Genomic DNA, 144179 nt, shown 5'->3' on the forward strand with positions numbered 1-144179 from the left:
ATCCATTGTACAGTGTATTCACGTATCTGAGTTTTCAATATGTTTGCATTTTCCAGCCCCAACGGTTAAAGTTGAGATAAAGTATGTACAGAGTCATCTCAAGTTGTACAGTCATACAGTATTCAAAGTTCAAGTACAATGCACCACATTTCACCATTGAGTACTAGCAAAATCAAAACAAGTTAATCTAAGACTAAGACTATACATTAACACAAAGAGAAGATGACATACATTGTTTGGTCATGGAAACATACACTATATATGCAAAGGTATGTGGACACCCCTTCAAATTAGTGGATTTGGCTATTTCAGTCACACCTGTTGGTGACAGGTGTATACACTCGAGCACACCGCCATGCAATCTCCATAGACAAACATTGGCAGTAGAATGGCTGTACTGAAGAGCTCAAGAGGCTTTCGACGTGACACCGTCATAGGATGCCACCTTTCCAGCAAGTCAGTCAAATGTCTGCCCCGCTAGAGCTGCCCCAGTCAACTGTAAGTGCTGTTATTGTGAAGTTTTTAAAATGTATTTTTACCTTTATTTAACTAGGCAAGTCAGATAAGAACAAATTCTTATTTTCAATGAAGGCCTAGGAACAGTGGGTTAACTGCCTTGTTCAGGGGCAGAACGACAGACCTTTCGGTTACAAGTCCAACACTCTAACTCTAACCACTAGGCTACCTGCCTCCCCATGGAAACGTCTAGGAGCAACAACAGCTCAGCCACAAAGTGGTAGGCCACACAAGCTCACAGAATGGGACCGCCGAGTACTGAAGAGTGTAGTGAGTACAAATTGTCTGTCCTCGGTTGCAACACTCACTACCGAGTCCCAAACTGCCTCTAGAAGCAATGTCAGCACAATAACTGTTCGTCGGGAGACTTAACGAAATTAGTTTCCATGGCCGAGCAGCCGCACACAAACCTGAGATCACCATGTGCTATACCAAGCGTTGGCTGGAGTGTTGAAAAGCTCACCGCCATTGGACTCTGGAGCAGTGAAAACGCATTTCTGGAGTGATGAATCACGCTTCACCATGTGGCAGACTGACGGACAAATCTGGGTTTGGCCGATGCCAGGAGAACGCTACCTGCCCAAATGCATAGTGCCAACTGTAAAGTTTGGTGGAGGAGGAATAATGGTCTGGGGCTGTTTTTCATGGTTTGGGCTAGGCCCCTTAGTTCCAGTCAAGGGAACTATTACCGCACCAGCATACAATGACATTCTAGTTGATTCTGTGCTTCCAACTTTGGCAAAAGTTTGGGGAAGGACCTTTCGTGTTTCAGCATGACAATGCAGAAATGTTTTGTCAAGATCGGTGTTGAAGAACTTCACTGGTCTGTACAGAACCCTGATCTCAATCCCATCTAACACTTTTGGAATGAATTGGAACGCCTACTGCGAGCCAGGCGGTGTGTTCAGGTGTTCACATACCTTTGGGCATGTAGTGTAGTTCAGAAGCTATTTTGTGCAAAGGAAAAGTTAATCAAAAACAGTAAACCACAAATGGATTTTAAGCAACTCTTGAGTCTTGAGATATAAACAGACCAACAAATATGAAACAGAAACTGTACGTCTGAGAGTGAGAAGTTGAGAACATGTTCACTGACATTTACTCTTGAGGTGCTGACCTGTTGCACCCTCTACAACTACTGTGATTATTATTATTATTAGACCATGCTGGTCATCTATGAACGTTAGAAACACTTTGCCAAGTACTGTTATAATCTCCACCCGGCAGAGCCAGAAGAGGACTGGCCACCCCTCAGAGCCTGGTTCCTCTCTAGATTTCTTCCTCGGTTCCTGCCTTTCTAGGGAGTTTTTCCTAGTCACCGTGCTTCTACATCTGCATTGCTTCCTGTTTGAGGTTTTAGGCTGAGTTTCTGTATAGCACTTTGTGACATCGACTGATGTAAAAAGGCCTTTATAAATACATGTGATTGATTTGATAGAGATAATGCTTGGGCATTTTGAATAGGACTGGACATTCTGTATAACACATTACAGCATTAAAAGTACAGTAGTGATACTCTCCACCCTTCATCATTCTTCTCTCCAGTTAAACCCATCCATCCATCGTTCTTTCTACAGGGTGATTCAAGTGTCCTTCATAATGGAAGCTACGTGGCTTTTCTCCCAACACCCAACACACTAACACGACCAGTCACGTTGATTCCTTTCTCGGGGCCCTCCATGTGTTCCTCATGGCCTGGCCCGGGGACCCTCACACCCCAGTAGTGTTGGCCCAGGTAGGGAAGGTGTCTAGGTGGAACATGGCCCTGCCCCAGCTATTGATGGCCAGAGTGATGCACAGGATGCCGATGATGTTCATCACTATACCTGTCCTAGCCTGGGAGCGAGAGAGGGGAGGCACAACTGGGTGTGATTTCAGGGTCTGTTAGCAATCATTCATCATTCATACTGAAATCAAATTAACTATAGGACTGGACAACTGTCCCCAACTTATTAGTAAATGACAATATAAGAAGTTTCCTAAATTGATTAGGATTTGTTTGCTATTATTATTTTTGTTAATTAATAAAAAAAAGATTGACAATGCAGTAGATAATATTATCTTTGTAAAATGGTGTACTCTAACTCACCATGTCAGAAACCTTGAGGTAGCCAAATGAGAAGACGATAGCATTGGGCGGTGTGGCCACAGGTAGCATGAAGGCAAAGGAGGCACTGAGAGTACAAGGCACCATGACGTACAGAGGATTCATTCCAATGGACTGGGACTGAAATAAACACATAGACACAAACACACATTTTTAGCTGTCTGAGCCTGGGCTAAGGGCGAGTCCCAAATGGCACTCGTTTCCCTACATAGAGCACTATTTTTGATCAGAGGCCATGCGCCCTAGTCAAAAGTAGTGCACTATATAGGGAATAGGGTTCCATTTGGAGTGCATACCTAATGACAACACTCTAGTCTTCTGTGCTGCTTTTCTGCACCGTAATCACTGGCTCATAAGTATCTGATTTTAGTGTTTGTAATTCTAGGGTTCAAAATCGTCCATTAGGCGTGTGCAATAAAGATGCAATTAAGATGCATGCTATGTTGTTTGGGATCTGAGTCATGGCAGGCAGAATGGAAACGCACCACAGATTTCTCCAGAACGGTGTAGAATCACAATGTCATAGCAGAACATAGATTAGAATGTGAGCCTCTAAAGAGTTGTTTAGTCTCCCCCAAAAAATTAACACGATAGTAATTATTTTGAAAATGAATACTGGCTGGATCATTTTTCATGTCATAATTCTCATCCCTCTGTCATGCTCTTCCTCGATGGATATAATGGATGTTATATTATATAGTTGGATTCATTTTTGTATTAGTCTGTTACAGACACATAAAACAAGCAGCTAGACCCAAAAGCACACGTCCTAGTAACCTCTCTTTCCCAGACTTCTCTGTAAGTAGTAGTTGGTTCACTAACCCCATTTTTCTTCCTACAGTATTCTTCTCCCTCTTTCACTCACCCTTTTCCACACTTATGTCATCTTCATGCTCTCCTGTTGGCTTTGACCTCAATAAATTCCTCTCTCTATACCCCAGCTTGGAACATTCCGGCATGGCCCAGCTTGGGTCCTCTCTTAGTGCTTGGTCACCGGGCACAGTAATACCATTCGTCAGTATGGATGGGGGTGGGCACCAGTACAAGCCACAGAGTTTAATTGGTGTGTTTGGTAGGGTGGCTATAGAAGGAAGGGCCCAGGGAAGGGGACCACATGTATTAAACCCAAGCAACTACAGGCCAGGGCAGCCAAACAAGGACATGTAGGCTAGATTCCACTGGGAGTAGTTTCAATGCTGCACTCCTATAGGGGAGACTGGTAACTACTGCACTTCACATCAAGGAGCTGTACAGTATTGCAGCCCATTGCAAGTAGTCTACTACTACTGCTTCTGCATGTACTCTACATGTCTGAGTGTCAGAGCAGTTTACCAGACTGGACAGCTATTGTATTCCTGCTTACAGTTGTGTAATACGGTAGTATTGTGTAGTAGTGTAGCACTGTGTAGTATTGTAGTATTGTGTAGTAATATAGCAGTGCAGTATTGTAGTATTGTGTAGTATTATTGTAGTGTAGTATAGTATTGTGTAGTAGTGTAGTATTGTGTGGTGGTGTAGTATTGTGTAGTAGTATTGTGCAGTAGTGTAGTATTGTGTAATATTGTGTAGTAGGGCTTAGTATTATGTTATTAATACAGAGTTTTGTGTTGAGTCTTACCATTGAGGCGAGGACAGGTAGGAAGAGAGTGGCAGTGGCCACATTACTGGTGCACTCGGTGAAGATGGCCATCAGCAGACACAGGATGATAGCGATGGCCCAGGGTGGGATGGTGTGGAGGGGAGTCATCTGGTCCCCCATCCACATAGACAGACCTGACTCCTGCAGGGGCACATACATAACCATACAATGAGTCAAACAACCATGGCACTCTTCTTATGCTGTCGGATACATTACCAGACCCACATACATCTACATATGTACAGGTAACTGCCAAAACAAAGGACATTTGAGTAAATGAGGGATATAAAGTAGATTGAAGGCAGGTGCTTCCACACAGGTTTGGTTCCTGAGTTAACAAGCAATTAACATTGCATTAATATGCAATATTCTCATGGTGACCCAACGCCCTATTAAGACACTTTATGTTGGTGTTTCCTTTATTTTGGCAGTTACCTGTACATACTGTGTACAGTATGCAAAGACAGAAAGGTGGATTTTAGTGTACTCGTTTCCACTGAAGTGACTAAGTAAGCAGCTGATATGTCACCTGTGTGATCCCACATGATATGCCATATGTGTCATCGTATTTGGGAAGTGTACAGGGTGGAGCTGTGTTAGCTAATCAAAAATGGCCCTTTGTCACAAAGATCCTGATGAAATGTAGAATGATTCAGTTCTCAGTGGGGATCTGACTTTTTTGTTTAAAATGTTTCTGTGGAAAGCAAACAAGGATTACACCGTACAGATCTAGAATCTTAATTTGAGCCAGTTTGCTACAGCATAGAAATAATCCTGCAGCAAAAGGAAATGAATTATTATGTGGATTATAATTAATGGTCATTTTAGAAGGGGTTGCTACATTTTTCGTACAAACTTCAGAAGCCTTTTTTAACCTCAAAGTTTGAAATGTCCTGCATGTCAGGAAAGTTCTCCTGCAAGAGGGAGATCCTACATCTGTATGTACATACTGGCCCTTGTCTCTCACCTCGCTGCCCTTGGCCAGGGCGAACCCTCCCCCCAAGAGGAGAACGATGCTCCAGGGTAACTTCTTCTGGGCCACCTTCCAGGTCAGCAGAGCTGGTGTGGGGCCAGCCGGGTGCTGAAGCTCTGTAGAGGGGTTACCAAATCACTGTTACAGACATGCCATTGTAATGGTCTTCAAGTCTTCATATCCTTAGATACTAAAGTAGCATACTGAATATCAGGTACCGTGCTTGTTACATTTTATGTGTGGTTTAAAAACATGGTTTACTAGTGTCAAAGCTTCGGGACCTCCTGCAGCAGAAGCGTGGGGGCTTGGAAGGCAGGACGAAGAGAAGGACAGCGATGAACACTGCCACTGTGGCATCAGTTACATACCTGGAGGGAAGAACAGATAAAGAAAGGGTGGTGTCAGCATTCAGACACACAATTCATGTTTTCTTGCTTATTTTTTCTTGTGAAGTATTCAAGTATGTGGGAAGTGAGAAACATGACGATGCTCGTTGAAAATCTCATCCCAAAATCATGTGCATTAACATGGAGTTGGTCCCCCCTGTGCTGCAATAACAGCCTCCAGTCTTCTCTGAAGGCTTTCCACTAGATGTTGGAACATTGCTGCGGGGACTTGCGTCCATTCAGCCACAAGCGCATTAGTGAGGTCGGGCACTGTTGTTTGGCGATTAGGCCTGGCTCGGAGTCAGCGTTCCAATTCATCCCAAAAGTGTTCGACGGAGTTGAGGTCAGGGCTCTGTGCAGGCCAGTCATGTTCTTCCACAATCATGACAAACCATTTCTGTACGGACCTCGCTTTGTGCACAGGGGCATTGTCATGCTGTAACAAGAAAGGGCCTCCAACAAGTTGGAAGCACAGAATCGTCTAGAATGTCACTGTATGCTATAACGTTAAGATTTCCTTACACTGGAACTAAGGGGCCTAGCCCGAACCATGAAAAACAGCCCAAGACCATTATTCCTCTTCCACCAAACTTTATAGTTGGCACTATGCATTGGAGCAGTTAGCCTTCTCCTGGCATCGGCCAAACCTAGATTCGTCCGTCAGACTGTCTGCCAGATGGTGAAGCGTGATTCATCACTCTAGAAACGCGTTTCCACTGCTCCAGAGTCCAACGGCAGCGAGTTTTACACCACTCCAGCCGACGCTTGCATTTGCGCATGGTGATCTTAGGCTTGTGTGCGGCTGCTTGGCCATGGAAACCCATTTCATGAAGCTCCCAATGAACAGTTATTGTGCTAACGTTTCTTCCAGAGGCAGTTTGGAACTCGGTAGTGAGTGTTGCAACCGAGGACAGACAATTTTTACACGCTACAAGCTTCAGCACTCACCGGTCCCGTTCTGTGAGATTGTGTGGCCTATCACTTCGCGGCTGAGCCATTGTTGCTCCTAGACGTTTCCACTTCACAATAACAGCACTTACAGTTAACAGGGGCTGCTCTAGCAATGCAGAAATTTGACGGACTTACTTGTTGGAAAGGTGGCATCCTATGACAGTGGCACGTTGAAAGTCATTGAGCTCTTCAGTAAGACCATTCTACTGCCAATGTTTGTCTATGGAGATTGAATGGCTGTGGGCTTGATTTTATACACCTGTCAGCAACGGGTGTGGCTGAAACAGCCAAATCCACTAGTTTGAAGCGATGTCGACATCCTTTTGCATATATAGTGTATAACTTGTCCATATAATGTTTTTGTAATGGTCTCAAGTCTTCTATGTATTGATTAGGGCTGAGTCTCAAATGGCACCCTATTCCTTTTATGGCACACTACTTTAGACCAGAGCAATATGGGCCCTGGTCAAAAGCAGTGCACTATAAAGGGAATAGGATGCCATTTGGAAAGCATACTAGGCGTGTGTAATATGCTGTGCATGTACAGTGTAGTATTTATGAACAGTAGACAGCCATACTCTGCATCAGTGTTGAAGATGTATGTGGCCCAGCCTGCCACAAAGCCAGGATCTCTGGTGAACCACAGAACCACCAGACAACTGAACAGACCCAACACACTCAGCTCTCCAAAAGACATGGAGCCCAGCTGACGATGCTGCTCCTTGATCACATTGTACACAGCTATCTCTTTCTCTGTCTTTACTGCCCCACAGCCCCACGTCTTCTTAAAACTGGGAATGGAGGGAGAGAAAGGGGTTAAGACTTAAAGGGTGACTTCAGTAGTAAATTGAATTGAATAGGATGATCTCTGACTGAAAGATAAAACATGTCCTTTTAATCTGAAACTCACTTGAATCCCATGAAGACAAACTGCAGCCAGAGCCAAGCCATGGTAAGCATCAGGATCATGTTGGGGAAAGCAAAGCCGAACCAGGACGCAAAATTGATGACATCTCCATTGTTAGGAAACAGTCTGAGGGAAAACATAAAATATTATAAACATTAGCACATAAAGAAAAATATGATTTGAAAATACATGATTTGAAAGATGTACTAAAATACGCTGAGGACACAATCCATAGCTGAAGGTACCCACTGGTTCATCTGTCCCTTGAGCACCAGATTGGGGCCAGTCCCTGTGAGGGTGGCAGTGCCCCCGATGCTGGCCGCATAGCAGACACACAGCGTCATCCCCTTACACATCTTCTTCTTGTCTGCAGCTTCCTTACGCCAGATAGCCTCCACAAGTGGATCTAAACAGGTCACCACAACTGGGCAAACAGTCCAAATAGGAACATTAACATAGCCCAAGTAGTCACAAAGCAAAGAAAACTCATTTGCATTGCAAACTGCGCATACCTACGTTCCTTGATAAGCTTACTTGATAAGCCCTGAGTTCATTCAATGGATAATAACCCCTTTCAATAAACTCACAACTGAACTGTTCATTAATTTGTCCTTCTCTGCTCAGTGCTCACCATGTCCCTCTGCCTGTTTCTCCGTCTGTTTGCTGTCAGTGGGGTGCTGCGGTTGGGGGTTCTCCTCAGTGCTGAGGATCACAGGCATCTCAGTCTCTGTGTAGTTGTTGAGCTGCTCCAGAACAGCCTGGACGATGGGCACCATCATGGCTGTGGTGGCTGTGTTACTGATCCACATGGACAGGAAGGCTGTCACCCCCATGAAGCCCAGCATCAGACTGGAGAGACAGGAAACCATAAAATGACATAGAGAATCATAGGAATTACAGGATCTTTATGGAGGAAACACAGGCCTCAGCAAAGAAATGTGTAATAAGAATTTTCTGTAACACTTAACTTAAAGCATAGCATACAGGTTTAATGCTTTATAACTTGTTATAAGTAGGTATGAGCTTTTAGAAGTCCTTATAACAAGGCTTATAAAATGGTACATTCTTCTACACTCTTAGAAAAATGGGTTCCAAAAGGGTTCTTCGGCAGTCCCCATAGGAGATCCCTTTTTGGTTCCAGGTAGAACCCTTTTTGTTTCCAGTTAGAACTCTTTTGGGTTCCTTGTAGAACCTTCTGTGGAAATGGTTCTACATGAAACTCAAAAGAGTTCTACCTGGAACCAAAAAGGGTTCTTTAAAGGGTTATCCTACGGGGACAGCCAAAGAACCCATTTAGGTTCTAGATAGCACCTTTTTTTCTAAGATTGTATGCTAAAAAAATTCAAAGTCTCTCAAAGGGCTTTACTGAGATGGATCAGACCAAGTAAAAGGCAGAATACCCTCTGAAACTGAGAGAGTCAAATGTTAGGCAATATTTCCACATCATGTATAATGGCAAGGTCAATACAATATAACAAACCTGTAGATAGTCATAAAGATGAACTGATTTTCCTTATCTAGAGATAGATATAGTCCCACACATAGCAGGGGATTTGTATTGATGGGTTAGTTAGTTAGTTAGTTAGTTAGTTGAGGATCACTCACAGAGCGGGGCGCACCCCTACAAAGAGCAGCACTCGGAGGGCAATGCGTTTGTGCAGGTTCCAGTGCTCCACTGCCACCGCCACCATCAGTCCTCCCACAAACAACATGTTGGTGTCCTTCAGGTACTGCATACACACCTGGAAAACACACATAAGTGACTCATGGGTCCACGGTGCATTTGTGTATGCACATGCAAACATCTACCAATACTGTATCTACTACAACAATGTGCAGACACCATTGCAAAGTATATTGAATGTCAGTAGGCTACTATAGTACAGTTTGATTAGTATTTATTATTGAATATATAGTATTATAATTATTGAATTATATAGTATTTGTTATTGAAAGATGTCTTCACAGGCTTACGTCTTTGGACTGCATGATGCCAAACATGGGGAAGAGGACAGCAGGGAGCAGGGCAGTGACAGCCAGCGGTAAGGCCTCTGTACACCAGTACACTGCCATCAGGATGATCACATAGGCACATTCTGCCTCCTGCACAACAAATACATATCATCCAACAGGTCACCAACAGGTCAGAACATCCAACACCACCACACCTGGGAACGAATACTGCTGGCTCATACAGATGTAATACCCTGCTTCTCACAGCAGGACAATAATCCGGCAGCAACAGGAATTGTGAATTATTATTTGAATGATAATCAATAGATTTTTTTTGTTAGGGCAAATAAAGTTTGACATTTTAAAGTGAAAATTATAAACTTTAGAAGCCTTTTCAAACCTTGAATACACTACAATTTGCATTTCCTGCTGCTCGGGAATATTCTCTGCGACAACAGAGTGATCAAATTAAGATAGCAGAGCTGTACTGTTGTTAGGGACAGAAAAATCATATAACACAAAATTAACATGTCATCCTAATGGGATAGATTATAGCTGATTGGTACTGAGACATGTTGTTTGGGGTTAAAGATCACTGTGTTGTAATCCATGGCAGCACTTGTTTGTCTCAACTGTACACTGATCAGACCACACGTATCACTCAGCAGTCCTCTATGATGTGTGTGGGTGTGTGTGTGACAGATTAGTTGTGATAACGTTAGTATTGATTCGGATACACTGAAACTACACACCAAGGATAAGACAAAGATAACATACGTATAGCCCCATGTGTGATGCAGTAGTGGCAACACAAGGACAGAGTCTCAGTTTCAGAGGCAACAGGATACTCTAGTCAAAAGTAGTGCACTATAGTGAATAGGGTGCCATTTGGGATATAACCTATGACAGGAGGATTCAGTGTAACTAGTGTTCCCAGGCTGGACATGATCTGCCATATAGGATTAAAACAACAGGGAGGATGGCAGGAACAGGGAGGATGGTAGTCTAATGGTTAGGAATGTTGGACCAGTAATCAAAAGCTTGCTAGTTCAAATCCCTGGGCTGAGTTGGGGAAAAATCTGTGAATGTGCCATTGAGCAAGGCAGTTAACCCTACTTGCTCCTGTAAGTCACTCTAGATAAATATATAGATGTCTTTAAAGAAAATGGTTCAATGCTGTAACTCACTGTTCAGGCTGCATCAACAGGTGCAAGGCTCAACAAAACCTATGTTCAATGACTAAATGTCTCTCAACCACGGAATGCAGTTAGACCTGCTTCAGTACCATGTCTAATTGAAGGTTTATGATACATGTAAATATACAAACATCGTTCAAATATAGAAAACTAGTCAGAAATGACCAACTCCTTTGCATTTAACAAATTAAACAATATCATTAAACAAAAATATGAAACCCGCTTACAAGATGCATCAAATATATTTTCGTTTAAAAACGTGTGTATAAATCTGTGCAAAACGTGTGACAATTTACATACCTTTGTTCCAACGACTAAAGGCAGCGGGAGAAGAAGTAACGGGGAAGAGAATAGAACGATCTCATTCTTCAGATTCCGAAGAGATTTCAGAAATGCTGCCATCCCTTGACTTAAGGCGATACTGTGGTAAAGAAAGTTGGAGTACTAGGGACGGGTTGTTTTGCGTCGAGCAGCTCAGGGGAAGGGAGGGAGTGAAAGGGGGAGGAACGGGGAGTCCCGCAGCAGATATTCTTTATTTTATTTAACATTTATTTAACCTGACAGGTCGGTTAACAAATTCTTATTTACAATTACGGCCTACCCCGGCCAAACCCTCCCCTAACCCGGACGACGCTGGACCAATTGTGAACCGCCCTATGGGACTCCTGATCACGACGGTTGTGATACATCCAGGGCTTGGACCCGGGTCTGTAGTGACGCCTCAAGCGCTGCGATGCAGTGCCTTAGACCGCTGCGGCACTCAGTATCCCAAAAGATAATAGGAGAGGGATGAGACCTCACGAACATAATGATGGGTAATAGGAGAGTGAAGAGAGCTCACGAACAAAAAGATGGTAGATAGACAGACAGAGAAACAGAGCGAGAGAGAGAGAGAGAGAGAGAGAGGAGGCTTAAGCTAGGTTTAATGGTGGTGGGATCCTGAATACCTTTACTACAACGTTTTCAATATCACATCAATTAAGATTAATGACGGATTTTGTTTCTCTCTGAGAGAATAAACAACGATAACAATTATGTAGGTAAACTATGACCAGTTATCTCAATATTTATTATATAATTATATTGAACATTTGTTTATAGCTTTTGATTACAGCTTTTTCAAATGGAACTGATAACTCAAATTCTGAAATTAGACCCTTTACTAGCTGTACACCTCATAGATAACAACACATTTACTTGCCTAAACGAATCATGTTTGCAATTGTACATGATTAGCCAAGAAGTGTAATGGTGTTCTGTGACCATTCACTGTGTAGTCCTCTGGGCTTGCACAGACAGCAGAAATCAGTCGTGGAAAAAGGCATCTATTGTCAAACTTGAGTAAAAGTAAAGATTTCTAAATAGAAAATTACTGAAATAAAAGTGAAAGTCATCCAGCAAAATACTACTTGAGAAAAAGTATTTGTTTATATACAGTACCAGTCAAAAGTTTGGACACACCTGCTCATTCAAGGGTTTTTCTTTATTTTGACTGTTTTCTACATTGTAGAATAAAATAACACCTATGGAATCATAACAAGTCCATATTATGGCAAGAACATCTCAAATAAGCAAAGAGTCCATCATTACTTTAAGAAGGTCAGTCAATTCGGAACATTTCAAGAACTTTTACAGTTTCTTCAAGTGCAGTCGCAAAAACCATCAAGCGCTGTGATGAAACTGTCTCTCATGAGGACCGCCACAAGAAAGGAAGACCCAGAGTTACCTCTGCTGCAGAGGATATGTTCATTAGAGTTACCAGCCTCAGAAAATGCAGCCTAAATAAATGCTTCACAGAGTTCAAGTAATGCACACATCTCAACATAAACTGTTCAGAGGAGACTGCAAGAATCAGGCCTTCATGGTCGAATTGCTGCAAAGAAACCAATACTAAAGGACTACAATAATAAAAATAGACTTGCTTGGGCCAAGAAACACAAGCAATGGACCGGTGGAAATCTCTCATTTGATCTGTCCAAATTTGAGATTTTTGGTTCCAACCGCCGTGTCTTTGTGAGAAGCAGAGTAGGTGAACTGATGATATCCGCATGTGTGGTTCCCATCAAGAAGCACGGAGGAGGAGGAGGTGTGATGGTGCTTTTCTGGTGACACTGTCAGTGATTTATTTAGAATTTAAGGCACACTTAATCAGCTTGGCTAACACAGCATTGTGCAGCCATAAGCCATTCCATGTGTTTTGTGCTTAGTGTAACTATCATTTGCTTTCAACAGAACAATGACCCAAAACACACCACCAGGCTGTGTAAGGGATATTTGACCAAGAAGGAGAGTGATGAAGTGCTGCATCAGATGACATGGCCTCCACAATCAGCCGACCTCAACCCAATTGAGGTAATTTGGGATAAGTTGGACTAGAGAGTGAAAGAAAAGCAACCAACAAGTGCACAGCATTTGTGGGAACTCCTTCAAGACTGTTGGAAAAGCACTCCAGGTGACTACCTCATGAAGCTGGTTGAGAGAATGCCAAGAGAGTGCAAAGTTGTCATCAAGGCAATGGGTGGCTACTTTAAAGAATCTCAAATATAAAATATATTTTGATTTATTTAACACTTTTTTCGTTACTCAACTCAGCAAAAAAAGAAATGTCCCTTTTTCAGGACCCTGTCTTTCAAGGATAATCTAAATTACTTCTCAGATCTTTATTGTAAATGGTTTAAACACTGTTTCCCATGCTTTTTCAATGAACCATAAAAGCACCTGTGGAACGGTCATTAAGACACTAACAGTTTACAGACAATAGGCAATTAAGCTCACAGTTATTAAAACTTAGGACACTAAAGAGGCCTTTCTACTGACTCTGAAAAACACCAAAAGAAAGATTCCCAGGGTCCCTGCTCATCTGTGTGAACGTGCCTTAGGCATGCTGCAAGGAGGCATGAGGACTGCAGATGTGGCCAGGGCAATAAATTGCAATGTCCGTACTGTGAGACGCCTAAGACAGCGCTACAGGGAGGCAGGACGGACAGCTGATTGTCATCGCAGTGGCAGACCACTTGTAACAACACCTGCACAGGACCGGTACATCCGAACAGCACACCTGCGGGACAGGTACAGGATGGCAACAGCAACTGCCCGAGTTGCACCAGGAACGCACAATCCCTCCATCAGTGCTCAGACTGCTCGCAATAGGCTGAGAGAGGCTGGTAGAGGGCTTGTAGGGCTGTTGTAAGGCAGGTCCTCACCAGACATCACCGGCAACAACGTCGCCTATGGGCACAAACCCACTGTCGCTGGACCAGACAGGACTGGCAAAAAGTGCATTTACGAGTCGCGGTTTTGTCTCACCAGGGGTGATAGTCGGATTCGCGTTTATCATCGAAGGAATGAGCAATACACCGAGGCCTGTACTCTGGAGCGGGATCGATTTGGAGGTGGAGGGTCTGCCATGGTCTGGGGTGGTGTGTCACAGCATCATCGGACTGAGTTTGTTGTCATTGCAGGCAATCTCAAAGCTGTGCGTTACATGGAAAACATCCTCCTTCCTCATGTGGTACCCTTCCTGCAGGCTCATCATGACATGATCCTCCAGAATTACAATGCCACCAGCCATACTGCTCATTCTGTGCATAATTTCTTGCAAGACAGGAATCTTTTTCTATTTTTCAAACTAGACACTCTAATGTACTTGTCCTCTTGCTCAGTTGTGCACCGGGGCCTCCTCTTTCTATTCTTGTTGGAGCGAGTTTGCACTGTTCTGTGAAGGGAAGAGTACACAGCGTTGTACGACATCTTCAGTTTCTTGGCAATTTCTTTCATGGAATAGCCTTCATTTCTCAGAACAAGAATAGGCTGACGAGTTTCAGAAGAAAGGTCTTTGTTTCTGTCTATTTTGAGCTTGTAATCGAACCCACAAATGCTGATGATCCAGATACTCAACTAGTCTAAAGGCGGGCAGTTTTATTGCTTCTTTAATCAGAACAACAGTTTTCAGCTGTGCTAACGTAATTGCAAAAGGGTTTTCGAATGATCAACTAGCCTTTAAAAATTATGAACTTGGATTAGCTAACACAACGTGCCATTGGAACACAGGAGTGATGGTTGCTGATAATGGGCCTCTGTACGCCTATGTAGATATTCCATAAAAAATCTCCCGTTTCCAGCTACAATAGTCATTTACAACATTAACAATGTCTACAATGTATTTCTGATCAATTTGATGTTATTTTAATGGACAAAAACTTAGCTTTTCTTTCAAAAACAAGGACATTTCTAAGTGACCCCAAACTTTTGAATGGTAGTGTATATATATATTTTTTTCTCACAAAATCCATCATGGTGGACTTTATGAGTTTGAGGCAAATTTGTTCCTTGTGAGTTATATGACTTTAGTTCACATAGGGTGCAGGGGCAGACCTTTCAAAGTGAACATCTTTAATTGCTTGTTATAGCACTACCATGGGCCCTTGGGTCTTTACCATGTTGCTAAATTGCACAATCCTGGGCCTTCAGATCGCACAGGTATTTGCATTTTTTCACCATAATGCGTCACTGCTTTAACCCCTTGCAATAATGAACTGGAACAAATACAGTAGGGTTTCTCCAGCTTTGCTGCTGTTGAACCCCTAATTTTGCATATTTTTTCCCCACCATATAAAATCCATAGAATCCCAGGTCCTTACTAACCCTGAGCTGAATCTCAAATAGATCTTATATCGCCACCTCATGGGTTTTTTGAATAGCTGCAGTTCAGTGATCCTTTGGTAATTTGTTTGCCTACCTGGATTTGTGTGGCATGATTTGTATTCTGAAAATTCCAAATTTTAACAGTAAATATAAGGGAAAAAGCTCTTTGCAATGTTTTGTGAGGAATATTATGTAGGTTTATGTGTGCTAAGTAACACGTTACAATGGCATCTTTATTGTGCCCTGGCTGAGAGCTTGATCTAAGTAACAGAAGCGCAGGACAGAGAAAGCTTGACATGAATTGACCGTTTTTGTCAAACCCATTTGTTAGTTTCTTTTAATCTAGACATAAAACAGCACTGCAGAGTTGACCTAAAGCATTGATAGGGCATCTTTGTTATTCATAAATTATGCACAAAATAAAATGTAAAATATAGGGCCAAAATGTCTAAAACACCAAATAATCTCACAGGATTTAGACATGTTTAATGTCTCATCAAGTAGCGTAATAAATCCGGACACAATATTGCATTTTCATGATACATTTAATCCAAAACATCAGATAGAAATACTAGTATTTTTAATCAGCAGTAAACTTCATTAGAGAATGTGGGGCACCTCAGTGTGTTGTGTATTTAAAATAAAATAAAAACAACCGTTGCTTGTTTATATTTGACACATTTAGAACAATTGTTGCATTTCAATCCAGCTGACCATTGGACTGTGGTCATGCATTGGAGTTGCTCATCTGGATTTGCTTCCTCTCTGACAGACAGCAGTGCAGTTCAAGGTCAATAGATAATGGTCTCAATCTCCCCACAGTGAATGAGGCTTCGGCTTACTTGGGTGGCCCACCAAAAGAGTGATGATAATGCTTGTCATTCTTGTCATCAATGGGGAACCGTACTTTATCTAGGTTGGCAGACCCTCCACTACTCTGCACAGTAGAAGCTCCAGGGTTAGGGTTGGTGATGACGCCCAGGAAGATTGGTGCTTGTGTCTTATCGTCCATGAGGGCAAAGAAGAAGGGCTGGTTGAGAGTAAAAGAGGGGTTGGACCGTGAGATGACCAGGCTGGTAGCTGCAGCAGCCTCTGCTCCCTCCTCAGTGATCTCCATACTGGACTTGTGCTGCACACTGGACACCAGCAGAGGGCCCTCAGCTATGGCTGCCAGGTTGGGACTAGAAAACAACTCACCCATACCTGAGAATAAGACAAATCACACACTTAGGTATAAGAGAAAGAGTGGCAGTTCTAAAGTTTTCAAAAGACTTACAGCTTCTGGCAGTAATTTCAATTAGCGTAGAAGAATAACATGGAACAATTGTTTTAAATCTTTATCTCTCCTTCCCTTGTGCTTCAAGCCTTATTATCTGAGAATGTCTTCACCAATATACTCCCTTCACATATTAATCTATGCTGCTGATGGATCTTCCACTACTTACCAATGTTGGTCAGAGCCTCCTGCAGGTCCTGGCTGTAGTCCAGTTTGAATTTGGGCAGCTTGACCTGCATGGGTCTCTCTCTGGGCAGGCGGTTGTACAGGTCAGAAATGTTGAGCTTTGCTGCGAGGGCTGATACGTTCACCTGGCCATTCATGGGCATCACTATCAGCAGGCTCATCTGATTGTTGAAGGGGAAGCGAGCCACCTGCACAGGAAGACAAGGAGAATGATGAGAAATAGAAGGTAATTTAGTGCAACAATTTTGTGCCTCAGGAAAGTAGGAAGGTGAATAGAGAAATTAAAGGAGAGAAATTACAAAAAGAAGACAATATGTCCAAAAAAAGGAGACAAATACCATTTGGGAGTCATATCTGAAATATAATATAACAGTATACAGGTACAGTATATATAAAATGTAAAGAGTGATGGATGGTAAAATGATGAAAAACATAAATAGTCAAGTGGACAAAAGGGATTGAGAGTCTTACCTGAGCTTCCAGATCATTATCAATGAGCAGACTTAAGGGATATTTGGGCCCCATCATCATGTCAACATTGACCATGTGCTTGTCGTCAATGTAGAAGACATCTTTGGAGGTAAATCGTGGGTCAAAGCGAGCCTTCCATTCTCCTATTTAGGCCAATGGGTGATTATGGAGATATTAGGGGGAAAAACATTTAAGGACAGACAGACTGATAATGCCAGGCAGGAAATATAATTGTGAATTCAGTAGATAGATACTATGACAAACCTTTGAAATGGACAGCATTGACGAGCATGAGAAGCAGATTGGGCGGCAGACTGGTCAGGAAGTCAGTCACTTTTCCATTTGTGGCCCTCTCTACCCACTCGTTGACCTCAGCCATCCCTTCCAAAGTCACTGGCTCTGAGTCATATACATCCTGAGACTGATGAATAAACTCTGGTTTGGGCTCAAACCCTGAAACAGACATCAAAAGACTCAGACAAAATCCTAATGTTATCGTGAAGTCATAAAGTCAGTAACACATCAGTACTTTCTTATTTAAATCTGGCCATTTAGAGTATTGTTTCATTCAATGTCACTTGTTTGAACTTCTGAACACTCAATCATAACATGTGTCTATTGTCATTAGCTTCCTTCCATTTCCAGGTCCGTTTCCTTTATGTTCCATTAACTTCCTAACCCTCTTACTCAAGTAACCAGTGAAGGGTTGGGGTCAATACCATTTCAACTCCCTTTCCTGCAGTCAAATGACCAAATTGCCCTCTAGTGGCCTGTTGGGTGGAATGTTATTCATATTTTTCATAATTTCATAATTAATAAACATGATTTTAAATGTTGAAAATCCAGTGTTTCTTTGTCAAATGATTTTGTTATATTTCAGTCTTCTGTGATGTATATAAACTGTAATATTGGGATGTAAACTCAAAATTCACTACATTTCAACTCTATATCTGACATGGTCTTCTTTCTTTTAAGCCCATAAATGTGTGTGAGGTGTATACTTTTGTTTCAAAGTAGATTTGTTTAAGACTACCTAGAAACACTGTGTGACCCTGATTTAGCCCACTGCAGTAAAAGGTTAAGAAAATAAACAAATTCCAATTCCAATGGTTCCTCTATGAAAAGCATTGAAGAGAATTGGAAATGGAATTTCAGTATACTTCATGAACTAACTGGAACTGAAATGGAATTGACCCCATCCCTGAAGTAGAAAGCACTCACCTGGTTGCAGGTAGACGCGTGCGGCCACTTGCAGGTCGCTCTTGCGGAGGCGTTCCAGGAAGTAGTGTAGAGACATGTGGTAGCAGGGCAGAGTGTCTCCATGGAGATGAAGCATGAGCAGCTCCTCTGTCTCATTCATGGCTCCTAAGATACATACATAGACATGATGATGTAACATGCTGCAGCTTATTGATAGTGTTATTGATTATTGGACTGCAATGTTGAGTGAACTAACACACAGGCATTTAGCTGCACATTTTATTCCTGCTGTTATCTGTACACGTGATGAATACAATTTGATTTGAGCTCTTACCATTTACAACAAACAAGTACCTATTCAATTAGGTTATGTTGAGTCTAAACGTGTCCTATGGTCAAAAGTAGGGCACTATATAGGGAAAAGGGTGCTATTTGGGACATAGGCTAAGAGGTTATGATGCTGGTACTGTAAACCATGCCAAGTACAGTTGATACTGAAAGAGTATAGATACCTACATTCCTAAAAAGTTTTAATCACTCCTAAAAAAACACCAAAAACTGAACATGTCATACCCAGAGCCAGCTGGGAGAGTGCCAGGGATATGCTGAGGGGGGATATAATGACATTGGGCTGCACAGGTCCTGTTTTCATCTGGCCCAAAAGCTTCATGCCCAGCCTCTGAATGGCACCAGCTAAGGCCTGCCTGGATTTTGGCCTGCGAGCCTGGGCCCTACAACCCCCATCCTGCCCCTGATTATCCTCCTCAGATGAGCCCCCGCCCAGGGCACTGGCTGTCACGAGGAGATGAGTGATGCTCGTATATGAGGTGGGACTTGTGTTTTGAGGCTCCTGTGTACTGGGGGCAGAAGTCCCTGATTCCTGGAAAAGTGGATTGTGTGGGGTTAAGAGAATGTAGAGTAAAAAGGCACGTGGAGGGTATGCAAGCTGTGTATTCTGCTTTGGCAACAGACCTCTTTAGGGTGGCTGGGCATCAATGGGATGAGAGGGACCAGAGGGATTGGAGCATCATTTGATACTTCTCCATTCTGCTTGAAGGGAAAAACATGGATATGAGAATGCTGCACATCATTCAGAAAAAGCACGATTGATGTTGATGATTAGTTTCAGTGCTTTACAGTTAGTCCTTGTCTGCAGACACAGAACAACAGGAGTGATAGTAGACGAAGGTCCATGTCCATGAACAGCCAGCCTGAAACAACAGAGGGTAACAAGCTATTACTCAATGAGACTGGCCCACTCAATTCCTGTCAATGGAATGAATGACAGGTGAAGGACGACAGGAAACTGACATTTAGGCTCGATAATCCAGTCTTTCGCAATGACAAACACATAACACTTCTATCAAATTCTTTAGCATGGTACAGCAGTGTATCTCATTTGAAAATAGAAAACATTACAAAACAGACTTTTCCCTGGAAGAAAACAGGTATGTACTGAGGTATATCATACAAAACATTCTCACCAGTATAGTTTTCTATTTTTTTTTTACATAATTTGTGAGGCATATTTAGAAGTCTATAATCCCGTCTCTCCCTCTAGCCTCCCTCTCTGTATGGCAACTACATTCTTCATTTAAAAATAACACCTGAAAGATGGTGACCAGGTTTAACCAACAGACCAACAGTTTAACATTTTGGGCTCTCTTGCTCTGGTAAATCTGGTTAGCGAGACCAGCAGCTGGTACCACCAGCTAGCTGTACTATCTGTATCTACCTAATGGCAAGCCTTGCCACAAGTACACATTGAGAGGAAACACTTTAATATTTTATAACCAGGGACATTAACCACTTGCTATTTCTTCATAACAGACCAAAACCAGGAAAACAACATTCAAAAAACAGTTTGCAATTAAATGGAAAGTTTGGTGACATTTGGTTTAAATGAACACACATAATCAAAGGGCAACCTCAAGTGTTATACTATAATTATAACTATACTATATGTTACTATCAGGCCTACCACTATTACACTGAGGAAAAGGTTTAGCTGAAACCTTATGACTTGTATAAATGAAAGTGTAAGTCAATGAAATCATAAGCCATGTCATAAATTCCCAAATGTTCGTTCTTACCTTGACAAAATTAAGACGGGAAACCTGCTATCCTGTCTAAAGAGACACACACACACACTGAATGTGTAATAGCAGAATTCTTCCTTTGCAAAAGACTGGGAGTTGCTCAGCAGACTGTTAAATTTCAACTTTTATTGATCTGTGCTTCATATATGTCACTACTTGTTTGTAAATGTAAATATTGAGGCCGATTCAGGGGTCAAACAGTGAGCCTGACAGAGCCTGAAACTTGAAGCAACTCCAAACCTGGTATGAAGCAACTCCAAACCTGACAAAATTGGCATTAGACTGATTGGATGGGTAGAAACTGAACGTAGCTACACTGCATAACAGACAAAAGGTTTTACCACTCAACATAACACAGTAGGTGGTATCTACCAGATCACATGACTGCAGCTGAGCTGACAGACATTCTTCTAAAAAACATCAGGAGGGGACTTTATCCAATAAGAACCCTAAATATTGCGCTCTCTGAGGAGAATAAGAGAGGAGGATTTGGTGAGGACTGACATTATACAAACATTTCTGACTCATGTAAAAACCTGAAACAAGCACATTGTGTAGGTAATATTTTATTAAACCTGTTAAATAAAATGAGAACTTCTCTCATCAAAATGTTGTAATGGACATCAGTTTGACCAGTTCTGCTTATCAAGGTGTTACTTAATTCCTTTTGAAAACAAAATACATTTTTGATTATTAGACAATACAAAAGTCACAGGAACCATTAAAAAAAATCAGAGGAGCGAGCCTCGTGGGAACATGGTGACCCTTGTGGCCTGTTAAACAACTGGATGAACCAAGGTTGACGTTTCTCTCCAAAAAAGACTGTAGGATTGTGTTGAGGTCATGCATGGTAATGCACATCTTAAAAGTGCAGAGGAGCACAGACACCCTTGGGAGCAGAGTAGACTGTCTTAAAGATGGACTATGAACAGGAGTGAAAACTTTGGCAACAGGTGTTATGGTGGAACAGATAAGCTTCCCATTCAGGATAACAAGGTACATACACTTGTTTTTTCTTGCCATTCTTTTTCTTATACTGCCAATTTGTGATTACATATAAGGCATAGTTATTACAATACAAAAGTCAATTGGGTCTTGGCTTGGATTCTTTGTTCCTATGCCAGTTGATGTTATGGACAAATTAGAGTCCAAACACATTGCTTGCTTAATGTCTGAGTGCGTTTCATCATGATACATTACATAAAAACAACCTTTCTTTAATTAGGCCTACAAACGGATTATTTCTAATCGGCAACCATGGTCCAGAATTATTAAAAAGAAATGTTAACGACGCTAATATTAAACCATTAAATTGTAAAATAATCTTAAAATGTGATCGAGAATAGCTTGATAAATGGCGCTCCTTGTTGTGCAGTAGGATTTGACCATGTGACCTTGGCACACAGCAGTTACAGGTTGAAGAATCACATCGTGACTCTGCCATCCCTCTTGTCAAACCTTCAGCTCGTCTGCATTAAGTAGATGCATTAACACTTGTAAAATCAAATGGTCTTGTGTTGGTTTAATTTTTTACAATTCTGAAACAATGTAAGGTGAGAAGGCCTTCAATCTTTAGAAAGACATGGCAAACAGATTTAAAATGTATTTGTATTTTTTTCTCATCTAGAAATACAGCATAGTTATTCAGTGCACCTGATGCATGGTGTGATCTAATGTCAGGGAGATAATAATGACAGGTGTGGGTGTGTGAAATGCGAATCAGTCGTTTTTGCTGTTGGTTGATAGGTATGCATCTATTTGGAAAGTACCAACACTACATCAGAGACATGCAATGCTCCACCTTCCTGAGCACTTCCTTTTGAAAATAATATTGACCGAGTCAAGGATAAGAATCTTATTCATAATATAAGATCGAGAGATAAATGGTAAAAGTCATAATCAAGTGTTTAGTTGCCCCCTACAGTAGATCTATCCTCGAATGAGTGATACAACACTTCATCTTTATTTTGGTCGTTGACTACAGCAGAGCAGACAGGCAAAGTCCTCTCAGTTTAAGGATCATGTAAGTAGTCTTTAAGTGGTCCTCTCTCTCCTTAGTAAAAACATGTTTTGAGGACCTCACCACTTGCCTCATCAGCGAGTCTAGCCTCAATCCCACACGGGGAGGAGCGGAGAGAGGCTCAGGATACAGGCAACACGCTTTAGGAATAGGACACCTTCAGCAAAAGTCAACAGCAGAGTCTACAGCTAGCTGAGCCAGTTTGTTATATGTTAGCCCCTAAGCTAGCAGCCTGATGGCCCCATTCTCTAAACCCAGCAGCAGGAGCCTCTTGGTGGGCAGCACAGCCGGGCTGGTGAGGGTTCCACGAAAGTTCTCCAAGCTGAGCTTGGTGCTGCTGGCTGGGCTGGCAGAGATGTTCATCATGGAGTACACCCTTATCTTGTTGGCCACGGTGCCCGCCACGATCTCTTCCCCGTACAGGTCGAAGGCATGGACCGGGTTGGAGGGTCACTTGTACTGGTGGAGGGGCTTGTGTTCCAGGTCTTTCCACACAGTCAGAGTGTGGTCAGTGGACAAACTGATGACCAGGTTTCCCTCAGCAGCCCACAAAACACACAGGAGACCACAGTCAGAGAGCATCATGTGTGTGTGTACACTCACAAACACCCACACCAACCCACGCTCACACCCACACACCCATGCGCTCACCCTGACATAACTGGATTAGAAAGAGCACTTGTATATTCTTTGCCAGGACATTACACATTTTTATTTTATTTAACCTATTTAACTAGGCAAGTCAGTTTAGAACAAATTCCTATTTACAATGATGGCCTACCAACAGGCAAAAGGCCTCCTGTGGAGACGTGAGCTGGGATTCAAAATAATAAATAAATATAATATAAATATAGGACACATCACGACATGAGAGAAAACACAACACTACATAAAGAGAGACCTAAGACAAAAACATAGCAAGGCAGCAACATATGACAAGACAGCATGGTAGCAACACAACAGCATGGTAGCAACACAACAGCATGGTAGCAACACAACAACATGGTAGCAACACAACAACATGGTAGCAACACAACAGCATGGTAGCAACACAACAGCATGGTAGCAACACAACAGCATGGTAGCAACACAACAGCATGGTAGCAACACAACAACATGGTAGCAACACAACAGCATGGTAGCAACACAACAACATGGTAGCAACACAACAACATGGAAGAAACACAACATGGTAGCAACACAACAACATGGTAGCAACACAACATGGTAGCAACACAAAACATGGTAGCAACACAACAACATGGAAGAAACACAACATGGTAGCAACACAACAACATGGTAGCAACACAACAACATGGAAGAAACACAACATGGTAGCAACACAACAACATGGTAGCAACACAACAACATGGTAGCAACACAACAGCATGGTAGCAACAGAACAGCATGGTAGCAACACAACAACATGGTAGCAACACAACAGCATGGTAGCAACACAACAACATGGTAGCAACACAACAACATGGTAGCAACACAACAGCATGGTAGCAACACAACAGCATGGTAGCAACACAACAACATGGTAGCAACACAACAACATGGTAGCAACACAACAACATGGAAGAAACACAACATGGTAGCAACACAACAACATGGTAGCAACACAACAACATGGTAGCAACACAACATGGTAGCAACACAACAACATGGAAGCAACACAACAACATGGTAGCAACACAACATGGTAGCAACACAACAACATGGTAGCAACACAACAACATGGTAGCAACACAACAACATGGTAGCAACACAACATGGTAGCAACACAACAACATGGTAGCAACACAACAACATGGTAGCAACACAACAGCATGGTAGCAACACAACAACATGGTAGCAACACAACAACATGGTAGCAACACAACAGCATGGTAGCAACACAACAACATGGTAGCAACACAACAACATGGTAGCAACACAACAACATGGTAGCAACACAACAACATGGAAGAAACACAACAACATGGTAGCAACACAACAACATGGTAGCAACACAACATGGTAGCAACACAACAACATGGTAGCAACACAACAACATGGTAGCAACACAACAGCATGGTAGCAACACAACAGCATGGTAGCAACACAACATGGTAGCAACACAACATGGTAGCAACACAACATGGTAGCAACACAACATGGTAGCAACACAACATGGTAGCAACACAACATGGTAGTAGCACAAAACATGGTACAAACCGCACAAAGGGCAAAAAGGTAGAGACAATAATACATCACACACCTGTGTGTCCATGATTGAGTCTTTGAATCCAGAGATGACCAGTTTACAGAGGAGTATCCAATGCAGTGATGTGTGCTACGTATAAGGAGCATTGGTGGCAAATCTGATGGCCAAATGGTAAAGAACATCTAGTCGCTCGAGAGCACCCTTACCTGACGATCTATAAATTATGTCTCCGTAATTTAGCATGGGTAGGATGGTCATCTGAATCAGGGTTAGTTCGGCAGCTGGGGTGAAAGAGGTGCGATTACGATAGAAGAAACCAAGCCTAGATTTAACTTTAGCCTGAGGCTTTGATAAGTGCTGAGAGAAGGACAGTGTACCGTCTAGCCATACTCTCAAGTACTTGTATAAGGTGACTGACTACCTCAAGCTCTAAACCCTCAGAGGTAGTAATTACACATGTGGGGAGAGGGGCATTCTTCTTACCAAACCACATGACCTTTGTTTTGGAGAACAAGTTTAAGGGCAGAGAAAGCTTGTTGGACACTAAGAAAGCTTTGTTGTAGAGCATTTAACACAAAATCCAGGGAGGGACCAGCTGAGTACAAAACTGTATCATCTGCATATAAATGGATGAGAGAGCTTCCTACTGCCTGAGCTACATTCTTGATGTAAATTGAGAAAAGCGTAGGCCAAGGATCAAAAATTGGGGTACACCTCTGGTGACAGGCAGCGGCTGAGACCGGATTTTCTGACTTTATACACTGCCTTCTTTGAGAGAGGTAGTTAGCAAACCTGGCCAAAGACCCCCTCAGGAGAGACCAATATTCCTTAGCCGGTCCACAAGAATGGAATGGTCTACCGTATCAAAAGCGTTGTCCTAGTCAATAAAAATAGCAGCACAACATTGCTTAGAATCAAGGACAATAGTGACATCATTGAGGACCTTTAAAGTTGCAGTGACACATCCATAACCTGAGTGGAAACCAGATTGCATACCTGAGAGAATACTAGACATCAAGAAAGCCAGTCAGTTGATTATTGACAAGTTTTTCCAGCACTTTTGATAAACAGGGCAAAATAGAAATAGGCCTTTAACTGTAAGAATCAGCTTTACTCCCCCTTTAAATAAAGGATGAACCGTGGCTGCCTTCCAAGCAATGGGAACCTCCCCAGAAAGGAGAGACAGGTTAAAAAAAGTTGGCGATAGGCAGAGTAATCCATAAATATTACAGCAATGAGGAGTCTGGGTCATCTCTGGATGGACCAGTGAGACTCAGTATAGCCTTTATAATGAGTAACTCCTGTCCATATTTACCTGAACTTGAGCCTCTAAAGCCAGAGACACAATCCTTGACCCCACCAATCAGGGTTAAGTCAAGTTTGCTCAGCTCTAGTGCTTTGTTGACTGCTTCTGAACAAACCCTCTGGGTACAACTGTCACTTGACTCACGTTAAAATTTCACCACCACCACCACCAATATGGAACAGCAGAATAAAACAGTAAGCTGCAACTCTGCCTCGTGTTTATCAGCTGACTGACTGCTGAACATTTTAGAGCCCTACATACTCCCCTGAGAGGAACATGTGAAGGACTGACTGGCCAGAGATAGTGGCTGCACCTGAAATGACATCCTATTCCCTGTATAGTGCACTACTTCTGACCAGGGCCCAAAGGGAGAGAATATAGTGGCATTTGGGATGCAGACAGCATGTCTAGCAGCAGAAACATGTTGATGGGAAAAGGGCCATTATGTAACAAAGCTCCGCAGGCCAAATAACTGACTGTGTGAGAGAGTGGGAGCAGTCAGTGCTAGGATACAAGGTTCACTTTATATCCCTCAATATCCATTGTTTATGCCGCTGGTGAAATCCAATAGCTAACCACAGTAAAAAATAATCACTATCCAACGGGAACATGAATCCGTATTGATTTGAAACCACTGCTCTAGCAATAGTCAGTGTGAAATTACCAAAAAACATGCACGTGCAGACACTGAACACACACCTACCTCCCCCCACACACACCTCTTAATCTGCAGGATGTCTCAGCACCAGGCCTGTGCGTGCGTCTAGCAGCACGATGAAGCCAGAGGAGAAGCCTGCTGCCACAGTGCGCCCTCCAGGGCTCTGCAGAGGATACGTTCATGAGTTACCAGCCTCAGAAATCAGCAACTAACTGCAGCAATTATACAGTGCCTTGCGAAAGTATTCGGCCCCCTTGAACTTTGTGACCTTTTGCCACATTTCAGGCTTCAAACATAAAGATATAAAACTGTATTTTTTTGTGAAGAATCAACAACAAGTGGGACACAATCATGAAGTGGAACGACATTTATTGGATATTTCAAACTTTTTTAACAAATCAAAAACTGAAAAATTGGGCGTGCAAAATGATTCAGCCCCTTTACTTTCAGTGCAGCAAACTCTCTCCAGAAGTTCAGTGAGGATCTCTGAATGATCCAATGTTGACCTAAATGACTAATGATGATAAATACAATCCACCTGTGTGTAATCAAGTCTCCGTATAAATGCACCTGCACTGTGATAGTCTCAGAGGTCCGTCAAAAGCGCAGAGAGCATCATGAAGAACAAGGAACACACCAGGCAGGTCCGAGATACTGTTGTGAAGAAGTTTAAAGCCGGATTTGGATACAAAAAGATTTCCCAAGCTTTAAACATCCCAAGGAGCACTGTGCAAGCGATAATATTGAAATGGAAGGAGTATCAGACCACTGCAAATCTACCAAGACCTGGCCGTCCCTCTAAACTTTCAGCTCATACAAGGAGAAGACTGATCAGAGATGCAGCCAAGAGGCCCATGATCACTCTGGATGAACTGCAGAGATCTACAGCTGAGGTGGGAGACTCTGTCCATAGGACAACAATCAGTCGTATATTGCACAAATCTGGCCTTTATGGAAGAGTGGCAAGAAGAAAGCCATTTCTTAAAGATATCCATAAAAATTATATGTTAAAGTTTGCCACAAGCCACCTGGGAGACACACCAAACATGTGGAAGAAGGTGCTCTGGTCAGATGAAACCAAAATTGAACTTTTTGGCAACAATGCAAAACGTTATGTTTGGTGTAAAAGCAACACAGCTCATCACTCTGAACACACCATCCCCACTGTCAAACATGGTGGTGGCAGCATCATGGTTTGGGCCTGCTTTTCTTCAGCAGGGACAGGGAAGATGGTTAAAATTGATGGGAAGATGGATGGAGCCAAATACAGGACCATTCTGGAAGAAAACCTGATGGAGTCTGCAAAAGACCTGAGACTGGGACGGAGATTTGTCTTCCAACAAGACAATGATCCAAAACATAAAGCAAAATCTACAATGGAATGGTTCAAAAATAAACATATCCAGGTGTTAGAATGGCCAAGTCAAAGTCCAGACCTGAATCCAATCGAGAATCTGTGGAAAGAACTGAAAACTGCTGTTCACAAATGCTCTCCATCCAACCTCACTGAGCTCGAGCTGTTTTGCAAGGAGGAATGGGAAAAAATGTCAGTCTCTCGATGTGCAAAACTGATATAGACATACCCCAAGCGACTTACAGCTGTAATCGCAGCAAAAGGTGGCGCTACAAAGTATTAACTTAAGGGGGCTAAATAATTTTGCATGCTCAATTTTTCAGTTTTTGATTTGTTAAAAAAGTTTGAAATATCCAATAAATGTCGTTCCACTTCATGATTGTGTCCCACTTGTTGTTGATTCTTCACAAAAAAATACAGTTTTATATCTTTATGTTTGAAGCCTGAAATATGGCAAAAGGTCGCAAAGTTCAAGGGGGCCGAATACTTTCGCAAGGCACTGTAAATTCAATCAGCAATTAATGAGCAGGTGTGTCCAAACATTTGACTGGTACTGTATATAAATTATATTTATGTTCTATATTTAAGGGAAGAGCATTGACTCACTCTGGCATGTCAGGCAGGCAAAGAATAGGAAGATTAGAAGCAATAGGAAAAAGCTATTCTATTCCATAACACTGATAAATAACATGGCATAATAAGTCAGAAAAGCATGGTACCGCCCCAAATGGCACCCTATCCCTTACATAGTGCACTACTTTTGACCAGACCACTAGATTAGCATAAAAAGGATGGAGACTAAACAGGGAAGTGAGCAGGGTAGTTTTTCTCTGGGTTTGGTAGGTACCTGCAGGCCTGGGTCGATGAAGTGGAGGAGAGTCTGCACTGGCAAACACTACACTACAGTGAGGAGCAGGCATGGTGGTCACTGCTGTGATGGCGATCTTCACATCCAGGGCCTCATAGTAGCAGATCTGTTCACCTGAACACACACGAGAAGAGCAGAGCTTTATTTCATACTTCATGTATGTTTGGAAGCTTTCACATTTTATTTACCTAATTTCTTATTATAATTAAATATGTAGTGGAATTAAAATAAAATCACTCAGTTAAATGAAAATCATTCTGTGTACTCCAACAAAACAGAAGCAGAGTCAACTCAACAGGTCTCCTCCCCACTGACCTGTGAACTGGTCCCAGAGGTGCACGGTGGCGTCACAGCTGACCACCTCCTTGAGCGCCTCCAGATGGCTAACACAGAACAGAGACTTCTTATGATCCGTGTAGGTCAGCCTTGGCTCCACCTCCAGCGTCCCGTCGCCGTGGTTATAGAGGGGCCACAGCTTCACTGTTTTGTCCGTGCTACCAGACAGGAAGTATTCCTCCCCAGCAAGTGGAGCCAATCACATGCCCAAATGGTCCAGGAAGCTCTGCAGGCGGATCTGGTGGAAGTCAAAGTGGGGATCCTGCTGGTTGAGACCGATCTCATACTGCCAGCAGGCCAGCCAGTTGCCCTGCAGGGAGAAGCCACCGCGAGGGAGCTCCTGTTTCAGAGCGCTGTCCTCTGGGGTAGGATCCACCACCCAGGAGGAGGAGGAGGAGGGGCCTAGGGATGGAGTGGTGAAGGTGGAGGCAGACGAGATGACAGGCTGAGTATGACTAGGCCGGGGGTGGCTCCAGTTGTCTAATGAGCCCAGGATGGGGCTCCCACCCCCCAGGGCCTCCTGGATGTGGTTGCCCACCAGATGGCTGCCAAAGGTGCCTGACTCTGGGAGAATGTCTGAGCCCAGGGGCGTGGAGGAGTAGGGGGCAGGGAAGGGGCGGCCCACATGGCATCCCAGACCAGGGAGGGGCCAATGGAGCAGGTGGTGGGGGGCATCTCTACCCTGTCCTTGGACCCTGCTGGGGGGGTGGCATCAGGACTGCCAGGACTCACCCTGGAGTGGTAGGACTGGGCCAACCTCCAGACCAGCTCGTGGTTGGAAACCAGCTTATGAATCGCTACATCTCCTGGGAGGGCCAAAGGACACAATGCTTTGACAACCATCAAGAACATGCAGTTGAAGTCGGAAGTTTACATACGCCTTAGCCAAATACATTTAAACTCAGTTTTTCACAATTCCTGACATTTAATCCAAGTAAAAATTCCCTGTTTTAGGTGAGTTAGGATCACCACTTTATTTTAAGAATGTGAAATGTCAGAATAATAGTAGAGAGAAAATCATTTATTTCAGCTTTTATTTATTTCATCACATTCCCAGTGGGTCAGAAGTTTACATACACTCAATTAGTATTTGGTAGCATTGCCTTTAAATTGTTTCACTTTTTCAGTTCTGCCCACACATTTTCTACAGGATTGAGGTCAGGGCTTTGTGATGCCCACTTCAATACCTTGACTTTGTTGTCCTTAAGACATTTTGCCATAACTTTGGAAGTTTGCTTGGGGTTGTTGTCCATTTGGAAGACCCATTTGCGACCAAGCTTTAACTTCCTGACTGATGTCTTGAGATGTTGCTTCAATATATCCACATAATTTTCCTGCCTCATGATGCCATCTATTTTGTGAAATGCACCAGTCCCTCCTGCAGCAAAGCACCCACATAACATGATGCTGCCACCCCCGTGCTTCACGGTTGGAATGGTGTTCTTCGGCTTGCAAGCCTCCCCATTCTCCTCCAAACATAACGATGGTCATGATGGCCAAACAGTTCTATTTTTGTTTCATCAGACCAGAGGACATTTCTCCAAAAAGTACAATCTTTGTCCCCATGTGAAGTTGCAAACCGTAGTCTGGCTTTTCTATGGCAGTTTTGGAGCAGTGGCTTCTTCCTTGCTGAGCGGCCTTTCAGGTTATGTCGATATAGGACTAATTTTACTGTGGATATAGATACTTTTGTACCTGTTTCCTCCAACATCTTCACAAGGTCCTTTGCTGTTGTTCTGGGATTGATTTTCACACCAAAGTACATTAATCTCTAGGAGACAGAACATGTCTCCTTCCTGAGGGGCATGATGGCTGCGTGGTCCCATGGTGTTTAAACTTGCGTACTATTGTTTGTACAGATGAACGTGGTAACTTCAAGCGTTTGGAAATTGCTCCCAAGGATGAACCAGAGGTCTACCGTTTTTTTCTGGGGTCTCTGCTGATTTCTTTTGATTTTCCCATGATGTCAAGCAAAGAGGCAGAGAAAGAGTTTGAAGGTAGGCCTTGAAATTCTTCCACACGTACACCTCCAATTGACTGAAATTATGTCAATTAGCCTATCAGAAGCTTCTAAAGCCATGACATTTTCTGGAATTTTCCAAGCTGCTTAGAAAGGCACAGTCAACTTAGTGTATATAAACGCCTGTCCCACTGGAATTGTGATACCGTGAATTATAAGTGAAATAATCTGTCTTTACACAATTGTTGGAAACGTTACTTGTGTTATGCACAAAGTAGATGACCTAACAGACTTGCCAAAACTACAGTTTGTTAACATGAAACTTGTGGAGTGGTTGAAAAACAAGTTAATGACTGCAACCTAAGTATACGTAAACTTACCACTTCAACGATGTAAGAAACATATAGAATTCAGATTTTAAGTTTGTATGCATTTAAAAAATAGTTTGTGCGCACGTGTGTCTCACCTATGAAGGCAGTAGAAGGGGATGTGGGAGGTGTATGCCATCTTAGGGTTCAACATGGCCTGCAGCTCCTCCAGAACCCCCAGCTCACACGTCACCTCTGACCCCTCTGCCGTACACACATCCAGCAAGGTGCATTCTCCCACTTCCCTGCAGGGGGAACTCTCCATCTGCGCCACACAGAGGACATCTCAATGGAATTAAATAATTTTTTTAAAGTCTCAGAACTTAACATACGTTAGGAGACTGAGCTCACATCAAAACTGACATATTTTAATTTCCTGGCTTTTAACCAGCCTAACTTCACTTAAAATGTTTTTGTGTTTAATATATACTGTGTCAGAATGCCTACCTTCCAGTAAGGCCAGTGTTTCCCTGTCCCTGTAGGCACTGCAGCAGGGAGAAGACAGTGAAGAAGCGTTTCAGGGTTTCTACCATGTGTTGCTGCACCATCTCCCTGCCGATGCGCAGACAGATGAGTCATCAGGCACACAGCCGAACGTGTCTGCACTCCACTGGGGAACCTGAGGACAGAACACGGAGTGGCAGATTCAATAGAACACTGTTTAACATTATACCCAATGTCTATTTTATTTCAATGTAACACTATGAATTTATGTGGGAAATAATGTTTCCTTGCATGTTTCAGTCTCCAAGGTCTGATGATACACTGAACAAAAATACAAACATGTAAAGTGTTGGTCCCTCCTTTGCTAAGATAATCCATCCACCTGACAGGTGTGGCATATCAAGAAGCTAATTAAACAGTATGATCATTACACAGGTGCACCCTGTGATGGGGACAATAAAAGGCCACTAAAATGTAAAATGTTTTGTCACACAACACAATGCCACAGATGTCTCAAGTTGAGAGAGCGTGCAATTGGCATGCTGCCTATAGGAATGTCCACCAGAGCTGTTACCAGAGACCTGAATGTCCATTTCTCTAACATAAGCCGCCTCCAACTTCATTTTAGAGAATTTAGCAGTAAGTCCAACAGGCCTCACAACCATAGACCATGTGTAACCACACCAGCCCAGGACCTCCACATCCAGCTTCTTCACCTGCGGGATCGTCTGAGACCAGCCACCTGGACAGATGATGAAACTGTGGGATTGCAAAACCGAAGAAATTCTGCACAAACTGTCTCAGGGAAGCTCATCTGCATGCTTGTCGTCCTCACCAGGGTCATGACCTGACCACAGTTCGGCATCGTAACCGACTTCAATGGCCACTGGCAAGCTTGAGAAGTGTGCTCTTCACAGATGAATCCCGGTTTCAACTGTACCAGGCAGATGGTAGACAGCATGTATGGTGTCATGTGGGCGAGCGGTTTACAATGTCAACGTGCTGAACAGAGTGCCCACGGTGGTGGTGGGATTACGGTATTGGTAGGCATAAGCTACGGACACTGAACACAATTGGATTTTATCGATGGCAATTTGAATGCACAGCGATACAGTGATGAGATCCTGAGGCCCATTGTCGTGCCATTCTTCCCCCGCCATTACCTCATGTTTCAGAATGATAAGGCACAGCCCCATGTCACAAGGATCTATACACTATTCCTGGAAGCTGAAAATGTCCCAGTGCTTTTACGGCCTCACGCATTTCTGTTTTAACCCTGTAACCACGTGGATTTTTAAAAAAAATAGACGTTCATCCATAATAAGTCGAATTTCAAAGGTAAACTTTGAGATCTTGTTGAGTTGTTAGTATGTACAGTGCCATTCAAAAGTTTGGACACACCTACTCATTCAAAGGTTTTTCTTTATTTTTACATTGTAGAATAATAGTGAAGACATCAAAACTATGAAGTAACACATATGGAACCATGTAGTAAAAAATAACAAAATTAAAAATATATACTTCACATTTGATTCTTCAAAGTAGTCACCTTTTGCCTTGATGACAGCTTTGCACACTCTTGGCATTCTCTCAAACAGCTTTACGAGGAATGTTTTTCCAAAAGTCTTGAAGGAGTTCCCACATATGCTGAGCACTTGTTGGCTGCGTCTCCGTCACTGTGCGGTACAACTCATCCCAAACCACCTCAATTCTGTTGAGGTCAGGTGATTGTGGAGGCCAGGTCATCTGATGCAGCACTCCATCACTCTCCTTCTTGGTCAAATAGCCTTTACACAGCCTGGAGGTGTTGGGTCATTGTCCTGTTGAAAAACAAATGATAGTCCCAATAAGCGCAAGCCAGATGGGATGGCGTATCGCTGCAGAATGCTGTGGTAGCCATGCTGGTTAAGTGTGCCTTGAATTCTAAATAAAATCACTGAGTGTCACCAGCAAAGCACCCCCACGCCATCACACCTCCTCCTCCATGCTTTACGATAGAAACCACACATGCGGAGATCATCCGTTCACCTACTCGGCGTCTCACAAAGACACAGCGGACTCATCAGACCAAAAGGACAGATTTCCACCGGTCTAATGTCCATTGCTCGTGTTTCTTGACCCAAGAAAGTAGTGGTTTCTTTGCAGTAATTCAACCATGAAGGCCTGATTCACTCAGTATCCTCTGAACAGTTCATGTTGAAATGTATCTGTTTCTTGAACTCTGTGAAGCATTTATTTGGGCTGCATTCTGATGTGCAGTTAACTCTGGGTCTGAGAGTCAGTTTCATGAGAGCCAGTTTCATCATGGTGCTTGATGGTTTTTGCGACTGCATTTGAATAAACTTTCAAAGTTCTTTACATTTTCCAGATTGACTGACCTTCATGTCTTAAAGTAATGATGGACTGTAATTTCTCTTTGCTTATTTGAGCTGTTCTTGCCATAATATGGACTTGGTATTTTACCAAACAGTGTTATCTTCGGTATACCACACCTACCTTGTCACAACACAACTGATTGGCTCAAATGCATTGAGGAAAGATATTCCACAAATCAACTTTTAACAAGGCACACCTGTTAATTGAAATGCATTCCAGGTGACTACTTCATGGAGCTGGTTGAGCGAATGCCAAGAGTGTGCAAAGCTGTCAAGGCAAAGGGTAACTACTTTGAAAAAGCTCAAATATAAAATATATTTAGATTTGTTTAACACTTTTCTGGTTACTACATGATTCCATATGTGTTATTTCATAGTTGATGTCTTCCCTATTATTCTACAATGTCGAAAATAGTAAAAAAAACAAAAAAAAAACAGGTGCCATTAATACAGGTAACGAGTAGAGGACAGAGGAGCCTCTTAAAGAATAAGTTACAGGTCTGTGAGAGCCAGAAATCTTGCTTGTTTTCCACCATAATTTGCAAATAAATTCATTAAAAATCCTACAATGTGATTTTCTGGAGAAAAAAAAATCTCATTTTGTCTGTCATAGTTGAAGTGTACCTATGATGAAAATTACAGGCCTCTCATCTTTTTTAAGTGGGAGAACTTGCACAATTGGTGGCTGACTAAATACTTTTTTGCCCCACTGTACATATGAGATGAGTAATGTAGAGTATGTAAACAAAGTGGCATAGTTTAAAGTGGCTAGTGATACATGTATTACATAAAGATGCAGTAGATGATATAGAGTACAGTATATACATATACATATGAGATGAGTAATGTAGGGTATGTAAACATTATATTAAGTAGCATTGTTTAAAGTGGCTAGTGATATATTTTACATCAATTTCCATCAATCCCCATTATTAAGGTCACTGGAGTTCAGTCAGTGTGTTGGCAGCAGCCACTCAATGTTAGTGGTGGCTGTTTAACAGTCTGATGGCCTTGAGATAGAAGCTGTTTTTCAGTCTCTCTGTCCCTGCTTTAATGCACCTGTACTGACCTCGCCTTCTGGATGATAGCGGGGTGAACAGGCAGTGGCTCGGGTGGTTGTTGTCCTTGATGATCTTTATGGCCTTCCTGTGACATCGGGTGGTGTAGGTGTCCTGGAGGGCAGGTAGTTTGCCCCCGGTGATGCGTTGTGCAGACCTCACTACCCTCTGGAGAGCCTTGCGGTTGATGGCGGTGATAGAGCCCGACAGGATGCTCTTGATTGTGCATCTGTAGAAGTTTGTGAGTGCTTTTGGTGACAAGCCAAATTTCTTCAGCCTCCTGAGGTTCACGACACTGTCTGTGTGGGTGGACCAATTCAGTTTGTCCGTGATGTGTACGCCGAGGAACTTAAAACTTACTACCCTCTCCACTATTGTCCCATCGATGTGGATAGGGGGGTGCTCCCTCTGCTGTTTCCTGAAGTCCACAATCATCTCCTTTGTTTTGTTGACGTTGAGTGTGAGGTTATTTTCCTGACACCACACTCCGAGGGCCCTCACCTCCTCCCTGTAGGCCATCTCGTCGTTGTTGGTAATCAAGCCTACCACTGTAGTGTCGTCCGCAAACTTGATGATTGAGTTGGAGGCGTGCATGGCCACGCAGTTGTGGGTGAACAGGGAGTACAGGAGAGGGCTCAGGACGCACCATTGTGGGGCCCCAGTGTTGAGGATCAGCGGGGTGGAGATGTTGTTACCTACCCTCACCACCTGGGGGCGGCCCGTCAGGAAGTCCAGTTCCCAGTTGCACAGGGCGGGGTCGAGACCCAGGGTCTCGAGCTTTATGACGAGTTTGAAGGGTACTATGGCGTTAAATGCTGAGCTGTAGTCGATGAACAGCATTCTCACATAGGTATTCCTCTTGTCCAGATGGGTTAGGGCAGTGTGGTTGAGATTGCATCGTCTGTGGACCTATTTGGGCGGTAAGCAAATTGGAGTGGGTCTAGGGTGTCAGGTAGGGTGGAGGTGATATGGTCCTTGACTAGTCTCTCAAAGCACTTCATGATGACGGAAGTGAGTGCTACGGGCGGTAGTCGTTTAGCTCAGTTACCTTAGCTTTCTTGGGAACAGGGACAATGGTGGCCCTCTTGAACCATGTGGGAACAGCAGACTGGGCTAAGGATTGATTGAATATGTCCGTAAACACACCAGCCAGCTGGTCTGCGTATGCTCTGAGGGCGTGGCTGGGGATGCCGTCTGGGCCTGCAGCCTTGCGAGGGTTAACACGTTTAAATGTTTTACTCACGTCAGCTGCAGTGAAGGACAGTCTGCAGGTTTTGGTTGCGGGCCGTGTCAGTGGCACTGTATTGCCCTCAAAGCGGGCAAAAAAGTTATTTAGTCTGCCTGGGAGGGAGCAAGACATCCTGGTCCGAGACGGGCTGGTTTTCTTTTTGTAATCCGTGATTGACTGTAGACCCTGCCACATACCTCTTGTGTCTGAGCCGTTGAATTGTGACTTGTTTGATTGCCTTGCGGAGGGAATAACTACACTGTTTGTATTCGGTCATGTTTCCGGTCACCTTTCCCTGGTTAAAAGCAGAGGTTTACGCTTTCAGTTTCACACGAATGCAGCCATCAATCCACGGTTTCTGGTTAGGAATGTTTTAATAGTTGCTATGGGAACGACATCGTCAATGCACTTTCTAATGAACTCGCTCACCGAATCAGCGTATTTGTCAATGTTGTTGTTGGAAGCAATGCGGAACATATCCCAGTCAACGTGACCGAAGCAGTCTTGAAGCATGGAATCAGATTGGTCAGATCAGCGTTGAACACACCTGAGCGAGGGAGCTTCTTGTTTTAGTTTCTTGTCTGTAGGCAGGGAGCAACAAAATGGAGTCGTGGTCAGCTTTTCCGAAAGGAGGGTGGGGGAGGGCCTTATATGCATCGCGGAAGTTAGAATAGCAATGATCCAAGGTTTTACCAGCCCTGGTTGCACAATCAATATGCTGATACAATTCAGGGAGTCTTGTTTTCACATTAGCCTTGTTAAAATCCCCAGCTACAATGAATGCAGCCTCAGGATACGTGGTTTCTAGTTTGCAAAGAGTCAAATAAAGTTAGTTCAGGGCCATCGATGTGTCTGCTTGGGGGGGGGGGGGGGGGGGGGGGGGAATATATATGGCTTTGATTATAATAGAAGAGAATTCCCTTGGTAGATAATGCGGTCGACATTTGATTGTGAGGAATTCTAAGTCAGGTGAACAAAAGGACTTGAGTTCCTGTATGTTGTTATGATCACACCACGTCTCGTTAACCATAAAGCATACGCCCCCGCCCCTCTTCTTACCAGAAAGATGTTTGTTTCTGTCGGCCCGATTTGTGAAGAAACCAGCTGGCTGCACCGATTCCGTTAGCGTCTCTCGAGTGAGTCATGTTTCCGTGAAAAATCCTTGTCAAGAGACTAGACATTGGCGAGTAGTATGCTAGGGAGTGGTGCGCGATGTGCCCGTCTCAGGAGCCTGACCAGAAGACCGCTTCGTTTCCCTCTTTTACGACGTCGTTGTTTTGGGTCGCAGGCTGGGATCCATTCTGTTGTCCTGGGTGGAAGGCAGAACACAGGATCCGCTTCGTGAAAGTCATATTCCTGGTCGTACTGATGGTGAGTTGACGTTGCTCTTATATTCAGTAGTTCTTCCCGACTGTATTTAATGAAACCTAAGATTACCTGAGGTACCAATGTAAGAAATAACACGTAAAACCATCTCTGACCATCTCTGTCGGCGCCGGAAGTTAACATCCTTGTGATGTTTCTACAATTTGGAGTCCACCTGCGGTAAATTCAATCTACTGGACATGATTTGGGTTTCCTGAGTGGCGCAGCGGTATAAGGCACTGCATCTCAGTGCAAGAGGCGTCACTACAGTCCCAGGTTCGATTCCAGGCTGTATCACATCGGCCATGATTGGGAGTCCCATAGGGCGGCGCAGTTGGCCCAGCATCGTCTGGGTTTTGCCGGGGTAGGCCGTCATTGTAAATAAGAATTTGTTCTTAACTGACTTGCCTAGTTAAACGATTTTCCCATGATGTCAAGCAAAGAGGCACTGAGTTTGAAGGTAGACCTGAAATACTTCCACAGGTACACCTCCAATAACTCAAATTATGTCAATTAGCCTATCAGAAGCTTCTAAAGCCAGGACATCATTTTCTGGAATTTTCCAAGCTGTTTAAAGGCACAGTCTACTTAGTGTATGTAAACTTCTGACTCACTGGAATTGTGAAACAAACATATTATTTCACTTATAATTCACTGTAATAATTGTTGGAAAAATGACTTGTGTCATGCACAAAGTAGATGTCCTAACCGACTTGCCAAAACTATAGTTTGTTAAAAAGAAATGTGTGGAGTGGTTGAAAAACAAGTTTTAATGACTCCAACCTAAGTGTATGTAAACTTCAGACTTCAACTGTATATAATCCCTGATTTAATAGGGATATCCTCATTTAATAGGATCACTATCATAAAGCAGTAAAATGTATTTTTAAGTGTAAACTGCTTGATCGTTTCATATTTCAACCAGGACAATAGATAGTGTGGTTACTTGGTGTTTTCTGTAATGTAGTATGTAACAACTGTTACAGCAAACTCTCTCAGTATTTGAAAATCCTGTCCTTTCGGTGCCAACTATCCATCAATTACTCACCAATGTAGCAGATGGTGAGCAGCCGGAGCAGATTCCTGGCCACATATCGAGACGTCACTGTGGGTCCAAGCTTTGCAGACAGCCATCTAACAGTCTTGCAGACCGTGTCTGCAGGGAGAAATCAGTTATCAGTGTTATACAGTCAACACAACAATAACAACTGATATTCTCGGCACCCAAAACCAAATCTCTCACTAATCAATTTGGGTTCTGGACGAAAATGCTTTGCAATCTCTCCTAACAAAATCCACCACCTCTGCCAAAGCCCAATCCCAGTGGGGGGTGAGATATCAAACACAGTGAGCATCTAAAACATGAAATCTGCTGCCATGCCCGTTCATGTGGGGGTAAAGTTCAGTTCAGCATTAATTTGTCCTAGCCTGGGTAAAAAAATATGTTTGTGCTAAAATTCACTCCAAACATTGTTTGGCATAAGACAGAGCACTTTACTCCTACCTACATGTACAAATTACCTTGACAAGCCTGGACCCCGCACATTGACTCGGTACCGGTACCCCGTGTATAGAGCCTCATTATTGTTAGGTATGTTATGTGTGTATGTATGTATGTATGTACGTATGTATGTACAGTGCCTTGCGAAAGTATTCGGCCCCCTTGAACTTTGCGACCTTTTGCCACATTTCAGGCTTCAAACATAACGATATAAAACTGTATTTTTTTGTGAAGAATAAACAACAAGTGGGACACAATCATGAAGTGGAACGACATTTATTGGATATTTCAAACTTTTTAAACAAATCAAAAACTGAAAAAGTGGGCGTGCAAAATTATTCAGCCCCTTTACTTTCAGTGCAGCAAACTCTCTCCAGAAGTTCAGTGAGGATCTCTGAATGATCCAATGTTGACCTAAATGACTAATGATGATAAATACAATCCACCTGTGTGTAATCAAGTCTCCGTATAAATGCACCTGCACTGTGATAGTCTCAGAGGTCCGATAAAAGCGCAGAGAGCATCATGAAGAACAAGGAACACACCAGGCAGGTCCGAGATACTGTTGTGAAGAAGTTTAAAGCCGGATTTGGATACAAAAAGATTTTCCAAGCTTTAAACATCCCAAGGAGCACTGTGCAAGCGATAATATTGAAATGGAAGGAGTATCAGACCACTGCAAATCTACCAAGACCTGGCCGTCCCTCTAAACTTTCAGCTCATACAAGGAGAAGACTGATCAGAGATGCAGCCAAGAGGCCCATGATCACTCTGGATGAACTGTAGAGATCTACAGCTGAGGTGGGAGACTCTGTCCATAGGACAACAATCAGTCGTATATTGCACAAATCTGGCCTTTATGGAAGAATGGCAAGAAGAAAGCCATTTCTTAAAGATATCCATAAAAAGTGTAGTTTAAAGTTTGCCACAAGCCACCTGGGAGACACACCAAACATGTGGAAGAAGGTGCTCTGGTCAGATGAAACCAAAATTGAACTTTTTGGCAACAATGCAAAACGTTATGTTTGGCGTAAAAGCAACACAGCTCATCACCCTGAACACACCATCCCCACTGTCAAACATGGTGGTGGCAGCATCATGGTTTGGGCCTGCTTTTCTTCAGCAGGGACAGGGAAGAGGGTTAAAATTGATGGGAAGATGGATGGAGCCAAATACAGGACCATTCTGGAAGAAAACCTGATGGAGTCTGCAAAAGACATGAGACTGGGACGGAGATTTGTCTTCCAACAAGAGAATGATCCAAAACATAAAGCAAAATCTACAATGGAATGGTTCAAAAATAAACATATCCAGGTGTTAGAATGGCCAAGTCAAAGTCCAGACCTGAATCCAATCGAGAATCTGTGGAAAGAACTGAAAACTGCTGTTCACAAATGCTCTCCATCCAACCTCACTGAGCTTGAGCTGTTTTGCAAGGAGGAATGGGAAAAAAATTCAGTCTCTCGATGTGCAAAACTGATAGAGACATACCCCAAGCGATTTACAGCTGTAATCGCAGCAAAAGGTGGCGCTACAAAGTATTAACTTAAAGGGGCTGAATAATTTTGCACGCCCAATTTTTCAGTTTTTGATTTGTTAAAAAAGTTTGAAATATCCAATAAATGTCGTTCTACTTCATGATTTCGTCCCACTTGTTGTTGATTCTTCTTATGTTTGAAGCCTGAAATGTGGCAAAAGGTCGCAAAGTTCAAGGGGGCCGAATACTTTCGCAAGGCACTGTATGTATGTATGTATACTACTGTTCAAAGTATGTGTACTACCGTATGCATACTACCGTTTAGGGTCACTTATAAATGTCCTTGTTTTTGAAAGAAAGCACATTTGTTGTCCATGAAAACATTAAATTGATCAGAAATACAGTGTAGACATGGTTCATGTTGTAAATGACAATTGTAGCTGGAAACGGCAGATTTTTTATGGAATATCTACATAGGTGTACAGAGGCCCATTACCAGCAACCATCACTCCTGTGTTCCAATGGCACGTTGTGTTAGCTAATCCAAGTTTATCATTTTTAAAGGCTAATTTATCATTAGAAAACCCTTTTGCAATTATGTTATCACAGCTGAAAACTGTTGTTCTGATTAAAGAAGCAATAAAACTGGCTGCCTTTAGACTAGTTGAGTATCTGGAGCATGAGCATTTGTGGATTCGATTACAGGCTCAAAATGGCCAGGAACAAAGTACTTTCTTCTGAAACTCGTCAGTCTATTCTTGTTCTGAGAATTTACTGCTAACCTACAAAGTATTACATGGGCTTGCTCCTACCTACCTTTCCGATTTGGTCCTGCCGTACATACCTACACGTACGCTACGGTCCCAAGACGCAGGCCTCCTCATTGTCTCTACAATTTCTAAGCAAACAGCTGGAGGCAGGGCTTTCTCCTATAGAGCTCAATTTTTATGGAATGGTCTGCCTATCCATGTGAGAGACGCAGACTCGTCTCGACCTTTAAGTCTTTATTGAAGACTCATCTCTTCAGTAGGTCCTATGATTGAGTGTAGTCTGGCCCAGGAGTGTGAAGGTGAACGGAAAGGCACTGGAGCAACGAATCGCCCTTGCCGTCTCTGCCTGGCCGGTTCCCCTATCTCCACTGAGATTCTCTGCCTCTAACCCTATTACAGGGTCTGAGTCACTGGCTTACTGGTGCTCTTCCATGCAGTCCTTAGGAGGGGTGCGTCACTTGAGTGGGTTGAGTCACTGACGTGATCTTCCTGTCTGGGTTGGCACCCCCCTTGGGTTGTGCCATGGCGGAGATCTTTGTGTGCTATACTCGGCCTTGTCTCAGGATGGTCAGTTGGTGGTTGAAGATATCCCTTTAGTGGTTTGGGGCCTGTGCTTTGGCAAAGTGGGTGGGGTAATATCCTGCCTGTTTGGCTCTGTCCGGGGGTATCGTCGGATGGGGCCACAGTGTCTCCCGACCCCTGTCTCAGCCTCCAGTATTTATGCTGCAGTAGTTTGTGTGTCAGGGGCTAGGGTCAAGCTGTTATATCTGGAGTATTGAACCCTGACCTGTTCACCGGACGTGCTACCTGTCCCAGACCTGCTGTTTTCAACTCTCTAGAGACAGCAGGAGTGGTAGAGATACTCCTAATGATCAGCTATGAAAAGCCAACTGACATTTACTCCTGAGGTGCTGACCTGTTGCACCCTCTACAACCACTGTGATTATTATTATTTAACCCTGCTGGTCATCTATGAACATTTGAACATCTTGGCCATGTTCTGTTATAATCTCCACCCGGAACTGCCAGAATAGAACTGGCCACCCCTCATAGCCTGGTTCCTCTCTAGGTTTCTTCCTAGGTTCTGGTTTTTCCTAGCCACCGTGCTTCTACACCTGCATTGCTTGCTGTTTGCGGTTTTAGGCTGGGTTTCTGTACAGAACTTTGAGATATCAGCTGATGTAAGAAGGTCTTTATAAATACATTTGAAATATATTTGATCCCTCCCAATTTTCCCCTCTGAAACAGGTATCTTCACAGCACCAGTGAAAGGAGTAAAGGACTTCAGATTCACACCATGGGCAGGGGCTCTGCTTTGCTGGGTGTGAACTTGTATAAAGATGAAAAAACTCCACAGCAACAGCAAACCCATTTCCAACGCCGTGGTTCTCCACTGAGGGACGTGGTGTACATGAGTCTCCCTGCGGGCTATGAACTTCCAGTCACTACACCACCTTCCTGCTCTTCCCATTGTGAAGTGAATGCCATGAACGCTGTATGATTTAGCCTACGGACATAACCGACAGCTTCTCTGTATACTGTCATAACTTGTAACCCTATAGTGTCTAATGAAGACACTGTACTTACAGTGCCTTGCGAAAGTATTCGGCCCCCTTGAACTTTGCGACCTTTTGCCACATTTCAGGCTTCAAACATAAAGATATTAAACCATATTTTTTTTGTGAAGAATCAACAACAAGTGGGACACAATCATGAAGTGGAACAACATTTATTGGATATTTCAAACTTTTTTAACAAATCAAAAACTGAAAAATTGGGCGTGCAAAATTATTCAGCCCCTTTACTTTCAGTGCAGCAAACTCTCTCCAGAAGTTCAGTGAGGATCTCTGAATGATCCAATGTTGACCTAAATGACTAATGATGATAAATACAATCCACCTGTGTGTAATCAAGTCTCCGTATAAATGCACCTGCACTGTGATAGTCTCAGAGGTCCGTCAAAAGCGCAGAGAGCATCATGAAGAACAAGGAACACACCAGGCAGGTCCGAGATACTGTTGTGAAGAAGTTTAAAGCCGGATTTGGATACAAAAAGATTTCCCAAGCTTTAAACATCCCAAGGAGCACTGTGCAAGCGAAAATATTGAAATGGAAGGAGTATCAGACCACTGCAAATCTACCAAGACCTGGCCGTCCCTCTAAACTTTCAGCTCATACAAGGAGAAGACTGATCAGAGATGCAGCCAAGAGGCCCATGATCACTCTGGATGAACTGCAGAGATCTACAGCTGAGGTGGGAGACTTTGTCCATAGGACAACAATCAGTCGTATATTGCACAAATCTGGCCTTTATGGAAGAGTGGCAAGAAGAAAGCCATTTCTTAAAGATATCCATAAAAAGTGCCGGTTAAAGTTTGCCACAAGCCACCTGGGAGACACACCAAACGTGGAAGAAGGTGCTCTGGTCAGATGAAACCAAAATTGAACTTTTTGGCAACAATGCAAAATGTTATGTTTGGCATAAAAGCAACACACCATCCCCACTGTCTGATGGAGCCAAATACAGGACCATTCTGGAAGAAAACCTGATGGAGTCTGCAAAAGACCTGAGACTGGGACGGAGATTTGTCTTCCAACAAGACAATGATCCAAAACATAAAGCAAAATCTACAATGGAATGGTTCAAAAATAAACATATCCAGGTGTTAGAATGGCCAAGTCAAAGTCCAGACCTGAATCCAATCGAGAATCTGTGGAAAGAACTGAAAACTGCTGTTCACAAATGCTCTCCATCCAACCTCACTGAGCTCGAGCTGTTTTGCAAGGAGGAATGGGAAAAAATTTCAGTCTCTCGATGTGCAAAACTGATATAGACATACCCCAAGCGACTTACAGCTGTAATCGCAGCAAAATGTGGCGCTACAAAGTATTAACTTAAGGGGGCTGAATAATTTTGCACGCCCAATTTTTCAGTTTTTGATTTGTTAAAAAAGTTTGAAATATCCAATATGTCGTTCCACTTCATGATTGTGTCCCACTTGTTGTTGATTCTTCACAAAAAAATACAGTTTAATATCTTTATGTTTGAAGCCTGAAATGTGGCAAAAGGTCGCAAAGTTCAAGGGGGCCGAATACTTTCGCAAGGCACTGTAGTTCTTTCTTCAGCAAAGACCAGAGATCATATGATAAGCACATATTCAGTTTCTAACCTAATTATAAAACATGCAATCATTATCTTTTCCTGTTTTCTGAACAGAATGAGTTCTAGAATTCAGAGAATAATTCTAACAGATCTAGAGCATGTGGTTCTGGTTCTGGAGCTCAGAGCAGAATTCTAGAATGAGACTGCAGGAGAGATGAGTGGTTAGGTGTTGATATCCTCTCACTCAGATAGGCTTATTATACACTCTGCTAAACTCACATCTACCCACTCACTCTCATACTCACACATACACACAGTGTGGTTATGATATGTTAGTAGAATCTCACCTAAAAGGATCTTCTGCTCTTTTTCCTCCGAGTCCTCACACGGGTCATGCTCTTCCTCCTCCTCCTCCTCTCCCACCATGTCTTTCAGTGAGTCCTCCAAATCCATGCCATTGATAAACTCACCCTCCAGGGTGGCCACTGTCTCCTCTGTGCAGCCAGATAACGTCAGTTCTAGGCTGGGACCACTGCCCTCCCATGTCCCTCTCTCCTTCCCTTCCTCAGTCTGTCTCAGTCTCTTCCTCCAGCTCCTCTCCCTCGCTGGCCTGCTTCAAGACCTGGCTGCTGTCAGCTGACTTCAGACTGGTTCAGTCCCAAGTGGAGTCGGCGTCTCCGATAGAGACCTCGCTAGTGCTGTCCTTGTCGCTCAGTTTCCCCAAGCTCAAATACTCCAGGTCCTGCTCGTTGCCTCCTACTGGTGAGTTCTGACACTGCAGTTTTCCCCCAGTAACTCCCCTGCTCCATTGTTGACGTAGAAGCCATTCTGGAAGTCTTCACCCTCTGAGAGGAACACCTGGTCGTTGAGGCTGACACCTGAGGAGTAGTCCATCAGCCCTGGATCTCCCCCCACCCCTACAACCCCAGCCCCTCCACTGCCCCCACCACCTTCCCACTCACAGAGCCTGAGGATGGCCTGCCTTACTGGTAGTCCTCCTCCTCTCCCAGGTCAAATGCCCCTCCCCTCAGGTCTTTGCTGGCCTCCCTTTGGGGCCCGAAGCCCGAGCTGCTGCTCTCAAAGCCAGAGATGATCTGGAGCACATGTGGCAGGAGGCTGGACAGGAAGGCCTGCAGACCCAGTCTGACAATCAGCTGCAGAACCAAGCAGTCTTTGTAGAGGTAGAAGCAACCTTTGAGGCACCGTGAGATCTAGTACACACTGACCAGGGGCTTCAGAAGATACTTGGTCACGGGCCCTGTAGACATAGTAGGTGATGTCTGACAACACGTCTGAGATGTGATGTGGCACCTGTAGGTGTTCAGACTGCCCTGAACCACCGGCGCCTACAGACCCACCCAGACCCAGGCCTCCTATAATACTGCCTGCCCACCTCCGTAAGCCACTGCTGCTGCAAGGGCCTCTTTGGTCATCTCATAGGTAAAGTCCAGCTGCTTGTCTCCTTTGTTCAGCCTGAACTTGGACCGCCTGAGGTCCTGGAACCTCCCATATGGCACAGTGAAGTCCACCATCCAAGGCAGGATAGGGTGGTAGTTAGGGTCTCCCTCCCGCCGTCCAGCTAACTTGTTCAGCTCCATCAGGTAGCGGAAGTTGCTGACTCTACCATGGACCCAGTCCAGGACCAAGGACTTGAGCTCATCAAAACAATCTCTGCACAGCCTCTTATCACGGTCACACCTGGTCCCTCACCTTGAAGCTTCTTGGGACTTTTCCCTCTGTAACATAGCAGTCAGCCTCTCTGTCCTCCCCCAGCTTTTCATAATGGGCCAGGGTGACCTTGAGGTGGCTGCAGAGCTGCTCGTCCACCGCTATGTTCTGCAGGGAGAGCGCTCCACAGGATAGCCCCGACGCCTGACAGGCCCGCAACGCGATCAATAACTGGTAGAGGATGAACCGCACTTTGGCATGGCTGTTGGTCAGCTTGGCTGGGCTGTAGCTGGCGACGTCGTGGAGTGAGTACTGGGTGTAAGGGAGAACCACGTAGAGCATCTCTGCTGACTCCAGTAGGCACTTAGCAGAGAGAACGTTAGGACACAGTTGGTCTGAGGGGAGCTTAGTGAAGGAGGAAGAGCTGGTTGGGGAGAATGGGTTGTCTTTCTCCTTGTCTCTGGCAGGGGAGAGGGATGAGACAAATGTAGAGCAGAAGAGCTTCTGCAGCACTTGGCACAAAGTATCTATGACAAAGTATCTATGGCTGCTACATGCATGTGCTCTGTAGCCACTGCATAGGGCTGCACGTGGCTGTGATGAGCCTCGCACCACAGGATTCTGTGAAAGGACCAAAACAGATGAATAGCATAGCGACTCTCAACCATGTTTTATCACACATTATTAAATGCATTACATTTTCAGGACAAAATTGTACAATTCATTTATTAGGAGTTTCACATTTTAACTACTTATATGTAAGTGCTTAAAATACTGTATAATGCTGTTATTTCGCAATTACCCCCTCCAAAAAATGTACGCAATTAACTGGAACGATACCTGAAATAACATTGTGATACCCCCTACATGGTCTTCATGAAAGAATCCTGGGAGACTAATTGGCAGCCTGGGTCCCTTGCCAGCCTGTAGCTCAGCTTGCTTTTCCTCAAGCCCTGGATGCGCACACGGGTCCAGCCAGGAGGCAGCTTCACCAGGGAGCGCTAGAGGTAGGTGCAAATCTCAGGCTCTCTGGCGCTCTCTGAACGGGCACAACAGATGCCCCACCTCTCCCTTAGGCCCATCACCCAGCGGGTGGGGACCAGGGCCACCAGCTCTTGAGGCCGGGCCCTGGACCCAGCTGCCAACGGTCCAACCCTAGGTCCTTCCCTACAGCCGACACTAGCCACTCCATGGTAACCTACTCATCCAGGTCTGACAGACTGTCCTCCCAATGGCTCCCTCCAGCACAGAGGAGGACTCTCTCACTCTTCCATTGAAAGAGGAAGTGTCTGACGATGTTTCCTGTGAAGACATTTGAAATAGAATATCAATTATCAAGTTGCATTACAATTCTAAACAAAATTCTGGTAAGATGAACCTGGTTAATGGTTTAACGGTTGAAAAAAAAAATACAAGTCTCCATAGAAACAAGACTCATTAATTTTACACTAAACCAACAAGCGAGCTTGTCAAGGGGTGGTGCTGCTGACATGAATGATAAGCTGCTACTGCTTATCATCTACCCTGTTGCCTATTCAACTTACCCCTACCCGTATGTACTGTACAGTGTACATATCTACCTCAATTACCACGTACCCCTGCACATCGACTCATTATCATTACTCATTGTGCATTTATGCGTTGTGGGGTGGCAGGTAGCCTAGTGGTTAGAGTGTTGGGCTAGGAACCAAAAGTTTGCTTGATCGAATCCCTGAACTGACAAGGTACAAAAAAATCTGTCGTTCTACACCTGAACAAAGCAGTTAACCCACTGTTCCTAGGTAGTCATTGTAAATAAGAATTTGTTTAACTAGGCAAGTCATTTAAGAACAAAGGTTTTAAAAAATACATTATCTGCATTGTTGGAAAGGGCCCGTAAGCATTTCACTGTTTGTCTACACCTGTTGTTTACGAAGCATGTGACAAATCAAATGTGAGGTTGTGAATTTTAATGGCTTGTTAGGATACACTCAACTCAAATGATTCGCCTACTGCTGCCTAGAAGAAAATATATCCAGCCAGCTAAGCGCAACAAGTGAAAGCTCAGTGGAAGAAGACAGAATATGACGATGTGAGCTGCTAGTTATCATGCCACTTCATCTTCCACTGAGCCATTGGACAGGCAGTAGGAGTCATGGGAGCAGAGCTTAGACCCTCCTCGTCTCCCCTTAGGCTATCTGCAGAACGCTTTTACTACATGCCACTCCCACCACGCGTCACTTACTACTGCCATTGAGCTGCTAGCTAGCTGGGACAGGGTTTCCCATTGAGCTGCTAGCTTTGACGTCTCCCCTCTGGTCTGACATCCACTGTTTCTCAGTGTCGGATCCAGGTCGATGCCCCTCCCATTTTGTGGTCAACTGAACTGATCGGTTTTCAACTGAATCAGTGTCTGCTGGAACTTCTGCATACTTTGGGCTGTGCACTCAAAGTTGTTGACAATGTCCAATACTTTTGTCCATGTTAAATTCTCCCGATATGCCATGCTTAACATCTTACCACGCAGCTCATTACTGGCAACTCCATAAACTATCTGGTCTCTCAGCTGCTCCTATTGTGCAGCCCCAAACTCACATGTAGCCACCAGTCCCTCTTAGCGATGCTATATACTCAGCTAACGTCTCTCCCGCTGAATGTTTCCTATTCCGTTCTTGTTGTTTTTTGATAAAGAGCAATTACATATGCATGTAAGATCTCTCGTCCTCAAACCACTGCAGTGTGCGAATTGTAAAGTATTTGGCTATGTTTCAAGTGTGTGCAGACAAACAGAGAATACTGAAGCACGACGGTGTTGCAATTGTGGTGGGGTTCATGATCCTTAGTTCTTGGAGTACACTGTACAGTGCCTTGCAAAAGTGTTCACCCCCTTGGTGTTTTTCCTATTTTGTTGCATTACAACCTGTAATTTTAAATAGATATTTATTTAGATTTCATGTAATGGACACACAAAATAGTCCAAATTGGTGAAGTGAAATGAAAAAAATTACTTGTTTCAAACAATTCTGTGGTGCGTGCATATGTATACACCCCCTTTGCTGTGAAGCCCCTAAATAAGATCTGGTGCAACCAATTACCTTCAGAAGTCACATAATTAGTTAGATTGCACACAGGTGGACTTTATTTAAGTGTCACATGATCTGTCACATGATATCAGTATATATACACCTGTCTGAAAGGCCCCAGAGTCTACAACACCACTAAGCAAGGGGCACCACCAAGCAAGCAGCACTCTGAAAACCAAGGCGCTCTCCAAACAGGTCAGGGACAAGGTTGTGGAGAAGTACAGATCAGGGTTGGGTTATAAAAAAAATATACGAAACTGAACATCCCACGGAGCACCATTAAATCCATTATTAAAAAATTGAAAGAATATGGCACCACAACAAACCTGCCAAGAGAGGGCTGCCCACCAAAACTCATGGACCAGGTAAGGAGGGCATTAATCAGAGAGGAAACAAAGAGACCAAAGATAACCCTGAAGGAGCTGCAAAGCTCCACAGCGGCAATTGGAGTATCTGTCCATAGGACCACTTCAAGCTGTACACTCCACAGAGCTGGGCTTTAAGGAAGAGTGGCCCCAAAAAAATAAGCAAACATATTTGGTGTTCTCCAAAAGGCATGTGGGAGACTCCCCAAACACATGGAAGAAAGTACTCTGGTCAGATGAGACTAAAATTGAGCTTTTTGGCAATCAAGGAAAACGCTATGTCTGGTGCAAACCCAACACCTCTCCTCACCCCAAGAACACCTACCGATGAAAAATATCCCCACAGCATGATTCTGCCACCACCATGCTGTGGGGATATTTTTAATCGGTAGGGACTGGGAAACGGGTCAGAATTAAAGGAATGATGCATGGTGCTAAATACAGGGAAATTCTTGAGGGAAACCTGTTTGTCTTCCAGAGATTTGAGACTTGGACTGAGGTTCACCTTCCAGCAGGACAATGACCTTAAGAATACTGCTAAAGCAACACTCGAGTGGTTTAATGGGAAACATTTAAATGTCTTGGAATGGCCTAGTCAAAGCCCAGACCTCAATCCACTGGAGAATCTGTGGTATGACTTAAAGATTGCTGTACAGCGGAACCCATCCAACTTGAAGGAGCTGGAGCAGTTTTGCCTTGAAGAATGAGCAAAAATCCCAGTGGCGAGATGTACCAAGATACTGCAAGACGTGCAGCTGTAATTGCTGCAAAAGGTGGCTCTACAAAGTATTGATTTTGTGGGCGGGGGATAGTTATACACGCTCAAGTTAAGTTTTTTTGTTTTATTTCTTGTTTCACGATAAAAAATATTTTGCATCTTCAAAGTGGTAGGCATGTTGTGTAAATCAAATGATACAACCCCCCCCCCCCCCCCCCCCCCCCCCCAAAATCCATTTTAATTCCAGGTTGTAAAGCAACAAAATAGGAAAAATGCCAATGGGGGTGAATACTTAAGCAAGCCACTGTATTGGAGAGTTTGGCTGAAGACACTGGTAAAGAGTAGTCGACTGTAATGTGTTAAGGGGAACATTAAATAAATCTGTTCTGTTTATTATAAGTACGCTCTGGAGTTTTCAGTAAAAGATCCCAGCATCTTAGGATGCAACAAACCACACCAGGAATTCTCTTCACGTATTCAACCTGAACATCCGTAGTCACCCCTGAGATGACTCCTTTGACGGGTCCTCTACTACGATGTTCAAAACATAAAACTTCTGTTGTGTGGATTCTTTTGAGGCCCACTGCTATCTTCCTCCGCTTGTCAAAAATGCAATTCATCAAAACAAAACCACTATTGGTCACTGACAGACTCCACTTTTCCAAGCTCATACTTCACCATTTGACACCTCAAACAGTTTCCCGCATATGCATCCTTACCACAGATAACGATAGACCAATGAGAATTAGAACAACTTTGCCCTAACTCAACAACCGCATCCCAACAAGAAGCGATTCATTATCATTTACACACGTATCCTCCACTCCAATTTTCGACAATATTCTTTTTGTTCCAGTTTTCGATTTTACTGTTGTCCATTCAGAACATTCGTCTTCACCAAATTTACTTTGACGCTCTGCTTAATTCTAACTCAATCACTTCCTCGCCAGAGATGAAGCCATTCAATACTTCTGTGTTGTGAAGACAGGCGTAATGGGAGGTCCGTGGACTATTACTTGAACATTTAGGCCTATTTGTTGTGCCTGGTCCCTAATTTATAAACCTGAGATTTCTCAACTAAGTTTTGCCAAAACATATACTGAACAAAAATATAAATGCAACATTTTCAACAATTTTACTGAGTTACAGTTCATATAAGGAAATTAGTTAATGGAAATGCATTCACTAGGCCCTAATCCAGGGACGGAACTTTTTTTCCACATTCTGAAATTGCATTTTTGTCCCTGCCAGTTTTAACATGCTAATGTGATACAAAACGAGGTAAAGGTGTGCTTTAGGACCATGTGGACGCCTTCGAGCGGCCGGGTAGTTTGTTTGGAGTGTTTATCCTATTGGATAATAATTTTAAAAAAAGATGTTCCCACTTCTAAAACCAAAGTGCCACCCCTGCCCTAATCTATGGATTTCACATGACTAGTTAGGGGCGCAGCCATGGGTGGGCCTGGGAGGGCATAGGCCCACTTACTTGGGAGCCAGGCCCAGCCAATAAGAATGAGTTTTTCCCCACAAAAGAGCTTTATTATATACAGAAATACTCCTCGGTTTCGTCAGCTGTCTGGGTGGCTGGTCTCAGACGATCCCTCGGGTGAAGAAGTTGGATGTGTTGGTTACACATTGTCTGCGGTGGACGTACTTCCAAATTCTCTAAAATGTTTCTAAAAGGTTCACTTGTGTAATGATCATGCTGTTTAATCAGCCTCTTGATATCCCACACCTGTCAGATGGATGGATTATCCTGGAAAATGAGAAATGCTGATTAACAGGGATGGAAACAAATTTGTCCACAATATTTGAGAGAAATAAGTTTTTATGAGTATGGAAAATGTATTTTCTTTTATTTCAGCTGATGAAACATGTTTACATGTTGCGTTTATATTTTTGTTCAGTATATTTGCACATTACACTATTTGTTGGATGGGTCGGCAGGTAGCCTAGTGGTTAGAGCATTGGGCCAGTAACTGTAAGATTGCTGGATCGAATCACCGAAATGACAAGGTCATTCTGCCACTGAGCAAGGCAGTCAATGGGAGACACAACTCTCAATGCATTGACTCAAATTGATGTAAAACAATGTGGTTTGTGTTTTAGGAGGGGTGGACTTACCATTAGGCAACCACACCATCAGGGTGCTTCGTGAACTTGGCACTATTTTGTTTAATATTACATTATTTATTGTGGCAAATGAATCAGTTTCACTTTTAACTCCAGCTTTTGAACGGCGGTTGGGACTATTATGAGCCCGTGACAGAAAGCTAACACTCTCAGGGACATGCACGTCTTCGATTTTCCTAAGACGCTCACAAGCCATGCAGGACCCGTTAGAAGGGACTGTGACAAAACTGCAGTGGTGTGAAGTAACTGATAAACAATATATGGGCGGGGCGGATCAATTTATGCTTGATCTGAAAATGTTTATGGAGACTCTATGGACGGTTTTGGCGCATACAGAGGTCAAATTGAGCTTCATACCACATTACTTTCCGCCTCCCAAATTTTGTAACAATGCAGAGGGCTCTACATAGCTCTGCATTGACATGATTGAAGGTTGAAGGTAAGTGGGGGCGTGAGGTCCTGTATAAACACAAACTCACTTCCTTGACAACTTCTTTCACAACATCTCTGCTCAGCGAAGCACAATATATTTGAATGCCCTGACTTCTTCAGAAGCCATATCGCCCGTAAATGATTGACCATGTAGCGCCTTGTTTTCCTTCAACAAAGACAGTTTCATAAATGTTGCAGGATTTGCAGGACATCTAATAAAATGAGCAGCTATTAACTGTTATTTTGTGTTCTTATAAAGCAATTTTTGGCATTGCAATGCCTTACTATATAAACACTTTTTTACACGTTTAACCAAAGTGTCATAGAGGCCCGTTGGCTCGTCAGTTTTTTATTTTACTGCCTGTTGCTAAAGGTGGTCCTAAATCTATAAGAGAAACCGGAAGACTTAGCAGTAAATTACGCGATGACGTCATGAACAGTTCGCGCGTTCAGGCATACATTTGGCGCCACAGATGCAACACTGCCACTGTAGAAGTGAGATTGTCCTTTCTTGAGTTAAAACATACATTTTTTTTTTTACCCTAAATACCTATAAACTCAGCTTCAACATGCTAACAAAGGGAGCGATAGAGGTAGGTGGTGGCATTTTATGACATCCCAGAAAGCATGCAAACAAAGTGTTCCCAGCATTGAGGAAGATGGTTTTCAGACGGGGACTGTGCACTGAGTGCTGACTTGCTGCTTTGTTGAGCTAGCCACAATGCTAGCTTACGTTAGGTAGCCATCTATATATATTTTTCATCTCTCTCAAGCTGTGTTCTACTCTTTCAACAGGACCTAACCAAAGGCTCTAATGATTTACCAAACCCCATACTTCAATTAGTGGTGAGTATGAATGGACGTGGAAGTAGCTAGCTAACGTTAGCTCGCTAACTTTAGCGAACTTAACCTGTTAGTTGGCCAAGTTAATAGGGCCAACTGTTGAAGAATGACTACTGGCAATGTCAACAATTAGCTAACTTGGACAGTATGGACATACAACATTTAAGACAAGAATATTCCCCAATATGGTAATACAGATTTCGACCACTGCTAGATTTGTCGACATTGACCAAGATCATTTCGACCGCACTCCTGTATTCATATTCTTTCAGAACATCCGTAAAATTGATGGAGGCAGTGGACCAGCCCGCTTTCGTCTGATGATGAGTGATGGACAGCACTCAATGTCTTGTGAGTAGAACTATTCCAAATCCACTCCACCACCTGTTCAAAGTACACTCAGAAATGGTTGTAGGGCAGGAGGCAGGTGACCATTACAGGTGGCACATTTTTATTATTAGACATTTTGTATTTCTCCTTTCTTTAACCAGGTAGGCTAGTTAACATGTTCTTATTAGCAACTGTGACCTGGCCAAGATAAAGCAAAGCAGTGTGACACAAACAACACAGAGTTACACATGGAATAAACAAACATACATTCAATAACACAATAGAGAAGTATATTTACAGTGTGTGCAAATTAGGTAAGATAAGGGAGGTTAGGTAATAAATAGGCCATAGTGGAAAAATAATTACAATTTAGCAATTAAACACTGGAGTGATAGATGTGCATAAGATGAATGTGCAAGTAGAGATACTGGGGTGCAAAGGAGCATAAATAAATAACAGTTTGGGGATGAGGTTGTTGGATGGGCTATTTACAGATGGCTATGTACATGTGCAATGATCTGTGAGCTGCTCTGACAGCTGGTGCTTAAAGTTAGTGAGGGAGATATGAGTCTCCAGCTTCTTTTTTGCAATTATTTCCAGTGATTGGCAGCAGAGAATTGGAAGGATAGGTGGCCAAAGGAGGAATTGGCTTTGAGGGTGACCAGTGAAATATACCTGCTGGAGCACGTGCTACGGGTGGGTGCTGCTATGGTGACCAGTGAGCTGAGATAAGGCAGGGCTTTACCTAGCAAAGACTTATAGATGACCTGGAGCCAGTGGGTTTGGTGACACAAATGAAGCAAGCTAAACGTACATAGCATTGCTTTGTGGTAAAGGCATGAAAAGAAAACTAATGTTTTCTGTTTGAATAAGATATGCCAGTATTTTAAATTAATGCATGGTTCAAATTGTATTGGATATATAGTAAATGTCAAGGTATCAGTTTAAATTAAAGTCAAGGATATTTTTAATGGAGATGTTAGAGACCTGCCAAATGAAGCTGTTGAGAAACTGCACCCCATTTTTGTAAACCCATAGTGCAATCCTGTCGTAATCTGAATTACACCAGGAGCTAGACTTCAAAGACAACAGGGTAAATCAAAAGGGGTTTTAGTCTCTTTCCACAGAAAATATCAAGGTAAATCGCTGACAGGGGCACTTTGGTGTGTTTTGTGCTGTGGATGTGATTTATGCTGTGGATTGCCTAGGGCAAACCAGCAGTAGGTAGTCAGCATTCAGTAAAAGGAATAGAGAGCTGGAAGTCGTCAAAGAAAAAAACATGAATCAATTTCTTCCTTTTAATTTGGCATAGTTTAAGAAGTATTGTGATAACATAGTCATGAAAAAATAAGACCTATTAAGGAACATATTTTTGGGATCTAAATCTATTCTCATCCCAGACTAGACTGAGCTGCAATTGGCTCTGTTCCATGTTTACTACCAAGGATCGCATGTTGTTTGTATCTGTCAGTGATGGGGGTTTAGTTGGTCGATGCATATCATCAGCTGTCATAGACAAAGACAGACTAACACAAGCAATGGGCGTGTGCGGTGGGTGGCCACCCTCTACAGCACTGCCGATGTTTGTGTTGGTCTGTCTTGTCTCTAACATCTCTATCCCTCCTGTAGCGTTCATGCTCTCCACCCAGCTCAACCCAATGACTGAGGACAACCGACTAGCCCCAAACTGTATCTGTCAGCTGAAGAGGAGCGTGACCAATGTCTTAAAGGATGGACGGTATGTTGCTTCTATCTTTTGATCTTTTCATGTTTTCCTGCCTACAGAATGACTAACCCTTTTCTTTCCATTTCTATTGAAAACATGGTTTATTCAAATAACTTTAATGTAGGCTAGCTGTTCATGTAGGTCCTCCTTGTTGCTGCATCATTTTTCTCCTTTCGATAGATTGGCTGAGATGAGTCACAAACTTTTAGAGCTGTTAATATGGGGACACATACAATGGATATGCAGATACACACATATATACCTACATACATATATATATACACACACACACACACTTGAAGTCGGAAGTTTACATACACCTTGGCAAAATACATTTAAACTCAGTTTTTCACAATTCCTGACATTTAATCCTAGTAAAAATTCCCTGTCTTAGGTCAGTTAGGATCACCACTTTATTTTAAGAATGTGAAATGTCAGAATAATAGTAGAGGATGATTTATTTCAGCTTTTATTTATTTTATCACATTCCCAGTGGGTCAGAAGTTTACATACACTCATTTAGTATTTGGTAGCATTGTCTTTAAATTGGGTCAAACGTTTCGGGTAGCTTCCCACAATAAGTTGAGTGAATTTTGGCCCATTCCTCTTGACCGAGCTGGTGTAACTGAGTCAGGTTTCTAGACCTCCTTGCTCGCACACGCTTTTTCAGTTCTTCCCACAGATTTTCTATATGATTGAGGTCAGGGCTTTGTGATGGCCACTCCAATACCTTGACTTTGTTGTCCTTAAGCCATTTTGCAACAACTTTGGAAGTATGCTTGGGGTCATTGTCCATTTGGAAAACCCATTTGCGACCAAGCTTTAACTTCCTGACTGATGTCTTGAGATGTTGCTTCCCTCCTGCAGCAAAGCACCCCCACAACATGATGCTGCCACCCCCGTGCTTCACGGTTGGGATGGTGTTCTTCGGCTTGCAAGCCTCACCCTTTTTCCTCCAAACATAACGATGGTCATTATGGCCAAACAGTTCTATTTTTTTTGTTTCATCAGACCAGAGGACATTTCTCCAAAAAGTATGTTTTTTTATCCACATGTACAGTTGCAAACCATAGTCTCATTTTTATGGCAGTTTTGGAGAAGTGGCTTCTTCCTTGCTGAGCGGCCTTTCAGGTTATGTCGATATAGGACTTGTTTTACTGTGGATACTTTTGTACCTGTTTTCTCCAGCATCTTCACAATGTCCTTTGCTATTGTCCTGGGATTGATTTGCGTGGTCCCATGGTGTTCATACTTGCGTACTATTGTTTGTACAGATGAACGTGGTACCTTCAGGCGTTTGGTTCACTCTTGGGAGCAATTTACAGACTTGTGGGGGTCTACAATATTTTTTTCTGATGTCTTGGCTGATTTCTTTTGATTTTCCCATGATGTCAAGCAAAGAGGCACTGAGTTTGAAGGTAGGCCTTGAAATACATCCACAGGTACACCTCCAATTGACTCAAATGATGTCAACTAGCCTATCAGAAGCTTCTAAAGCAATTAGATAATTTTCTGGAAATGTATACCCTGTTTAAAGGCACAATCCACTTAGTGTATATAAACTTCTGACCCACTGGAATTGTGATTAAGTGAAATAATCTGTCTTTAAACAATTGTTGGAAAAGTGACTTGTGTTATGCACAAAGTAGATGTCCTGACCGACTTGCCAAAACTATACTTTGTTAACACGAAATTTGTGGAGTGGTTGAAAAATGAGTTTTAATGACTCCAACCTAAGTGTATGTAAACTTCTGACTTCAACTGTATATTAAACACATGGTTGATAAGTCTTTGGAATATTATTTACGAAGCAGCTGTTAATCTGCTTTTTTTTTCAGGCGTGTGGTGGTCATACTGGACATGGAGGTGGTGAAGTCTGCTGATGAGGTGGCTGGGAAGATCGGAGAGCCCCAGCCTTACGTGGAAGGTGAGTCTTCAGCCCATACTGCATTTCTAACCATCACCATATCATACGGCTTAGGGGGACAGAAGTTGAACAAATGTTTGAATCCAAACATGGATATAGCCTACCATGTTTAATGTGCAGTTTCCTTGAGTTTTGACCTTTCACTTGCTCCTCTCCCTTGCAGGTCAGAGTAAAACCCCACCGTCAGCCCCCAATCCCTCAGTCCACCCCCTGCAACCCCAGAATGGAATTGATGGTATACAACTCCTGATCACTCACTTTGCTTTTAAATCTGTCTTTTCACATCATGTACCAGGAGTTGAATTGAGAGGTTGGGTCATTAATGGACCGTTTTCTCAAGATAAATTCCTGATGTTTTGCAGCTATATATATTTATTTAAAATGATTTGGAAGGTTACAAAACATTTCAATGTAGGTTATTTTCTTTCAGTTTACAGTAGATGGCAGCATTTATGCAAAATGGACAAATGTTGGTTAAAATCCTCAGATCTACTGAACATATGACCGCTGCTGTTCTTGTCAGAAGGCTTAGCTAATTTACATTTGCCTCTTGGGTATATACAGTCATCTGTAACATTATACTTATCCTACTAAGATGGTAGTTGACCCATGTGATGCTGATAAGCACAAAATATTAGGTCTATATTCTGTCTCTTTGTTGAAAATAAGCCAGTAAAATCAGTCTTAGAGAAATGCTGCTGGTGAACCATCTGTATGTCACACAGGTTATTATTTCCAGTAGTCCAGATGTGCTCGTCAGTCAGACTGTAAATCTGGTTTTGAATTGGGTGTGATCTGAGTATACAGTAGTATTGATGGTTTTCAGCTCTTTCGACGGTTCCCTTTTCGTCAGGTAATTAGGTAAGCACTTGGTTATAATTAGTACTGAAATGAAATGGTGATCATGCCATGATGAGATGGTACGTGATGGGTAGCCTAATTATCAATAAAATGCTACTGTCATTGATTCCAAAATATACATGTTTTGTTATTCTACTTTAATTTAGCATGTATTTTTACTAATGCTCCCTAAATAGGTCTAAGCGAAAGTGTGCAGGTAATTAAATGAATGCTTAATTCTAAACCCATCTCTTTGTGACTGAATAACCATTTCTAATCATTGCACATTACAAGTGTTTACCCAGTTATTTCATGAAAATATGCAGGGCTAAAGGAAGCTTTTCTTAGTGCTAACCTACAGTATCATAAGGCATTTTGTGAACCATGACAGATGAACTCTTAGCCCAATCTACTGCTTCAGGAGCTTATATCATCTTGTGGTCCAGGTCATAGGTATTCATCCCCCTAATCTGATGTCAGGGAATTGAAGTAGTGATGGTGAGCTGCATCCTCATCAGCACAGTTATTATTGTTCAGTTGTGTGGCTGTGCTGCTGGATCTGGGGGCTTAATTACTAGAAATGCGGTGGTTGGCAAAGTGGACTCTGAGCTGTAATCCAAAGTGTGAGACGCACACAAATCAAATGTGCAGCTAGCGCTTGTCCGGACAGAGAAACCTCAAAGTCAGGCCTCATGCACCAATTTCCTGTGGGAAGAGCAGCTTTGGTTTGTTATTTCACACTTCTGTCTGCTTTGAGTCTGATATGTGAATCATCGTCTCTCTCACAGAAACATCTCATACTCACACAACTTAGTTGGGGGGGTTGTCTCCTCTCCTACTATCCCAAACCTACCGCAATAAATCCACTACTCTTCCTGATTACGTTTTTCTGTGATGCGAGACTACTTTCATGAAGTGAGATAATTACATTGATCAAGGAGTTGTGATCCAAAGAAATTAGATTTTTGAAATTCAGCCCTGATGAATTATAGATGTCTATTCTTTTGAGTTTGCCACTCCATCACTGCTCTCTATATGTACCAATAACGCCTCAGTTCTCTTTTTAATTTCCCTATCTATCATAAGGCTCCATGAACAAAGGTCCCAGCAGAGCGTTTGGGGGGAAGAAGGGCATGCCTCCGTCTGCCATGCCCAGCACTCCTGGGGGATCCTCCAAAGTTGTGCCCATCGCCAGCCTCAACCCCTACCAGTCAAAGTGAGTGGTCTTCTTATACCCGTCTATGGTTGAGTCCCACATGGCACCATATTTCTAATGTAGTGTACTACTTTAAAGTAGTGCACTATATAGGGAATAGGGTGCCTTTTGGGATGCAACCTATCACTTTGATGACCATCTCAAACAACATGGTCTCTTGAGTCATTATAATCCTGTTGTACCATACTCTTTAGTCATATAACTGAATAATGACGGTCTGATGTGTCTGTGTGATAGTTGTTCAAGGTCTTTTCAAGGACTAGATTTCCATCCAAAAACTACGTTAACATTGGTTATTTCCTGTCAGGTGGACCATCCGAGCCCGTGTCACCAACAAGAGCAACATCCGCACCTGGAGCAACTCTCGTGGGGACGGCAAGCTGTTCTATATGGAGATTGTGGATGAGAGTGTGAGTAAATGCTGACGAAAAGGTTTTCTCGTGTGGAGCTAGTCCGTAGCTGACTGTTGTGTGTTGATGCAGGGAGAGATCAGAGTGACTGCCTTTACCCAGGAGGTGGACAAATTCTACAGCATCATCGAGACTGGCAAGGTGAGAGGAACTGCCTCCTATTAATGATGCTTATCCACCATATGTCTGTCACTGGTAGATTTTGGTGAACTGAGTAATCAATCTCAATGTGCTGAATTGGATATAATAGGATATAATGATACAAATCAAAGATGAATGATTCCCTCCAAAATGAGTCACACGACAGTAGCAACATGATCCTCTGCTTCAGATCCTCTGCCAGGCTTTATTTACTGCCTACATCAGTATTCAGCTGAAATGAATCATGTGTCCAGATCTATTTTAGATTTGAACCTTCTTTGATCCATGTCCAGGTGTTCTACATCTCCAAGGGATCCCTGAAGATCGCCAACAAGCAGTACTCATCCCTGAAGAATGACTATGAGATGACCCTGAATGGAGAGTCCACCATCATTCCCTGTGAAGACACCCAGGACGTACCCATGGTGCAGTGCAACTTCGTCTCCATCGCCGACCTGCAGGCCCGAGAAAAGGACACCATTTTGGGTAAGGTGCAGGTGTAGCAAAGGAGGAGCGAAGGGGATGGGTGGTCCAGGCAGGATTGGCGGGGCATGATAACTGTCATTAATAACAGACTTCGCTTATTATTATTATTATTATCCTATCATAGGGATAGCTTCAATAGAGTAGTAGGGCAGCGTAGGGGAGATGGATGCGCTAGGGAGGTTGGGGTAATTCTAAGAGCAGATATAAAAGTCATTAATGACGCTGATGACAGTAATGGCCTGTGGTGCCGATTGACTTTGGGCCCTATAGCAGAGAGGGAGAGAACTGGTAAAATGAGTTAGTAATAAGCTATAGTCAGCATCCCAAATGGCACTCTATTCCCTATATAGTGCACTACTTTTGATCAGGGCCTATATGGCACCGGTCAAGAGTGGTGCACTGTGCAGGAAATAGGATGCCATTTGGAACTAATCCTAAATTGTAATGATGGTAATATAATAGACTCCTTGCAGCTTGTCGTCTAGCTGTCTAGTCATTTCTCTTCAGGACCAGCAGGCGTCGGCCCAGCCAACCTCGTGATGTTGAAGACATCTTAAGCATGCTTAAATCAGTTGTAACCTAGCAAGGACTGGGCGAAAGGGTTAAGATGGCAGAGTATAGGTTGCTCCCAAATGACACCCTGTTCCCTATATAGTGCACTACGTTTGACCAGAGGGCCCTGGTCAAACGTAGTGCACTACACTCTTAACCACTAGGCTAATGAAAATAATTATTTAGGATGTAAAGTGATTTTTAGATCAGTTAGTCAGCAGTGTCCGACTGCAAATGAGTAGAATTCCATCTCAAACATGGCCATAGTCTACTGTGCTCATGATGTCACCTGTGTTGAAAATATGTTCAACTATCTATGGACATTTTCACATAGTGGGGAAAAAAAGTATTTAGTCAGCCACCAATTGTGCAAGTTCTCCCACTTAAAAGATGAGAGGACTGTAATTTTCATCATAGGTACACTTCAACTATGACAGACAAAATGAGAGAAAAAAATCCAGAAAATCACATTGTAGGATTTTTTATGAATTTATTTGCAAATTGTGGTGGAAAATAAGTATTTGGTCACCTACAAACAAGCAAGATTTCTGGCTCTCACAGAACTGTAACTTCTTCTTTAAGAGGCTCCTCTGTCCTCCACTCGTTACCTGTATTAAAGGCACCTGTTTGAACTTGTTATCAGTATAAAACCTCAAACAACCTAGTGAATGACCTGCAGAGAGCTGGGACCAAAGTAACAAAGCCTACCATCAGTAACACACTACGCCGCCAGGGACTCAAATTCTGCAGTGCCAGACGTGTCCCCCTGCTTAAGCCAGTACATGTCCAGGCCCGTCTGAAGTTTGCTAGAGAGCATTTGGATGATCCAGAAGAAGATTGAGAGAATGCCATATGGTCAGATGAAACCAAAAATATTACTTTTTGGTAAAAACTCAACTCGTCATGTTTGGAGGACAAAGAATGCTGAGTTGCATCCAAAGAACACCATACCTAATGTGAAGCATGGGGGTGGAAACATGCTTTGGGGCTGTTTTTCTGCAAAGGGACCAGGACGACTGATCCGTGTAAAGGAAAGAATGAATGGGGCCATGTATCGTGAGATTTTGAGTGAAAACCTCCTTCCATCAGCAAGGGCATTGAAGATGAAACGTGGCTGGGTCTTTCAGCATGACAATGATCCCAAACACACCGCCCGGGGAACGAAGGATTTGCTTCGTAAGAAGCATTTCAAGGTCCTGGAGTGGCCTAGCCAGTCTCCAGATCTCAACCCCATAGAAAATCTTTGGAGGGAGTTGAAAGTCCGTGTTGCCCAGCAACAGCCCCAAAACATCACTGCTCTAGAGGAGATCTGCATGGAAGGAATGGGCAAAATACCAGCTACAGTGTGTGAAAACCTTGTGAAGACAGAAAAGTTTGACCTCTGTCATTGCCAACAAAGGGTATATAACAAAGTATTGAGAAACTTTTGTTATTGACCAAATACTTATTTTCCACCATAATTTGCAAATAAATTCATAAAAAATCCTACAATGTAGGAGAGAGCTGAGCCCCACTGTACATATTATAAATATTGATCACGTGTCTGGTTCTCCACGGTAATGCTGCTCAGAGTCGACTGTGCTAATGACGTGATTGTGTGTTTTTTTTTCCAGATGTGATTGGAGTGTGCAAGAGCGTGTCCGACGTGACCCGCCTCAACACCAAGAACAACCGTGAGGTCTCCAAGAGGACGCTCAACCTGATGGACCAGTCTGGTAAACTGGTGGAGGTCACCCTGTGGGGAGAGGAGGTGAGGACTGGGGGACAGACACTAGCGCAGCCATAGATGGTCTATATGCGTCTGGACACAATGGGACAGTCCTGCTGGATAAAGAGAGGATGAAAGTCACTTTCTCTCATGCTGGTGACATGCTGTAGCACCTTCATTGTGTGCTGTACACACCTGCATTACGTTTGTGTCCCTGTGTCTTGTCAGCCAGAGCCCCAGGTAGGGCTACAGTACACCTCTCCTAATTGAAAAAATGTTGTGAGCCGTGTGCCTCCCTGTGTTTGGAAATGTCTGTTAAGCAGTTTGAAGAGGGAGAGGAGATTTGAGCACTGGGCTCTCTCTCTGTCTCTCTCTGTGTGTTTTAATAGAAGCTGATGTGGTTGAAGTCACTGAGAATATACCCTGTCACAGTGTGATGAAGGAACCCAACTCCTGCAGTTGATTTTATACGTGGCTCAGTGGGGCTATGCTTAGTTTGCCACAATTCTTTCATTCTGACAAGCTACAGCACACTGTTCCCTCTGTTTGTTCTGCAGATATCCCCTATCCGGGGGCACTGGCAGACGTACACAACATGTATAGTTTATAAAGAACAATAAGCTTTAGTAAATACACAATTGCAAGAATATTTTTTCACTTTATTTTTCTCCCCCGGTGCTGATACACTACATACCCAAACGTATGTGAGCACCTGCTTGTCGAACATCTCATTCCAAAATCATGGGCATTAATATGGAGTTGGTCCCCCCTGTGCTGATATAAAAGCCTCCACTCTTCTGGGAAGGCTTTCCACTAGATGTTAGAACATTGCTAGAACATAATGGCCCCAGAACATTATTCCTCCTCCAAACTTTACAGTTGGCACTATTTATTGGGGCTGGTAGCGTTCTCCTAGCATCCGCCAAATACAGATTAGTCTGTCGGACTGCCAGATGGTGAAGCGTGATTCATCACTCCAGAGATTATATTTCCATTACTCCCGAGTTCAATGGCTTTACACCACTCCAGCCGACGCTTGGCATTGGGCATGGTGATCTTAGGCTTGTGTGCAGCTGCTTGGCCATGGAAACCCATTTCATGAAGCTTCTGACGAACAGTTATTGTGCTGACGTTGCTTCCAGAGGCAGTTTGGAACTCGATAGTGAGTGTTGCAACCGAGGAGAGACTATTTATACGCACTACTCGCTTCAGCACTCGGTGGTTCTGTTCTGTGAGCTTCTGTGGCTTACCACTTCGCGCCTGAGCTGTTGTTGCTCCTAGATGTTTCCGCTTCACAATAACAGCATTTACAGTTGACTAGGGCAGCTCTAGCAGGACTGAAATTTTACGAACTGACTCGTTGGAGCTGACTCGTTGAGCTCTTCAGTACGGCCATTCTACTGCCAATGTTTGTCTATGGAGATTGCATGGCTGTGTGCTCGAGTTTATACACCAGTCAGAAATGGGTGTGGCTGAAATAGCCGACTCCACTAAATTGTGTAGTTTTGCACATAAAGTGTATATTATTGGTATCCTCAGTCAACCTACCTGTTCTATTTGCAGGCAGAGACCTTTGATGGCTCTGGGCAGCCCATCCTGGCCATCAAAGGGGCCAAGCTGTCGGACTATGGGGGCAGATCTCTATCTGCTTCGTTCAGCAGCACCATCATGGTCAACCCCGACATCCCTGAGGCATACAAGCTGCGGGGCTGGTAAGTGTCTGTCTCATCTCGACCCAAATAGCTTTAGGTTCTAACAGCCTCTGTGAATGTGTTATACAAGAACAGCCTGGGTATCTATGGAGCCACTATTGGGTCATATTTTGGTTTTAAAAGACCTGGAACGAATCTCTCACATCCTCTGCTCCACTGTTGAGAGAATTCTAAAGGAATTTGAATGTTAAATATCAGATACCCCAAACCCTGAGAGGGGTGCGTGCTCTGGCTTGTATCATCTAGATTAGCCTACCTCCGTTTGTGAAGATGTGGGGGGGTTACTTCAATGAAGCTTTACATATGATTGCAAATCATTCTTAAACTGTGGAAAATGCCTTCTCCTACTTATCTGCCCTTCAAAAGAAGCCACAAATGACATGTGCACACATTTGTCCTTGATTGTGGTGATGGGAGCGTTTGTTTTGATCACATTGACTGGGCAGAACATAAATATTTTATTTCATATTAATGTCAATAACTAAATTCAAAAGATATTTGGAAGTAACCCTAAAGCCTATATTTGTAGCCAATCTGTAAATGGCACACCCAACTACCTCATCCCCATATTATTACTTACCCTCTTGCTCTTTTGTACCCCAGTATCTCTACTTGCACATCTATCACCCCAGTATTAATGCTAAATTGTAATAATTTCGCCTCCATGGCCTATTTATTGCCTTACCTCTCTACTCTTCCTCATTTGCACACACTGTACATATATTTTTATTTTCTATTGTGTTATTGACTGTACGTTTGTTTGTAACTCTGTTTTTGTCACACTGCTTTGCTTTATCTTGGCCAGGTCAGTTGTAAATGAGAACTTGTTCTCAACTGGCTTACCTGGTTAAATAATGGTAAAATAAAACAATTTTGTAGTGAAACCTAAAGCCTATATTTTATTGGAACAAATATATATAGGTCCAAGTCGAGTTTTTTATGTGAGAGTGGTTATTTAGGGAAAGGGGTAGTTGGTAGCACATCCACATGCAGTGGTTTAAGATGGCAGACACTATCACAGAGGAACAGGCCCCTCCTGTGTTATCCCTTGAAAACGCCCTATTGGCTGCTCCAGCAAAGCAATGGGGAAACTGTTACTATGACTCATTCATTCATATTTTCTTTGCGTTCTCTTGAGAATTCTTGTTATTCATTACTTACATAATGTTATTCACTGTGTACCATATCCCCAAATAAATACTCCGCTTTTCCAATCCCATATCTAGTTGGGAAGCTAGGCAGCAGTTTAGTTAAGTTGATATCAAAGCAGTGTCTTGTCAATGGCCGGCTAGAAGCATAAAATTGGGATCTTGTAATTCAGTGGGTAGAAGCAGGGTTGGAAAGGCAGTCTGCTAGATGTGAATGGATGGAGGAGGCACGGTGATCACAGGGATCGGTGTCCCTTCCACGGGATGGTTGAGCTAATGTAGGCTAATGCGATTAGCATGAGGTTGTAAGTAACAAGAGAATTTCCTAGGACATAGACATATCTGATAATGGCAGAAAGCTTACATTCTTGTTAATCTAACTGCACTGTTTTAAAGTAGCTATTACAGTGAAAGAATACCATGCTATTGTTTAAGGAGAGTGCACAGTTATGAACAAGTTATTAAGGGACAGCCATTGCTCCTATTTAACCTTCACCTCAGCTCTCTGGCACCATGATTGATCTGTCCCTCCTCCTTCAACATCCTCTTCTCCCACTCCTCCTCTCCCACTCCACTCTGACAACAGACCATGCCTGGCCCCCAGTCAGAAAATTGAAGGAAAAATGTCTCAAAAGTGGAGATTCAATCGATTCTCACCCAAGGTGCTATTTTATTTACCTTCCAACAGCAACACCGGCCACACACTCCCCAGGGAAATAAGATGAAAGGAGGCTGAGAAATGAAATGGAAGGAGACCCAATAACAATTTCAATTTATATTTTGGCACGTCCTGTGCGTCTTGACATGCTCAAATTCCACTTCCCTGTGCCTTAGAAAAAAAGGTTGGGCCGCTGTAATTATTTTTGAGCGGATCAGAAGCCTTGATCTGCATAATGAGAGCAGTGAAATGTGACTACATAGCGGGAGGGAGAGAGGGGTGGCAAGTCAACAAAATATGCTCATATCTGCCACTTCATTGGGTGTCTGGGTTGTGGTGATTTCTGATTACAGCTTTATCTCTCCCTCACGACTACCCTTTAAAAGGTTGTTGTCAAGTCACTGGATCTCAGACGTTTCTTGGAAACCGTTTTGGTATTATTTGTTTTTTTCAGTATGATAAACACCCTGTCCTATAAACATTTAATGGACTGAGCTATAGAGAATTGTTACTAGTTGGGTATTTGAATGATATTTGGCCATTTGAGGTCATTCCCCAAACATAATGTGGTATTACATGCTTCCTATTCAAGAGAATTCTGTACCATTTGTCTAAGTGGAAACCATTTTGCATTAAATCGTATAGCTTGTTTACCAATATGGCATTGGATAATGATGTGGATGTAGTGGAGCGACTGCGAGAATCTCCCATGTTTCCGCCTGCTCACTTCAACGCAGGTGTTCCACTTCCTGCCCTCTGAGCTGTGTGAGCTTCCTTCATTTTCTCTGATGTCTCAAATGTCACTATTACCTACAGTGGGGCAAACAAGTATTTAGTCAGCCACCAATTGTGCAAGTTCTCCCACTTAAAAAGATTAGGCCTGTAATTTATCATAGGTACACTTCAACTATGACAGACAAAATGAGGAAAAGAAATCCAGAAAATCACATTGTAGGATTTTTTTTAATGAATTTATTTGCAAATTATGGTGGAAAATTAGTATTTGGTCAATAACAAAAGTTTATCTCAATACTTTGTTATATACCCTTTGTTGGCAATGACAGAGGTCAAACGTTTACTGTAAGTCTTCACAAGGTTTTCACACACTTGCTGGTATTTTGGCCCATTCCTCCATGCAGATCTCCTTTAGAGCAGTGATGTGTTGGGGCTGTTGCTGGGCAACACGGACTTTCAACTCCCTCCAAAGATTTTCTCTGGGGTTGAGATCTGGAGACTGGCTAGGCCACTCCAGGACCTTGAAATGCTTCTTACGAAGCCACTCCTTCGTTGCCTGGGCGGTGTGTTTGGGATCATTGTCATGCTGAAAGAACCAGACACATTTCATCTTCAATGCCCTTGCTGATGGAAGGAGGTTTTCACTCAAAATCTCACGATACATGGCCCCATTCATTCTTTCGTTTACACGGATCAGTTGTCTGGTCCCTTTGCAGAAAAACAGCCCCAAAGCATGATGTTTCCACCCCCATGCTTCACAGTAGGTATGGTGTTCTTTGGATGCAACTCAGCATTCTTTGTCCTCCAAACACGACGAGTTGAGTTTTTACTAAAAAGTAATATTTTTGGTTTCATCTGACCATATGACATTCTCACAATCTTCTTCTGGATCATCCAAATGCTCTCTAGCAAACTTCAGACGGGCCTGGACATGTACTGGCTTAAGCAGGGGGACACGTCTGGCACTGCAGGATTTGAGTCCCTGGCGGCGTAGTGTGATACTGATGGTAGGCTTTGTTACTTTGGTCCCAGCTCTCTGCAGGTTATTCACTAGGTCCCCCCCGTGTGGTTCTGGGATTTTTGCTCACCGTTCTTGTGATCATTTTGACCCCACGGGGTGAGATCTTGCGTGGAGCCCCAGATCGAGGGAGATTATCAGTGGTCTTGTAGGTCTTCCAATTCCTAATAATTGCTCCCACAGTTGATTTCTTCAAACCAAGCTGCTTACCTTTTGCAGATTCAGTCTTCCCAGCCTGGTGCAGGTCTACAATTTTGTTTCTGGTGTCCTTTGACAGCTCTTTGGTCTTGGCCATAGTGGAGTTTGGAGTGTGACTGTTTGAGGTTGTGGACAGGTGTATTTAATACTGGTAACAAGTTCAAACAGGTACCATTAATACAGGTAACGAGTGGAGGACAGAGGAGCCTCTTAAAGAAGTTACAGGTTTGTGAGAGCCAGAAGTCTTGCTTGTTTGTAGGTGACCAAATACTTATTTTCCACCATAATTTGCAAATAAATTCATAAAAAATCCTACAATGTGATTTTTTTTATTTTCTCATTTTGTCTGTCATAGTTGAAGTGTACTATGATGATAAATTACACGCCTCATCTTTTTAAGTGGAAGAACTTGCACAATTGGTGGCTGACTAAATACTTTTTTGCCCCACTGTATATAGTGTACTACTTTTGACCAGAACATGTAGTAGTGTACTACAAAGGGAATAGGGTTTCATTTGGGACGCAGACACGCCAGTCACTTGTCACATGGACAGCCAGCAATAACGAACCTAAGTGTTTTGTTTTCCAGTGCAACGCCTAGCTGCTGTGGGATGATGCATGTCCTCAAGGACAAGTGGGCTCCTGTTGGTTTGCAGGCATCCATCAGTTAGGCCAGGTGAACAGTTCAGAGGATGTTGATATGAGTCCTGACCTCAGCCCGAACATGAGGCTACATGATATATTATTTTTGGATGATATTATACTGAACAAAAAACTATATGCAACATGTAAAGTGTTGGTCCCATTTTTAATGATCTGAAATAAAAGATCCCCAACATTTTCACACAGCTTATTTTGCTCAAATTATGTGCACAACTTTGTTTACATCCCTGCTAGTGAGCATTTCTCCTTTGCCAAGATGATCTATCCCGCTGACAGGTGTGGTATATCAAGAAGCTGATTAAACAGCATGATTATTACACAAGTGCACCTTGTGCTGGGGACAATAAAAGGCCACTCTAAAATGTGCAGTTTTGTCACAACGCAATGCCACAGATGTCTCAAGTTTTGAGGGAGCGTGAAATTGGCATGTTGACTACAGGAATATCCATCAGAGCTGTTGCCAGAGAATTGAAAATAAGCTGCGTCCAACATCGTTTTAGAGAATTTGGCAGTACATCCAACCGGCCTCAACTGCAGATGATGTGTAACCACGCCAGCCCAAGACATCCACATCCGGCTTCTTCACCTGCGGGATCTTCTGAGGAGGGGGAGTCTGTAAAAAAAAAAAAAGCCCTTATGTGAGGAAAAACTCAATCTGATTGGTTGGGCCTGGCTCTCAGGTGGGTGGGCCTTTGCCCACCCATGGCTGCACCCCTGCCCAGTCATATGAAATCAATAGATTAGGACCTATTTCATTTATTTAAATTGATTTCCTTCTATGAACTGTAACTCAGTAAAATCGTTGCAATTTTATTTTTTTGTTCAGTGTATGTCAATTGATCTAAAGAATTATATTTTACTTTTTTTTTATACTGTAGGTAGCGTTAGCTACCGCAAGTCTGCTGTACCTGCACCAAAACTCCTGTATTTTGCCTTCATAGTTTGCATCTTCTTTTTAAATAGTGAGCCAATGTGTTTTCAGCACTTTTATTTCGCTGACTGATCAAAACAAATGTTATCATGCTGTCTTGTCTCTGCAGCAGACATATAATGAGCAATATATTTGAGATCTCAAATTGCAATAAAATCGCAGTGTTGAATCGCAATATCAAATCGTGAGAATCGCAATACATATCCCTGGCAATTCCCAGCCCTACATGATGGTTTGCTGTCTAAGGATGGAATAGCCTCAAATATGAAGTAAAATGTTGTATTGAGAACAATGTATTTTTGCTTTTCAAGTAGTACGGAGCAATACGTTGACTAAAACTAGGTTAGTAGTGAATGATTTAGTGATTTTAGGCCTAGCACATCAGTGCTTGTTTAATACTTTCAGTATTCTGGTAGAGAAGGATGTTGATCATCAGTGAGCCATGCTTTCAGCAGTTTGCATCCTAAATTTCCCCCTGTTCCATATATAGTGGATTCAGGATTCAATTTGGGGTGCTAGCGATCTGTCCACAAATGAAGAGGCCTTTTTTATGTGAACATTTTCATCTTGCAAGCATTGAAAACCCAGCGCTTTTTACAACTGAAGAACAAAGGCAAACTCTGAGCCTTTTGTCAGAGCCAAGCTCTTGAAAACATTATTTTGCAAAGTGTAGGTGTCTTAATTTGATCATTTTTGCTGCAAACTCTTTGGATTTCTGTATCTATCTATCCCACCCTGGGTAAGATGTTGACTGAAACACATGCAGTGGATCAGTGGTTCTGCTCAGCCGATCCCTATGTGTGCTGGACTGAATAAAAAAAAACTGCTGCTCTCCCTTTTTTAATGTCAGACTAATTCATCTTATAGAGAGAAACTGTTTTAATTTCCTCAAACAAGAATGCCACACTACGCAGCAATTATCTTGAGCCTTGATTTGGTTCTGAGCTCCATAATTATATATATATATATATATATACAGTGCCTTGCGAAAGTATTCGGCCCCCTTGAACTTTGCGACCTTTTGCCACATTTCAGGCTTCAAACATAAAGATATAAAACTGGATTTTGTTTTGTGAAGAATCAACAACAAGTGGGACACAATCATGAAGTGGAACGACATTTATTGGATATTTCAAACTTTTTTAACAAATCAAAAACTGAAAAAGTGGGCGTGCAAAATTATTCAGCCCCTATACTTTCAGTGCATCAAACTCTCTCCAGAAGTTCAGTGAGAATCTCTGAATGATCCAATGTTGACCTAAATGACTAATGATGATAAATACAATCCACCTGTGTGTAATCAAGTCTCCGTATAAATGCACCTGCACTGTGATAGTCTCAGAGGTCCGTTAAAAGCGCAGAGAGCATCATGAAGAACAAGGAACACACCAGGCAGGTCCGAGATACTGTTGTGAAGAAGTTTTAAAGCCGGATTTGGATACAAAAAGATTTCCCAAGCTTTAAACATCCCAAGGAGCACTGTGCAAGCGATAATATTGAAATGGAAGGAGTATCAGACCACTGCAAATCTACCAAGACCTGGCCATCCCTCTAAACTTTCAGCTCATACAAGGAGAAGACTGATCAGAGATGCAGCCAAGAGGCCCATGATCACTCTGGATGAACTGCAGAGATCTACAGCTGAGGTGGGAGACTCTGTCCATAGGACAACAATTAGTCGTATATTGCACAAATCTGGCCTTTATGGAAGAGTGGCAAAAAGAAAGCCATTTCTTAAAGATATCCATAAAAAGTGTCGTTTAAAGTTTGCCATAAGCCACCTGGGAGACACACCAAACATGTGGAAGAAGGTGCTCTGGTCAGATGAAACCAAAATTGAACTTTTTGGCAACAATGCAAGATGTTATGTTTGGCGTAAAAGCAACAGCTCATCACCCTAAACACACCATCCCCACTGTCAAACAATGGTGGTGGCAGCATCATGGTTTGGGCCTGCTTTTCTTCAGCAGGGACAGGGAAGATGGTTAAAATTGATGGGAAGATGGATGGAGCCAAATACAGGACCATTCTGGAAGAAAACCTGATGGAGTCTGCAAAAGACCTGAGACTGGGACGGAGATTTGTCTTCCAACAAGACAATGATCCAAAACATAAAGCAAAATCTACAATGGAATGGTTCAAAAATAAACATATCCAGGTGTTAGAATGGCCAAGTCAAAGTCCAGACCTGAATCCAATCGAGAATCTGTGGAAAGAACTGAAAACTGCTGTTCACAAATGCTCTCCATCCAACCTCACTGAGCTCGAGCTGTTTTGCAAGGAGGAATGGGAAAAAATTTCAGTCTCTCGATGTGCAAAACTGATAGAGACATACCCCAAGCGACTTACAGCTGTAATCGCAGCAAAAGGTGGCGCTACAAAGTATTAACTTAAGGGGGCTGAATAATTTTGCACGCCCAATTTTTCAGTTTTTGATTTATTAAAAAAGTTAGAAATATCCAATAAATGTCGTTCCACTTCATGATTGTGTCCCACTTGTTGTTGATTCTTCACAAAAAAAATGTGTGTGTGTGTGTATGTATGTGTGTGTGTATATATATATATATATATATATATATATATGAGATTCCCTTGTCTAGACGTGTTCTTTTTTGGGGAGAAATATGAACTATTGTGCATGAAAGAAACATGGATTTGTCTTTAAACAGCATCGAATGTGATTCCTGTGGTGCTCCAGTAATTTAGGGCACTGTCTTAGCCCCACTCTATTGCATAATTTAAATGCTTAAAGATTAATTTAGCTAGATTAATTAAAGTGTTCCTTGCTCAACTGGTGCTGTTTTTTCCTCGGCTTTTTGCAACTTTGGTGCATGCTCATTTAGTGCCCTCATTATTTAGGCATTTAAATGATTCATAACGATAATTTATTTACCTTATCATAAACCACATCTACTTAATTATAGCTTAGTCTAGTCAATTACCCTGCTCTTCCCCAGTATCAAGTAACACCCTGAAAATGCCTTGACTGCTCAGTTGCTATTTGGGAGGATTTAGATAAAATAAAAATAAAATCTAATTTGTTTCTCTAATTTTGTGCTAATTTGTTTCATAAGCAAACGTGAAATGTTTCCTTACTGAGCCATCCGGTGCATACCGTAGCAGCCTTTGTCCATTAGATGGCATCACAGGCTACACAGACACATCTAGAGTGGCTCCTTCTCTCCTCTCCCCCTCCCCTAGCTGTCTGGACAACTGTGTCTCTATCTGTCACTCCATCTTGTCATTCTTCCTCTTGTTCCTTTCGTCTTGTTGTCCTATTGCCATTGCTCACTTAGTGATACTTGGCTACTCTCACTCTTTCTGTTCTGTGTTTTCCTGCAGTCACTGAGTCATCTGATCTCCCTTACACACCACAGACAAGACAGGATGTGTCCCAAATGGCACCTTATTCCTTTTATAGTGCACTACTTTTGACCGGAGTCCTATGGGCCATGGTCAAAAGTAGTGCACTATATAGGGAAATGGGTGCCATTTGGGATGTGGAAATCCTGCTACCCACTAGTGGAGCTGCTCAGCTCACTGCAAAAATTAATTTGTCCTTTTCATCAATTAATAAAATAGCATCAACTTTTTGAGTGCGGGGACCCTCTACTAATGAAACAGCGCACCAGTTAGTGATTTCAAGAACCTTTTGATTGCCCTCCTCTCCTCACACACTAGAAGTGTGCTGTTGCTGTTCAGTCGTTCTGCCTAGCTTGTGCTCAGTGCTCCAACATAACGATTCATATTTTTGATTTTAAACAAGTAGTTTAACTCTGTGGCTATTCTACTTGGTCTCTCTTCTTTTTCTCTTGTCAGTAGTTTGTCCCAGCATTGCAGTGGTGTAAAAATACTTTAAAGTACTACTTAAGTCGTTTTTTGTGTTATCTGTACTTTACTATGTATATTTTTGACAACTTTTACTTCTACATTCCTAAAGAAAATAATGTACTTTTTATTCCATACATTTGACCTGACACCCAAAAGTACATTTTGAATGCTTAGCAGGACAGGATGCCCCTGGCTATCCATACATAAAAAATGGCGCCGTCGGCTTGCTTAAAAGAAGGAATTTGAAATGATTTATACTTAAGTATATTTCAGCGATCACTTTTACTTTTGATACTTTAAGTATATTTAGAACCAAATACTTTTAGACTTTTACTCAAGTAGTGTTTTACTGGGTGACTTACCTTTTAATAGAAAGTCACTCAAATAAAAGTATATATACTTTTCCTCAAGTATGACAATTGTGTACTTTTTTGCACCACTGCAGCTTAGTTCCCTCCTGGCGCAAGCTTATCTGTCCTTGTTTTTCATTTCACAAAAGTCTTGTGATTCAGACCATTTGTTATGTTGGAATAGAATACATGGTCATATTTACAACCCTTATCCCATTGGTAATTACCTCCCATGTACTGCGTCATTCAACTTCACAACTACAGAGTGAATGCTTGAGCAGACCTCATGGATGCCTAATCATATCTGCTGTACGTTTTCCGCCAGTCAGAGACGCATCATGAGAGCCATAGCTGGAGACAGGGAAGGAACCGTGCTTACAGAAGGGTTCCTGTCATGCATAGCTGCTCTTTCTCCTTCCCTCTGTCACATGCTCTATGTCATGTCTCCCTGCCATCCTGTCCTTGGCCGTATGGCTCGTTGTGATGGGGTGCCATGCTATGCACATTAATCTGTTCTTTCCCTTTTCTTCTTCTTGTTGTTGTCTCTCTTCGTTGGTTAGTCTCACTTCATCCACTCTCTGCGCATCTCCCTGCCTGCCTGTCGGTCCACTGTTGTACATCTTCTGTCAGCTCCAATTTGTCCTGATTTTAGTTTCCATCAAACCCACTGACTTACTATACCCTGCCTGTTGTAGCGCTTTCCTACAGAACAATCTTCTGTTTGTCTTCCTTTACAGTCTGCGTTACATAGTCTCCTGGGTACGTTGCTTAGCATTTTGTTCATTATTTGTAACTGTCAAAAATAATGACTTGAAATCAGATATACGTTAATGATCATCAGCTTACCTACCAGGAGTTTGGATTAGAAAACGCCATAAATGTTTAATTCCTTTCATTCTGTTCCAGCCTATTTCTCTTGGTGAAACACCAGCAGCTTCATGAAAGGAGTTGTTGTTAATCAGAAACAAGTATTTTCAGGTGTATTTCAGAACTTGGTTGATGTTGTTTTTAATGCATCAACAGCCAGGTGTCAGGCCCCCTATCAGTACGAACACCAGTAGAATTATAACAAAGCAGGAATGGTAGTACAGAGATGAGGGAATAGGTGCCACAGGAAAGAATTGCACACGTTTTTCGGTGATTGGGTGGGAGAGGAAATTGGCAGAGGCCATAGTGGCCGGGCCACATGCTTGCAGGCCATTAATGGGGATATTTTCAATTAGTCATGCTTCCAAGAGCAAGTCCCGCTCCCTGTATTTACAGCCCCTGTCCCCTCACCCCCCACAGCTCTACACAATACCTCCTAGCAATAGATTACTCAGCTCTATTGATCTCTTGCACAATTCCAACCTGAGTGTTTGTTTATTTATTTATTTTTCCCTTTCCCCTGCTCTCCTCCCCCTATTCTCCATCCCTCTCTTCTCTCTCCTTCTCCCTTGTATTGTGTGAATCACCTGGAGGTAACGCTGAGTGAAAATTGGTTTCTGATTCCCCCATCACTGCTGTTGATTCATTTCACAGCCACTCTCTCTGCCACTCAGCCTGGTTTGCCCTCAGCACAGACTATTTTTGTGTCCCAAATGGCACCATATTCCTTATTTAGTGCACTATATAGGGAATAGGGTGCCCTTTTTAGGATGCAACCTAGCTCAGCTTTGTCAAACAGGCATGGCTATGTTGGCCAGGATGGGTTTTGTTAAAATAGTACTAGACAACAGACAATTCACTAGGCTACAAGACGGTGGTCTACGAGGCACTAGGCTACAAGACGGTGGTCTACGAGGCACTAGGCTACAAGACGGTGGTCTACGAGGCACTAGGCTACAAGACGGTGGTCTACGAGGCACTAGGCTACAAGACGGTGGTCTACGAGGCACTAGGCTACAAGACGGTGGTCTGCGAGGCTACAAGACGGTGGTCGGCGAGGCTACAAGACGGTGGTCTGCGAGGCTACAAGACGGTGGTCTGCGAGGCTACAAGACGGTGGTCTGCGAGGCTACAAGACGGTGGTCTGCGAGGCTACAAGACGGTGGTCGGCGAGGCTACAAGACGGTGGTCGGCGAGGCTACAAGACGGTGGTCGGCGAGGCTACACGACAGTGGTCTGCGAGATGGTGGTCTGCGAGGCTGCAAGACGGTGGTCTGCGAGGCACTAGGCTACAAGACGGTGGTCTACGAGGCTACACGACGGTGGTCTATGAGGCACTAGGCTACAAGACGGTGGTCTACGAGGCTACACGACGGTGGTCTACGAGGCTACAAGACGGTGGTGTACGAGGCACCTCTGTATTACACTTGACTTCTTTTGTCTTTTCTATTGAGATTGATGGGGTTGTTTCTGCAGTGACATAAAGGTCACTGCATTGCATTGACTAAAGGTGTGTGTGTTTAACTATGTCCATCCAGGTATGATAAGGAGGGCCACTCTATGGCTGGCGAGTCTCTGACAGAGGCGAGGACAGGTGGAGGAGGAGGAGGGAACACCAACTGGAAGACCCTGGCTGACATCAAGACAGAGCACCTTGGACACGGAGACAAGGTTTTTTGTGCACGCACACACTAACATACTCTGTTGTAGACAAACATGTACATCAGTCTAAAATGTATTTTTTCTTGACTTGATTCAAAGCAAGAATATTCAAGGACAAACTGAAAGACAATATCGAATACAAGCGTTCTCTTCTTTGAAGGTGGGAAGTAGACCAACCTGCATTGTGGATCCAACACACAACAGCATCTCTATCTCAGTCACCATGAAACACTGGAACCTTGTCACTTCATCCTGGCTTTCCAAGGATTCTCTTTTCTTGGTTAGCAGTCATGATAAGTCTTTGTAATCAGAGCGATTCATTAAAGGACTGTGCTACTGGATCGCAAGCTTATTTTTAAAGCAGAATGCTAGCTTGCTTCTGTCCAAAATGTGACCCTGTTCCTTACATAGTGTACTACTTTTGGCCAGGGCCCAATGGCACGCTATTCCCTATGGGACCTGGTCAAAAGTAGTGCATTATATAGGGAATAGGGTGCCATTTGTGATGCACCCTACGGTATTCTGATGATCTCCCTCTCGTTAATCACCAACATAGTAGGTGTCCTCTGCTGCCCTCTCCCTACCTAGGTATGTGCTTTGTGACGTCACATTTATCTCCCATATTGATTGTGAAGATAAGTGGCTCCATTCATTAATCTTGGTAATGAAGTGATTGCTCTCATATGAGTCAAGTAAAATATGTGCTTGAAATTTCAGCTTCTTATTTTCATTTTATGAGAAGGGTGGAAAGGTGTATAATTCATCTAAGGTTATGAAAACTGATATATTTAATATTTGTAATATAAAACTCTATTATTTAATCCTGGGCCTTGGTTATTAACCTCCGTTTTGGGATAAGGGATGAGAGCATTTTAATTATGTTTATTTGACTGACTTTGTGAGGAGTTCTCTGGTTAGAAGGGCACTGGGAGAGGGGGGGGGGGGGGGGGTCGACAGGGAGGGATGGGATGGTACAAAAGCTCAGGATTGACTGAGAGAGATGGAGAATCCAAATCAAATTGTATTTGTCACATGCGCCTAATACAGCAGGTGTAGACTTTTCTGTGAAATACTTACTTACAAGCCCTTAACCAACAATGCAGTTCAAGAAATAGTTAAAGTATTTATTAAATAAACAGAAGTTGATTTAAAAAAATAAAATACAAAAATAACAGTAACAAGGCTATATACAGGGGGTACAGAGTCAATGTGTGGAGGTACAGGTTAGTCGAGGTACAGTTGAAGTCGGAAGTTTACATACACTTATGTTAGAGTCATTAAAACTCGTTTTTAAACCACTCCACAAATTTCTTAACAAACCATTATTTTATTTCACCTTTATTTAACCAGGTAGGCAAGTTGAGAACAAGTTCTCATTTACAACTGTGACCTGGCCAAGATAAAGCAAAACAGTTCGACACATACAACAACACATGGAGTAAAACAAACCGTCAATAATAGGGTAGAAAAATAAGTCTATATACAATGTGAGCAAATGAAGTGAGATAAGGGAGGTAAAGGCAAAAAAAGACCATGGTGGCGAAGTAGAACACTGGAATGGTTGATTTGCAGTGAAAGAATGTGCAAAGTAGAAATAGAAATAATGGGGTGCAAAGGAGCTAAATACAGTGCCTTGCGAAATTCGGCCCCCTTGAACTTTGCGACCTTTTGCCACATTTCAGGCTTCAAACATAAAGATATAAAACTGTATTTTTTTGTGAAGAATCAACAAGTGGGACACAATCATGAAGTGGAACGACATTTATTGGATATTTCAAACTTTTTTAACATCAAAAACTGAAAAATTGGGCGTGCAAAATTATTCAGCCCCCTTAATTAAGTTAATACTTTGTAGCGCCACCTTTTGCTGCAATTACAGCTGTAAGTCGCTTGGGGTATGTCTCTATCAGTTTTGCACATCGAGAGACTGACATTTTTTCCCATTCCTCCTTGCAAAACAGCTCGAGCTCAGTGAGGTTGGATGGAGAGCATTTGTGAACAGCAGTTTTCAGTTCTTTCCACAGATTCTCGATTGGATTCAGGTCTGGACTTTGACTTGGCCATTCTAACACCTGGATATGTTTATTTTTGAACCATTCCATTGTAGATTTTGCTTTATGTTTTGGATCATTGTCTTGTTGGAAGACAAATCTCCGTCCCAGTCTCAGGTCTTTTGCAGACTCCATCAGGTTTTCTTCCAGAATGGTCCTGTATTTGGCTCCATCCATCTTCCCATCAATTTTAACCATCTTCCCTGTCCCTGCTGAAGAAAAGCAGGCCCAAACCATGATGCTGCCACCACCATGTTTGACAGTGGGGATGGTGTGTTCAGCTGTGTTGCTTTTACGCCAAACATAACGTTTTGCATTGTTGCCAAAAAGTTCAATTTTGGTTTCATCTGACCAGAGCACCTTCTTCCACATGTTTGGTGTGTCTCCCAGGTGGCTTGTAGCAAACTTTAAACAACACATTTTACGGATATCTTTAAGAAATGGCTTTCTTCTTGCCACTCTTCCATAAAGGCCGGATTTGTGCAATAGACGACTGATTGTTGTCCTATGGACAGAGTCTCCCACCTCAGCTGTAGATCTCTGCAGTTCATCCAGAGTGATCATGGGCCTCTTGGCTGCATCTCTGATCAGTCTTCTCCTTGTATGAGCTGAAAGTTTAGAGGGACGGCCAGGTCTTGGTAGATTTGCAGTGGTCTGATACTCCTTCCATTTCAATATTATCGCTTGCACAGTGCTCCTTGGGATGTTTAAAGCTTGGGAAATCTTTTTGTATCCAAATCCGGCTTTAAACTTCTTCACAACAGTATCTCGGACCTGCCTGGTGTGTTCCTTGTTCTTCATGATGCTCTCTGCGCTTTTGACAGACCTCTGAGACTATCACAGTGCAGGTGCATTTATACTGATACTTGATTACACACAGGTGGATTGTATTTATCATCATTAGTCATTTAGGTCAACATTGGATCATTCAGAGATCCTCACTGAACTTCTGGAGAGAGTTTGCTGCACTGAAAGTAAAGTGGCTGAATAATTTTGCATGCCCACTTTTTCAGTTTTTGATTTGTTTAAAAAGTTTGAAATATCCAATAAATGTCGTTCCACTTCATGATTGTGTCCCACTTGTTGTTGATTCTTCACAAAAAAATACAGTTTTATATCTTTATGTTTGAAGTCTGAAATGTGGCAAAAGGTTGCAAAGTTCAAGGGGCCGAATACTTTCGCAAGGCACTGTAAATACGGTAAGGGAAGAGGTAGTTTGGGCTAAATTATAGATGGGCTATGTACAGATGCAGTAATCTGTGAGCTGCTCTGAAAGCTGGTGCTTAAAGCTAGTGAGGGAGATAAGTGTTTCCAGTTTCAGAGACTATAGTTTTGGCAAGTCGTTGAGGACATCTACTTTGTGGATGGCACAAGTAATTTTTAACAATTGTTTACAGACAGATTATTTCACTTATAATTCACTGTATCACAATTCCAATGGGTCCACCGGAAAGAGCGGTCACGACAACGCAGACAAACATTCCAAATTGTATCTATAATGTCCACAGAAACATGTCAGATGTTTTTTATAATCAATTCTCAGGGTGTTTTTCAAATATCTATTCGATAATATATCAACCGGGACAGTTGGCTTTTCACTAGGACCGGGAGTAACAATGGCCGCCTTTCAATTTTGCGCACAACTCACTCTGAGAGCCCCTACCTATCCACGTACGCAATGTGGTCGTTCACGCTCATTCTTCAAAATAAAAGCCTGAAACTATGTCTGAAGACTGACACCTTGAGGAAGCGATAGGAAAAGGAATCTGGTTGATATCCCTTTAAATGGGAGGGTATGGAACATGGAGTTTTCAAAATTGAAGCCACTTCCTGGTTTGATTTTTCTCAGGGTTTTGCCTGCAATATCAGTTATGTTATACTCACAGACAATATTTTTACAGTTTTGGCAACTTTAGTGTTTGCTATCCTAATCTGTCAATTATATGCATATTCTAGCAACTGGTCCTGAGAAATAGGCCGTTTACTTTGGGAACGTTATTTTTCCAAACATAAAAATAGTGCCCCCTAGCTTCAAGAGGTTAATGCAAGCATTGGTTTGTGGTCGTAAGTAGACGGCTACAAATAATATAGATAGTGTGGTCTACAGCTTATCATGAGGTATTCTACCTCAGGCAAGCAATACCTCGAGACTACTTTAATATTAGACATCGCGCACCAGCAGTTTTTGACCATTGGAAACACACCCCGCCCCTGGTCTTACCAGACATAGCTGCTCTGTCCTGCCGATGCACGGAGAAGCCAGCCAGCTCTGTATTATCCATGTTGTCGTTTAGCCAAGTCTCGTGAAACATAAGATATTACAGTTTTTAATGTCTTGTTGGTAGGACAGTCTTAATCGTAGATCGTCCAGTTTGTTTTCCAATGATTGCACGTTGGCCTATAATACGGAGGGTAGTTGTGGTTTACCTACTCGTCATGCGAATTCTTACAAGGCACCCTGCCCTCCTCTCCCCTTTTCTCCATCTTCATGCTGATGGCGGGGATTTGGGCCTTGTCTCGACAAAGCAGTATATCCTTCATGTTGGACTCATTAAAAAAAAGTTGTCTAGTTCGAGGTGAGTAATCGCTGTTCTGGTGTCCAGAAGCTCTTTTTGTTCATTAGAGACAGTAGCAGCAACATTATGTACCAAATTAGTTGCGAACAATGCGGAAAAACAAACAAAATAGCAGCCATCCCCTCCGGTGCCATTATACTAGGAGAGGGGGACAATAGTAGAAAAGCTCAGGCTTGACTAACAGACACATGTGGACGGAGTGAGGTGTTGGAGAATGGATAGAGGATTTTGGGGTATAGACAGGCTTGGGTCAAAGAGCATGTGAGAAAATGTCCTACCGTAGCAAACGGAGGGGAAAATGGGGCATGTTGTTCCAAATATATAGGCCTAGATAAATAATAGAAGAGCAACACTCGACTGGAAACCGATTTGTGGCTAAACCTCTACCTGTTTGTGTGCATGGAGGATGTTGGGGCATTGCTGTCGTGATTGGCTCAGTGGCTGGCTGGGCTCTAGTCCTGGTTCTGCTGCTCTCTCATCTACTCTGCAGCTCTCCAGGGCCTGGTGTCACCAAGTCTCAGTATAGCGCTCTTATTGTTCATTTTTGAATCCTGACGCCCCTCACATTGTAGTGTAGGGACACTATATAGGCTAACCAGTTACTTGACACGCCCCTCACATTGTAGACCTTGTAGGTTACTTGCACACATTAATGCCATTTTTGTGGATTAATATAATAGTTTAAAACATGTCCATGCTTTGGAAGGGAAAAACCGATTTCCCTAGAATCACATGGGCACATCTGAAATCAGGCTACCTGATAGATAGGTCAATTCAGAATATCGCTAATCAAAATAGACGTTCTACCACTGTTATTTTGGTAAATCCTTTTTTATTCTGGTTTCGGCATATACATTTAGATGTGTGAACTGTTTTTAAGATGTCTACTTTCAGTTTTTCTGAACTTCTCTCGCGCATAAGAGGGAGGCTACCGGTGCTGGCACATACGCAGACCCATTGTTTTGTTTAACCTTTATTTAACGAGGCAACACATTCTTATTTACAATGACTGCCTAGGAGCAGTGGGTTAGCTACCTTGTTCAGGGGCAGAACAACAGCTTTTTTTACCTTGTCAGCTCTAACCACGAGGCTACCTGCTTCCCCACCACTGGAACACTGATTAAGCTGTTTACATGTCCAAATAATTTGAAAGATTGCTCAGAAAACCAGGTGTTTAAATCACCTTATGCTAACTTCCAGTTTGGCCTTTCGCCAATGTTTTTTAAAAATAGCATAGTAAAGTGCCTGTAAACGTTGTCATTATCTCATTGTAGAGTAGGCAGTTGGCAATATACAGGCGATCCAGTATGAGCATTGCTGATTCACTAGTTCCTTTGACCTTCACCAGAGTCCTCCACACTATCCATTAGCCCCCTGTTGGGTTAAGGAGCTTTCTCCTGGCATTAGGCTGTGGTGCGAGAGGAGAGAGGAAGGGAGAGGTGTGACCCAGGGCTCTGGTTCAGCCTGTAGTGTCTGTGTGTGATGAAGGCTGGGGTTGACAGAGAAGCTGACTCGAGCTCAGTCTGTCCTACTCGTACTGTTCCTGCTCAGCCCGTAGAGACTCTGAGACACGGGGTCACAAGGTCGGCCCTCTCAAAGCCCTCCGCAAGTCAGCGGCAATTAATTGTCCCTGTCACACAGTCTCTGTCAGAACCCCCAATTTCCACAACACCGACTTGCCCTGTCGACAGCGAATGGCTAACCCCGTCCACAGTCCGCTCCTTCCCGGTGGCTTGACACTGCCTGCGTATGTAAAGCCTTGTGACAGAGACAAGAGAAAAACGTCTTCAGTAGTCTCTTCTCTCTCTCTGTGGTAAGTGACATGGTAATTGCGGAGGTATTAACTTGGTTAATTAGTGCTCTTTGGGGAAGCTGCAGTGTGGGAAGGAAAATATGAGGTGTTTTAAAGGTAGATTCCATGTGTTGAAAAGGGAGAGATTTTTCTCTCATTTGTCCACTGTCATTGATTACTCCCCAAGTGTTTTTGTGGTCTGAAGTGACATAAAATATAAATTGTCCTTCTGTGCAATTTAATTGTGGCTGAATTCCTTAGGCATATTGACAGTGGCCAGCAGTCAGCCTATGGGGAGAGAGCGAAATCAATTACCACCAATGTGGCGGAAACGTTCCCTTTTAGTTTTTCTATTTATTTCCTTTGAAAACTGGAGGTTAAGACTTTGCCTGGGGCCTCCATCTAGATTGTGAACTATAGAGAGAAAGAAAGAACCTCTTGCATGTGGAATTCTCAATGAAGTGCACCAGGCAGAAATGTCCTGTTTCCTGTCCCCTGCTTTCCTTTCTGTACGCCAGGCAATGTTCCCCTCCATGAATATGAATCAGGACGTCCAGGCTATTACAATCCCCTGTTGTAATCCTACTGTAGGTCATTATTGTGTAAGGGAGTGTTATAGGTTTTTTAAAAGAGCACACCCTGTTTTGTCCTCTGGATGAATCCTAATGACTGACTTATGAAGGTGCTTGGCCTCAGAGGTTTTCCTGTGTGTGTTTCCATAATGAGATATTACTGTGTGGTGTTACCTATAGGCCCTGGTCGAAATGAGTGTACTACATAGGGAATAGGGCGCTGTTTGGGATGTAGACTGTGTTAAGACGTGGAGGTGTCTGCTCCTCTCTCTCCCCTTCAACGTGATCCTGTTTTCACCTCACTGGGCCTCTTGTCACCTCATTGTCACATGGTGACGAGCAGTAGAAGGGGGACTGACACGCAGAGGAGGAGAGAGATTCCACCTGTCTGTGGCAGAAAGGCGTATGAAGTGCTGGGTGGGGGTATAGAAACAGAGCTCTACAACGTGTTGACAGAATGAGAGGCGACCCTGTTGACACTGAGTCACGTCATTATGTTGCTCCTCCCACAGCCCTTTCTGTCCATCTCCATTTATAGATTTTAGGACTCAGCGCTGGGAAATTCTCAGCAGGTGCTTGCTGCTCTCCGACAGGCTAGGAAATATTCTGAAAGGCTGTTTATGTATATTGGGGTTATAAACTTTGCATATGCCCCATAAAAAAGATGAGGCAGCCTGCCTTTGTGTTTGTGTTTGGAGCTATGCTATGCAGATTGCTGTTGGATTGTTATTCTTGCATCCCACTGCAGTAATGTTTCTCTTTTAATATGAATATTCTAGTTGATGTTCTTTAATGCTTATTAGTTGTTAGTTCTGCGCTGTGTAATGTCATGAACCTTATGTAGAAATCATAGACCAAACCTGCACATTACAATATGGCCTGCCACAAAACATTTACATTTCAAAAGGATTGGCTGAATGATTCTCGTGTGGTTGTGTCCGTCCGGGCGGACTCCTTCAGCTGCAGGTATAGCAGTATGATCTTCCACAAAACATGTGAAGTGTACACTTTTTACAAGGACTAAGAAGTATACTCAGTAATGTTGGCTGTGTGTTGCCTGTGTCTCTCTCTCCAGGCAGACTACTTCAGCTGCATCGCCACCATAGTGTACATCCGTAAGGAGAACTGTCTGTACCAGGCGTGCCCTAGTCAGGACTGCAATAAGAAGGTGGTGGACCAGCAGAACGGCATGTTCCGCTGTGAGAAGTGTGACAAAGAGTTCCCCAACTTCAAGTACCGACTCATCCTCTCTGTGAGTGGCTCAGCTCTGTCTAAACCCTCTGTCTTTCTGGCTGGATTCAGAACGCAGTCAGAGGACCCACACACACGTTGCTGCGTCCCACTCTGCCACCCTATTCACCCTCACTGTGACAGTTTCTGCCCGCTTCTGACCCTTTCCCCTAGGCCTCTATTCATTCTCTCATCCTCACAGGACCCTTGGTGGGGCTGTGTCTGCTGTGGCCGGGTGTGTCTTCCTCTGGGGGACTTGTATACTGCCTCTCATTACTCTGCCTCTTGCGCTTTTTCTCTGGCATGCACACTTTCGCTTTCTGTCTTCCTCCCTCCTTTCACTCTTCTCGCTCGTCTTCACACCCCTTTCTTTCTTTCACTCTCTCCTTCCTTCTGGGCACAGTTTTCCCCTCTTCTCCCAGGACTCCAGCCAGTCTTCCCCTGTCGTTCTACTTCTCTGACGGTCCTCAACTCTCCCCGTCGGATCTCTTTACACTCATGTTTGAAGATTATTTAAGGCCATTTTGTTCTCGCTGCTGCAGGTGTTAAATAGTGGCTGGCTCTTTCAGATTCATGTTTTGTTTTGTTGGAAGTCAGGATTATGTTGAGTTAATTGCTCTATTTCCCCCCATCGATGTTGAGGCATTTTTTTTCTCTGCTTGTTAAAAATAGCAGCATTAAAATACTACCTCAATTAGTCAGCAAACGAGCTCTTGCAGCCAGACATCTAAAATAAGCTGCTTTTCTATTGTTTTGCACCTCTCGCCAGTCAACATATTGCTTCTCTTCACAGAACTGGAACATAAGCTGGGAATATCCTACCACTGCGCGCAGCTCTCATCACACGTACACCTTGGTTCTGCTGGTGCCAAATGGAGAGTTCTAGAATAATGATTTTCCCAGGAGTATAAACTTGTGCAATCGACAATACATTGAATATTCAGCATCAACGTGACATCATTAACAATAATAAACCAAAGTATCAAATAAATCCCTGAGAAGCCTACATTTTTAATAGACTGAATGCATTCCAAATGGCACCCTATTCCCTATGTGTTGCACTTCTTTTGACCAGGGCCCATTGCACTCCTGTCAAAAGTGGTGCACTATAAAGAGAATAGGGTGCTATTTATGTTGCAACCTATGATCAACAAAGCCCAGATGACCTTTGACTTTCCAAAGTACTCACTCCTAACATGTCTCTCTGTTCCTCCTCCTGTCCTGCAGGCCAACATAGCAGACTACGGGGACAACCAGTGGGTGACCTGCTTTCAGGAGAGTGCTGAAGCCATTTTGGGACAGAACGCTGCTTACCTAGGGCAGCTCAAGGACTCGGTGAGCCTGCCTGCCTGTCTCCCTCTCTTCCCGTCTGTCTGCCCGCCTGTCTCCCTCTCTGCCCGCCCGCCTGTCTCCCTCTCTGCCCGCCCGCCTGTCTCCCTCTCTGCCCGCCCGCCTGTCTCCCTCTCTGCCCGCCCGCCTGTCTCCCTCTCTGCCCGCCCGCCTGTCTCCCTCTCTGCCCGCCCGCCTGTCTCCCTCTCTGCCCGCCCGCCTGTCTCCCTCTCTGCCCGCCCGCCTGTCTCCCTCTCTGCCCGCCCGCCTGTCTCCCTCTCTGCCCGCCCGCCTGTCTCCCTCTCTGCCCGCCCGCCTGTCTCCCTCTCTGCCCGCCCGCCTGTCTCCCTCTCTGCCCGCCCGCCTGTCTCCCTCTCTGCCCGCCCGCCTGTCTCCCTCTCTGCCCGCCCGCCTGTCTCCCTCTCTGCCCGCCCGCCTGTCTCCCTCTCTGCCCGCCCGCCTGTCTCCCTCTCTGCCCGCCCGCCTGTCTCCCTCTCTGCCCGCCCGCCTGTCTCCCTCTCTGCCCGCCCGCCTGTCTCCCTCTCTGCCCGCCCGCCTGTCTCCCTCTCTGCCCGCCCGCCTGTCTCCCTCTCTGCCCGTCCGCCTGTCTCCCTCTCTGCCCGCCCGCCTGTCTCCCCGCCTCTCTGTCTCCCCGCCTCTCTGTCTGCCCGTCTCCCTCTCTGCCCGCCCGCCTGTCTCCCTCTCTGCCCGCCCGCCTGTCTCCCTCTCTGCCCGCCCGCCTGTCTGCCCGCCCGCCTCTCTGTCTCCCCGCCTCTCTGTCTCCCCGCCTCTCTGTCTCTCTGCCCGCCCGCCTGTCTCCCCGCCTCTCTGCCCGCCCCCCTGCCTCCCCGCCTCTCTGCCCCCCCGCCTCTCTGCCCGCCCGCCTGTCTCCCCGCCTCTCTGCCCGCCGCCTGTCTGCCCGCCCGCCTGTCTGCCCGCCTGTCTCCCTCTCCCCGCCTGTCTCCCTCTCTGCCCGCCCGCCTGTCTCCCTCTCTGCCCGCCCGCCTGTCTCCCTCTCTGCCCGCCCGCCTGTCTCCCTCTCTGCCCGCCCGTCTGTCTCCCTCTCTGCCCGCCCGCCTGTGTCCCTCTCTGCCCGCCCGCCTGTCTCCCTCTCTGCCCGCCCGCCTGTCTCCCTCTCTGCCCGCCCGCCTGTCTCCCTCTCTGCCCGCCCGCCTGTCTCCCTCTCTGCCCGCCCGCCTGTCTCCCTCTCTGCCCGCCCGCCTGTCTCCCTCTCTGCCCGCCCGCCTGTCTCCCTCTCTGCCCGCCCGCCTGTCTCCCTCTCTGCCCGCCCGCCTGTCTCCCTCTCTGCCCGCCCGCCTGTCTCCCTCTCTGCCCGCCCGCCTGTCTCCCTCTCTGCCCGCCCGCCTGTCTCCCTCTCTGCCCGCCCGCCTGTCTCCCTCTCTGCCTGCCCGCCTGTCTCCCTCTCTGCCCGCCCGCCTGTCTCCCTCTCTGCCCGCCCGCCTGTCTCCCTCTCTGCCCGCCCGCCTGTCTCCCTCTCTGCCCGCCCGCCTGTCTCCCTCTCTGCCCGCCCGCCTGTCTCCCTCTCTGCCCGCCCGCCTGTCTCCCCGCCTCTCTGCCCGCCCGCCTGTCTCCCCGCCTCTCTGTCTCCCCGCCTCTCTGTCTCCCCGCCTCTCTGTCTCCCCGCCTCTCTGTCTGCCCGTCTCCCTCTCTGCCCGCCCGCCTGTCTCCCTCTCTGCCCGCCCGCCTGTCTGCCCGCCCGCCTCTCTGTCTCCCCGCCTCTCTGTCTCTCTGCCCGCCAGCCTGTCTCCCCGCCTCTCTGCCCGCCCGCCTGTCTCCCCGCCTCTCTGCCCGCCCGCCTGTCTCCCCGCCTCTCTGCCCGCCCGCCTGTCTCCCCGCCTCTCTGCCCGCCGCCTGTCTGCCCGCCTCTCTGCCCGCCCGCCTGTCTGCCCGCCTGTCTCCCTCTCCCCGCCTGTCTCCCTCTCTGCCCGTCTGTTTGCCCGCCTGTCTCCCTCTCTGCCCGTCTGTCTCCCTCTCTGCCCGTCTGTCTGCCCGCCTGTCTCCCTCTCTGCCCGCCTGTCTCCCTCTCTGCCCGCCTGTCTTCCTCTCTGCCCGCCTGTCTTCCTCTCTGCCCGTCTGTCTCCCTCTCTGCCCGTCTGTCTCCCTCTCTGCCCGTCTGTCTCCCTCTCTGCCCGTCTGTCTCCCTCTCTGCCCGTCTGTCTCCCTCTCTGCCCGTCTGTCTCCCTCTCTGCCCGTCTGTCTCCCTCTCTGCCCGTCTGTCTCCCTCTCTGCCCGCCTGTCTCCCTCTCTGCCCGCCTGTCTCCCTCTCTGCCCGTCTGTCTCCCTCTCTGCCCGTCTGTCTCCCTCTCTGCCCGTCTGTCTCCCTCTCTGCCCGTCTGTCTGCCCGCCTGTCTCCCTCTCTGCCCGCCTGTCTCCCTCTCTGCCCGCCTGTCTCCCTCTCTGCCCGCCTGTCTCCCTCTCTGCCCGCCTCTCTGCCCGCCTCTCTGCCCGCCCTCTCTGCCCGCCTCTCTGCCCGCCCTCTCTGCCCGCCTGTCTCCCTGCCTCTCTGCCCGTCTGTCTCCCTGCCTCTCTGCCCGCCTGTCTCCTGTCTCGCTCCTTCTCTGTCTGGTTCAAAGCCTGGCCTGAAGGGAGGTGCTGAACCCCAGGCACGGTCTAATCTAGCCTGTCCCTGCCAGCCTAAACAGGCTGCTGTGCCGTGTGGTCTCTGTAGGCCCTCACACAGCCTCTATAACCCAAGGACTTCTATTGAAATAATCATAAGTGTTTTTTTAACAAAAAAAATGTTGCGCTACATTATTATTTTATTTTTAATTAGTTGGAAAACGGCTTTGATTTAGAACCAGCCATCTTGATTAAAACAATGGCTTTTTAATGGAAACGAGCAAGTTTCTGATTGTCATTAATGTTAAATTGATCCCATTTTGTTAATTTTCAATCAGAATGAAGCTGCCTTCGAGGAGATCTTTCAGCAGGCCAACTTCCACACGTTCGTTTTCCGTAACAGAGTCAAGCTGGAGACCTACAATGTAAGTAGTGTCTGACAGATATGGGATTTTGGGATCCAATACCATGCTTATTTTTGGGAGGCAAAGTAGGCTATACCTGTTCCAATTTATCGGCCGATGCATTGTTTTTCAGACGTGATATGTCTCTTCAAAGATACCTTTGAATGTGATTTCTTACAATCGAACAAACATTATGAAGTGAACAGAAGTACTCAGATTAGCATGTTTTTGTTCATTTGTCAATATCGGTGGTATATGATAGATCTAAAATAGAGGGGAAAAAGCCCAATATCAGCTGATTTGTAATCAGTCAACCGATATATTGATTTGACTCTAAATGTATAAAATGACAGACATCAGGCTTGGGCGGTATCCAGATTGCCATATCTTTACGCCATACCATATTCAGTAATACCGACACTGAAAACAAGGGGCACTCTTTTCAAACCCCACTGATACTCTGTAATCCGAAGGTTAGCAATTCTAACAAGTACATGTGAAATCCTGTAGAAAATGCTAACTAAATGCTAATGAGCACATTGCAAACATTTTGTACAGATTCTGACTTAAATTATACAAGTAACAGTTTGCTGCACGCACAAAACAAATATTAGCTAGTAAGGCTCTTGATCCAGGAGGGGATTCTCTGCTGTTACCAAGCGAGTGCTTGATTTTGGAAGAAGCTAAACAGATGGATAGCTAACTAGCTACTAAATTAGCAAACCAAATGCACAACTGCAGAGCATTTAGCACGTTTTAGACAGTTAACTTAATAGTTATAAGATATTTAGCTGGCAAATATTTAGTTGTGAGTTCTGTAACTAGATCAGTTGGCGCATGCTACACGACAAGGCTCCGGTCTCTTGTCATTGTGTTGTAATAATGTAACAGGTGAAATGTAGAACGCAGTGTTCTTCATCTCCTAACGTATTACACAAATTGACTGTAGGTATTTACTTTAAAAAGTAGCAACAAATGTTCAACTTTATTAAATTGTAAAAAATGATCCGTGCTATTGACAGTATTGAAAAACCATAATGTGGCTTTTTCCTAATGCCCGGGTATACTGCCCAAGCCTAACAGACATTTATTACTTCAAATCAGAGCGTGTTGCCAACAATGAGGTAGAGGTTGTCTGGTTCCATTCCAGTCGTCTGGATGGGAGGAAAAAGAACACAGACACACATCTTGTTCAAAGGTTTGACAGAATGACAATTTATTGAGATCGGTATGTAAACAGCTTCTTTCTATGTTCAGCTGTGTGTGACGTTCATATTCCAATTGGCCTGACAAATATCAGCATTTAGCTGTGGCATTTCTCCTTCTATTGGTTGAATTGCCTCTTCTCTCCTCTCCTTCCATCCCTTCGTCTGTGGATAGAGACCACAGAATAGAACAGACGGTGGGTTTTCTTGAGACGACAGCTCGTTTTCAGGGGCTGTGTGAAAGGTGCACACAGATTAGTTGTGGTCACCCTCTCCTGGAAGCTACACAGATGGAGCCTTGTTTTGAGGGCACAGCATAAAATAATTGATTGGTTTGGGACTGAGAGCAGGGAGAGTTGGAACTCTGCCAGGGAGGCCCATTAACAACAGAAGAGTAGAGACCACTGTCTGTCACAACGTGTGTGTGAACACACTCACCTCAGCTTACAGGAAGGAGCCTGCTGTTTCAAGGATGTCCTGGCCATTGCCTCAAGCAAATGTTTCTTTAACATATCTGGTTATTCTGCTTCAAGCCAATTTTCCTTGAGAGGAAAAATAATCTGTTTTTCTTACTTTGAGTCGCGTAGCTAGGTTGTAGAGCATGTTTTCTGATGTAGGATGAACAATGTAAGGGTCTCATAGTCTCATATTGACATTAGGGCTGGGAATATAGCATCATATGGTTAATGACTCATACGGTTTCTGCGAAAGCAAACAATGCTATTATCTGAGGATAGCACCTCCGTAAACAAAGAGAAACCATATTTCAACCCCCCAGGCGCGACACAAAACGCAGAAGTAAAAATATAATTCATGCCTCACCTTTGACGTGCTTCTTTTGTTGGCACTCCAATATGTCCCATAAACATCACAAATGGTCCTTTTTGTTTGATTAATTCTGTCGATTATATATCCATATATCCATGTCCATTTATTTGGCGCTTTTGATCCAGAAAAACACTGGTTCCAACTTGCACAACGTGACTACAAAATATCTCAAATGTTACCTGTAAACTTTGCCAAAATATTTCAAACTACTTTTGTAATACAACTTTAGGTATTTCTTTACGTAAATAATCGATACAATTGAAGACTGGATGATCTGTATTCAATACAGGAAGAAAACAAACTGTAGCATGCTTTCTGGTCACGCGCCTCTATCTAACAGTACACTTCAAGTGACCCTCGTTCAAGATGGCTGTACTTCTTCATTACACAAAGGAATAACCTCAACCAATTTCTAAAGACTGACCTGGATTCCCAATGAAAACCCATTGAAAAGAGTTACCTCAACAACAACAACAATCTGAATGGTTTGTCCCTAAGGTTTTGCCTGCTAAATAAGTTATGTTATACTCACAGACATGATTCAAACAATGATTCAAATAATATGCATATCTTTACTCAAGAAGCAGTTTGCTTCAGTCATTTGAGATTGTTTTCTCATCTAATTCTGCATTATACAAAGTCGCTGTCAGCACTTCCAGAGGTGACCTTGTGGCTACCTACCTGCTGCTCTGACCACAGACAGACTACCAGAGACATGATATTGTGTTGATGGAAGAGATGCAGCTTAGCCATGTCTGCTGACAATATATTTGATCATTGTGTGAGGAATCAGGTGGTGAGAGAAGCCTAGTTTATAAATAACAATGATTAGCCTATACGTGATCGTAACCCAGCTGTAACTTTGTACAGTGCTCTTATTCCCTCCCCCAAGCTCTCACTTTTCTCTCTTGGTCCAGACAGTTTAGTCCTTGTAACTTGTTTAGTCTGTTTCCAGTGCTTGGTTGTCTGGGTCTCAAGTGGTTGTCTGGGGGACATTGGAGAAAAGAGAGCACATCGGACATAAAACCATGTTAAGTTCTCAAATAGATGTCTGCCTTCCATCCATTTCCAACCCATGACAGGCCGAGCCCAGTGCAGTAGTACTACGAAAGGAGAAGCAGAGAAGTGCTGTGGATTTGCATAGCAAGCAGCAGTCTGATTCTCCTCGCTTTGCCCACATAAATCCTGCCTTTCTGGCAAGATGTGACCAACACTAATCGCTTGACAAACTCTGTCACACTCGCTTGTGGGGCTGCAGTGCAGTAGGCTCGTGTGTGTGTGTGTGTCTGAGAGACCTGTGCGTGAGAGGAGTGTGCTCTGGGGGAAGAAAAGGGAGGTGAGGGTGAGTTGGGGGACTAAAGCAGAGTGACGAGGGAGGGACTTACTCATTAGATGGTAGAAAATGACGAGGGACCATTTCCAGACCACCCTTCGTCTCTGCTGCTGTGTCTGTTTCAGAGCCGCTGCACACAGGATGAAAAGACTGAAGCCCTTTTCATGTGTGATTTGGTTAGTCAGGTTTCTGCTCCCACTATCTCCCATAGCAACGCTGGCACACTTAGTACTATTAACGAAAGGACTCATCGGAACTGCACTGTGTATCTGTGGGGTGTGTGTGCACTTTGTAGGGATGCTGGGCAGCTTATGAAACATGCTCCCCCCTATTGTCAGGACAGCGGAAGTCCCCACCCATCTTTTGAAAACGTCTGAAACCCTACCTCTTTAAAGAGTATCTTAAATATATCCCACAGTGACCCCCCCCCCCCTCAAATGTAAAATAGTTGTATGTGTGGTTGGAACAAACGGGGCCTGAGCTGTCTGAAGCCTGAGTGTAGAAGCACAGACACACGATTTGTCACATCCATCACACATATGCTGGTAAGCTAACCGAGCTGAGCCCCCCCCAGCCACACTGTGTCAGCATGTAAACCGAGGTGGGGGCAGCACAGCAGAGCACAGGACTGACACTACACCACAGCCCTGTCAGAACCGCTGTCTTCGGGCTAGTGTCTACACCTGCTGCGACCAAGACCTCTGCTAGAGATGAGGACGTATCTGCTGTAGTATAGTTCATGGAGTGGACTTCTTCTATGAACAGTCACAATGCAACCATGGTTACATCATTCTTGTTTCTTGCTGTAGAAATGAGAAGATATCCATTGCAGCTAGCACTTCAATTCAATGAACAGGGAACAATTAAACCATGGTTCAATCATTTTTTTGGCTGTAAAAATATTACAGTAATAACTAGTATTGTAAACATGGGAGGTACTCAGTGGACCACAGGCTGCAGATGTCTGCAGAAGTCAAACCCCACATGGCTGAGGTCATCCGCTGAACCATAACGTTACTCTATACCTTCTCAAGCGTTCCATCTGGCCCTGGTTAGAGGCAGATAGGAGAGTGTGAATGCACTAACATCCAGACTGCATAAATAGCTTTTTAGCTGAACCTAATGGAGTGAGTGCATCGTAACCACAGGGCAGATCGTAACCACAGGGCAGATCGTAACCACAGGGCAGATCGTAACCACAGGGCAGATGGTCCTTTTTAATCCCATGTGAGAGAGAGGAGTGCTACAATACCTCTTCTCTCTTCTTCCTACAACACCCCCATTTCCTTCTGTCACGCACCCTATGACACCCTCCCTCACCCCGCTCTGCACCTTGCCTCGCCACCTGCACATACATTAGCACAGCCAAGAACAATGCGCACCCTGCTCAGGAAATGGGTATTTCTCCTCTGAGAAAATTCTAGATCAGCAATTGATTGCAGCATTTTGATCTTTTGTGTTCACTGTGTACAATTAGCATTTTAGCAGCAGCATAACTATTACCCTAGCCTGAGGATTGTTCTGTAGAGATCTGCAAAGAGAGAGCGACTGTAGTATGGTGATGACTGTCGAATCTAACCTTCTGCTGGGTCACATTCATTATCCACATAAACAGAATAAAACTGACAAACGGAGGGACTACTTGAACTACCAGTCCAATATGAAACACATATTTTAGCTTTCCGTTGGAAAATGTTTTGCTACGGTGTGCACTTATGCCCTGTGTTTTGTAAGGCCCGCTTAGAAGGATAGGATTCCCTCTTAGTGAGGGGACAAGAAGACGGGGCGTGTTTTCTCTCAGGCTCTAATAAGAGTGAGTCAATTGAAAGGAACATGTATTTTTGCCCAGGCTCGATGGGGCTCTGGTCAAAAGTAGTGCAGTATGTAGGGAAATGGGAATAGGGTGTCATTTGGGACGTAGCCGGTGACTGTAGCCGCCTCTTTAATGAGTGATGGACCAGGTGGATGACCTTATCTACTCTCGACAGATGCGGAGGTGGGGAGAACATTTAAACGCTGTCTCTGTCGCAGTGCACAGAGGTTGCATCACCGTCCATTTAAATGCCAGGTTTTAAATACTATTGAAATATCACATTTTCGAACGTGTTAGAGAAGTAGGCTAATCTCTCTGGTACCAGGCCGCCTGCCTACTTAGTGCTGCTTTCTCTGGCTGAACCAGTCAGACACCTGTGGTGAATCCTTTGTCCTTGGCTGAACAAGCTTGTATAACATGCATTCCAGTAAAAGTCCAAACAGACCGTGTAGTCCAACAGTTAAAAGCAGCGGGTGTCCGGTCTATTGACCACAGAACCTCGGCTGTCTTTTTCTGTTAATTTGCTAATGATTCTACATGTTGAATGGCCACTGTTCGTTGACACCCAGCAGGTGATCTACTGCACATGGCCGAGGTTTGTGTTGGTTTGTCTTCCCTCGAACACACTGGGTGCGTCCCAGTAATATACTACTTCCCACAAATCTAAAGCATTGGATTGGTGGAGGCATGGGCTATAGAGAATTTCCTCCACACTTCTTGTACCAGTCATTTACTTTGAAATCAGTGAAGGGAAGTGAATTAGTTCACACTTTGGGAGGAAGGAGAGATAATTGGGAGGTAGCTAGTGTAGTGAATGGACACTGAGGGGGACATCATGTAACATCTATTCCATGTGTTCCCCTGTCCCTTTAGGATGAGTCCCGGATCAAGGCCACGGTGATGGAGGTGAAACCTGTGGACCACAAGGAGTACAGCAAGAGACTCATCATGAACATCAGGAAGATGGCTTCCGCCCAATAAGAACGCTCGCTTTGCCCCCTCGGCTACGTTCAAGCTTCGCCCCCTGATCTGCAGCCGCAGCACTTCCCAACCTGCCAGACTGACTGTGAACCAGTCCTAGGTTTCATCCCAAATGGCACCCTATACCCTATGTATTGCACTTCTTTTGACCAAAAGTAGTGCACTACATGGGGAATGGGGTGCCATTTCAGACGTAACCGAAGTGTTACTATTCTATACTTTTTATTTAGCTGTGTCCATGTACCTCTGTTACTCTGTAAGTCACTGCACTTTGAACATGTTAACTATGCTGAATGTACTGGAGGTTTGGTTTTGTCTTCTTGGCCCAACCAGTAATCTTGAGAGAGTGCTGCTGTGGCAGGATTATATCGCTCTGTGTTATGGTGATGGGTGGGGGGTGACTTCTGAAACTGCTGACATTTTGGGTTGTGGATTAAATGGAGGGAGGGATGAATGGTGCCTGGGATGGGACAGTCTTAACCACAGAAATCATAGCTGTGTGGTCTGTGTTAAGTCAGCTGTTATTGCATGGGTGTTTTGTATACGCAGAGGGGTCTGTACTGTAGCTAGCACTCTGTCACTCACTCCCACCATCACTATGCCTGGACCTATCCATCCCTGATAAGAGCAGTGATTTTCTAACTCTCTCACACACACAGCAGGCAGAATGCAGGAAATGCGCTGTACTGTATTTATGGTTTATGGTTTAATTTTTGTTATTATTTTCAGTACCTGTTAGAATATTTCAGACAGCAATAATTGGCATTTTTCTTTACATAGATTTGGTCAGTTGATTACATAAAAATAAACCTGTTTGTGACCAAAAGTGAAGGAGTTGTCAGGTGTGTTTTTAAATGAATGTTTTCTGCTTTGTTCTGTTGACATATATGAATAAAGGGCCCAGTTTAATGTGGTGTGTTAGAATGCTCGGCTGGAGTGTAGCCAGATAAATATGTCTGAGTGTAACCATGTTGTACAGCAGGCAGGTTAACCAGGTCTCAGCCCATTTAAAGATCAGGCAGTGGGGTGGGGGCCATGGGACAGGTCTGGAGCCTTAATCTTTGTTGCTGCATTTTAAAATAATTATTCAGTAGCTGGCTCACAGTGCTCTCTGGACGCATCCCAAATGCTACCTTATTCGCTTTACAGTGCACTAGAGCCCATAAGGTTCTGGTCCAAAGTAGTGTACTATATAGTGAATAGGGTGCCAATTGGGACGAACATCAATCTCCAGAGGTGGAGCTCAGATGTGCCACTGATACCCTCCTGCAGTCTTGACTTCCATGTTGTATTAAAGCAGAACATCAGTAAAGCTCTTCTTCCACATTTTTCTTCTGATAACCATCGCGTTTCCACTGAACGCTGCATCTTCGGCCCATTGTGTGTAGCTGAGATGGATTAAAGCTGTCTTCCCGCTGTTCAAAATGTTGTTCTTTTTAGCTGTGCCTCATTGCTTGAGTTTGTCTTTGTGTCTCCCTCCCCCACCTCTCAAACTGACACCCTCTGCTTCTTTATGTGGTGATTTCCCCCAGGAAGACTTCCTAGAGGTTTCCTCTATATAACGCTGCTGTTGTCATTTGTTGGCTGGGATGGCTGTTGTATTTTGGCTCTGAAGATAACTAGTGTCAAAGCCGAGCGGATCGGTTTGTGAATCCCCCCCCCCCACATACTCTCGGCCTGTCAGTCACACATGTAACGATGGAAATAACCTCTGGGCTCAGTGAGGGGTGAGCCAGTGATTGTCGCTGAGCTCAAACACTTAATTCCGTGACGCACTCACACATTTTGACGGTTTTGTGGAGGCAAGTCTATCACATAAATAGTTCTTACATCCTGCATGTAGACTACTAATTTAAAACATGGTGTTTTACGAATAATATCACTTCATTCAAGCTTATCCTGAGGAGTCGTCACAAGACGCCAGCCTTTTACACCTAGCTAAATGATTTCCATCCAATTTCCTTTATGCCATGCAGACTTCCAATTAGATAGAACATTCGATTTTAATGCAGTTTCACAATTGATTTTACACTCGTTAGCATGACACATATTGGCTGACACATTCAATTAAACTGAATTACATTTCTGTGTAATAATCAGAATTGGTTCCCACTCAACTATTACCTTGAAAACAGATGGGGCCCTGGGGGTTGGTAGGTGAGCTACAGTGGGTATGATAAGTATTCACCCCCCTTGGATTTCTTAACATTTTGTGTTACAAAGTGGGATTCAAATGGATCTAATTTAATGATCGTCACAAAATACTCTAATTTCAAAGTGGAAGATAAAAAAATGATCAGCTTAATGAAAAATATAATACTAAGATACCTTTATTAGATAAGTATTCACCCCCCCGAGTCAATACAATTTAGAAACACCTTTGGCAGCGATTAGTGACCTGAGAGAATTGGGTAAGTCTAAGAGCTTTGCATACATGGATTTTGCAACATTTATACTTACCAATTATTATTTTCACATTTATTTAAACTCTTGTCAAGATGTTTGAGATTATGGTTACAAAGCAATTGTCAAATCTTGCCATAGTTTTTCAAGCAGATTTAAGTCAAAAATGTAACTTGGCAACTCATGAACAGACACTTTCATCTTGGTAAGCAACTCCAGTGTAGATTTGGCCTTGTGTTGTAGGTTATTGTAGTGCTGAAAGGTGAATTCACCCCAGTGTCTGGTGGAAAGCAGACTGAAGCTGGTTTTCCTCTTGGATTTTTCCTGTGCTTAGCTCTAACCAGTTTATTTTTATCCTGCAAAACTCCCCTGTCTTTGCCAATGTCAAGCATACCCACCACCATGCCTCAAAATAAGGAGACAGTTACTCAGTGATGTTGGATTTGCCCAAAATAAAAAGTGTGTTCCTTTGCCAACTTTTTTTGCAGTATTACTTTTGTGCCTTGTTGCACACAGGATGCATGATTTGGAATATTTTTATTCTGTATAATTGTATTCTTGTTTTCTCTTTTAGGTCATTATTGTGGAGTCAGTTTTAAAATCACCAATGGCCTCATGGTGACATTCCTGAGCAGTTTCCTTCCTGTCCTGCAGCTCAGTTCAGAAGGACAGCTGCATCTTTGATGTGTCTGGGTGGTTTAATACATCATCCACAGCATAATTATTAACTTGACCATGCTTATAGAGATGTTCAAATCAAATCACACACCAAAACTGGATGGCAAATGTTCAGTGTCAGATGTGTTATTATGACCCGTCTACCAAGCACTGCCCTTCTTTTTGAGGCTTTCCAAAAGCTCCCTGGTCTTTGTATTTGAATCTGTTCTTGAAATTCAATACTTGACTGAGGGACCTTACAGATGTATGTATGGGGGACAGAGGAAGGGGTAGTCATTAAACAATTGTGTGAACCCCTATTTCACACAGAATGAGTCCATGTGCTGTAGCTTATGTGATTTGTTTGGCCAAACTTGACTTACAAACTAATTTAGCCTAAACAAAGGGGGGTGAATACTTATGCAGCGACTATATTTTTGTTGTTTAATTTGTAATTGTAGAAATGTGTAGAATTTTCATTTCACTTTGCCATTATGGAATATTTTGTGTAGATCAATGACAACAAAAATCACAATGAAATCTATTTCAATCCCACTTTGTATGGCAACAAAATGTGCACAATCCAAGGGGGTGAATACTTATTATACCCACTGTAAGTGGAGAAATCACAATCAGTCGGGCCTCAATGTACTGTAGTGTAAATCAGTCTTTCAATTGAATGAATGAATAAACAAAAACTATATTGAAGCACATAGGAAGGAGTTAGATTGTCATCAGCATCGGAAACAGGACTGTACAGACACACAAGCATCAGACTTGGGATCAGAGGACATTTCCCATATCTCACCCTAGATGCTACACTACTGTTAAAGTATATATATCTGCTAAGACGTCAAGTCTCTATTGAACAGGTCAGACAGATGAGTGGGATCTGTGTAGCACCAAAATGGCTGCTTCTGGCTCCCTGGGGCATGGCATCCCCTACGCTCCACTTGCAGGGTTCAGAGTACCTAGGAGTTCTATCTAAACCTGGTTAAGACCTCAAACCTCTCTGATTACCTTGAAGGCATGTACCGTCTTGCCCTCCTGACTGTGACAAGGCTGACTTTTATAGATAGTGTGTGCAGTGCTCCCAGCCTGGCTAAGCATACTGTGATGGGTGGATAGGATAGTGTTGTAGGGCAGTGCTGTCTGTTATCAACAGCTGCTTGGTGAGAACCTTTGACTGCCAACGCTGGTGCTGCTCATCTGTTTCACTCAGATGGTAAAGAATTTGATGAGTCTCTGTTCTTATAGAGAATTTTGATTTGTGAGATAAATTCTAAATAAGCAGATTTATGTTCCGCACCTGTAGAGGACACTTAAACTGGAAAAAACAGTTGATATGCAGATTTTCTATGCAGTAGATAGAGCACTGTAAACAGTATGAACCTGGTTACCCCTGATGCATTTACAAATATACTGCTTGTAGATTTATGTTTTTTTTTTTACCTACTTTTAGCTGGCATTAAGTACAACACAAGTGAATCTTGTCATGGTTCCCCACCCTCTCTGGTTTCTTTGAAAGATGTTGACAATTTACAGATGTGAGGGGAGCAGTGTTGTCATTTATGTATACCAGACACTGAGGGGGGTCCATGTGTTCACGTAGCTAGGGGTTGACGGCTGAAACAGTTTTACACATGCAGTGTCAAACTGGAGCAAGTGTGGGGAGAACGTGAAGAAGAAGACAGGTGTGTGTGTGTTGGTGTGTTTGTGTACATTCATGTGCACACATTTGTATGTGACTCAGGGGAAAGAATGGTCTGTTTCTGAGACAAGCACTTCAGCATTCATGCTGGGTAAGAAACAATGAACTCTATGTGGAGTCAATGACATATGTTCATAGAAACTGGTGTAATGGGGCCATTAGAGAAATACAATCTGCTCTGTGACTGACTGTCCACTACGTACTGCACCAAACTGGATGGTAAATTTGATCACCGAGTCCAAGGCCCCAATACAAATAATCGGATCATCTATCGGTCTAATCTTAAAATGGGTCCATAATTGAGACCCTGAAATGGGGAAATAAAGTAATCGAATCATAATAGACTAACCATGTAACTTTTCGGACAGTGTACTGTATGTGTGAGTGAGTATGAGTCAGCTATTGGCTACCATTGTTTTGGTGGTAATTGCACACTGTGAAGCTCTCCATTTGCGTCCATAACTGCAACCTATTCCTATTTAGTGCTCTACTTTTGACCAGAGTCCTGGTCTAAATTAGTGCACTATATACGGATTAGGGCACCATTTGGGACACACAGCTCCAGTCCTTGTTTGTTGTGATGCTCCATGCGTCCTCTCCTCTGGCTCAGCATGTGCCCGGTGAGCCCTGGTGGGTTGGTGATGCATGCTTTGCTGAGCTGTGCTGAGCTGAGGAAGCAGAGCGTTAAGGCCCACAGGCCCCAGCATGGCCCTGACACCATGGAGACAGATGGCCAGGAGGCCCTCTGGGGTGCTGCTGTAATTGTAATGGATGGAGCGCTGTGTTTATCTCTCAAGATTCATGGCCCTGGCTGGTGCCCCTTCGCTAGTACCTAGGGGTGTGTGTGTGTGCATGCGTGACTGTGCACTGTGACTCTGTGCCCGTCACTAGTACCTAGGGATGTGTGTGTGCGTGCGTGACTGTGCACTGTGACTCTGTGCCCGTGTGCCCGTCACTAGTACCTAGGGGTGTGTGTGTGCGTGCGTGACTGTGCACTGTGACTCTGTGCCCGTGTGCCCGTCACTAGTACCTAGGGGTGTGTGTGTGTGCGTGCGTGACTGTGCACTGTGACTCTGTGCCCGTGTGCCCGTCACTAGTACCTAGGGGTGTGTGTGTGTGCGTGCGTGACTGTGCACTGTGACTCTGTGCCCGTGTGCCCGTCACTAGTACCTAGGGGTGTGTGTGTGTGTGTGCGTGACTGTGCACTGTGACTCTGTGCCCGTGTGCCCGTCACTAGTACCTGAGGGAGTGTGTGTGTGCACGTATCCCTGTGGTTTCTTAAAGGATTTACCCCAGTGTTAAAAAAATACAGTGGTGGAAAAAGTACCCAATGTCATACTTGAGTAAAAGTAAAGATACCTTAATAGAAAATTACTCAAGTGAATGTCACCCAGTAAAATACTACTTGAGTAAAAGTATTTGGTTTTAAGTATACTTAAGTATCAAAAGTAAATGTCATTGCTAAAATATATGTATGAAACATTTAAAATTCCATATATTAAGCAAACCAGTAGCCACAATTTCCTTGTTATTTTTTTATTTACGGATAGCCAGGGGCACATTCCAGAACTCAGACATAATTTACAAACAATGCATTTGTGTTTAGTGAGTCCGCCAGATCAGAGGCTGTAGGGATGACCAGGGATGTTCTGTGTGTGAATTGGACCATGTTCTGTCCTGCTAAGCATTCAAAATGTAACAAGTACTTTTGGGTGTCAGGAAAAATGTATGGAGTAAGAAGTTCATTATTTTCTTTAAGAATGTAGTGAAGTAAAAGTGAAAGTTGTCAAAAATATAAATAGTAAAGTAAAGTACGGATACCCCAAAAAACTACTGAAGTAGTATTTGAAAGTATTTTTACTTAAGTACTTTACACCACTGGGAAAAAAGTATATATATTGGCCATCCACCACCCACCCCTCTCCAGAGGACAAAAGTAACTTTGTTACAAATACATTTTTACATAATGGTAATTTTTTGCATAATATCACATAACATATTTTTATTTTATATACAGATCTGGATTCATTGGATTTTTTAAACATTTGGATCTAAGACATGTCCGATACACATGATATGATGTGTATTATTTTCAGTCACAACTATTACAGATGAACTATTACAGATGAGGAACTACTACATATGATGAACTACTACAGATGAGGAACTATTATAGTTGAACTATTACAGATGAGGAACTAATTCATATGATGAACTATTACAGATGAGGAACTATTATAGATGAACTATTACAGATGATGAACTATTACAGATGATGAACTATTACAGATGAACTATTACAGATGAGGAACTATTACAGATGAGGAACTATTACAGATGAACTATTACAGATGAGGAACTATTACAGATGAGGAACTATTACAGATGAACTATTACAGATGAGGAACTATTACCGATGAGGAACTACTACAGACGAGGAACTTTTACAGATGAGGAACTATTACAGATGAGGAACTATTACAGATGAGGAACTATTACAGATGATGAACTATTACAGATAAGGAACTATTACAGATGAGGAACTATTATAGATGAACTATTACAGATGAGGACCTATTACAGATGAGGAACTATTATAGATGAACAATTACAGATGAGGAACTATTACAGATGAGGAACTATTACAGATGAGGAACTACTGCAGATGAGGAACTATTATAGATGAACTATTACAGATGAGGAACTATTACAGATGAGGAACAATTATAGATGAACTATTACAGATGAGGAACTATTACACATGAGGAACTATTACAGATGAGGACCTATTATAGATGAGGAACTATTATAGATGAACTATTACAGATGATGAACTACTACAGATGAGGAACTACTACAGATGAGGAACTATTACAGATGAACTATTACAGATGAGGAACTATTACAGACGATGAACTATTACAGATGAGGAACTATTACAGACAAGGAACTATTACAGATAAGGAACTATTACAGATGAGGAACTATTATAGATGAACTATTACAGATGAGGACCTATTACAGATGAGGAACTGTTATAGATGAACAATTACAGATGAGGAACTATTACAGATGAACTATTACAGATGAGGAACTATTACAGATGAAATATTACAGATGATGAACTATTACAGATGAGAAACTATTATAGATGAACTATTACAGATGAGGAACTATTACAGATGAAATATTACAGATGATGAACTATTACAGATGAGGAACTATTATAGATGAACTATTACAGATGATGAACTATTACAGATGAGGAACTATTACAGATGAGGAACAATTATAGATGAACTATTACAGATGAGGAACTATTACACATGAGGAACTATTACAGATGAGGACCTATTATAGATGAGGAACTATTACAGATGAGGAACTATTATAGATGATGAACTATTACAGATGAACTATTATAGATTAACTATTACAGATGAGGAACTATTACAGATGAAATATTACAGATGATGAACTACTACAGATGAGAAACTATTATAAATGAACTATTACAGATGAGGAACTACTGCAGATGAGGAACTATTATAGATTAACTATTACAGATGATGAACTATTACAGATGATGAACTATTACAGATGAGGAACTATTACAGATGATGAACTATTACAGATGAGGAACTATTACAGATGAGGAACAGTTATAAATGTATGGAGTAAGAAGTTCATTATTTTCTTTAAGAATGTAGTGAAGTAAAAGTGAAAGTTGTCAAAAATATAAATAGTAAAGTAAAGTACGGATACCCCAAAAAACTACTGAAGTAGTATTTGAAAGTATTTTTACTTAAGTACTTTACACCACTGGGAAAAAAAGTAGATATATTGGCCATCCACCACCCACCCCTCTCCAGAGGACAAAAGTAACTTTGTTACAAATACATTTTTACATAATGGTAATTTTTTGCATAATATCACATAACATATTTTTATTTATATACAGATCTGGATTCATTGGATTTTTTAAACATTTGGATTTATAGTGCTAAGACATGTCCGATACACATGATATGATGTGTATTATTTTCAGTCACAACTATTACAGATGAACTATTACAGATGAGGAACTATTACAGATGAGGAACTAATTCATATGATGAACTACTACAGATGAACTATTACAGATGAGGAACTAATTCATATGATGAACTACTACAGATGAGGAACTATTATAGTTGAACTATTACAGATGAGGAACTATTACAGATGAGGAACTAATTCATATGATGAACTATTACAGATGAGGAACTATTACAGATGAACTATTACAGATGATGAACTATTAACAGATTAACTATTACAGATGATGAACAATTACAGATGAGGAACTATTACAGATTAACTATTACAGATGAGGAACTACTACAGATGAGGAACTACTACAGATGAGGAACTATTACAGATGAACTATTACAGATGAGGAACTATTACTGATGAACTATTACAGATGAGGAACTATCACAGATGAGGAACTATTACAGATGAACTATTACAGATGATGAACTATAACAGATGAGGAACTATTACAGATGAACTATTACAGATGAGGAACTATTACAGATGAGGAACTAATTCATATGATGAACTACTACAGATGAACTATTACAGATGAGGAACTAATTCATATGATGAACTACTACAGATGAGGAACTATTATAGTTGAACTATTACAGATGAGGAACTATTACAGATGAGGAACTAATTCATATGATGAACTATTACAGATGAGGATCTATTATAGATGAACTACTACAGATGAGGAACTATTACAGATGAACTATTACAGATGATGAACTATTACAGATTAACTATTACAGATGATGAACAATTACAGATGAGGAACTATTACAGATTAACTATTACAGATGAGGAACTACTACAGATGAGGAACTACTACAGATGAGGAACTATTACAGATGAACTATTACAGATGAGGAACTATTACTGATGAACTATTACAGATGAGGAACTATCACAGATGAAGAACTATTACAGATGAACTATTACAGATGATGAACTATAACAGATGAGGAACTATTACAGATGAACTATTACAGATGAGGAACTACTACAGATGAGGAACTACTACAGATGAGGAACTATTACAGATGAACTATTACAGATGAGGAACTATTACAGACGAGGAACTATTACAGACGAGGAACTATTACAGATGAGGAACTATTACAGATGATGAACTATTACAGATAAGGAACTATTACAGATGAGGAACTATTATAGATGAACTATTACAGATGAACTATTATAGATTAACTATTACAGATGAACTATTATAGATTAACTATTACAGATGAGGAACTATTACACATGAGGAACTATTACAGATGAGGACCTATTATAGATGAGGAACTATTACAGATGAGGAACTATTATAGATGATGAACTATTACAGATGAACTATTATAGATTAACTATTACAGATGAGGAACTATTACAGATGAAATATTACAGATGATGAACTACTACAGATGAGAAACTATTATAAATGAACTATTACAGATGAGGAACTACTGCAGATGAGGAACTATTATAGATTAACTATTACAGATGATGAACTATTACAGATGATGAACTATTACAGATGAGGAACTATTACAGATGATGAACTATTACAGATGAGGAACTATTACAGATGAGGAACAGTTATAAATGTATGGAGTAAGAAGTTCATTATTTTCTTTAAGAATGTAGTGAAGTAAAAGTGAAAGTTGTCAAAAATATAAATAGTAAAGTAAAGTACGGATACCCCAAAAAACTACTGAAGTAGTATTTGAAAGTATTTTTACTTAAGTACTTTACACCACTGGGAAAAAAAGTAGATATATTGGCCATCCACCACCCACCCCTCTCCAGAGGACAAAAGTAACTTTGTTACAAATACATTTTTACATAATGGTAATTTTTTGCATAATATCACATAACATATTTTTATTTATATACAGATCTGGATTCATTGGATTTTTTAAACATTTGGATTTATAGTGCTAAGACATGTCCGATACACATGATATGATGTGTATTATTTTCAGTCACAACTATTACAGATGAACTATTACAGATGAGGAACTATTACAGATGAGGAACTAATTCATATGATGAACTACTACAGATGAACTATTACAGATGAGGAACTAATTCATATGATGAACTACTACAGATGAGGAACTATTATAGTTGAACTATTACAGATGAGGAACTATTACAGATGAGGAACTAATTCATATGATGAACTATTACAGATGAGGAACTATTACAGATGAACTATTACAGATGATGAACTATTAACAGATTAACTATTACAGATGATGAACAATTACAGATGAGGAACTATTACAGATTAACTATTACAGATGAGGAACTACTACAGATGAGGAACTACTACAGATGAGGAACTATTACAGATGAACTATTACAGATGAGGAACTATTACTGATGAACTATTACAGATGAGGAACTATCACAGATGAGGAACTATTACAGATGAACTATTACAGATGATGAACTATAACAGATGAGGAACTATTACAGATGAACTATTACAGATGAGGAACTATTACAGATGAGGAACTAATTCATATGATGAACTACTACAGATGAACTATTACAGATGAGGAACTAATTCATATGATGAACTACTACAGATGAGGAACTATTATAGTTGAACTATTACAGATGAGGAACTATTACAGATGAGGAACTAATTCATATGATGAACTATTACAGATGAGGATCTATTATAGATGAACTACTACAGATGAGGAACTATTACAGATGAACTATTACAGATGATGAACTATTACAGATTAACTATTACAGATGATGAACAATTACAGATGAGGAACTATTACAGATTAACTATTACAGATGAGGAACTACTACAGATGAGGAACTACTACAGATGAGGAACTATTACAGATGAACTATTACAGATGAGGAACTATTACTGATGAACTATTACAGATGAGGAACTATCACAGATGAAGAACTATTACAGATGAACTATTACAGATGATGAACTATAACAGATGAGGAACTATTACAGATGAACTATTACAGATGAGGAACTACTACAGATGAGGAACTACTACAGATGAGGAACTATTACAGATGAACTATTACAGATGAGGAACTATTACAGACGAGGAACTATTACAGACGAGGAACTATTACAGATGAGGAACTATTACAGATGATGAACTATTACAGATAAGGAACTATTACAGATGAGGAACTATTATAGATGAACTATTACAGATGAGGACCTATTACAGATGAGGAACTATTATAGATGAACAATTACAGATGAGGAACTATTACAGATGAGGAACTATTACAGATGAACTATTACAGATGATGAACTATTACAGATGAAATATTACAGATGATGAACTATTACAGATGAGAAACTATTATAGATGAACTATTACAGATGAGGAACTATTACAGATGAAATATTACAGATGATGAACTATTACAGATGAGAAACTATTATAGATGAACTATTACAGATGAGGAACTACTGCAGATGAGGAACTATTATAGATGAACTATTACAGATGATGAACTATTACAGATGATGAACTATTACAGATGAGGAACTATTACAGATGAGGAACTATTACAGATGAAGAAGAACTATTACAGATGAACTGTTACAGATGAACTATTACAGATCAACTATTACAGATGACGAACTATTACAGATGATGAACTATTACAGATGAGGAACTATTACAGATGAGGAACTATTACAGATGAACTATTACAGATGAGGAACTATTACAGATGAACTATTACAGATGAGGAACTATTACAGATGAACTATTACAGATGAGGAACTATTACAGATGAACTATTACAGATGAGGAACTATTACAGATTAACTATTACAGATGAGGAACTATTACAGATGAACTATTACAGATGAGGAACTATTACAGATGAACTATTACAGATGAGGAACTATTACAGATGAAATATTACATATGATGAACTATTACAGATGAGGAACTATTACAGATGAACTATTACAGATGAGGAACTATTACAGATGAAATATTACATATGATGAACTATTACAGATGAGGAACTACTACATATGAGGAACTACTACAGATGAAAAACTACTACATATGAGGAACTACTACAGATGAGGAACTACTACAGATGAGGAACTACTACATATGATGAACTATTACAGATGAGGAACTACTACATATGAGGAACTACTACAGATGAAAAACTACTACATATGAGGAACTACTACAGATGAGGAACTACTACATATGAGGAACTACTACATATGAGGAACTACTACAGATGAGGAACTACTACAGATGAGGAACTACTACATATGAGGAACTACTACAGATGAGGAACTATTACAGAGTGTGCTATTTGTAGCGTTAATTTTAGAACAATGTTATGACTTTTTAGCCACTCCTAAACCTGTGACCAGAAAACTAAGGGGCCATACCAAAATCTGCATAGCTGACATGGTTGTATGCCGCGTATATAACATTTTGTTGGTAGGAAGAATTTTGTATAATAATTTACATTGAAAAACTTGGATTGTTAAATAAATCGTTGTCTGTATATCAGTTCATAATGTGCCATATGATCAGAACATCATAGATGTATTCCCAGCTGTTTTGCAACCTGTCAGCATTTTTGTCCTCTAATAGAACTGGTACGTTTTATTTTTTAGAAGAAAAAAAAAGTCAGCCAATTTTGGTCTTTAATATACGGCAGACTGACCGGATCCCTGCCTTCTCCACTTTCCACCTGCCGTTTCCACATCTGCAGTAATTCTGCAATCAATTGGTTGTAACTTTGTATTGAACAAACATTGCCATATATTTTCGATAGCTGCATGCGTGACATAACTCCCTCATTTTTTTCATAATTCCTTTAACAAAAACGACATAAAAAAAAGAGTATATTTTAGTTTAATATTTGTTTTGTCTTTTTTGGAAGCTGAAATTGAAATGATAATCAGCTTGGTGTATGGCTTGTTTGAGAAAGGGCTATACTTTGAACAAGGTTACATTTTCCGTTTGAAAAGAAAATGAGATGTTGTAATCTGGATGAATGTAAAAAGGGCATTTTTAAAGAGAGGATGAGCCATTCTTAATAATCTACAGTAGGAACATTTTGGTTTAAGTATAATTCTGTACGAGTGAAGCTTTTAGTGAGAGGTTTAATGCTTTAATATTGAATCATTTCAGCCCCCCCAAACTCATATTCATTGTATAAATAAGCATGTTTAATTTTGTCTGACTTACTAGTCATTCTTGCTGATATCATTTGAAAGACAAGTCCTTATGAGTAGGCAGTGCCATAAGTAAATAGGTCATCTGTGATTTGATGAACACTGGTGTTACGGTTGAAAAGCAGCAGGGTATTCTTCTGCACTGGAACCTGTTGACCACACATCCTGGTCATGTGACTTCTGCTCAGCACTAGAACGGCTGCCCAGCCAAGACTATTGTTGTTTAGAGAGAGAAAGGATAGTTGGCAGAAGATCTACCTACTTGCCTGCCTCCTCAAGTGAGTGCAGAACATTTCTCTGACAATCAAATGTCTGGCAGGTGGAAAGACGATGTTCACAATAATTGTTGTGATCAAATAAAGTAATAATCCATTGTAGCTTCTCAAAAGCACTGTAGATAGAATCTGTACATACACGTATGTGTCTCTGGCTCTTATCCCTTTTCCACTTGAATTGGATTTGGTTATAGATAGGGGCTTTTTGTTTGCTTTTCTCAAGCACTAGATTATAAGGCCATGCCAATGAATAAAACATCCTGATAGCGATGATGAGAGTTGCTGTTGGAATTTTTCTCTGCTGCCTGTTTCTCTGCCTGTCATTTTTACCGGCGCTCGTATTCTTAACAAACACATACTTTCTTTGGATTCAGTAAAAATGAATCTTCCACATTCCCTTTCTTGATTTTCTCCTCTGCTTCCCGTAGAGCGTCCATATATACTGGAGGTAAAGTCGCAAAGACTTAAGACGAGATATTCATCAACATCCCCGAAAATACAATTGGCTGGCATATGGATAGCTTGTCTCCTCACAGCAGCAGCCACTGATAATATGACTCATAGCAATTTCCAGGCAATGAACAGACAGACAGGCTAAGTATACTATCCACATATCAGGTTGAGTAGGTGGCATGTTTGATGTTGTTGTCATTGATGTGAGCCATCAAATATCATTGTCTTCAACATGTTTTAAAGTGGGTCGGAATAACACCGCGTTGCGAAATGCTGGAGGTAAATGTTTACCCAGAGCTAACAGGCAGACACACGGCTGTCTATTGTTCAGCTCCAGTCTGGTCTAGATGATCATATTTGGTCATCCCTGTTTTATAGATTAAAACGTCACAAGCTCTGTGTGTGTGTGTGTGTGTGTGTGTGTGTGTGTGTGTGTGTGTGTGTGTGTGTGTGTGTGTGTGTGTGTGTGTTTAACAGATGCAGTGTTGGGATCCTGAACCTGTCAACAACTGCTAGCAGTTACAGGAACGCGGTCAGAGAGTGCTTTTGGATGGCGCAGGCAGATTTTTGAGATGCACAATAAATCATACATCACAAAGGAAAAATGGTAAAACAAAGGCACGAACATCAAAGGTCTGGCACATCAGTGAAATTGCTATGCCTGATAAGGTTTCCCATTTCAAATAACTTTGAAGTTTCATGTTGCTCTTTTGTTGAATCTGACACGAGGCCCTTTGAGATCCACTGTGGTGTGTTTCTGGGTGTACAGGTGTAGCTGACCTTGTATGGGCTTCTTTTACTTGGAGGACCAATTGCTGCTCATCAATGAATACTTAGGAGTGATATCATCTCAGAGTTCAATGAAGTGTCAAGATAACAGGTGATTAGACAGCAGAAAGGTCATGGTGTGAATACTGATTTGGTCTGTCAGAGCTCATTGAAGTGTCAAGATAACAGGTGATTAGACAGCAGAAAGGTCATGGTGTGAATACTGCTTTGGTCTGTCAGAGCTCATTGAAGTGTCAAGATAACAGGTGATTAGACAGCAGAAAGGTCAGGGTGTGAATACTGCTTTGGTCTGTCAGAGCTCATTGAAGTGTCAAGATAACAGGTGATTAGACAGCAGAAAGGTCATGGTGTGAATACTGCTTTGGTCTGTCAGAGCTCATTGAAGTGTCAAGATAACAGGTGATTAGACAGCAGAAAGGTCATGGTGTGAATACTGCTTTGGTCTGTCAGAGCTCATTGAAGTGTCAAGATAACAGGTGATTAGACAGCAGAAAGGTCAGGGTGTGAATACTGCTTTGGTCTGTCAGAGCTCATTGAAGTGTCAAGATAACAGGTGATTAGACAGCAGAAAGGTCATGGTGTGAATACTGCTTTGGTCTGTCAGAGCTCATTGACATGTAGAGGAATATTAGACATAAACCCACTCACCTGGTTTCCTCTGAAATGTCTCTCTTTTCCCCTGACGTAACAGGGAGGATGAAGACCAGAGAGTCGTACCACCTGATGCGTATCTATTATCACCTTCCCTCTTACTGCCGTTCACGTTAAATGACTTGGAAAAGTGCACCAGCACCCCACAGATTACTTCTATTCTTAGACACTCACACAATACCACCATCTTCTCTCCCTCCATCCCTCTCTCCCTCCCTGCCATCCTCTCTCCCTCCCTGTCATCCTCCCTCCCTCCCTGCCTGTCTGCTTCAGAGTTTTCACCATTCTGCTCTTCACTCCCCTCTCTCTGTCTAAAAACAGGTATTTTTAGGTCCCTCTGGTGGAGGTTAGGACAGGCTGTTTGATTATATAACTAGGCCCTGCCCTCATGCTGCCTCTCTGGCTGACTGCCCACCTCTCTCTCCTCTCCTCCTCTCACTGTTTAAGAGCCTTTAATAGTTTGGTGAGGCTAGTGGGTTCCCCTTCTAGCCAAAGAGTGTATGACCCTTTGGGACATGGGTGTGCGTGCATGCGGAGGACACCACAACTGGAGGGAAGCTGTTCCACATCAATACAGACCCCCTTTCTCTCACAACCCCTTCCCCTCCTTCTCCCTCCACCCCACCCTCTTTCTCACACACTGTAGTTTTGCTTTGAGCATCTCTTTTTGGAAGGGTTTTTCTCTGCAATGTAATTCCAGTCATGAGGGCTAGCCTGCTGGTCCTGGGAGACTGGGAGAGACTATGGCTGGGTTTATTAATGTGGGCTTCAGAAAGAGAATAGTACATTTGCTGGCTTCGCCAGCCTTTTTCATTTGCATGGATTCAATGGCTCGAGTCTGTCCCTACACAGTCACTCTAGTCTACACAGTATTATGGGAACTGATCTGAAGCTCATGTAGTCATACAGATTTGTTATATTTATGCACCAATAAAGTTTTGGGGTGCGTCCCACATGGTATCCTATTCCTAGTGCACTACTTTTTACCAGGGCTTATAGCGCTTTGGTCAAAAGTAGTGCACTGTGAAGTAGGAAATAGGGTGCGCATTTGTCTCCAAGGTCTGATCTTATCTCTGTGTCAAGCTGTCACGGTCTTCTGTATATGAAAGAGAGTCGGACCAAAATGCGGCGTGTAGATTGCGATCCATGTTTAATAAACAAACGTAAAACAAGAATCGATACAAACACTACAAAACAAAGAACGTAACGAAAACCGAAACAGCCCTATCTGGTGAAAACACAGAGACAGGAACAATCACCCACAAACACACAGTGAAACCCAGGCTACCTAAATATGGTTCCCAATCAGAGACAATGACTAACACCTGCCTCTGATTGAGAACCATATCAGGCCAGACATAGAAATAGACAAACAAGACATCCAACATAGAATGCCCACCCAGCTCACGTCCTGACCAACACTAAAACAAGGAAAACACACACGAACGATGGTCAGAACGTGACACAAGCAGGCCAGGCCCAGAGAGGACTCACCCCATGCTGGGGATAGCTACAGCTACAGGCCTTGCCCCATCTCTGGGTCTCCAAAGGGCTTTGCCCTTGCCCTGTCTCTGGGTGCATCCCAAATTGCACTGTATTCCCTATATAGTGCACATATTTTGACCAAGGCCCATAGGGCCAAGCCACTATAAATGAAACAGGGTATCATTTGAGACGCAGCAATCTGGGCGCCACAGGCCTTGTCCTGTCTTTAGTGATCTGGGTACCACAGGCCTTGTCCTGTCTTTAGTGATCTGGGTACCACAGGCCTTGTCCTGTCTTTAGTGATCTGGGTACCACAGGCCTTGTCCTGTCTTTAGTGATCTGGGCACCACAGGCCTTGTCCTGTCTTTAGTGATCTGGGCACCACAGGCCTTGTCCTGTCTTTAGTGATCTGGGCACCACATGCCTTGTCCTGTCTTTAGTGATCTGGGCACCACAGGCCTTGCCCTGTCTTTAGTGATCTGGGCACCACAGGCCTTGTCCTGTCTTTAGTGATCTGGGCACCACAGGCCTTGTCCTGTCTTTAGTGATCTGGGCACCACAGGCCTTGCCCTGTATTTAGTGATATGGGCACCACAGGCCTTGTCCTGTCTTTAGTGATCTGGGCACCACAGGCCTTGTCCTGTCTTTAGTGATCTGGGCACCACAGGCCTTGTCCTGTCTTTAGTGATCTGGGTACCACAGGCCTTGCCCTGTCTTTAGTGATCTGGGCACCACAGGCCTTGTCCTGTCTTTAGTGATCTGGGCACCACAGGCCTTGTCCTGTCTTTAGTGATCTGGGCACCACAGGCCTTGTCCTGTCTTTAGTGATCTGGGCACCACAGGCCTTGCCCTGTCTTTAGTGATCTGGGCACCACAGGCCTTGTCCTGTCTTTAGTGATCTGGGCACCACAGGCCTTGTCCTGTCTTTAGTGATCTGGGCACCACAGGCCTTGCCCTGTCTTTAGTGATCTGGGCACCACAGGCCTTGTCCTGTCTTTAGTGATCTGGGCACCACAGGCCTTGTCCTGTCTTTAGTGATCTGGGCACCACAGGCCTTGTCCTGTCTTTAGTGATCTGGGTACCACAGGCCTTGCCCTGTCTTTAGTGATCTGGGCACCACAGGCCTTGTTCTGTCTTTAGTGATCTGGGCACCACAGGCCTTGTCCTGTCTTTAGTGATCTGGGCACCACAGGCCTTGTACTGTCTTTAGTGATCTGGGCACCACAGGCCTTGTCCTGTCTTTAGTGATCTGGGCACCACAGGCCTTGTCCTGTCTTTAGTGATCTGTGCGCCACAGGCCTTGTACTGTCTTTAGTGATCTGGGCACCACAGGCCTTGTCTTGTCTTTAGTGATCTGGGCACCACAGGTCTTGTCCTGTCTTTAGTGATCTGGGCGCCACAGGCCTTGCCCTGTCTTTAGTGATCTGGGCTTCCTGGTGCTCCTGTGGGTGATCCACTGCTGTGACGGAGTCATTTGTCTTGCTGCCTTCTACAATATACACCCTCCCACTCACACAACACACTCCAAGCTGGCCAGTGAAAGAGCATTTGGCTTATTTACTCACTGTCAGTGCAACCTTTTCTGGAATGAAATGAAGCAAATGGGAGTTTGGGTGTTCAGGGCTGTACTGTCTTGCTGGCTGACAGAGCGCCTGCACATCTAGCTTTACACAAGCCCTGCTGCAGATTTTATTTTGACATCTTTCTACAGACCCTTGAAGGCAAGGCTGAATGTGAAGAAGTCCTGTAGTCCTTCATGTGAGTATGAGGGGGAGGCAAGACAGGCAATCAGGTGAAGGGTGGAGAAGTTAAATTAAACATATCTTTCTAAAGGTACTTGCACAGAAGCTAGGAGGTTCCACGCCCTGTATTAATTGTTCTGCCATTTTGAAACATTACTTCCCCACACTGATATAACCTCTTCTCAAGTTATTACAGAGATGCCATCGGCTGAAATGCAATCATTAAATAATTATTCCTCCACACCGTTCTAAATTATCACTACTCAAAGAGAGGAGAGAGAAGAAAGCCTACAGAGACTAAAGTAACTGGTGCAGCAGAGTAAACCCACCACCCAGATGCCTCTTTAACTCAGCCAAGTCAATTGCTCTCACTAGGCAGATTATATTTACCCTACAGCCATGATTCTAGATCATTACTTACCAACCATTGTGCCTCATATTTGCCTAGTAAAACCAAAAACCTGTATACAATAAGAGAGAAAAGCTTTTGTGACAAACATTGAGGAAAAATGAAGCAAATATGCAGTATCATAAACTCTGAAGTGCTATAATTACAAAGAGAGGATGCTATGCGATGCCAGAATTATCCTTCAGAGGGGCCTTAGGCGCTGCATGCAGGTCTGTAGAGACACAGATAACACCGCAGAGCAGTGTGGGAGGAGTCTGTCCCCTGAAGCCACCACTGGTCTATGCCAGACTAGCTAGCCCCCCATTGGAATTGTTTAATTGAAGTCCCTGTTTGGACCATTAGTGACCCCTGTGTTTTCTGGAAGGTCTTTGATGTCTGCTAATGAAGCGCCTGCAGGGTGTGTGTGGGGGGTACCTGTATATGTGCTTGCGTGGGGGATGTTTGTAGATTACTGAAGCCTGGTGTGTAGCCAACAGCCCCAGTCACTAAGACTCTGAGACCCTGGAACGTAACACGACTGTAAGGACGAGCGAGAGGCAGATATGTCACGTTTGATCGTGAGGTTGTGTCTTTTAAGCGGAGGCGTGCTGGGGGCTTTACCGTGGTGAGAGGGCTGGTAGGGCAGTATGACGCCGGGTCTGACTTAGGGGCTTCTAAAGCGCACTGGAACGGCGGGTGGGGCGACATCTAAATCCCCCCTTTCATGCCTCTCAGCGCTGGTGCCTTGGACAGCCCCCCTCCCACCGGACGCTCTGATGGATGTGGAGGAGTGACTGTGTCCCCAGCCGAGCACCGTACCCTGACTTAGACAGATAAAGAGAGAAGACAGAAGAGCAGCCAAGGATGTGTGACACTGAGGGCAATACTTCAACCTCCCAGGATTAGATATGCCTGTTTTTCTACTGCAATGAAGAAATAGAACAGTGGAAGAGAGAGAAATATAGCTGAGTTTCCGGTACAATTTAAGGTCTGCGGTAAACCGAGCACTTTGCCATTTAAAAAGACATAGCGTTTATGTTGAACCTCATTAAGCCTTCAGATAGAGATGTAGGGCTTGTAGCCTGTAACACTTACAGGTCTTCAAAGGTGCCAATCATAATGTAGTGTCTTTTGATGGCCTGCCATACATTATTTATTATTTTTTTTACCTTTATTTAACTAGGCAAGTCAGTTAAGAACATTATTTACAATAACGGCCTAGGAACAGTGGGTTAACTGCCTTGTTCAGGGGCAGAACAACAGATTTTTACCTTGTCAGCTCGGGGATTCGATCTTTCAACCTTTCGGTTACTGGTCCAACGCTCTAATTATATCACACTTTAACTTCTAACTCCATTCAGGGGCTTTTAACTCACGTCCTTTGATATTTTCCTAGAATCAGGATGAGAGGTGTAAAGTAGCATGGCCATCATGTCAAGCTACAGTCTCTGTATTCTGTATAAATCAATAATCAGCCCTTCTCAGAGCTGGACAGATATACTCTGAATAGTCAATAGGGATTGTCAATGTCTATTTGGATAAAAGCCCCCATGACTTCTTAGAGACTGAGCCTTACACAACCATTGGCACAGTTGACAGCATGTTGAATCTTTAATACTGTCCCTCAGCTCTGCTGGGATTGCATTCCATTCCATCTCCAAACAATCCACATTGTGCATTCCTCTGAAGGTGTCAGGGACAGCTTTCTTCACAGAGTAATGCCACTAAAGCAGGTGGGCTGCAGGTCTGCAGGAGAACAGACCCATGTGTTGTATTTCTACTTTTCTATTAAGAACAACAACCTGGAAATATGTTTTTCCTGTGAATGGGAGGTGAGGCGCTTCTCAAGCTGCAGGACTTTAGACACCATCCTGGTTCTCTTGAAAGACATCAGGCAATTACCTCATGGACAGCAGACACCTCGCTAGCTCCCAGCCTCTTGCTGACAGCTCATACGCAAATCATGCTGCCCCAAAACCACATAATTTGTTTCAGCGGTATATACGATAAATGATTACCTGTACATAGAAAAAATAACATTTGAATTTTCATTATCTTTACTTCCCCTTTATCTGTCAGGCAGGTGGGGGGCATGACAACAAACACACTGCTGAAAAACACCAAAAGGCCATTCTGTCTAACGAGAGTTGTATTTAAAATATATATCCTATTCACCATGGTAACACTATTCTCTGACAAAATTTGTAAATATGATTTAATTACAATCCTAAATAATTATAGTGGGTGTTGTGAGAAATTAACCTTTAGAAATAAAGCTAGTTAGCTTATGAGCAGTAGAGCTGTAAAGTGAGAATTATTCAAAACAGCTTTAGATGTGGTAAATAAGCATACAAGTCAATATTTGGAGGATGAATTATGATAATTGATTTGAAATATGTCATCCACTGAAATACTCAGAAAGTATTCAGACCTTGACTTCTCCACTTGTTACGTTACAGCCTTATTCTAAAATGGATTAAATAAATACAAATCCTCAGCAATCTACACACAATACTCCATAATGACAAAATGAAAACAGGTTTTAGAAATGTAAAGAACAGAATTACCTTATTACATAAGTATTCAGACCCTTTGCTATGAGACTTGAACTTGAGCATCCTTGAGATGTTTCTACAACTTGATTGGAGTCCACCTGTGGTCAATTCAATTGATTGGACATGATTTGGAAAGTCACACACCTGTCTATAAAAGGTCCCACAGTTGACAGTGCATGTCAGAGAAAAAACCAAGCCATGAGGTCGAAGGAATTGTCCGTAGAGCTCTGAGACAGGATTGTGTCGAGGCACAGATCTGGGGAAGGGTACCAAAAAATGTCTGCTGCATTGAAGGTCCCCAAGAACACAGTGGCCTCCTCCATTCTTAAATGGAAGAAGTTTGGAACCATCAATTTTAGACTGCTGCTGTAACGTAACAAAGTGTGGGAAAAGTCAAGGGGTCTTAATACTTCCCGAAGGCACTGTTTGTGTGTGTGTTTTCTTGTTAGTGTTGATGGCTGTACTACAGAGACATTTACCTGTCAGAGAGCAGGGCCTGAAAGGACAGAACAGCTAGTCTAACTGACAACTCAATGAGACCTCTGTCACCAGGTTCTCTCCTCTGACAACACTTATTGATCTGGCTGTAATTGATTATGGCTTGAGATGGCTTGAGATGGACTATGGGCTAAGGAGAAATAGAGTGATGAGGATGAACTATGGGTCGTTAGGTTTGAATGGAGAGGAGCGGGGAGGAGAAGGAGAGAGTGGGTGGGTGAAGGCAATTTTGGATGAACAGAGCTGGAGAGGAGGAGAAGTGAAAGGTTGAAAGATGAGGGCAGGGTAAAAAAGAAAGAAAGTGATGGCTCACTGCAGATAAGAACAAGACAGAGATAGAAAAGCCTTTTCAAACACTGTGTTGACATAAAGACAACAACACTGTCAGGGAGTCAACATCCCATCCTAGCATTCTGAACCTGTTCGCTTTAATTCAGGACAGCCCATACCACTAACCGTGTCAAAGGACACTAATCAGTGTAATTGCCTTCCTGATTGGCTATTTTGAACCCTGCCGACCCGCTGATGTCATCATAAATGGGAATGGAGCTCCAGTGCCGGCGTCATCAGTCATCGACCCCCCACCCCCCCTCCACCTTCAGGGCTTTGGCCCTTTGATTACAGAGGGTTGTTGTATGGAGAAGCCAGAGCCCAGTGATGATGGAGCTCAGACTGTGTGACCATGCCAGGCCCAGCTGATCAATATGCTGCTTTGGTCCTGGCTGTGTTTATTGGCAGCCGCCGGTCATTTGGATTTGCCCAGCCGTGTGTGTGTGTTGTGTGCTCTAAATTCCCTCCCATTAACCAGGCCTCTACTGGCTGGATTAGAAAAGGCCTGTCAAAGCACCCTGGCCTGTTTATTGCTAATATTGATTGGCAATTTGGCTGATTTGCTTTTAAGTGGCTCTGCTATTTTCTGTTTGTGTGAGTGCATAGTGTGTGTGTGTGTTTATCTGTGTTGAATAAGCATCTGTTTTTTAGAGGGGAGGGGAGAGAAGCTGAGGGTCAGTGGGTATGAACTGTATGTTGACTGTCTCCCCTGGGGAATGGATAAGTGCTCTGGGGCATTGGCCACTTTGCTCATTAGTCTAACGCTCCATTCCTCTCATGGAAGTAAATAGGCTGAGGCAGAGCCTAGACATGAAGAACTACTGCTGAAGGCCCTCTGGCTCTATTCAGCTCCCTTTTTCTGCCTATGATCAAATATACTATTATTTACATAGTAATATGAGTACAAATAATAATCTTTACAGATAGAATATAAATCACTGCTACCTTACATTACTTCAGCCTTTTGTAAACGCCAAAACACTTCAAACTTCTTTTCCACTGTTGACTTGAAGACTTGAAGACTTGAAGACTTGAAGACTTGAAGAAAAATTCGATGTATTTTTTGTGGTGTATTTTTTATGTAACTACCCCCTGGCTGAACACAGGGCAGTGGGTGTTAATCCTCGTGCTGGTGGAGTCAGGGGTCCATGAAATGAGGGATGGAGGAGAGAAGTAGTGTACTGGAGTCAGTGGAATGCTCTCATCATGTTGATCTCTCATGTAACCCCTTCTTTGTGCGCCTCCCTTTTGTTTCGAGCTGTGCTCTGTCATTTCAAGTGGAGGTTCAGTCACTCGTAGCTCTTTCTGAAGTCCTGGCCTTCTGTGTCGAAGCACCCCCATCTTCCTCTCGACCTCTGGAGCTCTTTTCTGCTGGAGGGGCAGAAAGGCAGTCACAGCATATTTTGGGCTGTGGTGAATGGCAGAAAGAGGACCTCTCACCTCCGGGGCGACGATAGTGGATGAGCGCAGTCACTGGGGCGCGGTGTAAGTGTCGACCCTCTGTCATGTAGAATGTGTGTGGGGCTGACACACTGACTAAATGCTAAGCGGGCCGGGCAGGCGTGTGGAGGGAGAGATAGAGGGAGAAGTGGGAGGAAGAGAGAGAGCCAAAGAAAGAGTCTGACCTGATCACTGACAGCAGTGGGGTGATTATGTCTTTAAAGCCGGGTGTCTCCCTATATGTCCTCCTCATGTGTCATTATGTCAAGGACCTCATGTCCTGTGTTAGGAAGGGAGGGGGAGGGAGATGAGGGAGAAGGGGAGGAATAGAGATAAGCCCAGACACACAGGGAGTCTTCTCGCTGTAGCCGATGTGTGTTAGCCTAGCTACACTGGTTGATGTAGCCATGATGTATACAGTTGAAGTCGGAGGTTTACATACATTTAGGTTGGCGTCATGAAAACTCGTTTTTCAACCACTCCACAAATATCTTGTTAACAAACTATAGTTTTGGCAAGTCGGTTCGGACATCTACTTTGAGCATGACACAAGTAATTTTTCCAACAATTGTTTACAGAGATTATTTCACTTATAATACACTGTATCACAATTCCAGTGGGTCAGAAGTTTGACTGTGCCTTTATAAAGATTGGAAAATTCCAGAAAATTATGTAATGGCTTTAGAAGCTTCTGATAGGCTAAATTACATACTTTGAGTCAATTGGAGGTGTACCTGTGGATGTATTTCAAGGCCTACCTTCAAACTCAGCGCCTCTTTGCTTGACATCATGGGAAAATCAAAAGAAATCAGCCAAGTCTGGTTCAACCTTGGGAGCAATTTCTAAATGCCTGAAGGTACCACGTTCATCTGTACAAACAATAGTAGGCAAGTATAAACACCATGGGAACACGCAGCCGTCATACCTCTCAGGAAGGAGATGCGTTCTGTCTCCTAGAGATGAACGTACTTTGGTGCGAAAAATGGAAATCAATCCCAGATTAACAGCAAATGACCTTGCGAAGATGCTGGAGGAAACAGGTACAAAAGTATCTATATCCACAGTAAAACGAGTCCTATATCGACATAACCTGAAAGACCGCTCGGCAAGGAAGAAACCACTGCTCCAAAACCGCCATAAAAATGCCAGACTACGGTCTGGCAACAAAGATTGTACTTTTTGGAGAAATGTCCTCTGGTCTGATGAAACCAAAATATAACTGTTTGGCCATAATGACCATCTTTATGTTTTGAGGAAAAAGGGGGAGGCTTGCAAACCGAAGAACACCATCCCAACCGTGAAGCACGGGGGTGGCAGTATCATGTTGTGGGGGTGCTTTGCTGCAGGAGGGACTGGTGCACTTCACAAAATAGATGGCATCATGAGGTAGGAAACATTTCAAGACATCAGTCAGGAAGTTAAAGCTTGGTCGCAAATGGGACTTCCAAATGGACAATGACCCCAAGCATACTTCCAAAGTTGTGGCAAAATGGCTTAAGGACAACAAAATCAAGGTATTTGAGTGACCATCTCAAAGCCCCGACCTCAATCCTATACAAAATGTGTGGGCAGAACTGAAAAAGCATGTGATAGCAAGGACTCCTACAAACCTGCCTCAGTTACACCAGCTCTGTCAGGAGGAATGGGTCAAAATTCACCCAACTTATTGTGGGAAGCTTGTGGAAAGCTACCCAAAATGTTTGACCCAAGTTAACAATTTAAAGGCAATGCTACCAAATACTAATTGAGTGTATGTAATCTTCTGACCCACTGGGAATGTGATGAAAGAAATAAAAGCTGAAATAAATAATTCTCTCTACTATTATTCCGACATTTCACATTCTTAAAATAAAGTGGAGATCCTAACTGACCTAAGACAGGGAACTTTTACTTGGATTAAATGTCAGGAATTGTGAAAAACTGAGTTTAAATGTATTTGGCTACTTCCGACTTCAACTGTATGTGCATTCAGCTTGTGGAGTTGTGTGTCTACAGTAAAATACCCATCAAGAGAACAGATTTCCCCTGGCAATGGATGGCATAAACACACAGTGCTGTGAAAAGTATTTGCCCCCTTCCTGATTTCTTATTTCTTTGCACATTTGTCACATTTAAATGTTTCAGATCATCAAACACATTTAAACATTACACAAAGATAACCCAAGTAAACAAAAAATGCAGTTAAGTTATCATTTGAATTATTAAGGGAAAAAAGCTATCCGAACCTTCATGGCCCTATGTGACAAAGTAATTGCGCCCCCTTGTTAATTAAATCATGAATTTACCGTGGTTAATAATTTTTTGGGGAAAGCTGAGTTCAATTTCACTAGCCACACCCAGGCCTGATTACTGCCAGACCTGTTGAATCAATAAATCACTAAAATAGAATCTGTCTGACAAAGTGAAGTAGGCCAAAAGATCTCAAAAAGCAAGAGATCATGCCACAATCCAAAGAAATTCAGGAACAGATGAGAAACAAAGTAATTGACATCTATCAGTCTGGAAAAGTTTACAAAGCCATTTCTAAAGCTTTGGGACTCCAGCGATCCACGGTGAGAGACATTATCCACAAATGGAGAAAATTTGGAACAGTGGTGAACCTTCCCAGGAGTGGCCGGCCTACCAAAATTACCCCAAGAGCGCAGCGACGACTCATCGAAGAGGTCACAAAAGAACCCACAAAAACATCTAAATAACTGCAGGCCTCACTTGCCTCAGTTAAGGTCAGTGTTCATGACTCAACCATAAGTAAGAGACTGGGCAAAAATGGCATCCATGGCAGAGTTCCAAGGCGAAAACAATTACTGACCAAAAAGAACATAAAGGCTCGTCTCACTTTTGGCAAAAAACATCTTGATGATCCCCAAGACTTTTGGGGAAATATTCTGTGGACTGACGAGACAAAAGTTGAACTTTTTGGAAGGTGTGCGTCCCGTTACATCTGGCGTAAAAGTAACACAGCATTTCAGAAAAAAAACATCACACCAACTGTCAAATATGGTGGTGGTAGTGTGATGGTCTGGGGCTGCTTTGCTGCTTCAGGACCTGGACGACAAGCTGTGATTGATGGAACCATGAATTCTGTTCTCTACCAAAGAAATCCTGAAGGAGAATGTCTGGCCATCAGTTTGTGACCTCAAGCTGAAGCGCACGTGGGTTCTGCAGCAGTACAATGATCCAAAACACACCAGCAAGTTCACCTCTGAATGACTTAAAAAAAAAGAAAATGAAGGTTTTGGAGTGGCCTTGTCAAAGTCCGGACTTGAATCCGATTCAGATGCTGTGGCGTGACCTTAAAAAGGCGGTTCCTGCTTGAAAACCCTCCAATGTGGCTGAATTAAAACAATTCTGCTAAGAAGAGTGGGCCAAAATCCCTCCACAGCGATGTGAAAGACTCATTGCCAGTTATCGCAAGCGCTTGATTGCAGTTGTTGCTGCAGAGGGTGGCACAACCAGTTATTAGGTTTAGGGGGCAATTACTTTTTCACATAGGGCCATGAAGTTTCAGATTTTTTTCCCTTAAAAAATAAAATCATCACTTAAAAACTGCATTTTGTGTTTCCTCTGGTTATCTTTGTGTAATATTTAAATTTGTTTGATGATCTGAAACATTTAAATATGACAAATGTTCAACAACAAAAAAAAATCCAGAAGGGGGCAAATACTTTTTCACAGCACTGTATGTTTCACCTACGACAAGGATGGAATCCTGTAGAAGAGGGTTAAAACATGTGCTCTACACATGTTCTTGAATCCTGTAGAAGAGGGTTAAAAAATGTGCTCTACACATGTTCTTGAATCCTGTAGAAGAGGGTTAAAAAATGTGCTCTACACATGTTCTTGAATCCTGTAGAAGAGGGTTAAAAAATGTGCTCTACACATGTTCTTGAATCCTGTAGAAGAGGGTTAAAAAATGTGCTCTACACATGTTCTTGAATCCTGTAGAAGAGGGTTAAAAAATGTGCTCTACACATGTTCTTGAATCCTGTAGAAGAGGGTTAAAAAATGTGCTCTACACATGTTCTTGAATCCTGTAGAAGATGGTTAAAAAATGTGCTCTACACATGTTCTTGAATCCCGTAGAAGAGGGTTAAAAAATGTGCTCTTCACATGTTCTTGAATCCTGTAGAAGAGGGTTAAAAAATGTGCTCTACACATGTTCTTGAATCCTGTAGAAGAGGGTTAAAAAATGTGCTCTACACATGTTCTTGAATCCTGTAGAAGATGGTTAAAAAATGTGCTCTACACATGTTCTTGAATCCTGTAGAAGATGGTTAAAAAATGTGCTCTACACATGTTCTTGAATCCTGTAGAAGAGGGTTAAAAAATTTGCTCTTCACATGTTCTTGAATCCTGTAGAAGAGGGTTAAAAAATGTGCTCTACACATGTTCTTGAATCCTGTAGAAGAGGGTTAAAAAATGTGCTCTACACATGTTCTTGAATCCTGTAGAAGATGGTTAAAAAATGTGCTCTACACATGTTCTTGAATCCTGTAGAAGAGGGTTAAAAAATGTGCTCTACACATGTTCTTGAATCCTGTAGAAGAGGGTTAAAAAATGTGCTCTTCACATGTTCTTGAATCCTGTAGAAGAGGGTTAAAAAATTTGCTCTTCACATGTTCTTGAATCCTGTAGAAGAGGGTTAAAAAATGTGCTCTACACATGTTCTTGAATCCTGTAGAAGAGGGTTAAAAAATGTGCTCTACACATGTTCTTGAATCCTGTAGAAGATGGTTAAAAAATGTGCTCTACACATGTTCTTGAATCCTGTAGAAGAGGGTTAAAAAATGTGCTCTACACATGTTCTTGAATCCTGTAGAAGAGGGTTAAAAAATGTGCTCTACACATGTTCTTGAATCCTGTAGAAGATGGTTAAAAAATGTGCTCTACACATGTTCTTGAATCCTGTAGAAGATGGTTAAAAAATGTGCTCTACACATGTTCTTGAATCCCGTAGAAGAGGGTTAAAAAATGTGCTCTACACATGTTATTGAATCCTGTAGAAGAGGGTTAAAAAATGTGCTCTACACATGTTCTTGAATCCTGTAGAAGAGGGTTAAAAAATGTGCTCTACACATGTTCTTGAATCCTGTAGAAGAGGGTTAAAAAATGTGCTCTACACATGTTCTTGAATCCTGTAGAAGAGGGTTAAAAAATGTGCTCTACACATGTTCTTGAATCCTGTAGAAGAGGGTTAAAAAATGTGCTCTACACATGTTCTTGAATCCTGTAGAAGATGGTTAAAAAATGTGCTCTACACATGTTCTTGAATCCTGTAGAAGAGGGTTAAAAAATGTGCTCTACACATGTTCTTGAATCCTGTAGAAGAGGGTTAAAAAATGTGCTCTACACATGTTCTTGAATCCTGTAGAAGAGGGTTAAAAAATGTGCTCTACACATGTTCTTGAATCCTGTAGAAGAGGGTTAAAAAATGTGCTCTACACATGTTCTTGAATCCTGTAGAAGAGGGTTAAAAAATGTGCTCTACACATGTTCTTGAATCCTGTAGAAGATGGTTAAAAAATGTGCTCTACACATGTTCTTGAATCCTGTAGAAGATGGTTAAAAAATGTGCTCTACACATGTTCTTGAATCCTGTAGAAGAGGGTTAAAAAATGTGCTCTACACATGTTCTTGAATCCTGGAGAAGAGGGTTAAAAAATGTGCTCTACACATGTTCTTGAATCCTGTAGAAGAGGGTTAAAAAATGTGCTCTACACATGTTCTTGAATCCTGTAGAAGATGGTTAAAAAATGTGCTCTACACATGTTCTTGAATCCCGTAGAAGAGGGTTAAAAAATGTGCTCTACACATGTTATTGAATCCTGTAGAAGAGGGTTAAAAAATGTGCTCTACACATGTTCTTGAATCCTGTAGAAGAGGGTTAAAAAATGTGCTCTACACATGTTCTTGAATCCTGTAGAAGAGGGTTAAAAAATGTGCTCTTCACATGTTCTTGAATCCTGTAGAAGAGGGTTAAAAAATTTGCTCTTCACATGTTCTTGAATCCTGTAGAAGAGGGTTAAAAAATGTGCTCTACACATGTTCTTGAATCCTGTAGAAGATGGTTAAAAAATGTGCTCTACACATGTTCTTGAATCCTGTAGAAGAGGGTTAAAAAATGTGCTCTACACATGTTCTTGAATCCTGTAGAAGAGGGTTAAAACATGTGCTCTACACATGTTCTTGAATCCTGTAGAAGAGGGTTAAAAAATGTGCTCTACACATGTTCTTGAATCCTGTAGAAGAGGGTTAAAAAATGTGCTCTACACATGTTCTTGAATCCTGTAGAAGAGGGTTAAAACATGTGCTCTACACATGTTCTTGAATCCTGTAGAAGAGGGTTAAAAAATGTGCTCTACACATGTTCTTGAATCCTGTAGAAGAGGGTTAAAAAATGTGCTCTACACATGTTCTTGAATCCTGTAGAAGAGGGTTAAAAAATGTGCTCTTCACATGTTCTTGAAAGCTGTGGAAATGTCTCATTGAAAAATGTGTCCCCATTGTAAGCAACATGTATGACTCATGGGTAAAGCTGGGACGATAAACCAGATATTATGGACACAGACCATAACAATCACAGGCATTTTGCTGATATTGTTCGTTACGACAAGTAGCCTACACTAGAGAAATGTGAAGTTTGAAATGAATAACATTTGCTAATATGGGTGATTGTTAATGGGACATTTTTCTTTTTTTTCTTTGACCTTTTATTTAAGCAAGTCAGTTAAGAACAAATTCTTATTTTCAATGACGGCCTAGGAACAGTGGGTTAACTGCCTTGTTCAGGGGCAGAACGACAGATTTTTACCTTGTCAGCTCGGGGATTCGATCTTGCAACCTTTCAGTTACTAGTCCAACACTCTAACTACTAGGCTACCTGCCGCCCCATATGTTCTTGAGTCCTGTAGAAGAGGGTTACAACCATCAAACTAGTAGTAGTTTAAAGGATATTTAAACAATTGTGGTGCACATTGTTATAAACGTATCATTCTATATATCATTATCGCATCAATTCAGGCAATTTATCACAATATGGATTTTTGTCCATATCGCCCAGCTCTAATCATGGAGTATATAATTTATTCTCTGCTTTCAATTGATCACAGGTATAGCCTATTATTGTGCTTTCTTCAAACTAAAAATACCATGAGGAGGTAGGATGTCCCCTTCAACATATTGAACAAGGACACTTCAGTTTCTTTTTTAAGTACATTGATGAGCAATATGTAAATATGTATTGTCTTTCACTGTTTCAGTTCTTCATATTTCACCACCTACTACATTCTGTGGCACTTAACTCCCATTTGACAACTCCGCAGCCGCTATGGAGTTCCTGGGAATTGTTCCAAGATTCTGATTGGCTGAGCTAAAGAGTGACACAGGTGCCACTCATTATGCAAGCAATCACCCTGCTGTCATATATGGGTGTATGAGGAGACACTTTCAGGACAAGCTTTCCTTTGAGATGAGCCACCATTGTTTTGGCTGCCAATTTTATGGTTTCAACTCGCACTCCAGTTTGACAAGAAAATGATTATTCATTCTTAAGCCTCCAAATATGCAAAGGCTTTCTGCCTGTTTGTCATGATCTCAATGAGCTACAATAATGTAGACAGGTAATTGCTTCATTTCACCTTAGTCATCATCAATACTGTTTTAGATTCATTGGCATTTGAAATCATACTCTTAAAAAATTGGCCTTGCAGTATCTGGTTCAATATTGACATACTGAAATGAGTTCTGGCTCCATTACTGTTGATATGGTTGTGCTTTGTCAGAGAGGAAGAGGCAAAGCTAGAGGGATAACTGTGCCCAAAATCTGTCTTCTCCAGCAGGTGGCTGTTTTGACTCACCAAGCGAGGAGTTTTTATATGGAGGTCAATGAGAGTGTTGAATAAAAAAATCTATGGCTTATTTGCTACGTGTGACTTATTTGATAAAGTATCAGTTTTGTAATGCTTAGGTTGTTGAGAGTGTAATGATATTACTAGGGCCGGGACATGAATGCAACACTTTATATTGGAGTTGTCATGTTGTACACATGCATATCTGCCGTCTCATTGGCTAGAAAGGTCCCACCTGATCTTGCCTCCCGACTGCCTTCCATTTTTTAAGACATTTATTTCCATTGTTAGAGTAGCGACTTGAGTATCTGGTCAATATAATGGATAATCTGTGGCTTTGTCTCGTTGTGGGATATTCCATCGGGCACTCAAAATGCTGTAGAATGGTTTTGTGAGAATTGTCCTGAATTAAAATCTGTGTACAGATAGAGCATAGGCTTATACCTAGTGGGACCTTTTTATGGTTCATCACTATGGGGCAGTCACAGAAATACATGCATTATAGGATGTCTATGGGGCAGTCACAGAAATACATGCATTATAGGATGTCTATGGGGCAGTCACAGAAATACATGCATTATAGGATGTCTATGGGGCAGTCACAGAAATACATGCATTATAGGATGTCTATGGGGCAGTCACAGAAATACATGCATTATAGGATGTCTATGGGGCAGTCACAGAAATACATGCATTATAGGATGTCTATGGGGCAATATCTAATATGCCTAACTACTTTCTAATCAGGCATGTAAAGTGAAGAGTACATTCAAACTCAAATGATTCTGTAAAGCTACTGATTTAAGAACAATCGGCAACACAATGGGTTGCCTTCTTGAACTTCAGATGTAGGAGAAAGCAGCATTGAGCCCTATTCTTCTCTTTGTTTCAGTCTACTATAGGTAAGGGCATTACTAACATCATTGGATTGCATAGATTTAACTTGATTAACTGGGAGAAAAGGGCTTCCATTGATAGAGCTGCATGGAGAATCTGTAATCCCTCTGCCAGGCAACTAACCGACTGTTTGGAAATCATGGCACTAATCACTCCACTGCATCTGGTATCTTGTAAGTGCATGGTGCACACTCTGAAATCATCTTTGGACAGTTGCTATGTGAAATCCGTGTGCCCTCATGTCCTTCATACGGGCCTTGGCCCTGATCCTTGCCTGGAGTGGAAATAAGAATAGATTGGAAGCCAAGGTCACCCCCATTTCTATTGGCTTTAATATGCAGTTTGGTTAATAATGCATTCCACACATCCTTTACTTGCCTCTCTAAGTTTGTTGCAGTAGATGGTCACAGTGGGTATTCACTTTTTAAAAAAGTAGCCTTTTAGTAACCCGAGATGAAATTTCTATGCAGTTAGCATTGTGTATATTGATGTCAAATTCCTCTAGTTTTCTATGATTTTTTCATAGCTTTTAAGGATGAGATCTAGGTCTACAGTAAAATGTGTGAAGCACAAAGACTCATTCTAATGGATACTGTGCACTTATTGAAATGCCCTGTGCTGTCTATCATAAAACAAGTTAAAAACCATCCACTCTCTAGGGACAATATAGTGTGTGTTCATGCGCTCATGTTGATGTGTTTACGTGTGCACGGGTGTGTATGTGTGCACTTGCATAGTGTGTGAGTGTGTGTGTTTGTGTGTGTGTCCTGTCCAGTGCTTCTAAAAGCAGATCAAACGCTTTCACAGAGCACGCTCCTAATTGAGTGCTGGACAGCAGTGTGGGACGCACAGGGTTAGGTGTGTGTGTCTGCGTGTGTGTCTGCGTGTGTGTCTGCGTGTGTGTCTGCGTGTGTGTCATTGGATCTCTGGGCAGAAAGCTCATCTGTCCTCAAATGTCAGCTTTCTTCTCTGGATCCGCTCCTCACCACGAATGTAAGCCAGAGCCCTTCCCCTTCATTCTTGAGGGGGGTTGTTATGAGTGTGTGAAAGGGAGAGTAGGTCTGTTTGATCTGACAAGCCTGCATTTAATTGACCTGGTTGGGGCTAGAGAGGGCAGAGAGAGAGAGAGATGGATTCCATCTTTATCCCCCTATTCATCATTTGTGTTGTGAATAAAGTGAAGTACAAAGGCAGGTTGGAAGATGCATACCGTGGGAGAGAAATTGCATCTGCTGCTCAGGGCCACAGAGGGACAGTGTCTGGGCCAGCAAGTAGCACAGGACAGGAGAGCACAGATGGAGACTGGACCTTCGAGGCAGCTAGCAGCACTCTCTGTAGACCTATGGGTACACCTCTCAGTTAACTGTGGGTTCAGGCTAAGGGCATACAGTACAAGGGAATGTGTCAAGTGGTCATGACTTGTGTTCAGTTCAGAATGTGCAAATCCCAGTTGACATAAGGACCTTAAAGTCACCCTTACTTGCATGTGGGACTTGTCTCTCTCTTGTCTGGTATTAAATAGCACCCTCAGGGCAGAGTCCCCACTACCACAACATGGAGTACATCGTTAATAAGATGTTTGCAGGACTGAGATTGAGAAACCCTGATTTAGGTAACTATATAAACTCAGCAAAAAAAGAAATGTCCCTTTTTCAGGACCCTGTCTTTCAAAGATAATTCTTAAAAATCCAAATAACTTCACAGATCTTCATTGTAAAGGGTTTGAACACGCATAAGCAATTAATGAACATGCAGCTGTGGAACGGTCGTTAAGACCCTAACAGCTTACAGACAGTAGTCAATTAAGGTCACAGTTATGAAAACTTAGCACACCAACGAGGCCTTTCTACTGACTCTGGAAAAACACCAAAAGAAAGATGCCCAGGGTCCCTGCTCATCTGCGTGAACGTGCCTTAGAGATGCTGCACGGAGGCATGAGGGCAGCAGAGCAATAAATTGCAATGTCCGTACTGTGAGATGCCTAAGACAGCGCTACAGGGAAACAGGATGGACAGCTGATCGTCCTCGCAGTGGCAGACAACGTGTAACAACACCTGCACAGGATGGGTACATTCGAACATCACACCTGCGGGACAGGTTCAGGATGACAACAACAACTGCCAGAGTTACACCAGGAACGCACAATCCCCCCATCAGTGCTGACTGTCCGCAATAGGCTGAGAGAGACTGGACTGAGGGTTTGTAGGACTGTTGTAAGGTAGGCATCACTGGCAACAACGTCGCCTATGGGCACAAACCCACCGTCACTGGACCAGACAGGACTGGCAAAAAGTGCTCTTCACTGACAAGTCGCGGTTTTGTCTCACCAGGGGTGATGGTCGGATTCACGTTTATCGTTGAAGGAATGAGCGTTGTACCGAGGCCTGTACTCTGGAGCGGGATCGATTTGGAGGTGGAGGGTCTGTCATGGTCTGGGGCGTGGTGTGTCACAGCGTCATCGGAATGAGCTTGTTGTCATTGCAGGCAATCTCAATGCTGTGCGTTACAGGGAAGACATCCTCCTCCCTCATGTGGTACCTTTCCTGCAGGCTCATCCTGACATGACCTTCCAGCATGACAATACCACCAGCCATACTGCTCATCCTGACATGACCCTCCAGCATGACAATGCCACCAGCCATACTGTTTGTTTAATACGTGATTTTCTACAAGACAGGAATGTCAGTGTTCTGCCATGGCCAGCGATGAGCCTGGAGCTCAATCCCATTGAGCACGTCTGGGACCTGTTGGATCGGAGGGTGAGGGCTAGGGCCATTCCCCCCAGAAATGTCCGGGAAGAGTGGGGTAACATCTCACAGCCAGATCTGGCAAATCTGGTGCAGTCCATGAGGAGGAGATGCACTGCAGTACTTAATGCAGCTGGTGGCCACACCAGATACTGACTGTTACTTTGATTTTGACCCCCCCCCCCCCCCCAGTCACATGTCTGTGGAACTTGTTCAGTTCATGTCTCAGGTGTTGAATCTTGATATGTTCATACAAATATTTATACGTTAAGTTTTCTGAAAATAAACACTTTTTTTTACCCCCTTTTTCTCCCCAATTTCGTGGTATCCAATTGTTAGTAGTTACTATCTTGTCTCATCGCTACAACTCCCGTACAGGCTCGGGGGAGACGAAGGTCGAGAGTCATGCGTCCTCCCAAACACAACCCAACCAAGCCGCACTGCTTCTTAACACAGTGCACATCCAACCCAGAAGCCAGTCGCACCAATGTGTCGGAGGAAACACTGTACACCTAGCGACCTGATCAGCGTGCACTGCGCCCGGCCCGCCACAGGAGTCGCTAGTGCGCGATGAGACAAGGATATCCCTACCGGTCAAACCCTCCCTAACCCGGACGATGCTAGGCCAATTGTGCGTTGCCCCATGTATTTCCCGGTCGCGGACGGTTGCTACAGAGCCTGGGCTCGAACCCAGAGTCTCTGGTGGCACAGCTAGCACTGCGATGCAGGCCATGACCTTTTTTATTTTTTTGCTGAGTTTAGTTAGAGAACATTGAACAGAACAAGGATATGTCAAAAATGCAGATATAACCTTATCCCAAGCTTTCCATTTAAATAATACATAGTTTTACCAGCTCCAGCAATGCCTGGCATCTCTGTGGATAACTTTTCAAATAAAATCCAATTGTATTTTCTACATGCGCCTAATAAAACTAGTGTCGACTTTACCGTGAAATGCTTACGAGCCCCTCCCAACAATGCAGAGTTTCAAAATCAAATAGTAACACAAGAGGAATAAAATACAGAAGAATGGAGCTGCATACAGGGAGTACCAGTACCAGATCAATGTGCAGGGGTAATAGTTATATACAGGGAGTACCAGTATCAGATCAATGTGCAGGGGTAAAAGTTATATACAGGGAATACCAGTATCAGATCAATGTGCAGGGGTACAAGTTATATACAGGGAGTACCAGTACCACATCAATGTGCAGAACTACAAGGTATTTGAGGTAGATACAGTGGGGAGAACAAGTATTTGATACACTGCTGATTTTGCAGGTTTTCCTACTTACAAAGCATGTAGAGGTCTGTAATTTTTATCTTAGGTACACTTCAACTGTGAGAGACGGAATCTAAAACAAAAATCCAGAAAATCACATTGTATGATGTTTAAGTAATCAATCAATCAATCAAATTTATTTTATATAGCCCTTCGTACATCAGCTGATATCTCAAAGTGCTGTACAGAAACCCAGCCTAAAACCCCAAACAGCAAGCAATGCAGGTGAAGAAGCACGGTGGCTAGGAAAAACTCCCTAGAAAGGCCAAAACCTAGGAAGAAACCTAGAGAGGAACCAGGCTATGTGGGGTGGCCAGTCCTCTTCTGGCTGTGCCGGGTGGAGATTATAACAAAACATGGTCAAGATGTTCAAATGTTCATAAATGACCAGCATGGTCGAATAATAATAAGGCAGAATAGTTGAAACTGGAGCAGCAGCACAGTCAGGTGGACTGGGGACAGCAAGGAGTCATCATGTCAGGTATTCCTGGGGCATGGTCCTAGGGCTCAGGTCCTCCGAGAGAGAGAAAGAAAGAGAGAATTAGAGAGAGCATATGTGGGATGGCCAGTCCTCTTCTGGCTGTGCCGGGTGGAGATTATAACAGAACATGGCCAAGATGTTCAAATGTTCATAAATGATCAGCATGGTCGAATAATAATAAGGCAGAACAGTTGAAACTGGAGCAGCAGCACAGCCAGGTGGACTGGGGACAGCAAGGAGTCATCATGTCAGGTAGTCCTGGGGCATGGTCCTAGGGCTCAGGTCCTCCGAGAGAGAGAAAGAGAGAAGGAGAGAATTAGAGAACGCACACTTAGATTCACACAGGACACCGAATAGGACAGGAGAAGTACTCCAGATATAACAAACTGACCCTAGCCCCCCGACACATAAACTACTGCAGCATAAATACTGGAGGCTGAGACAGGAGGGGGGGTCAGGAGACACTGTGGCCCACTCCGAGGACACCCCCGGACAGGGCCAAACAGGAAGGATATAACCCCACCCACTTTGCCAAAGCACAGCCCCCACACCACTAGAGGGATATCTTCAACCACCAACTTACCATCCTGAGACAAGGCTGAGTATAGCCCACAAAGACCTAATTAATTTGCATTTTATTGCATGACATAAGTATTGTATATATAGTATATTTTGTGTGTGTATATGATTTGTATATATAGTCTAGTGAGTGTGTGTATATGGTTTGTAAATATAGTCTAGTGAGTGTGTATATGATTTGTATATATAGTCTATTGTGTGTGTGTGTATATGGTTTGTATATATAGTCTATTGTGTGTGTGTATATGGTTTGTATATATAGTCTATTGTGTGTGTGTATATGGTTTGTACATATAGTGTAGTGAGTATGCGTATATGGTTTGTATATATAGTCTAGTGAGTGGGTGTATATATAGTCTAGTGAGTGGGTGTATATGGTTTATGTACAGTGCCTTGCGAAAGTATTCGGCCCCCTTGAACTTTGCGACCTTTTGCCACATTTCAGGCTTCAAACATAAAGATATAAAACTTTTTTTTGTGAAGAATCAACAACAAGTGGGACACAATCATGAAGTGGAACGACATTTATTGGATATTTCAAACTTTTTTAACAAATCAAAAACTGAAAAATTGGGCGTGCAAAATTATTCAGCCCCCTTAAGTTAATACTTTGTAGCGCCACCTTTTGCTGCGAATACAGCTGTACGTCGCTTGGGGTATGTCTCTATCAGTTTTGCACATCGAGAGACTGAAATTCTTTCCCATTCCTCCTTGCAAAACAGCTCGAGCTCAGTGAGGTTGGATGGAGAGCATTTGTGAACAGCAGTTTTCAGTTCTTTCCACAGATTCTCGATTGGATTCAGGTCTGGACTTTGACTTGGCCATTCTAACACCTGGATATGTTTATTATTGAACCATTCCATTGTAGATTTTGCTTTATGTTTTGGATCATTGTCTTGTTGGAAGACAAATCTCCGTCCCAGTCTCAGGTCTTTTGCAGACTCCATCAGGTTTTCTTCCAGAATGGTCCTGTATTTGGCTCCATCCATCTTCCCATCAATTTTAACCATCTTACCTGTCCCTGCTGAAGAAAAGCAGGCCCAAACCATGATGCTGCCACCACCATGTTTGACAGTGGGGATGGTGTGTTCAGGGTGATGAGCTGTGTTGCTTTTACGCCAAACATAACGTTTTGCATTGTTGCCAAAAAGTTCCATTTTGGTTTCATCTGACCAGAGCACCTTCTTCCACATGTTTGGTGTGTCTCCCAGGTGGCTTTTGGCAAACTTTAAACAACACTTTTTATGGATATCTTTAAGAAATGGCTTTCTTCTTGCCACTCTTCCATAAAGGCCAGATTTGTGCAATATACAACTGATTGTTGTCCTATGGACAGAGTCTCCCACCTCAGCTGTAGATCTCTGCAGTTCATCCAGAATGATCATGGGCCTCTTGGCTGCATCTCTGATCAGTCTTCTCCTTGTATGAGCTGAAAGTTTAGAGGGACGGCCAGGTCTTGGTAGATTTGCAGTGGTCTGATACTCCTTCCATTTCAATATTATCGCTTGCACAGTGCTCCTTGGGATGTTTAAAGCTTGGGAAATCTTTTTGTATCCAAATCCGGCTTTAAACTTCTTCACAACAGTATCTCGGACCTGCCTGGTGTGTTCCTTGTTCTTCATGATGCTCTCTGCGCTTTTAACGGACCTCTGAGACTATCACAGTGCAGGTGCATTTATACGGAGACTTGATTACACACAGGAGGATTGTATTTATCATCATTAGTCATTTAGGTCAACATTGGATCATTCAGAGATCCTCACTGAACTTCTGGAGAGAGTTTGCTGCACTGAAAGTAAAGGGGCTGAATAATTTTGCACGCCCAATTTTTCAGTTTTTGTTTTTGTTAAAAAAGTTTGAAATATCCAATAAATGTCGTTCCACTTCATGATTGTTTCCCACTTGTTGTTGATTCTTCACAAAAAATACAGTTTTATATCTTTATGTTTAAAGCCTGAAATGTGGCAAAAGGTCGCAAAGTTCAAGGGGGCCGAATACTTTCGCAAGGCACTGTATATACCGATGGACTATGTACAGCTGCAGCGATCGGTTAGCTGCTCAGATAGCAGATGTTTAAAGTTGGTGAGGGAGATAAAAGTCTCCAACTTCAGAGATTTTTGCAATTCGTTCCAGAGTGTGCGTAGGGTCAGTTCAAGATAGTTTGTTTCACAATAATTTCAATGCATACTGTATCAAAATGTGTTCTCCTTCACAAGTCCTGCTAGTGTGTCCTTCCGTCCCTGGTGTTACTGGGAAAGTAGGAGGGTAGGACAATGACGTGTTACTGTCGTGCTGGTGGGATGGCTCCTTCCCTCTTTCCACTATGCCTCCCTCCTTGGCACAGTGCCAAGCAGACTGTATAAGAGATGGGAGCAGGTTCCAGTTCTACACACTTTTACGTCTTATTTTAATGGCATGGTGAGGGAGGCAGGGAGGGAGCAGTGCTGTGACTGTGAGTAGCGACAATGCAGGATCGCTACTCACAGTCATAAGGGGGGGAAATGTGAAGGAGAGGCTTCACTATGGACTAAATGACTATTTTTAAATATATATAGCCTAATCTTCATGACCAAGGTTCTGGTCTAATGCTTCTAAAAATGTTAGGCCTAACCATATCATGGAGCTCTCAACTAGGTTTAAACTACACAGATTAGGTTGTTTTTCTGTTGGGGTCTCTTCCTGCTGCTTCACGACCCTGCTGTTGGTATGTGACGTGGAACTTGCATTTCCATCTCGAACCCTCAGGGAGCGAGTGTGGAAAAGGACACAGTCTAAACATTTATTTGTACATTTTTATCGTAGGTTCTTAGAAACGTCATTAGCCTACACGAGATAGATGTGATATTTTTCCATGCCATTTAATTTAAATGGAAGATAAATCTTCTTAACCATCTCTTTTGTTCCTTCTCTCTATCTGTTTTTTAATCTTCCCATCAATCTTCCCATTGAGCTTCCCATTTATAATAGCTGTCACTCTCTCTAACCTCTTTTAAGGCCAGGCACCACAGGCAAAATTGTGATTTTGCTTCCATCTGTCAATTTTCAGATTTTGGAATATTTTGCAACTATAACTTCCATACTTTCATAAAATGTACAAATAAGTAATGCATATAAATACTTTATTTGTATGATTTTATCTCAACTCCGTCAACTACACCTAGAATAATTGTCGTTATTGATAGCATGTTTCATGTAGAGCTTCAACCGCTATTTTTAAAACTCTCCATGTTAAATCATGTATCATTCAAAAGCTTGTTTTCCGGAGCATATAGTTAGCTCGTCCATACATGGCTATATCTTTTGTTGACGTAGTGCTACGTGATGAAAGATTAGTAATTTCCTGACATCCGATTGGTTATTGGCACTCCCTTTCCGGCAACCCGATTGGTTAATGTCTCACGTGCCACCCAACACTTCCTTGTTTGAAAATATCTCCCGCAAAGAATCAACGTAAAGAGAGACAAAATTAGAAAATCTCGAAGAATATACCTACAGTATGTGAATGAAAATAGGCGATCTCAGTTAGCCAATGTGAGAAAAGCAGTGATTGAAAGAAACAAATTGCTTGATCCGCCGATAGAGGCAGTGGCAGTACAGGTAAAGGAGGTAGCCCGCTGCAGCGCCTTGAGACGCAAATTAGTTGAGATGAAGATGACAACATGCAGCGGTCAACCAGACAGCAGCCGGCAACAGTGGCTTTTATTCCACAGGTCTCAAATAAACCAACTCATACATGATTGGATTTGACCTAAATGTCTAAACACTGGACTGAACATCACCATAGACTTCACCAACCAGATTCTGTCATTCTGTCATGATAGAATGTGCAGCCTGTGAAGGTGATCGTGATGCGTTTAGGAGGAGTGTTTACACTTCCTTCAGGCTGCAGGAGTGCTCCAGGGGAGATGTGGCTTTTGATATGACTGAGGATGGTTCTTCTAGCCCACGAACTTGGACTTGGTAATGCAGCTCTAAAGAAAATAAGTCTTAGGAATTCCTTCCTTGCATCTCAGCTCTTATCAGAGACACGAGAGGAGAATGACAGGTAAATAAAAAGGGAGAGTGGCCCATTATTGCCAGGTGACTTGCTGTGTGTAAATTACATTAATTTCCTTGCTCCAGTAAATTTATATAGTGTACATAGTTAATAAAACAGAGAGTTACATAACTATACATAACTATACAATGAGACTGTCACATAGGCCTACAGTGTTGTAGGGCTGTAGCCTAATGTGATTAGTGAGAAATTAGCTTAATGTAAAGTAAATACACGCTGATATGATAATATTTAGCCCTGCAGTTATGTCTGTACCCCCTCCCCCCACGTTAGTTGCAGAGATTCAGAGAGGGCTACAGTCAATGGAGAGTGCTGCAAAGATAATTAGAAGAGCATATGCAGATATAGACCCAGACACAGAGATGCTGAAGGAGGATGTCATCATAGACATGAATGTATCCTTCGATGGCACTTGGCACAAGAGAGGATTCACTTCCAACTACGGGATAGGTGTGTGCATTGGTGCTGGTACCAGCGAGCCATAGAAAATGGTGAAGATCCACACTGTCACAAAAACCTTGGAAGCCATACATTTTTTTAATAGAGAGGTTGCACAGAAAATGGTACCTGTATATCATAGGATGTCAAGTGATGTCCTCAATAGAATGTAGCACAGAGGAACCCAGAATGCAAATGAATGTCTGAACTCTGTAATATGGATATGATGCCCCAAAATTGTCTTCGAGGGCAAAAGCCGCATTGATGGAGCAGCCAGTATGGCAGTAGCCACGTTCAATGAGGGAGCCACTGCTATAACAAATGTGATGAACAAATTGCGGATTGACAGCACTTTGACACTGGAGCAATCAGAGAGTGTGCCAAGTGTAGGCGCAGGTCCCATGACACAGTCAAGAAAGTAAAGTGTCACCAACAACAACTCAGAGGGCCTTACATATGGGGCAGGCATAGCTAAGTAATGTTCTGCACATTTAAACAGCCATACAAAATCCTTGTATGTGACAAATTGAGCAAAGTGATGAGAATTTGCCCAACAGACCAAAGCATATGCTCTATTGCTTGAAACAAATTTAAACGTGCTAATGTATTTGTAAAAGGTATATTTGATGTTTATTTGTCAGTTTAGAAGTGATATATGAATAAGAGTTTAATTAATGTGACATACAGTTGAAGTCAGAAGTTTACATACACCTTAGCCAAATACATTTAAACTCAGTTTTCCAAGTAAAAATTCTCTGTCTCAGGTCAGTTAGGATCACCACATTATTTTAAGAATGTGAAATGTCAGAAGAATAGTAGAGAGAATTATTTATTTCAGCTTTTATTTCTTTCATCACTTTCCCAGTGGGTCAGAAGATTACATGCACTCAATTAGTATTTGGTAGCATTGCCTTTAAATTGTTTCACTTGGGTCAAATGGTTCGGGAACCTTCCACAAGCTTCCCACAATAAGTTGGGTGAATTTTGGCCCATTCCTCCTGACAGAGCTGGTGTAACTCAAATCAGATGTATTTATATAGCCCTTCTTACATCAGCTGATTTCTCAAAGTGCTGTACAGAAACTCAGCCTAAAACCCAAAACAGCAAGCAATGCAGGTGTAGAAGCACGGTGGCTAGGAAAAACTCCCTAGAAATGCCAAAACCTAGGAAGAAACCTAGAGAGGAACCAGGCTATGAGGGGTGGCCAGTCCTCTTCTGGCTGTGCCGGGTGGAGATTATAACAGAACATGGCCAAGATGTTCAAATGTTCATAAATGACCAGCATGGTCAAATAATAATAATCACAGTAGTTGTCGAGGGTGCAGCAAGTCAGCACCTCAGGAGTAAATGTCAGTTGGCTTTTCATAGCTGATCATTAGGAGTATCTCTACCACTCCTGCTGTCTCTAGAGAGTTGAAAACAGCAGGTCTGGGACAGGTAGCACGTCCAGGTGAACAGGTCAGGGTTCCATAGCCGCAGGCAGAACAGTTGAAACTGGAGCAGCAGCATGGCCAGGTGGACTGGGGATAGCAAGGAGTCATCATGCCAGGTAGTCCTGAGGCATGGTCCTAGGGCTCCGAGAGAGAAAGAGAGAATTAGAGAGAGCATACTTAAATTCACACAGGACACCGGATAAGACAGGAGAAGTACTCCAGATATAAGAAACTGAACCTAGCCCCCTGACACAAACTACTGCAGCATAAATACTGGAGGCTGAGACAGAAGGGGTCAGGAGACACTGTGGCCCCATCTGATGATACTCCCGGACAGGGCCAAACAGGAAGGATATAACCCCACCCACTTTGTCACAGCACAGCCCCTACACCACTAGAGAGATATCTTCAACCACCACCAAGTTCAAGTATAGCCCACAAAGATCTCCGCCACGGCACAACCAAAGGGGGGCGCCAACCCAGACAGGAAGATCAGGTCAGTGACTCAACCCACTCAATTGACGCACCCCTCCTAGGGACGGCATGAAAGAGCACCAGTAAGCCAGTAACTGAGTCAGGTTTGTAGGCTTCCTTGCTCGCACACGCTTTTTCCGTTCTGCCCACACATTTTCCATGGGATTGAGGTCAGGGCTTTGTGATGGCCACTCCAATACCTTGACTTTGTTGTCCTTAAGCCATTTTTCCTCAACTTTGGAAGTATGCTTGGGGTCATTTTCCATTTGGAAGACCCATTTGCGACCAAGCTTTAACTTCCTGACTGATGTCTTGAGATGTTGCTTCAATATATCCACATAATTTTCCTACCTCATGATGCCATCTATTTTGTGAAGTGCACCAGTCCCTCCTGCAGCAAAGCACCCCCACAACATGATGCTGCCACCCCCGTGCTTCACGGTTGGGATGGTGTTCTTCGATTTGCAAGCCTCCCCCTTTTTCCCCCAAACATAACAATGGTCATTATGGCCAAACAGTTCTATTTTTGTTACATCAGACCAGAGGACATTTCTCCAAAAAGTACGATCTTTGTCCCCATGTGCAGTTGCAAACCGTAGTCTGACTTTTTTTATGGCGGTTTTCGAGCAGTGGCTTCTTCCTTGCTGAGCGGCCTTTCAGGTTATGTCGATATAGGACTTGTTTTACTGTGGATATAAATACTTTTGTACCGGTTTCCTCCAGCATCTTCACAAAGTCCTTTGCTGTTGTTATGGGATAGATTTGCACTTTTCACACCAAAGTACGTTCATCTCTAGGAGACAGAACGCGTCTCCTTCCTGAGCGGTATGACGGCTGCGTGGTCCCATGGTGTTTATACTTGCGTACTATTGTTTGTACAGATGAACGTGGTACCTTCGGGCATTTGGGAATTGGTCCCAAGGATGAACCAGACTTGTGGAGGTCTACAGTTTGTTTTCTGAGGTATTGGCTGATTTCTTTTGATTTCCCCATGATGTTAAGCAAAGAGGCACTGAGTTTGAAGGTAGGCCTTGAAATACATCCACAGGTACACCGCCAATTGACTCAAATTATGTCAATTAGCCTATCAGAAGCTTCTAAAGCCATGACATAATTTTCTGGAATTTTCCAAGCTGTTTAAAGGCACAGTCAACTTAGTGTATGTAAACCTCTGACCCACTGGAAATGTGATACAGTGAATTATAAGTGAAATAATCTGTCTGTAAACAATTGTTGGAAAAATTACTTGTGTCATGCACCAAGTAGATGTCCTAACCGACTTGTCAAAACTATAGTTTGTTAACAATATATTTTTTGTGGAGTGGTTGAAAAACGAGTTTTAATGACTCCAACCTAAGTGTATGTAAACTTCCGACTTCACCTGTAAATGGTCATATTTATGGAAAGTACTTTTGAATTACATTTTCTCAAATGACATGTTCCTGCTGTGCCAATTCATGTTTCTCAGTCTGCAACGGTCGTACATTCCCATTATTCCACACACAGGTTCTTCGGTCTTGTAGTCAGACTTTTACAGAGCCTTTTTAAAATATATTGTGTCGTTTTGATTTTAAATGTCATTTTATGTGTAAATATATGCAAAATATGCATCCGTCATACATGTGAATAGTGTTTTTTAAATAATTCCATGAAATGACACTATTATGATAAACTGATCTGTAAAAGTCTGACCAGTGATTGTCTTATCACAATAAAACAACAACAAAAACCATTCTGCCTTGAAGCAATGTGTTGAAAAACAGATACTCATAATATGCAAATTCTCACACATTTAAGGACAGTTTGCCTCATTTGCATATTTTAATTTTAAAATAAATAAAACTTCTAATACAATAATATATTGTATTTATGTATACTTTCAACTGCTAAAGTTTCAGTCTGATGTCTGAAAAATAATCCCAATTAGCCTGTGGTGCCTGACCTTAAGTCTTCTCCTTCCACCAAGTTAATTCAAGTTACCATCCTTCCACATATGTTTCCCTGCCAACTTTTCTCCTTCTGTTCATGGCTTGTCACCTCTCTTCCCCAACATCTCTTTTTTCTCTCGATCTGTCACTATCTCCTTCTCTTTACTTATTTAGCACCAACTATGTTCCTCATCAGTGATTGGGAGTGGAGCCTGGTGGGAGTAAGGCCTCCCTACTCTTGGCCAGTAGCACTGATTAAATGTGACTTCCCCAAACTCTGCAGGGCCTTGCAGAAGAGCCAAACCAACCACAATAAAGTAGGCCTCAACACTGTTGAATACACACCTTTAGCATTTACAGATGTAATCAAATGGAGATAGCCATATTCCCTACTGTACAGCGGATGCCTGTCCAGACGCTTGCTCCAGTTCTGGTGAGGTAAAGGTGTCCTTTACCATGATGTGCATCAGGACTTATGGGCTTTGTCAATGTCCAAACACTCAGTGCTTACTTTCCATCTAGACCTGTCTTACTGTAGTGGACATCCAGGGCTGTGTTACTGTAATGGACATCCAGGGCTGTGTTGGGTAATGGACATCCAGGGCTGTGTTACTGTAATGGACATCCAGGGCTGTGTTAGGTAATGGACATCCAGGGCTGTGTTACTGTAATGGACATCCAGGGCTGTGTTGGGTAATGGACATCCAGGGCTGTGTTACTGTAATGGACATCCAGGGCTGTGTTAGGTAATGGACATCCAGGGCTGTGTTACTGTAATGAACATCCAGGGCTGTGTTACTGTAATGGACATCCAGGGCTGTGTTAGGTAATGGACATCCAGGGCTGTGTTACTGTAATGGACATCCAGGGCTGTGTTAGGTAATGGACATCCAGGGCTGTGTTACTGTAATGAACATCAGGGCTGTGTTAGGTAATGGACATCCAGGTTTGTGTTAGGTAATGGACATCCAGGGCTGTGTTGGGTAATGGACATCCAGGGCTGTGTTAGGTAATGGACATCCAGGTTTGTGTTAGGTAATGGACATCCAGGGCTGTGTTACAGTAATGGACATCTAGGGCTTTGTTAGGTAATGGACATCCAGGGCTGAGTTCCTGTAATGGACATCCAGGGCTGTGTTAGGTAATGGACATCCAGGGCTGTGTTACTGTAATGAACATCCAGGGCTGTGTTACTGTAATGGACATCCAGGGCTGTGTTAGGTAATGGACACCCAGGGCTGTGTTACTGTAATGGACATCCAGGGCTGTGTTAGGTAATGGACATCCAGGGCTGTGTTACTGTAATGAACATCAGGGCTGTGTTAGGTAATGGACATCCAGGTTTGTGTTGGGTAATGGACATCCAGGGCTGTGTTGGGTAATGGACATCCAGGTTTGTGT

The 144179-nt window shown here is 43.0% G+C and overlaps 3 protein-coding genes and 1 pseudogene across 4 annotated transcripts; 1 reads left to right on the forward strand and 3 right to left on the reverse strand.

The window, feature by feature from the left end:
• Positions 1–1845: 1845 nt before the first annotated feature.
• On the reverse strand, positions 1846–11054 carry LOC110507775 (solute carrier family 13 member 5-like). Its single transcript, XM_021588002.2, has 12 exons — positions 10929–11054; positions 9454–9582; positions 9085–9221; positions 8111–8328; positions 7729–7903; positions 7483–7605; positions 7151–7363; positions 5497–5603; positions 5230–5351; positions 4242–4403; positions 2606–2743; positions 1846–2352 (listed from the first exon to the last, which is right to left on the reverse strand). Exons 1-12 carry the CDS (start codon positions 11028–11030, stop codon positions 2227–2229), a joined length of 1752 nt encoding a protein of 583 aa, XP_021443677.2. The 5' UTR covers positions 11031–11054; the 3' UTR covers positions 1846–2226.
• Positions 11055–16041: 4987 nt separating this feature from the next.
• On the reverse strand, positions 16042–19192 carry serpinf2b (serine (or cysteine) peptidase inhibitor, clade F, member 2b). The gene is given in 7 exon segments (NM_001246351.1): positions 16042–16475; positions 16718–16922; positions 17206–17348; positions 17470–17658; positions 18427–18570; positions 18979–19120; positions 19123–19192. Coding segments are annotated over 7 exon segments (1215 nt in total). The 5' UTR covers positions 19150–19192; the 3' UTR covers positions 16042–16110.
• Positions 19193–19244: 52 nt separating this feature from the next.
• On the reverse strand, positions 19245–47858 carry LOC110507129 (annotated as a pseudogene).
• A 5852-nt stretch (positions 47859–53710) lies between these two features.
• LOC110507776 (replication protein A 70 kDa DNA-binding subunit) lies at positions 53711–96759 on the forward strand. 2 transcript variants are annotated; one of them, XM_021588003.2, is made up of 17 exons: positions 53713–53875; positions 54078–54128; positions 54398–54476; positions 56085–56193; positions 58020–58108; positions 58272–58343; positions 60035–60164; positions 60472–60574; positions 60647–60715; positions 61009–61201; positions 63367–63503; positions 65025–65173; positions 77111–77243; positions 85301–85477; positions 86683–86790; positions 89703–89789; positions 95821–96759. In XM_021588003.2, the coding sequence occupies exons 1-17, from the start codon at positions 53852–53854 to the stop codon at positions 95926–95928; spliced, it is 1818 nt and encodes a 605-aa protein (XP_021443678.2). In that variant the 5' UTR covers positions 53713–53851; the 3' UTR covers positions 95929–96759. The 2 variants fall into 2 exon arrangements, with proteins under 2 accessions (XP_021443679.2, XP_021443678.2); XM_021588004.2 differs by lacking the exons at positions 86683–86790; positions 89703–89789; positions 95821–96759 and adding an exon at positions 86249–86670 and having other exon boundaries at positions 53711–53875.
• The last annotated feature ends 47420 nt before the right edge of the window (positions 96760–144179 follow it).

This window comes from Oncorhynchus mykiss, chromosome 27, assembly GCF_013265735.2.
Source record: "Oncorhynchus mykiss isolate Arlee chromosome 27, USDA_OmykA_1.1, whole genome shotgun sequence".
Lineage (NCBI taxonomy): Eukaryota > Metazoa > Chordata > Actinopteri > Salmoniformes > Salmonidae > Oncorhynchus > Oncorhynchus mykiss.

What these genes read in the sequence shown, in the direction of transcription:
- LOC110507775 (XM_021588002.2), bottom strand. Translation starts at nt 11,030, where the DNA reads ATGGCAGCATTTCTGAAATCTCTTCGGAATCTGAAGAATGAGATCGTT. An exon ending in CTTTAGTCGTTGGAACAAAG is followed by an intron (nt 9,583 to 10,928) that starts GTATGTAAATTG and finishes TTTGTTGTGCAG; the next exon opens with GAGGCAGAATGTGCCTATGT. An exon ending in CTCAAGGGACAGATGAACCA is followed by an intron (nt 7,606 to 7,728) that starts GTGGGTACCTTC and finishes GTTTTCCCTCAG; the next exon opens with ACTGTTTCCTAACAATGGAG.
- LOC110507776 (XM_021588003.2), top strand. Translation starts at nt 53,852, where the DNA reads ATGCTAACAAAGGGAGCGATAGAG. An exon ending in TGGACAGCACTCAATGTCTT is followed by an intron (nt 54,477 to 56,084) that starts GTGAGTAGAACT and finishes TCCCTCCTGTAG; the next exon opens with CGTTCATGCTCTCCACCCAG. An exon ending in TCACCCTGTGGGGAGAGGAG is followed by an intron (nt 63,504 to 65,024) that starts GTGAGGACTGGG and finishes TTCTATTTGCAG; the next exon opens with GCAGAGACCTTTGATGGCTC.